Source organism: Vombatus ursinus, unplaced genomic scaffold (assembly GCF_900497805.2).
Source record: "Vombatus ursinus unplaced genomic scaffold, bare-nosed wombat genome assembly UNPS02004577.1, whole genome shotgun sequence".
In the NCBI taxonomy this organism is placed as follows: Eukaryota; Metazoa; Chordata; class Mammalia; order Diprotodontia; family Vombatidae; genus Vombatus; species Vombatus ursinus.
Genome location: NW_020944355.1, coordinates 47,370 through 152,889, shown reverse-complemented (window position 1 = coordinate 152,889; position 105,520 = coordinate 47,370). Strand labels below are relative to the sequence as shown.

At 45.4% G+C, this 105,520-nt stretch overlaps 2 protein-coding genes and 1 pseudogene across 7 annotated transcripts; 2 read left to right on the top strand and 1 right to left on the bottom strand.

The window, feature by feature from the left end:
• Positions 1-2,532: 2,532 nt before the first annotated feature.
• Positions 2,533-35,289, top strand: SRPX2 (sushi repeat containing protein X-linked 2). Of its 2 annotated transcripts, none has more exons than XM_027838189.1 (11): positions 2,533-2,721; positions 4,648-4,742; positions 12,589-12,669; positions 19,261-19,452; positions 22,763-22,939; positions 23,246-23,372; positions 23,531-23,652; positions 24,857-25,036; positions 25,614-25,747; positions 29,799-29,920; positions 34,648-35,289. In XM_027838189.1, exons 2-11 carry the CDS (start codon positions 4,661-4,663, stop codon positions 34,826-34,828), a joined length of 1,398 nt encoding a protein of 465 aa, XP_027693990.1. In that variant the 5' UTR covers positions 2,533-2,721; positions 4,648-4,660; the 3' UTR covers positions 34,829-35,289. The 2 variants fall into 2 exon arrangements, with proteins under 2 accessions (XP_027693990.1, XP_027693983.1); XM_027838182.1 differs by having other exon boundaries at positions 4,538-4,742.
• LOC114024900 lies at positions 32,366-33,304 on the top strand (annotated as a pseudogene).
• Positions 35,290-37,928: 2,639 nt separating the features above from the next.
• SYTL4 (synaptotagmin like 4) lies at positions 37,929-87,811 on the bottom strand. Of its 5 annotated transcripts, none has more exons than XM_027838358.1 (18): positions 87,628-87,811; positions 86,846-86,954; positions 71,570-71,727; positions 71,035-71,250; positions 70,787-70,896; positions 67,354-67,456; positions 64,086-64,190; positions 63,384-63,474; positions 62,586-62,676; positions 62,379-62,482; positions 59,495-59,593; positions 52,824-53,002; positions 52,455-52,557; positions 51,726-51,887; positions 42,981-43,089; positions 42,508-42,607; positions 40,648-40,856; positions 37,929-39,837 (listed from the first exon to the last, which is right to left on the bottom strand). In XM_027838358.1, the coding sequence occupies exons 3-18, from the start codon at positions 71,677-71,679 to the stop codon at positions 39,689-39,691; spliced, it is 2,040 nt and encodes a 679-aa protein (XP_027694159.1). In that variant the 5' UTR covers positions 71,680-71,727; positions 86,846-86,954; positions 87,628-87,811; the 3' UTR covers positions 37,929-39,688. The 5 variants fall into 5 exon arrangements, with proteins under 5 accessions (XP_027694159.1, XP_027694164.1, XP_027694176.1 ...); XM_027838363.1 differs by having other exon boundaries at positions 86,846-86,949; XM_027838375.1 differs by lacking the exon at positions 64,086-64,190.
• Positions 87,812-105,520: the final 17,709 nt, after the last annotated feature.

Genomic DNA, 105,520 nt, shown 5'->3' with positions numbered 1-105,520 from the left:
AGCTGCATCCTACCTTGTATCACAGCCAGCTGCATCCTACCTTGTATTACAGCCAGCTGCATCCTACCTTGTATTATAGCTAGCTGCTTACAACAAGCCATCTCCTCATTAGTGTATGAGTTTCTCATTCCTCCCGGTTTATTATGCCTAGCATGGTGCCTTGCTCATAGTAGAAGGGAAACAGAACTAGGAACTAGTTTAGAGATTACTACTAAATTGTCATGCATAAGTAAAGAGGACAGTGGTCTAGATACAACCAGAAGAATGCAGGAAAATGAATTAAAAAGTATTTACTAAGTGCTTACTATATGCCAAGAACTGTGCTAAGCACTGGGAATATAAATACAAGTAAGCAAGACAGTATCTGCCCTCAAGCATCTTACATTCTAATGGGAACTGGAGTTTGCAAAGGGGGGAAGGGGTCAAACTAGGGTCTGGATGGCTAAGAAGCAGTGTGGTAGCATGGTTCAAGGCAAGACTGGGTGAGGGCCTGGGGTCTCAGAGGAAGGAGTCCATGTTCCAGTGGCAGGAGGAGGAGGAGGAGGAGGAGGGCGAGGAGGGCCAGAGCACAGGGAGCACAGTTTGGAGACCACTAGGAAGAAAGGTTACCAGTCCCGCTCTGCGTCTCCAGTGGGGCTAAAGGAAGACTCCGGGCAATCTACAAGGCCCTGAAGCTAACAAAACGATAGGAGACAAAAGGAATGAGCTCACTCCAATTCAAATATTGAGCAAGTCTAGCAAAGTCCCCACTTAGGGCAAACTAAAGTACAGACAGTTCTCGCTTTATGCAAGTGGACCATTCCACAGACCTCTAGGTAAAATGATTTTTACCTAATGGGAATGTGCCAGAGAAGGTGGGGAAGGGAGGGAAGAAGGCAAGCAGGAAGGAGGCAGCGTGTGCTGCGGAGGGAGGGGGCCGGCACATGATTCAAAGACACTGAGAGGCTGGGGTCAGAGAAGGGAGAGCAAGAAGAGGAACACACAGGGGCTGGTTGGGAGTTCTAAGCCAAGCCCCCTCCCCATCCAGCAGAGCTGCAGTGGTGGTGATAGTGGTCTCTCCAGGAGCCCTTCCGCTTTCACTTGGAGGGTTGTTTTTTGGTTTGGGGGGGATTTTTTTAGGGTATTTTTTTGGTGGCTGGGTGGGAGGCTGAGGAAGCTCTGAGCAGAGGGGCAGAGGCAAAGACAGAGCTCGCAGTACTGTACAGTACAGTAAAGTGAACAGCTGGTGGTTTTTTTGGAATGCATATTTCTTTCAAAATTCTTTATGTAAAGTCCCACAATGCAAATTTACATAAACTGAGAACTATCTGTAGTTTAGAGGGGGAAAAAGGGAAAGTAGATGACCTGAGGGACTCTGCTGGCTGGGTATGACACGGGCCTTGCTCACAAAAGAACTGAAATAGCCCAAAGGCTATGGGTTAACTCACAAAAGAATCCTAAATTCCCACATGCTGGGAAGAAGCAGCAATTCATCAGAGAAGCAGCAGACTGCAGTGGCTGTTCAAGGGCAGCACAGTGGAGAAAGTGACCTAGCAGATGATGTCAGCTGCTCTGTGGAGGAAGTGAGGTATTCTAGCTAGCCATGCGAGTTGCGTGAGCTTCTAGTGTCCCCTCTCCCACCAATGGAAAGGCTGTGGGAGAATGTGTCCCTGTGTGTTCAGAAGATTTGTTTTCTTTTGATTTATCTCGATCTTCTGTTTAACTAAATGCCTTTATTTTGTTTGAATTTTTTAAATAGCATTTATATAGCATTTTCACTTTACGTGTTAGCACATCTGATCCTCACAACAACCCTGAGAGGTAAGTGCTATTGTTGTCCCCATTTTACAGATGGGAAAACTGAGACACAGAGATGTTAAATGACTTGCCTAGGCTCATACAGTTAAGTAAATATCTGAGGCCAGATTTTGGAGTCAGGTCTTCCTGACTCCACGTCCATCACTCTATGTATACTATCTAGCTGCCAACCCGAATTAAGGTAGGAAACATTGGCTAGGGGCTTGTGAACCATGGTTTTGAATAACGCTGACCCAAAGAGTACTTGAGAGCAGCTTTTAGGGGGTCTGGTTGGGGGAAGGAGGGTTGCAGGCTTCACATATATTGTCCAGCTCAATAAATAACCAAATCCTCCTCAGAACTGCCTTCTCTCCCCTCTTCCTGTTAAAGGAGATGTCACTGTTCTTCATTCAAGGAGCACATGTGTTTACAAGGAAATCTTATCTGGTAGCCAGAGTCTAGAAGAGTTAAGTGGTTGGTGAGGTAGTTTGTACCAGTGTCTGCCCCTTGACCCCAAGGTCGGTGGTCTAGGAACCCTGTCGGGGGGTGGCAGAAGTTGGCCAAACTGTTCCCTTTCTCAAAAGCATTCTTAGTTCCCGAGTCAGAAGAGCCTCACACCTTCAAGCTCGTCTCTCGGGGCTCCTTAACAAGCCACAGTCATTACTATCGTCATAGGCTGAAGGCCAGTGACCGTCATTCCTCCCCTTGGCCTTCAGCCCTCGTGTCTCTTTGTCTCCACCTCTCTGTTCTCCTCCTTTGCGGGGGAGAACAACTATAGCTTTGGGGACAGTATAGCTTTAAGAGAACTTCTGGCAGATGCAGCTAGGCTAACATCTGGACAGTGTTCACAGTCTAGGACCGGGAGCTGCTGCCTTTAGGAATGTTAAAAGTAAAGTAAAAGTTTCCCCTGAAGAAGGAAGCAAGAAAAGAAAGACCCCAGGCTCGGTAAGGTCTGCCCTGTCTTCTCCTGTGCCCAATCCCCCTTGATTCACTGGCTGGAGGGAAAGAGGGAAGGAAGAGGCAGTTGGACTGGACCTCGGTTCGCTGTAGGTTCTAAGCCTCAGCTCCCTGGGGCGAGCAGCCTGCTCTCCCCACCTTCCGAGGGGCAGGGGGATGGAAACCCAGGGAGAACTTTGATCTGCAAAAGGCTGGGGCGGGAGAGGGAGGGGGCCAAGAGGGGAGGAGCTTTGAAAGAGAAAGCAACTGCCTTATAACAAAGAAAGTGGATCAGATCTGGGGCTCAGGGCAGAGGATGCCCGAGTCTGACCTCACAAGCAATCTAACTAGGGGCTGTCCTGGGACCTCTCTCTCTATCTCTGTCTCTGTCTCTCTTCTTCTATCTCTCTGTCTGTCTCTCTGTTTCTGTCTTTCTCCTCTCTCTGTCTGTCTCTGTGTCTGTCTGTCTCTGTCTCTCTTTCCCTCTCTGTCTCTATCTCTCTGTGTCTCTCTCTGTCTCTCTCCCTCTCTCTCTGTCTCTGTGTCTCTTTCTGTCTCTATCTTTGTCTGTCTGTCTCTCTCCCTACTTTGATCTCTTCCTTTCTAACTTCTATTTATTTCCTTCCATTCTCTATCCTCCCCTTTCCCCTCAATTCTTTCCATCTCTCTCCCCTTTTCTATTCTTCTCTCCTTGCTCTTCCTGTCCTACCCCTTTTCTGTCTGGTCTGATTCCCTGTCTCTCTCTCTCTTTGTATAAAATGGAAGGAGACAGACAGACAGACAGACAAAGACACAGAGACAGTCAGAGACAGGGAGACAGAGGCTTCAGGAACAGCTTCCATAGTAAGCACGGAGGGTGGATGGGTTTCCAGGCCAGGAAGTGGGACACAATAGAAGGAGCCATGGGTTTAGAGTCAAAGGGACCACGTTCCAATCGATCTTTGCCATTTCTTACTTGTGTGCTCTGAGGTGAGATGCTTAAGCTCTCTAGGACTCAGTTTTCTAACCTGTAAAATGGGGAGGGGGGTGTTCTAGATGACCCTTGAGGTCCCTTCCACCTCTAATCTGATGGCCTCATCATTTCTCTGGTGCCAGGGCTGTTTGCTGCCTTGAGGGGGTAGGGACATTTGGGGGACCTTGTCAGGGGTAGCACTGTCAAAGCCACAGTCCTCTATTCTTTTAAATTTCCTCTGGTGTTCACAAAGCACATCCCGGCAGCAGGAAGGCAGAGAGAAGGAAGAAGCAGCAGCTACGACCTGCTCACTTATTTATTCCTCGTACATTTGCACGGCTCTTCTCTAGGGCAACCTCGATTTGTGGCCTGGCCTGCCAGGACACCTGGGTTGGCAGAAAACCCCAAAGCTGGGGCTAGAGCCAGGACAGCAGCCACTCCAGGGATGGAGGAAGAAGCTTTAGAGCAGCCTCTCATCACACACTGCTTGTTAGGAAATACTGATCTCATAGACAGAGCCTGGGACTGGGTCATGCATGCCCCTTCTGTCTCTGGCTTTCATCTGGACATGGGACTTGGGCTTGGCCTTCTTCCAGGCTCTGGGACTCAGTTTACCCATCTAGAGCACACACCTAGTGATATTAGCACCCTCTCTCACCAGAAGATGAGATCCTGAAGATCCATGAGTTGGAGACAGGAAGGGTGCTGACAATACCCCAGCAGAAACCTGTCACCCACTCAGGCAAGGGACATTTCCTAAGTCCAGATCTCCCATTGTACTAGGTATTGGGAGCAAAGTGAGAAAGTGGAGTAAAGAGCAGCTAGTCGGTGCCATCCCTGAGGAGAAGGGGCTCTCTCTCTTTTTTCTCACAGAGTTTCCATTGAAACCTCTCCTGGTACTTTGAAGTTAGTCACTATTGGGCCTGAAAGTCACCTGTGCCCAGTACTCTGGGCCACAGCCCAATAACTCCTGCCTCTCAAAGGTCCACACCAAGGATGCCCCTGCAGCTGGCCCTGATGGGAGCTCCCTTCCTACTGATATTCCTGAGCCAAGTCGTGACCCCCACATGGTATGGAGGTGAGTTGTAGAAGCTGGTGATCCCTTTGGCTATTATTGTGATGATGCTAATGCTGATGATGTTAGGAAGGACAGAGAACAGAAAAAGAGAAGAGAAGGTGGGTTTAAACCATGAGAGAAATGTAGATTAAATGCAGATGTATGAGGTTTGGTGCAGTGGAGAGAACGCTAGATTTGAAGCCAGAGACTCAGAGTTCAAATCCAACTTCTGCCACTTATTAGCTGTGTGACCTTGGATAAGTCACTTTATGTCATTGGGCCTCAGTTCTCTCATCTGAAAAATGAGGGGATCAGATATCCTATGAAGAACTATTCTTTTTTCTTAAATAATTTATTTATTTTTAGTTTTCAACATTCACTTCCATAGGATTTTGAGTTTTAAATTTTCTCCCCCTCCCTCTCCTCCCCCCTCCCCAAGACGGCATGTAATTTGCTATAGGCTCTACTTACACATTTGTATTAAGCATATTTTCACATTAATCATGATGTACAGAAGAATTAGAACCAATGGGAGGAACCACGAGAAAGAAGAAATAAAACAAAACAACAACAAAAAAAGGAGAGCAAATAGTATGCTTCCATCTGCATTCAGACTCCATGGTTTTTTTTCCGGATGTGGATAGCATTTTCTGTCATGAATCTTTTGGAAATGTCTTAGATCGTGTGCATTGCTGAGAAGACCTAAGTCTATCAAAGTTAGTCATGGCACAAGGTGGCTGTTACTGTGTACAACATTCTCCTGGTTCTGCTCACTTCACTCAGCATCAGTCCATAAAAGTCTTTCCAGATTTTTCTGAAGTCTGCCTGCTCACCATTTCTTATGGAACAATAGTATTCCATTACATTCATATACCACAACTTGTTCAGTCATTCCTCCATTGATGGGCATCCCCTCCACTTCCAATTCTTTGCCACCACAAAAAGAGCTGCTATAAATATTTTTGTACATGTGGGTCCTTTTCCCATTTTTATGATCTCTTTGGGATACAGCCCTAGAAGTGCTATTGCTGGGGGGCAGCTAGGTGGCATAGTGAATAGAGCTCTGGCCTTGGAGTCAGGAGGACCTGAGCTCAAATCCAGCCTCAGACACTTAACACTTACTAGCTGTGTGACCCTGGGCAAGTCACTTAACCCCAATCGCCTCACCAAAAAAGCAAAAAAAAAAAAAAAGTGCTATTGCTGGGTCAAAAGGTATGTACAATTTTATAGCCCTTTGGGCATAGTTCCAAATTGCTCTCCAGAATGGTTGGATCAGTTCATAACTCCACCAACAATGCATTAGTGTTCCAATTTTCCCACATCTTCTCCAATATTTATCATTTTCCTGTTTTGTCATGTTAGCCAATCTGATAGGTGTGATGTGGTACCTTAGAGTCATTTTGATTTGCATATGCAGAATTATTCTTGACAATAAGAGTAGTTCAATGGGAAATAGAAGACTGAGGCAAACTGTGGAATGTGTGTCTTTGAAAATAAAACAATTCTATATGAAGGCTGAGGGTTGACCTAGATGACCTCCAAAGCCCTTTGAACTTAAGAATTCCTTAGTCTCTCACTTCTCTCTATCCAGAAAGAGAGAAAGACCTCTTCTAAAATGAATTTTCTGCATTCTAGCCAAACTGGCCCGATCTCAGCTCTCTACTTCCAGCCCCATGCTGCCTATGCTTAGACTGTGCCCAAGGTTAAGATGCTCTCTGTAGATAGAGAAATTAGATAGATAGATAGATAGATAGATAGATAGATAGATAGATAGATAGATAGATAGATAGATGGATGGATAGTTAGAGTGACTGAGTGAGTGAGCATTTAGTTAACATTCACTATGTGCCAGGCACTGTGCTAAGCACATAAATATAAGCAAAAGGGAAGATAGTCTCTGCCCTCAACAAGCTTACATTCTGACAAGAGAAGATAAGACAGAACAGAGACCTGAAAAGTGCAGGGTGGGGAGGAGAAGGAGGTACTGGAGAGGTAGAGCTGGGCGGGGAGGTGGAGTGCACATGGCTGTCCTGGGCATTTCCTCCAAAGGAAGGTTCTGGGTAGAAACTCACCAATCAGAGGAGGGGGCCACAGGGTGAGAAGGCTGCAGGGTCATGGGGGAGAAGTCAGGAGAGCTGCTCCTTGTCTGCCTGTCAGCATCTTGAGCTTCCTTGCAGACTCACTCAGCTCACGGGCCATTTCCTAGGGAAGGAAGGCCCCTATATGCTTGCTTCTGCCTCCTCAGACTATCACACATCTACTTATGTCCTCCAACAACCATGGACTGGCAACTCTGGAGGGCAGGGACTCTTTCTATTTGTGTCTGCCTTCCTATCCCTCACACCAAAGCTAATTAAGTAAACGCTTGAGGGATTGGACCACACTGATGCCCTTCATGCTACCCAGTGTAGACAACAGTATTGCTGAGGCTACATCCCTCATTTGAAGGAGCTGGAAAGAAGGTAGGGAGAGCTCTCCCAGGATAAACCAGAATCACTCTTTCCCTATTGCTCTCTATTTGACTGTCCCTATGACCCTCTTAAAGACTTCTTTATTTCTCACATTGAGTTCAGAGGGAACAGTCGGATGGAGGGGGGCCTAATTCCCTTTCCTCTGAAGAGGTGACACCACCCTGACCACATAGCTCATTTCTCCACAGGAACCCCTCCACCTTTGTAATGAAAGATCCTCTCTGAACCCCATCAGAAGGGGATGGTGATGCCTGGGTTCCTGGAGGCTCCCCAACCTTCCTATCTGGAGGCTGAAGAAGAAGCTGCCTGCCAGACAGGAGAAGGGATGGAAGGAAGGAGGGGTCTTGGGGAAGAAGGCTAATGAGATGGGCAGACCGAGGCTTTGGATGGGGCCCAGCCAGCATAGGCCACACTCTCAAAGTACTCTGTGGCTTGCAAATTCTGCCCTTGTGAGGGTTGGGGCTAGGGGGAGGGGGAGGAGGGGGTACAGGAGAAGGAGCTGGGCCTAAGTGATGAACCCAGGAGAACAGCCAGAGAAGAGTCAATAACAAACTGCTCCCCTGCAGCGGATCCAGCAGCCCCGCCACTGCCCAAGCCTGCACACATGCTAAACTTTTCCACATGCCCTTAGCTTCTGGTGGAGGTCTTTGGCAGGAGTCTCTATTTGTCTGGGACAGCTGCATCCAGTGCTCAAACAAATATGCAAACTGCTTCCCCTCCCTCGCTTAACCTGGCTCTGGCTAGGGGGTGCCAGGGGAAGGTGGGCCTTTAGCCTGCTTAACAGCCTGTGCTCTGCCATACTCAGGCCTGCCCTAGAGATGATACGGGATCATAGAATTAGGGCTGGAAGGGACCTTCAAAGCCATTAAGTCCAATCCTCTCATTTTATGGAGGAGGAAACTGAGGTCCAGTGAGGGCAAAGTTATTTGTCCAAGGTCACCCAGGCAATCTGTGACAGAATCAGGATTCGAACCAACAACCTCTGTCTACAAGTAGAGATAATAATACCTCTACAAGCTGCTTTACAGGGCTGCTGAGACAGTTACAGAGATTCCATAGGTCCAGTGCTTTGCCAGCCTTATAGGCAGTGACACTGTGAAAAGAATGGGCCCTGGGGTCACAGGAGCTAGATTCAAATCCCAGCTCGTGCTCATCCACTCTCTACCTGTGGGACTTTGAGCAAGTGACTGCCCCTCTCTAGGTGGTTTCAGGCTCCTCAGCTGTAAAAGAAGGGGGGATTGACGGCCTCTGGGGTTATTTTCCAGCTCTCCAGCTCCCCTCCCAAGCATAGTCTTTGCTTGGAGCTCCTGGGGAAGTCTGAGACTTCAAGCAAATCATTCATGGTAGCCACACCCTTGTGTGGCCTGGGGTGGGGAGGGGGGGAGGCTACTTATCTGCTTGCCAAGTCCCAGGCCAGAGAAGGGCTGGGTGAGGAGAACCCAGCCCTCTAGGCCTCATCCGGATTTCATTTCAAATTTCTATCTACCTCCATTAACTGTAAAGTCCAAAAGCTGTCTTTTTTCCCCAGGTTAGACTTGTTGGAGAGAGGCTAGGAAAAGCAGCAAGCCTGGGCCCCCTCCCCTCTCCTCCTCACCCCACCCCCTAGCTCAGGGAAGCCTGTCATGATTTATTGTGTTGTCCTCTCGGCCTCCCCACAGGTCCGGGTAATTCTGGAATGATGTAAAGTACTTGCTGACCTTTGATCCCAGATAACTGACTACAAGGAGGTTGGAGATTCAGGCCCTCCTTGGCCATGTTCACAAAGCCACTCATCCTCCCTCTTTCTTCCTTTTCCTTCCTTTTCTATCACCTTCATTTCGGGGAGCCTGGACTGGGGGGCCAGGCCTCACTTTGGCCAAGTGAACCAGGGCTCTACCTCCCTGTGGGGAGTTCCTTCACAATGGGATGGAGGAGGCAGGGCTTAGGGCCTCACCAACATCTGGCCTTTTGTTTGCCAGGAACAGAGCTGAGCGCATTAAAGGCTAATCCCCAAACCGAACTGCAGGCTGGGCTCTTGGGTGGAGGCCAATGGCATGTGGGATGTGGGAAGGGGAGGAGCCAGGTGAAAGGGGGAAAGGGGGAAACAGGAGGACGAGCTAAAAGGGGGGAGGGGAAGGAGAAAAAAATGAGAAAAAGGGCTGGGGGAGACAGAGAGACAGAGAGGCCAAGGGAAATTAAAAGTGAGGATGGGATTTCACAATGCAGGCTTTCAGTTTGGTTCATTCGCTTGTTTTCCAAGTTGGACCGGTTTGCCCCCCCCCTGCCTGGGACTTGGGGAACTGGAGCAGCTTCATGACTGGACCCTGAGCTCCACCCTGGAGCACAGGGGGGCCCAGCTGTCCCCTACAGGAAAGCCAGAGTGAGGCACAGCCTTGTTTACACAGGCCTGTGGTTCTCCCTTCAAGAAGGCTCCATCCACTCCTTGAGGCCAGCCCCGGGTCTGGAAAAATTGCCTCTCTTGGAAGCAGGGAATTCTTTTCTGACCCTTCACTGGCCAGCTGCCCAATTCCTAAGCCAGAAGGGGTGGGGCCTGGGGAGTAGGGGCTGGAAGGCAGGCTTCCTGGAACTCTGCTCAGGAAACAACCAAGTTGTTTCCCAATTAACACTAATTCAAGACCTATTTCCTGCAACTAACCTAGCAGTCTAGAGAAACCTACTGTTTAGTCTGCTTGAAAGCAGCTGGGCTGGTTTCCATTGTGGCCTGTGCCACCCAAAGGGATGGAGGGTGGCACAGCTCATCCTACCAGTCACCGACATTTGCCCCATAAGAACAATAGGTAGCATTACACACGCCCTAAGGTCTGCCAAGCACTTCCAGTAGGATCATATTTTATCTTCATAACACCCCTGGGACACGGATGCTATTCTTCCCCCAACCTTACAGAAGGAGAGAGAAAAGCAAGCAGAGGTAAAGTGACTTGCCCAGGGTCACACAGCTGGTGCCTGAGGCCAGGTTTGAAATCCAGGCTGTACCAGGCTCCCTAGGCAGGGGTGGGGAACCTGAGGCTTTGGGGCCACACATGGCCCTCTTTGACTGAATCCAAACTTCACAGTGAAGAAGGAAGAGCCTTCCTAGGATAGGGCCCCCCTGGCTTACTTCACCCCTGACTCACACTCAAAGGTTGGGCCCCTTCAAGTGGGCCCTTATTAGTTCAGGTTTGATATTGGACCATATGAGGTACTCATAGGTCATTAAACAGTTAACAAAAGGAGGCTTACTTATCCATAATATAGAAAGCACAGTCAACAAGGATACAGCAGCATTTGATGCTACTTCTACTCACCTCCTTATAGAAGTAGATATGGTCAACAGGGACCCAGACTCCTTGTGGGAAGGCCTTTTTATGCCTTTTGGTGACTAGGAAACCAAGTTGATATCAACACAAAAAAAAAGGAAGGGGGGGAAGAAGACATGGGGATCAATATGGTCTGGGACAGCTTTGTGACCTTTTAGGGAAAACTAGCCTAATTTATATTTGGGGGCACCCTGCTAGATACTGGTCCTATAACATTGTCCCCCAGGAGACAACTACACCAAGTTTAAGGTACTCCATGAATTCATACTCCTAAAACTATCATTATTATAGTACCCAAGCCCACACTAGTATGTTTACCTTGGAATAATCTGCCAGAGGATACAATCAGCTCAAAGCAAAGGCTTTTGCTGAAATGGTATAGTAAGAAGTAAACAAATGCAATGAGGGGCAATTCATACCTCCAGTGCTGCAGGGTCAATAATGTGCTCACACCGTTCCTCCCAATCTTGGTCTCAAAGTCTCTGTTGAACGTTACTTAGCTATACAGTACTCCACCGGGATAATGGGAAGTGCAGATGTTGCTCTATTCCCAAGTCCTATTGATTCTACTGTCACAGCAGGCCCTCATCATGTCACATCTGGACTATTATAATAGCTTGTAGATGGTGTCCCTGCCTCAAGCCTCCCCACGCTCCAGCCAACTAAACTCCACTCCACTAAACTTTCGAAGTGATCCTCCTAAAGCACAAATCTGAACAGGACAGTAAACTCCAGTGGCTCCTGTTAAATAACATTTTCTGGCTTTTAAAGCCCTTCATAATTGGGCTCCTTCCTACCTTTCCAGTCTTCTTATATCTTATATACTGACAAGTTCTCTATGATCCAATGACGCTGACCTCCTTACTGTTGCTGTCTCCCAACACTGCCTTTTTACTGGCTGTCCCTCATGCCTGGAATACTCTGCTTCCTTACTTTTACCTCCTGGCTTCCCTGGCTTTCTTCAAGTCTCAGAAAAATTCCACTTCCTACCAAAAAAAAAAAAAAAAGCCTTTCCCAATCCCCCTGAATGTTAATGCCTTCCTTTTGAGGTTAACTCCAATTTATCCTACATGTCTTGTTTGTACATAGCCGTTTGCATGTTGTCTTAGACTGTGAGCTCCTTGAGGGCAAGGCCTGTTTTTGCCTCTCTTTGTATCCCTACATCTTAACACAGTGCCTGGCCCACAGCAGGTGCTTAATAAATCCTTGTTGACTTGACTCAGGGATGCTACTTCACTGATGGCCATAGTCATTGTGGCTTCTAGCTTCAGGCTCAGCTGATGTCCTAGCCTAACTGGAACCCCTATCCTAGGACGGGCAGAAATCCTGGCTCGAGGACCTGCCATCTTCCAAGCAGAATCCCAGCTCTGGGCTCCCAACGCTCCACTCTTCTTGCTGACTCATCCACCTCTGAACTCTGCCATGTGTTTCTGCTTCGCTATGCCATTGCTTAGTGTGTGCTGGGGTGAGGGGAGGAAAATCCCTTCCCCCTCCATTTGCCCCACTCTCCCAGAAGCACTCCTAAAAGCTCTCTCTCCAGCTTGTTCCTAGCAGGGCTGGCACCTCCATTGTGTTGCCCTGTCACTATTTCGTGGCCCTTTCATATGCAAACTGACAACAGGTTCCTTTTGCTAGCGTTCATGAAGCCATCACCCTCTCCTCACCGTCTGAGCTCCGCCCCCCAAGCTGGCTACTGGTGCCAACTTGCAACAACCAGGAAATGATAGCAATGGCTGAACCCTCTCCACATGACCATGTGCTGGTCCAAGCAGTCACAGGCTGAGCTGCTCACTGCCCACAGCTGCCACTTTGCAGGACAGGACAGTTGCAGGAACAAGTCCTTCACAGTGCCATCATGCCCCGCCCCAGGCCAGTTTTATTACCAGGGAAGCAGTTCACAGCTGATGTGTGTGTGTGTGCCAGTGGTGGTAGTCTTACAACCTTCTAGGACCGAACTTTCCCCACAGAATACCCAGCCTGCCCAGCTCCTCACCTGTGGGTGGTCATATTCTAGAAAGAAACCACTTGGAAGGTGCAAAGGGTAGGGAGGGCCTACCTGAGAAGTTCTGATCTCATGCTGCTTTCTTCTCTTCCTTCCAGGCTCAGGTTACTATCCTGATGACAGCTACAATGAAGTGTCGGTTGAAATGCCCCCCCAGGTCCCTGCTCTGGACTACCGAGGTAATTTCAGCTCAGGGCCAGCCTGGGCCCTATGAGGGCAAGGACCATGGATCACACTTCTTTGTATCCCCCTGACTCCCAATAGGATAATGGCCAGACACATAATATAAACACCTTGGATATTGAATGAATGAATGAACCAAAGTTCGAAAGGGAGAATGAGCAAGGAGTATGAAGGAGGAGACCAGTCTGGCTGTTGCTGAAGGATCACACTCAGGAGTAGTGCGAGATAAGGTTGGAGAGGGAGGCTGGAGTCAGATCACAACAGGCCTGGTGAGCCTTTAGAGGGGCTATCTGCCCTGAGGGGAAAGTGGGGCTGGGTTACTCCTAAACTCTCTTTGAATCAAGCTTCCCTCCCAGGGAGAAGAATTTGGCCTTGACGCTGCAGGCAATTCTAGATTCTTGAGTACGACTGGCAGGAAAAGACTGGTGTGATCTGGCATCAGTGGTGACATTGGGAAGAAAGATTGATTGGGGTGAATCTGAGAAACAGCAGGACAGTAACAAACTCTGGGACCTCCCAAGGGCCAAATGGGCTGTTCTTCATCATCATTGCCCTGGCTTCTTGGTAGCACCTTGCCACCTTCCTCCTTGTCCTTGGGGCTCAAAGGCGATCATGTCTCCAGAGTGCTTTGCCAACCTTAGAGTACCATCTGCATCCATGTGAGCTGCTCTGATGATAACAAGTATTTATCAAGCAATGTGCCAGGAACCGTGCCCTTGGCACACCAAAGGTTTTCCTAGCCCCAGAACCATTTCTTTGATAGCTCCTTTAACCCCTCTTTTTCTTGTTCCCACCGGTTCCTAACTTGAGAGTCCAAGCACTCCCCTGAGGGAAGGGCTCAGCCAGAGATCTCCTATTCTTTCTCCCCCAGAGATCCCCCACTTCCTGCAGCTCCCACTATCACCTTCCTCTATGGAAATGCTGCCCAGGTCTCTATCTCCAATCCCCCCCAACTTCTCTCCCGATTTACAGTCATACATCTTCAACTGCCTCCACTTGGGGACCCCACTGACCCCTCCAAAGCAACACATCCAAAACAGAAATCACTGTCCTCTTCATTTCTCTTTCTGTTAATGGGTCCTCCAAATCCCTAGTCAACAGGGCTTGAAAGCTTGCCCTTCTTCAGTACGTCCAAGGAGCCACTAGGTCCTATTGCTTCTTCCCGCCCAGTGGCTCTTGCCTTCCTGCTCGGTCCCTGCCTTTCCAATCCCATTGTCACCATCCGAGTATAATGTCATGAATACAGCAAGACTCTTCTAGCTAGTCTCCCGGCCCCATCCTGATCCTTCCTACACACCTGATTAATCATCTTGAACCATCATTTTCATCATCATATGGCTTCCTCCACTCAAAAATGTTTCCCACTCAAGTCCCTACGCCTAGCCCGCAACTGGCCCCGATCTACTTTCCCAAACTTGTCTGTCATCACCCAGCAGCAGCCAGGCTAGCTTCCTCACTGTGTTCTGCCTGAGTGGCCTGCGTGCCCCTTTTCACTCTGCTTAGCTACACGTTCCCGTCCTCTGATTCAAGGCCCACGGCCACCATGAAGCCTTGCTTGGCCAGCAGAGGCCCCCTTGACTGCTGCTTCCTCTGAGCTCCCCCAGCACTTGGTGTCTATGCTCCTCACTGGGCACGTAGCGGCCCCTGACTTCTTTTGCTAGCCAGCTTTTTCCTGTGCCTCACTGCTCCCCAACTATATTATTAGGCAAGGCACTGTAATGGCTTCACAGGGCAGTGAGATAACCACAGTCCTGGATTGGGAGTTAGGACATCTGGGTTTAAATTTTAGGCTTGCCACCTGTGTGAGCAGGAATAAGTCACTTCCTCTCTCTGGGCTTCTATTCCCTCATCTGTCAAATGAGGGGGTTAGACTAGATGGCTTTGGAGCTCTCAAGCTAAAATTCTCTTAGAACTGGACGTGAAGTCCCCAAAGCCTAGGTTTGGATCGTGCCTCCGACCCTTACTAACCATGTGACCCTGGGCAAGTCCCTTTACCTCGGAGCCTTCGAGATTTGCCATCTGTGCCATGGGAATCACAACAGCCACAGCACCTGCTTCCTTTCCATGGCTGTTGGGAGGCCCGTATGACAGAATGTGTGTCTGAACTTGAAAACTGTGCCTTTGTATCAGTTATTCTCGTTATTTCTCTAAGAACAGGGCCCAAGACTCCTATTTCCCTGAGGTCCCTGAGGCACCTGGAACTCCATAGGGAAGCCGTTTCGAGTTTGTGGCTTGCCTGATTTGAGCGGTTGGGTAATAGGAGACATCCGACGATGTCCAGCACCTTCAAGGAGTTAGGAATGATGATCTCCACCTACCTAAGTGGCCCCCTGGACTGAACTTCCAGCAGAAATGGGTAGCTGACCACGTATGGGACTTCGTAGTCCACAAAACACACTCCACTATAGCCTGAAGCTAACGATGTACCCAGAACATGCCCTGAGGGCCTAACTCTATCTTAAGGCCTGGGGATCTTAGTGTCTAGCCCTTTCCCCCAGGCAGAAAGGGGTGAAGGCAGGGGTGTTCTGGTAAATGTTTAGCAATGACTTGGGGGTGGGAGTGGAGGGAGTGATGTACCCTAGACAGCTTTTAAGCTTAATCTTCGTTATTCTCTCTACCACTTTTTAAAGTCAAAACAATCGATAAAACAATAAATCAAGCCCTGACTTGTAGCATTTACTAATTTCAGAGGTGTAAATGCTCACACTGAAAATTTAACAATCAGCTCTGGCCAGGTCTAGTGGGCTCCAGCATACCCCTAAGTAGGGACACGTTACATAGGTGAGCTAATGTGTATGACCTGAAAGATACAGACAGACCTGTGTGTGAGTGAAGATGGCGATGGTGACATAGGTATTGTAAGCATTCAGAGGACCATGGGATGAGCACTGGGAGGGCTCTGGTCCAATCCCTTAGTGACATAAGATGAGAAAACTGAAGGCTGAAAAGGCAAAGTGATTTGCTCAAGGTCACACAGGTGGTAGGTAGGTGACTGAGCAGCCACTAGGACTCATTTATTATTAGGCAGCTAGGTAGGGCAGTGGAGAGGACCTTGCTCTCAGAGTCAGGAAGACCTGAGTTCAAATCCAATCTCGGACATTTAACTAGTTGTGTGGCCCTGGGCAAGTCACCCGCTGCCTCAGTTTCCTAATCTGTAAAATGGGGATAATAATAGCACCTACTCCCGAGGGTTGTGAGGATAAAATGAGATAATGTTTGTAAAGCACTTCGTAAACCTTGAAGTGCTAGTGATTATTGTTATTATCCCCATCTGGCTGATGGGAAAACTGGAACTCTCTGAGACTGGAGGACTTCCCCAGGACTTAAATCCAGCATCCTCTGGCATTTGACCCTAACTATGACATAGAATCAACAAATGGTTTTCTGCAAGAGTTTGTGAAACTGACTTCTGGGGTAAGGGGAACATTTTTAAAATAGATTTTCATCCATTGCAGTGGACGATGATACTGTCCGGATGAAAAGTCATAGGGGATTTGCCTTCTCACCAACTCCTCACAGGCCCCTAACGGGACCTGGTTTTAACAGGCATTGATTTTAACCTTGTAATCTCTTTATCCCCAGTCACACTTATGGCGGTTTTTGCAATACAACGATTCTGCCACTAGATGGGGTCAGTATGCCACACTCATAGGTAGAGGAACAACTTTGGTTTAGTTGGCCAGAGGTTCCAGAAGGGTGGCTTAACAATCACCCTAATTCATGTTCTAATCCTCTTGTATTCAGCAAAATGTGGAATATTCGAATTTGCAAAAAAAAAAAAATCCCCTAAACTGTGATTGATGTTTTTTCTCCCCCAACACAGGGAACCCTGGACAAGGGTAATCTCTCTAAAGCACCTTCTACGACTTAGTAATTGAGTCCTGGGCAGTTGTCTGAGGCTCCGAAAAGTGCAATGACTTGCCCAGTGAGTGTCAGAAGCAGAGTTTGAACCAAGGTCACTATTCACTGCTCCACACTGCCTCTCAATTCTGAATATCACTTTCAGAACTGACTTTTCTATGGCAGAGATTTAATAAAAGGAAAAAAAAAAATTTCCAGAACATGCCCTGTGGGTCAGTCCATGCACAGATAGTCCAATCTCCCATACTTTTTAATATGGTTGGTCAAAAGCTCCCCGAGGTTTCATGCAGTCAGGTGAGAATCAGCATCAAAGCTTCCTGACGGGCTGCTTATCTCTCAGGGCCAGCTGGGTTTTCTCTTTCTAGTCACTGACTAGGCTGGTGGAGCTAATCACTCAGGAGGCCTTGCTTAGCCTTAGGGCAATACGGGCGTCCCCTTTGCCTCCTCCCCTATCCTACCTGAGTGATAATGGACCTGTAATCTCATCTCTCCCAACTTCCAATTCCTCATCTGTCAAATGGGGATAATTAGGCCTGGAGTATACATCTCAGAGAGTTATTATGAGGCTCAAATGAAATCATGTCTGCAGTGAAGCACTTTGCACCCCTTAATATGCTACTGAAATGGCAGTAATTATGATTCTGCAGGCCCTCACTCTCAGAAACCTGGCTTCCCTCCCCTACAAAGCTGTTTTTCTCCAGTCAGAAGGTGGTTCTTTTGCACTTTGCTATTTTCAGTTTCCCATCAAATATTTAGTTTCCTCAGCTGGAGCTGAGCAGATCTTGATATTCGCGTAATCCTTGCTTGCTTGAATGAATGAATAAAACATTGATTAAGCACCTACTATGTGCAGAGCACTATGCTAAGTGCTGGGGATTCCAAAAGAGAAGTCAGACAGTTGGTACTCTCAAGGAAGGAGCTCCCACTCTAGGAGGAGGTTTCAACTACAAGGCCAATGGAAAGGTCCCACAGGCCTTGGTGTGCAGCAATGACTTCATCAGTGTCACTCCCTCTGATAAAATCCTATCAGTTTCTGTTGTTGAGTCAAGGACTTTGGCGAAAGAACTTTCTTTTCTTTTCAAGGACTGCAAGAGGTTAGGCAGAGAATGGAAGGATGGGTGGGAGGTACAGGGAGAAAACATTGTTTGCAAGGGCACTGTCCATTTAAATCCACCTAAATCCAGCTCAGCATCCACATTTTGTTTTGTAGTTTCCCTGGATGGTGTTTGAAAAATGGTCAAAATATGGCTGCTACGTTTATCCTCCATTTCTAAAAATCAAGCCATTCTGCCTTCATTAGATTATTGCCACCAAGTGCATAGGCAGCGATATATGCTGGTATACAGCCTTTACAGACACTGGCTGTGCAGTCAGGTTGGGTGATTTATCTGGTGCCCTGCCTTAAAAGTGGCTCAAATTATTCTTAAAGTTCTCTCCCCCTCCCCCCCCATCTTATTTTTTAAGATAGTAAGATATTCTGGTAGAATTCTACTGATAGCAAAAACCTAAGCTATCCCGAACTGTTAGGAGAAAACCAAATAAAAGTCTCTGAAATGCAGGTTTGGCCCTATAAACAGGAATTTTTAAAAATTTAACCATTTTAGACTAAAATTCATTACACAATAAGCAGGAAACTGAGGAAAATTTTCAGTCAGTTTCTCTGATGAAGTCTCATTTCTCAAATATATAGGGAACTGAGTCAAATATAAACATGACAGCCAATCCCCAATTGATAAATGGTCAAAGGATATGAACAGGCAGTTTTCAGAGGAAGAAATCAAAGCTATCAATAATCACATGAAAAAATGCTCTAAATCATTAATAATTAAGGAAATGAAATTTTCGTTGAGGTACCACTTCATACTCATCAGATTGGCTAATATGACAGAAAAGGAAAATGATAAATGTTGGAGGGAATGGGGGAAAATTGGGACACAAATGCCCTCTTGGTGGAGTTGTGAACTGATCCAACCATTCTGGAGAACACAACTGCTAGGATGGTATCCCAAAGAGATCAAAGAAAAAGGAAAAGGACCTACATGTACAAAAATATATACAGTAGCCCTTTTTGTTGTGGCAAAGAATTGGAAATTGAGAGGATGCCCATCCACTGGGGAATGGCTGAACAAGTTGTAGCATAAGATTGTCGTGGAATACTGTTGTGCTATAAGAAATGAGGAGTAGGATACTTTCAAGAAAAATTTGGAAAGACTTATATGAACTGATGCAGAGTGAAATGAGCAGAACCAGAGAACACTGGACACAGTAAGAGTAATACTGTACAATGACCAACTGTGAATGACTTAGCTATTCTCAGCAAGACAACGATCTGCCACAACTCCAAAGAATCGTGATGAAAAACGTTATCCACTTCCAGAGAGAACTGATGGGCTCTGAAGCATATTTTTTCCCTATCTTTATTTTCCTTGCTTTTTTCCAAAACATAGCTAATGCAGAAATAAGTTTTGCATGACTTCATATGTATAATAGGTATTGTATTTCTTGATTTCTCAACGCATAGGAGAGGGGGGAGAGGGAGGGAAAGAATCTGTAATAGAAAATAAAATAAAATTCAAAAACAAATAAAATAAAACGCAGCACAGACACATGTGGTTACAAGGGGGTTTGAGATAGCTGAGCCCAGAGTGTCTCTGTGGGGCAGCCTGGGGCACATGCCTGGCCCTGATCCACTCTCCCTTCCCTCACCTTACTTTCTATTTCTCTAGTGCCCCGTTGGTGCTATACATTGAACATCCAAGATGGAGAAGCCACTTGCTACTCCCCAAGGGGGGGTAACTATCGCAGCAGCTTGGGCACCCGGTGTGAGCTGTCCTGTGACCGGGGCTATCGACTGATTGGCCGGAGGTCTGTGAACTGCCTGCCAAGCCGGCGCTGGTCTGGAACGGCCTACTGCAGACGTAAGTGAATGTGTATGCCCCGTGCCCACCCTGGGTGTGAAAGAGATGCAGACCGAGACAAGCAGCATGGGAGGGTCCAAGCCTGACTATGGATGCCCTAGAATCCCTGAGCAAACCAGCCCACCCCTTTACTCTCCCACTGGATACTGCTGGGGCTCCCTGAGTGGCAGCCCAGGGGTCTGAAGCCCATGGGAAGCCAGCCTGCCTTGCAGATCAGAAAGCAGCAGAGTCTGGGGCTCTCTGGGACTCTCCTCACACAAGCAGGGGCAAGTAACCTCCCCTTCCCCGTAACGCTTGAGGTTTGCTGATTGCTGCCAAACTACTCACGCTGCACCCAAGGAAGAAACTGGAGGGGGTGGCAGGAGGCATCAGAGAAAGGCAGCCTCATGCCTACGGCATACAAAGGGTGTCACCCCCATTTGAAATCAGCTTCTTCCCTCCAGCCCCTCCCATCCCTGGCTCCAGCCAGAGCATAGGAAGACCTGAGTTCAAATCCAGCCTCAGATACTTAATAGTTCTGTGACCCTGTGCAAGTCACTTAACCTCTGTTTACCTCAGTTCCTCAGTGGGTAAAAGAGGAATAGTAACTGTGCCTGCCTTCCAGGGTTTGTTGTGAGGATCAAATGAGATATAACTTCTAAAGCACTGAGCACAGGGCCTAGGACATAGTAGGTATTTAATCAAAGGCCCAGTCCTTCCTTATGGCCTAGTTGCCCCCTCCAAATCCCTTTCCAGCATCCAGTCAGCCCTACCTACTAAGCACCAGAATATTTATGACCATAATAAGCTCCCTGAGGGCAGGGACTGCAGAGACATGTTTGCAGCTGGGTCCCCAGTACTTCAAGGAGGTGTCAGAGTATTCCCGGTTTCCTGTGACTCCTCACTGACTTGGGCAGATGATCTTTGAGAGATTCCATGAGCCCACAGCTAGCCTGGGTCCAAACGTCCCTGCGCTTCCTTAGGCTGGCCCTTGGCAAACAGGTACACAGTCAACCTCCAGGCCCTGCCTTGGCTAGTGCTGCCAGAGCTTCTGCTCAGTTGGCACACCCTCAGAGAACCCAGAGCCACGTCCATGCCACAAAGAGGCATCGAGTGAGGTAGGAGGATACATATCTCCCAAATGGTTCTCAAGGAACTTCCAGTGTAACAGGTGGGCTCCAAAAAACCCTCTCTGGAAGTGCTCCTCCCACCTGTCTGCCTAATCCTGCTTAGTCTCCTCGGCTGGATGTGCTTCCAGGTCCCATTGACTAACCATGGGTGCCTCTGACGCTCTGTCCTGGGCCGTCTTTTCTTCTCTCTCTGTAACAGAGATTGGCAAACTTTTCTGTGCAAAGGAACAGATGGTAAATATTTGAAGCTTTGTGAGTTGAGACAAAATCAAGGATAACATGTAGGTAAAAAGAGAAAACAAATTTCCACAAATTTTCTTGCTGACAAAATTCAAAATATAATAATCATAAGTGAGTGTGATTTTAGGGTAATATAGGTCTACTAATGAGGAAAATGGAATCCTTTTTGGAGGGGATAACATTTTGCTTAATTGGGGTTCAAAGTTAGTGTTCTCTATCACCAAAATCAATTACAAAGGTCTATCCGCAAAGGTGCATCTCTAATGAGATTTGTTGTATTTCATGTTTGCAAATGTTTATCCACATAGATAGATACTGCCAAATACTGATATCAGTGCACAAGCATATGATTTTAACTGAACATATTCATCACTTGGAAGGCATTTCTAGAATTCTATTTGATTCTTCTCTTGAGATTCGCCTTTCAGCATGTCATCACATTATCAATGAATCACTTCCAGGTGCAGATTAGGTGGAAGCTCCTCAACTGCACAGTTAAATAGATTTTAAAGTATGGAAATTTCTTGTACACTTACATCAAGATCTGAAAAATGCTACTAGAATTGTGTCTTCAAAATATAGCCCCTGCAAATTTGGGTAGGGACGGAGCTCTTACTTCCTGACAACTTTATTTGTTGACATTATTTGTAATTCAAACAATGTTAGTTGTTGTTGGATTGACTTTACCATACTATAAGTTTTGCATACAAGTGCTATTTTGCCTTTTAATTTTAGGTTGAATTCCTTAAGAAACATTATCAAGTTAACAGCAAAAGTTCATTTCCAAAACCATTCAGTGCTCAATAATAGATAGTTAGAGGGTGGTTTTTCTCGAGCCACAAAATTTCGATCTTGACCTTGAGCTCAAAAAATCGTGATAAAACTTTTGTTTCTTTCTCTTCCTGTTTTGACATGATGGGTATACATCACAGCACAGCAATCCACATGGCACTCAAAAGCCTCGAGTGCTAACTGTGCCCCTTCAAGTCACAGTGAAGCTGTGACAGCGCCAGCTAGCCACACAGGGTCTCTGTTGCAACCACCCAGCTCTGCCACTGTCGCCCAAAAGCAGCTACAGACAAAATGCAAACAAATGGTCATTGCTATGTTCCGATAAATCTTTCTTTATGACACTGAAATTTGAATTTTATATAATTTTCATGTGTCATAAAATAGTATTATTTCGATTTTTTTCAATCATTTTAAAATGTAAAAAGCATTCTTAGTTTATGAGATGTCCAAGGATAAGCAGAAGGCCGCATTTGGCCCCTGGGGCCTCAGTTTAGCAGCCCCTGTTCCATACTATTCACTTGGTGAATCATCGGCTTCCATGGGATCAACTCCCAATTCTCCGCAGAGCCAGCTCTCTATCCAGACCTAACGTCTCTGCTGAGGGCCAGTCTCACATCATTCTCACACTGTATGGCCCATGGATTTATCGCCAAAACATAGCTCATGATCTGGCCTCCTCGGTGTTTCTGATCAAGAGCATCCATCTCCCCAAATCCATGCCCTTTCCCTGGCTGTCCCCCCTGCCTGGAATGCTCTCCTTCCTCACCCCCACTTCTGGCTTCCATCTGCACGAGGCCTTTCCTAGTTCCTGCCCCCACTCTCAGCTCCAGGGGCCTCCTCAGTCATCTTCCATTTATGCCCTATTTATCTTGGATGTCCACAGTTGTTTTCATGTCTCCTCTAACATAATGTGAATTCCTTAAAGGCAGGGACCGTATTTTTGCCTTGCTTTGTACTCCCCAACTTCAGCACTCTGCCTGACACACAGTAAGCACTTCGTGAATACTTCCCAACTGACTAACGGAAGATTCCGTGAAGCAGGTGGCGAGGCTGCTGGTATCTGTTTCCTGATGTGGCTGATGGTGCCTCTAGTTGCCTCATTATCTCTCCCAGTGCTGGGCCCCTGAGCACTGCCACTGCTCACAGAAGCCCCCTTGGCTCTCTTGTAGAGGTGAGATGTCCTGTGCTGCCCCTGATCACCAGTGGTACCTACAGCTGCACAAATGGCATCCTGCTGGATTCCCGCTGTGACTACAGCTGTGCCAGTGGCTACCACTTGGAAGGCGACCGCAGCCGAATCTGCATGGAAGATGGACGGTGGAGTGGAGGCGAGCCTGTATGCGTAGGTAAGGTCCAGTCCCCACACAGTTGTCCTGCCACCCGCTGCTGCCTTGACTTGATCTGTCCATTTATGAATGCCCACTCCAGTAGGAGTCTCTGTCAACTGTGTAGTAAGCACCCTAGTACTTATATAGCCTATTTAAGGGCTACTATTGCTTCTCCCCACCCCCCCTTCATCCCCACCCTGGGCTAGGCTTCTTCCTGAGATATCTTTGGGCTTCTTTCCCCTTATATCCATCCAAGGGAGTAGATTTGCCTCCGAGGAATGAGAGGGGACTCAGGAGCTGTCATCTGATTTCTAACCTTGACAGACATAGATCCCCCCAAGATCCGCTGTCCCCACTCCCGTGAGAAGATGGCTGAACCTGAGAAGCTGACTGCCAGGGTGTACTGGGACCCACCTGTGGTGAAAGACTCTGCAGATGGCACCATCACCAGGTGGGTACCAAATAGTATCTTTCTTCCCACAGCAGCTACTTCTCCCAGGCTCACTTTCACAAAGAATACACAGACCATGGCCAGAGGGAGGCTGAGTTCCCTGACCCTAATCCCATAGTGCCTGCTCCCTAATGATTATTCTGCTCTGTTCTATCCAGGGTGACTCTGCGGGGACCTGAGCCAGGCTCTCGGTTTCCCGAAGGAGAACATGTAATTCGGTACACTGCCTATGACCGGGCCTACAATCGGGCTAGCTGCAAGTTCATCGTCAAGGTGCAAGGTCAGAAAGGATGCACAAACTCCCCTGACACTTCCCTTCTGTTTCTGTTTTGCTAGACCAGGCACACATGTACAAGGAGAGACAATGTAGGCCAACAGAAAGGGCAGCTGAATTTGGAGTCAGAGGAACTAGGGTTGAATCCTGGCTATCAATTACCACCTAGGTGAGGCTGAGCTAGTCACTACCTCTCTGGGCCTCAGTTTTCTCATGTGAATTCTCTTCCTACTCTAAATCTATGACTGTACAATCTTACACCCTCGTACATCTGTGTTGTGGAAGGGGACTACCAATCTGGAGATGCTTGTTTCAGAGATTAAAAGGCCATTTATATGCACATGATTCAGCTACCTTGCCTCCCAAGTCTAGACCCCATGAGCCCCAGGCCACTGCCTGGACATGGATGATCTCACATAGTTACCGATCCAGTCCTCCATGATGGCTTCAGAAAGGCCACATTGGGGCAGACCCGGGGCTGTCCAGCCCTAGCCTCTGTAGAGACATGTTGTAGAAGTCCAAGAGTCTTCTCAGAGATCAGGGATGCATACCTGAGTTATCCCAGTCTAAAGACTGTGGGATCACTCTGTTCACTGCCTACTACTTCTCCCTGGTGCTTCCAAGATGTCTGCCCTGGGGCTTTCTTGAGGAAACTCTCAGACACAGAGCTTGAAGGCTACACGTGTCTTTGGTTCATTTCTGGTCACGCTGGGAGGTCACCCTGCCCTGAAGCTGACTTCGCTGCTGGTCCCCTTTCCTGTTGCCCTCAGGCTTCTGGCTGACTTTTTACGTGGTTTAGGGGTAGAAGTCACTGTGGTTTCTCACTGTCTTTCTTGGTCATTATCAAGGCTAGTTGGTACTTTGGGGTTTAGCTGGAATAGGTACGGAGAAGGTACATACACATTCTGCCTCCATTCAGGCAGTCATCTTGACAGGAAGCTCTCTCCTTTCCTACCATCAAGGCCAACTCAAGCCCCACATTTTCGCAGAATGTTTCCCCAACTACTCCAGTCCTGTCCTCTGAATTCCTACAACCTGCCATTGATTTATATACAATCTTCAATTTTTTTTCCTGTTTTGTTTTTGCATTTACAGATTCCATTCTGGGTACACCATGGTCTCTCACCTTGGAAGACCCAGCATGGACACTGTCAGGGCCTTCCTTTGCTAGAAGAGATCCTACAGCTTGACTTGAGTTCTTCTTCCACAGTGAGACGCTGCCCTACTTTGAAGCCACCTCAGCATGGCTACCTCACCTGCACCTCGGCAGGGGACAACTATGGGGCCATATGTGAATATCAATGTGATGGGGGCTATGAGCGCCAGGGGACCTCCTCCCGAGTCTGCCAGTCTAGCCGACAGTGGTCAGGATCCCAGCCCATCTGTACCCGTGAGTGAGAAAGGAGGGAAAAGAGAATTGTCATGTGGATTGGGTTGCCTCACCTCCAAAGGTCATCCCCTGACCTCAGAGCTGTAACTAGCAATTTCTACAGCCCACAGAAGGGGAGAAGACAGTAGGAGCACCTAAGGTATGGTACTAGAGGGGAGAGAAATGTGTCTAAGAAAAGAGAGGAAAGACCCTCAGGAAAAGGCCTCTGCTGCCACAGCAGGGGCAAGGCAAACAAAGACTGAAGCACAGCCAGGATAATACTGTTGGTGCCCATTCAATGAAAATGTTCTACTCTGGGTAAAAGCCTCATCAGCCTCACTCTATTGATATCTCTGCCCTGATCTAAGAGTTCAGTGATTAGAGGGTAGTGGGAGGGCAAGATTTGAGATGTCTCTTAGACAGGCCCTGGGTACTCAACAGAAGGAGAGGGTACCTTCAGGTACTTTTCCAGGGGGTAGGGAAGCAGCTTCCAATCAGGTTTGAAGGAAGGAGTCTAGAACCCAAGAATACATTCATTGAATCATTTGGGAGGAAAGGCAGAAGCAGTGTCCTGAATGGCCACCTTCTTCTACTCTAGCCATGAAGATTAATGTCAATGTCAACTCAGCTGCAGCCCTCCTGGATCAGTTCTATGAGAAACGGCGGCTCCTCATTGTCTCCTCTCCTGACCCTTCCAATCGCTACTACAAAATGCAGATCTCCATGTTACAGGTGAGTGCCTTCCCCATTCTTCATCCTCCTTAAGTTACCCAGCAACCTGCATTCATTCCCTCATGTCTCATCTCTCCTTCTTACCAACAATCCATAATAACTGTGAGTTTCACTCATTTTTTTCATTCCTTTTTATCCTGCACCTAAAATCCTCAGGCCCCAATTCAGTTTACAGCCAATCACTTTTGCTAAAGACAAAATTGCAACATAGAAAACGTTGATAACGCAGATTAAACTGAGAAGGATGTGGTGTACATTTTTTTCCTGGCAAGTTGTTAAACTTTTGCCAACATACCACTGCTTAAAGTGATATATAAATGGTAGTTGTCCTTCTTGTTATTATTCTAATGCGTATTGGGAGCCTATGTTAGTGGCTAGAAAGCTGTCCTCATTCACAGTCAGGAAGCCCTGGGATCAAGTCCTACCTTGGATACAGATTGGCTGTATGACTCTAGACAAGTCATTTATCTTCTCTGGGGTCTAGGCAACTCTCTAAGACTTGAAGTTGCTCAGCATGTACTGATCTGCATTATTAAAGAGAAGTCACAGCTCTAATCTAAAACAAGGAAAAAAGATGCTTGTCCTAGTGAGATAGTAAAGCCGCTAGGCTGCAGATGCCCCTTTCTAAAGGGGGCATAGAACAAAATGCCTTCCCTCCAAAGCAATGGGAATTGGTACCAGAGTGGTCTGAGAGCATCAGAAATAGCATCATAGGATCTGCAACCTTAGAGGTCACCAAGGTCAACCCCTTCATTTTACACTGAAGAAATGGAAGCAAACGGTGATTAAGTTACTTGCCCAAGGACACATAGCAAGTAAGTACAGTATCAGAGAGCCAAGATTTCAATTCAGGCCTCTGACTTCAAATCAAGCATCTCTTCCACTGCCCCAAATACTTGTGTGAATACCGTCAGGGAAAACAAGAACAATGTGGAACAATTCCAGGGAAGGGTGTGGCAGTTGGCTAGAGACTTTTTAACATACACCACCAGTAGGTATTGGGCCAACTTGAACTCATGTCGCCCAAGCAGGCTGCTAATGCTGGCAAAGGGATTTGGAATGGAGGTATTTAAGAAGAGGTCAGAAGGAGGGCTTTGGAGAGGTAGCAGACCATGCTTGCCTAGCTCTGAGGTTCATTCAGGGCAGTTGAGTAGGGTGGGGGCCTGGGGGCCAGAGGCCCAGAGGCCCAGACCAGAGATGAGACTGATCAGAGAATATTTGTAGACAATGAAGGTGCAGGTAGCTGTGAGAAGAGCTCAGCCCTGAAGCTGTGAGGGTGACCCTAGGGCTAAGACAAAGGACTTTGTTCTTCCAGGGACCCAAGGAAAGAAAACAGAAATGGGTCATAGAGTCTCAAGAGCAGGAAGGAAGCTTAGAGACCATGAAGCCCAACCTCCTTATTTTTCAGAGGGAATGAACAAATAGAGATTCACAGCTGGTTTAGAGACTTGCCCACACAGGTGAGAGGCCTACAACCAGAACCCACATCTTAGCTCAGCCTTGAACAAGAGAAGTAAGGTGAACTGGCAAGACCTAGAGAAGGCTGCTGACTGGAAAGGCGGTGGGCCTACATTATGTCATACTTCTCTAAAACTGGGCCCTGCTGAGTAGCATCAACCAATTACTACGAATTTATTAAGCACCTACTCTGTGTCAGGCAAAATCAGAAAGAAAAGTCAAATCAGTCCCTGAATGAGAACATATAAGAGAAATCCATAGTAAACTCTAGCAGGGGTGGCACTAGAAGCTGGAGGACAAGCCTGGTAAGGCCTCCAGGAGGAGGTGGCACTTGAGCTGAGGCTCAGAGGAGGATCTGAAGGGATCCCAAGAGTCCAAGGTTGGGAGAGAGAGAGAGTGTGGGCTCAGCCAAAGCAAAGGCATGGCAGATAAGAGAACCTAAGAAGATTAGAAAGAGAGGCTTCAAACACCAAACGAAGGGCTTTGGATTTGCTCCTGGAGGCAAAATGGAGCCACTGGAATTTGTTGAACAAGGGGTTACATGCTCAGATGTGTGCTTTAAGAAAATCACTTTGGGGACAGCAAAGTGGCGCAGTGGATAAAGCACCGGCCCTGGAGTCAGGTGTTCAAATACAGCCTCAGACATATAACATTTACTAGCTGTGTGACCCTGGGCAAGTCACTTAACCCCAATTGTCTCACTTTGGCGACTGAGTAGCATAGGAGACTTGAGAAAGGAAAAGCAACTGAGAGGCTTTTGCAAACATCTAGGCTAGAAGTGCTAAGGGACTGAACTAGGGTGGGCCAGATGAGTAGAGAGAAGGTGACGAGTGTGGAGAGAAAGGAGAAGAGGGCCCAGGACAGAGCCTTGAGGGACACCTATACCCCAAGATTCCCAACAATGGGGGGCTTATCGAGCACCATGTCTATACTCTGTTCTCATGCCCACTGGGGCAGTGAAAAGGAGAAAAGTCATAGATTCCAAGAATAAGCTTTGGAGGAAAAACTCACTCTTTGGCCCACAGTGGTTACGGAGGGCAGCTTGAAGCAGAGGGTCAGTGTGGTGATCCAGACAGCAAGGCACAGATGTGGGCACCATATACAGAATGCACATGAAGCAAAAAAAAAGGCAGAGGAGAAAGAAGACAAAGGGCAGAGATGGCAGAAACAAGGGCAGCTGTGCTGAAGGGACAGAAAAGAAGCATGTGCTGATTGCAATCAGGGATAGGGGAGAGTGACAGGAACCAGCCAGGAAAGCCTTCAAGCAACGGAGAAAAAAGGTTTATAGTATAGCCACAAATAACTAAAAGTAAGAGCAACTCAGGGATTAACCAAAGGGACTGTGCCCACGAAACGGGACGACTGTGTTGGTGAGATCCAGGGATTTAGAGTTACACAGGATCTTAGAGATCAGCTAGGTCAATCCTCTGCAAAAAAAAAAAAGGAAGTTGGACTAGATAACCTGTAGATGACCTCCCATCCAGGTCTCAATCTCTAAGTCTATGAAGTGTATGATCAAAAAAAGATGATGGGCTAGTCACAGCGAAAGAGGGAGAAACAACTCATGGATAGCCCCTACGTTCCACTGGCACCCTTATGATATCAAGAGAAATCAAGGAAGGCCCCCAGCACATTGAATGAACTCCCTGGGACACAGGATGGGCTGGCATGCAGACTTTGCAATCTGCATCACTGGAAGGTTACCACTGATCCACTGAAATGATGATGATGATGATGATGATGATGATGATGATGATGATATAGAATTTGTGGATTTGCAAAGTACTTTAAATACATTATCTTATTTGAGCCTTACAATGGCCTTGTTAGGTAGGATCTATTATGATGCCCATTTTATAAATGGGGAAACTAAGGCTCAGACTGTTTAAATGACTCGATCAGGGTGACAAAGTAATAATAACAATGACAACTAGCATTGCAAAGAGCTTTCCAAATATTCTCTCATTTTATCTTCACCATAACCCTAGGAGGTATGCGTTGTTATCATATCCATTTTACACATTAGGAAACTGAGGCAGACAGATGACTTACCCAGGATCACACAACAAGAAGTTGTCTCATGTTGGATTCAAACCCAGGTTTTCCTGACTACAGTGCCAGTGCTCTATCCACTTAGCCACCTGGCTGCAAAAAACTGAGGCAAGATTTAAATCCTGGTCTTCCTGGGCCCAAGTCCAACACTATACCAGGTTGCCTCTCCTAGTCTAAGAGCCAGACAATGGTGTTCACCTGGGTGACACTGAATTGAATGAGACCATGTAGCTGTACTCGATGTGTTCCCTATATAGTTATACCCTGACACTCCCCACTTGGAAGCTGTTTTGTCTGCTTCCAACAGCTAACGGGTGTGTATGCTATGTAGGGAAGGCATGGAACAGGAGGGCCAAAAGGCTCAACGCCAATCCCAAGGGTGTAGTCTTTGGCACAGAACCATGGCCTCCTTCACCTGAACCACAACGTGGTCCCAGGGGTGCTGAGATAAATGGATGTTCCCCGCAGCCTAGTACCCAAAGGATCGTCTTGTTTGGGGGGCAGCTCCATGTCCTTTTCATCCTACCTGTCTCCTCTCTAGCAATCCACCTGTGGGCTGGATCTTCGCCATGTGACCATCATCGAGTTGGTGGGGCAGCCTCCTCAGGAGGTGGGACGCATCCGGGAGCAGCAGCTGTCGGCCAGCATCATAGAGGAGCTCAGGTACAGGCTGGGGAGACTGGGAAAGACACAGGCAAGACTGGTGAGAATGGGGATTGTGGGAGATGACCTGCACACTGCTCTCTTTGGGACCCCTTCTCCTTCTGAATGCTTACTGAGACACTGGATGTTTTGCAAGACCCAGGGTTCAGCCCCCAATCCTATTGGCTCAGAGACTCGTTGGTTTTGCTCTATCTATAAAGAGTCATCATCCACCGAAGGCTCAGTCATACCCATCATCCTCTGAGGGAGGCAGGAGGTGAAGACAGGATCTCCTTTGATCAGCATCCTTATCATGACACTGGCTTCATGGAGAGCACTGGCTACCCTTAAAAATCTCTGGGTTAAGGACCACAGTACTTATCCCCAAGAGTTTGTTTGCAATGGCACAGAAAGACAAAAGCCAAGTGCCAATTAAGGTAGAAACTGGGAAAGAATAATAATAACAACTAGCATTTGTATAGTGTTTTAAGCCTTGCAAAGCACTTCACAAATATCTCCTTTTATTTTCACAACAACCCTGGGACATAGGTGTTAATGTCACCTCCATTTTGGCAGGTGAGGAAACTGAAGCAAAGGTTAAGTGATGTGCCCAGGGTCACACTGCTAGGAAGTCTCTGAGGTTGGATTCGAATGCAGGTCTTACTGACTCCTAGTCTAGTGTTCTAACTATTGGGCCTCCCAGCTGCTCCACAGACAATGGTGTTTCAAAGGTAATGGCTCCCATCATTAATGAAGGCTCAAGTGACCTAGGGTAGTAGGTCCTCTGGGGGGTTTGAGGGTAACTTGCTACTGATGGTAAAGGTTGGCCTAGCTGATTGGGGGAGGAGAGGACAGTGCTTAGAAGCAGCAGGGCGGTGTCCAAACAGAACTTTAAACCCAGCTCTCCCTTGGACTTCCTCCTTTCTCTTGAGGGTATCTCCCAGCTTTCCAGTCACTTCCCAGAACTTACTGTTCCCTTCTCCCTCACCCCTCCATATCCCAACAGTTGACAAAGTCTGCCAATTCTACTTTCACAACCTCTCTCAAATCTGTCCCCTTCTCCATTCCCACAAGTACTATCGTGGTACAGGCCCTGGACTGACCACATCACTCCCCTGTCTGAGAAGCTCCTATGGTTCCCCGTTGCCCCCCAGAATAAAACGCAAACTCCCGAGCGGAGCATTTCAAGCCCCTTCCCGCACAGCCTACTCTGTCTGACTTAGCTCCTTGCTGTTCCCTAAACTCATTCCCTCTTTGGCCTCGGTGCCTCTGTTTGAGCTGTCCTCGGTGCTTGGAATCGAATCCCTCCTGGCTTATCCCTCTCAGAAGGGGCAGTGTGGTTTGGAGGGGACAAAGTGCTGGATTTTCAATCAGGAGGACTTGCGTTCAAATCCTGCCTTCGAAGCTTTATTATCTGGGTAGCTTAACGTTCACGCTAAAATGAAGGCAGGAATGAAGAAAGGAGACACTCGTCAAGCCCCGCTCTGGGTAAAAGTTGGCCAAGGACTTCCAAATGTCATAGCTGCTGGAGCCCTGGGCCAGGGGGTTTGGGCGGGGGCTCCAATGTGCAAACTCAGTTCATCAACGCGGCTAAGTAACTCCTGTGTAACTTGCTGTGTGGGAGAGCTGAAGGCACAGTGCCTAAGCGAAGAGTGAGCAGGACCCGGGGGGAAGCGGGGGCGGGGCGGGCGACCCTGGAGGCCAGAGTGGCCCCTGCCCACGCCGCCCTGAGTTCTCCCCGTCCCCCGCACACTGGCCGCGGGAGGCAGGCAAGTCCTCCCAATGGGAGGGGGGCTGAGCCGCCTGGCCTCCGGCACTCTCCCAGAGAAGCCTCCAGCACATCCTGCAGCGAGCTACGGGGAGGCCACGGCCCCGCCTCTCCCGGAAGGTCCTGCTGGCGGCCCGAGCCCCCCTCTCCCCAGCCTTTGCTGCTGCCCTTTGGCATCCCACTGACGCCCACCGCCCCCCGCCCCCCGCCTCGTTCGATCTATACAAGCGGGGCCCCGGCTCCGCAGCCTTCGGATCTTCCTGCGCGGCGCCATCCCTCCCGGCAACCCCGAGGCCAGTGCGGGACCGGCCGCTCCGCCCTCCAGGCCGGGGGAGCGCGCGCGCGGAGGTGGCCACCATTTTCTTGGCGCAAGGGCCAAGGCCTGCCTTCACCGAGCTAACGGCCGGGTGACGTCACAACCGGCGAGCGCGGCCCGGCCAAGCCCCGCCCCCCTCCTCCTCAGGCCCCCCCAGAGGCCCCGTCTCCCTCCCTGGTCGCCTCGCCTTTGCTTTCCTCCGGATCTGCGCGCTCCTCCGGCGCCCTCCCCACCCCCGCTGCTCCTCTTCCTCCTCCTGTCCGGCCCCGCCCCTCAGCTCCAGCCCTAGCCCCGCCCCCCGGCTGCCCGCGTGCCCCAGGGCGCTCGAGGCTCGCCTGCCAGACTGCGGGCGGCGGCTACGCCAGCGAGCGAGCCGTGGGGCATGCCGACCACCTGCGCGGCGGCCGGCTGTCCGGCCATCTACGACAAACACGTCAACATCAGCTTCCACCGCTTCCCGCTGGAGCCCAAGCGGCGCCGCGAGTGGATCCGCCTCCTGCAGCGCGACAACTTCGTGCCGGGCAAGCACGCCTTCCTGTGCTCCCGCCATTTCGAGGCCTCCTGCTTCGACCTGACGGGCCAGACGCGCCGCCTCAGGGCAGACGCCGTGCCCACCCTCTTCGACTTCTGCACCGGCCGCCTCAAGGGGCCGGGCAAAGGCAAAGGCAAAGGCCGCGCGGCGGCCGGCGGCCAGCAAGAGCGCGAGCACGAGCACGAGCGCGAGGACGAGGACGAGCGCGAGCGCGAGCGCCAGCCCGAGGCGGACGAGGACGAGCCCGAGGGGGACGAGGACGAGCCCGAGGGGGACGAGGAGCCCGAGGGGGACGAGGAGCCCGAGGGGGACGAGGGGGACGAGGAGCCCGAGGCGGACGAGGAGCCCGAGGGGGACGAGGAGCCCGAGGGGGACGAGAAGCCCGAGGCGGACGAGAAGCCCGAGGCGGACGAGGAGCCCCAGCTGGAAGCGGAGGTGGAGGCCGACGCCGACGCCGCGGGCGACAGCAGGGGCGACGAGGCCGACATCCCTCTGGAGATCGAGGACGAGATCGAGGTCGAGGCCGAGCAGGAGGCCCAGGAGCAGGCCGGGCCCCCCCCTTCTTCTCCCCCACGGCCCCCCCCTCGGCCCCCTCCGATCCCCAGTGTGTCCATCCTCAGGGCGCAGCAGGTCCTCCAGGACCACAGCTATGCCTTTCGCAGCCCTGGGGAGGCCAAGAGACGCATCATCCGGCTGGAGAAGGAGATCGCCTGCCTGCGGCGGCGGATTCGGCAGCGCCTGCCCAAGGCCAGGGTGGCCCTGCACCCCAGGGGCCGGCCCAAGCCCTAGGCGGGCCGCCGGAGGAGAGAGAGGGCCCGGGGCAGCCAGCAGGCCAGAGTCCGAGATGCCACGCCTGGCCGCCTGCCCCGCTGCTGATGTTGCCAACTCCTGTTCACCCTCTCTCCAGCCTCTCGTTATCACCCTGCATCCTCCATCCTCCATCCTCCCCTCTTCACTGGACAGTTCCTGTTTTCAACCACGTTCTGCTTCGAGTTGCATTTTGTTCCGTGCATTGTTTACCAAAGACTTTTCCAGCCACCCCCCTGGCTCGGGCATCCCAGCCAGCTGCCTTATCTGCCATATGCCCAAGTTCTGTGTCTTCACTGAAAATGCTGACCTCCCTAGAAAGGCTGACGAGTTTATTTATGGATGGTTTGGTTTGGTTTGTTTTTTTTAAAGAATCTACTTTGAAAGGGACAGCCTGTGTCAGGTAATATGCTTTAAAACATTTTTGCTTTTATTTCTACTGAGGTAGGAGGGTCTAGAGGAGAGAGCACTTGGACCTAGAGTGGGGAATTCAGTCTGGGTTCAAATTCTGCCTCTGAGCTAGTCACTTAGTCTCGCTGAGCCTGGTTCTCCTCAGCTGGAAAATGAGGCTAAGGGTTTCTAGAAGGTGTGATCCTCACAATTACTTAGATTGGTGTCATGCATTATGAAACAGCATGGTATCATAAGCCAGACTTAGAGTCAGGAAAGCCTGGTTAGTTCCAGTCTTGCCTCTGGTACATACCAGCTGTGTGACCCCCACAGTGGGGTCACTTTAACCCCTCAATCATCCCCTTTCCCCTCAGGCAATTTTGTAATTTAATTAAAATGAAATTATGAACCAGTTTGCTCAGGTACCTAGGGAAAAGCAGAGGGAGTTTACACAGTGAGATTTTGTAACAGCAAAGAAATCGAATGTCTGATCCCTTCCCACCAATTCTATCATAAAAAGAATGGTTTTTTTTTTGTTTTGTTTTGTTTTGTTTTCTTATTTGTTTCTTGACAGTGCCAGTGTCTGGTTAAGTGTTTGCAATAGGACACAGAGGAGTATGATTTTTAATCTGAGGGATTCTCAAGGCCTTCCTTAGTTTGGATGGTGCAATGGCACTTCACATTCAAATAATCACTAACATTTTAAAATAGTTTACAGTCATTACAAATCTAACACACTGCCTTCTTTATAGTAGATGATTCATAAATGTTGTATTGCATTGAAATGTGATTGAATGGGTTAAGATCAAGGGACTTGAGGTAGGAAGGCCAGGTGGTTATAGTAGTGGGATGGAGATGAAGGGTGTTAAAGGTAAAGAGGCTGGCCGATGAGAGGCCTAGGTCTCTGGACATTCAGAACTCTTTTTCTCTTCCAGGCAATTTCAGCACCTCACCAGGTCCTATTTCAACATGGTGCTAATTGACAAGCTGGGTATGGACCGGGAGCGTTACATGGAACCAGTTACCCCCGAGGAGATCTTCACCTTTATTGATGACTACCTTCTGAGCAAGCAGGAATTGGAGCAGCGGCGGAGGCAGCGCGATGTATGTGAATGAACCTGAGCCAGGGCACAGGTTGTGAGTGAGGCACCCTGGCTGTAGAACTCTGGACCCCAGAAAATAAAGAGATAGGGAATTTATTCCATTTGGGTGAAGTGGTGGCCATTCTAAAAGAAGCCCCAAGAGCAGGGCAGGGGGCTGGTCACCAGCGCGTCTGAAACCATGCACTGCCCCCAGGGAGGTTTCCAGGGATCTGGGGGTGGGTGGAGTTATTTAGTCCCAACAGGCTTAGCAGTGGCAATCTTCGGGGCAGCACTGGAGCATAGATAAGATCATTGGCAGTGGCTGCGGCAGCCTTCTTTCCTCTGCTACCCCTCCTCTCAACCTCCAGGCTCCCAGAAGTTCATGAACCCCCATGTTCATTCATCAATAGAATGTGTGTTTTAAATGGTTGCCTTTCCCAGATACTACAACTGAAGTCAACACCATCAGCAAAATCAACCCTGTTTCCCTTCAAATGGTCCAGGGGAGGGGAGGGAGGGAAAGGGACGGGAGGAGAGGGGAGGGGAGGGGAGGGGAGGGCAGGGCATGGCATGTATAGCACTGATTTTGCAAGTCCTTAATGTTTCCCTCCCAGTGCTTCTCTCTTTGCCTTATCCTACAAATATCACCATCCTCTCAGTTCATCTTAACCAGTCGGTCCTAGCAGCTTGCTAGTTAGTCATGGAGCTAGTCTCACTGCCCTTCTAGCCCCCCACCAAAGTTGATGTACAACCAACTGCAACTTCTCTCTTCCTGCTGCTCCCTCCCGAGGCCCCATGAAACTATTACACTCAGACAGAGGTTCACTTTTCCAAGCTAGACCCAGTGCAGGTCAGGGCTAACAACAGGACAGTCAGACTGAGAACCAGAAATGAGAGAGGGTTGTTGGATGAAGGCCTTTCTCCCTCCCCCTTTTATTTAGTGCCATTGCTCAGACTTCACCCCATTCACTGAGGCTATGTGGGGAGTTCCTCTCCTGTTGCTGGCTCAGACCCTTTACTTCATTTCTATCCCGGCTCAGAGCCCAGTAATACACCAGGTAATCAGGAGCCTTCTCCTTCAGTGCAGTGCCCTTGTCTGATTTGAAGGGGCATCTGAAGGCAAGGTGGCAGGACTTATTGGCCAAGCCAAGACCCTGCTTGTCAAACAAAGCTGAGAGCACCGATAGCCTGGCTTTCAACACAGATACATGTTCCAAGGGGGCCTCAGGGAGCAGGGGAAGTTAAACACAATTTTAACTTAGAATATTTATTGCTCAAAGCAGGGCCCTGGAGTATGACTCAAGGACCCAAAAAGTGTACAGATGAGGTGGGGAAAAAGTCAAATTCTGGTCTTTGCCTAATGGGCAGAGAACACAGGCTCCTTGCCCTAAGTCAGGAAAGCTGAAAGTACTGTTTACACAAGAGTTTTAGGAGAAACCTTATTTTAAAATTCAGCAAAGCTGGGGGGAAAAATCTTAGCAAAGTTAAGTAGCTGCTGGGTGGAATGTGACAATGGGCTGGACAAGAAAGTGTAAAAGGTCGGAGCAGAAGCACCAGCTCAGTGAGAGGAAGTGGGCAGGTTCTGTCTTAGAATGCAAAGTGCAAGTGAGCTCCACGTGGAAAACATCCAGAAAGACTGGCCCTTCCAGTTCTGAAGGTCAGGGTCAAACAGTGAGTAAGAGCACCGCCCTTGCCTATAGCAGAGCTGTATTGCAGTTGGCAGACCAGAGCTGCCCAGCACGTCTTAAGTCCCTGAAGCTAAATAGTGAAACAGGGCCGAGAAACCTTGTGCCAACTCCCACCCAGTAGCTGATTGAAGCCATTTTCAGGGGGTGGTTCCCTAATCGTAATTCACAGGCCCAAGCCTTACTCTTCCCCAAGGAGGAAAAGGTGTTACAAAGCAATAGTGCTTGTTTGCAGGCAATGCTTTGATTACTCCAAGAAGATCACCTCAGTCCTGCTGTAGCCTTTGGGTAAGACTTAATCAAATTCTCTCTTGAAATGCCATCCGAATGCATTAAAAAAAAAATCCCCCGTCCTCTCTGGTGGGGAGCCATAGGGTCCGACCCAGTTCTCTTTCCAAAGATGCCATTATTATCATAGCTACTTCACACATGACCATTGGCTTTAAGGTTCGCTGAGTGCTTTCCTCCTACAAACCTATGGAGTAGGAAATGCATAATCCCAATTTCACAGAAGAGTAGAAACAGATACCAAGAAGTGAAGTGATTTGCCCATGCCTACAATATGACCAAATTGGGAGAGCCAGAATTTGAACCTAGGTCTCCTGACTCCAGTACTTTCTGCTACCCCTGGCTGGCTCTCCAAGACAGCAACACAGAGCCAGGCCTAGAACCAAGCCATGAACCTAGCCCTATCTTCATGCACACTCAATATCAATTTATGTCATACATAGATCTATAACTTAAGAAATTGACTGCATAGTGTTGGAAACTGTTGGCTTGTTCGACTTTGTATATTAAATAGTCCTTTGAGATGTTTGAGGTGATTCATCCCCTTCCATTGAATGTTATCAAATCGTGTCGTCCCGGATCCCAAACCACAGAGGCTTTCTTGGGGCTCGAGGGGTCATTCATTGTGTGCGCTACATAGCTGTGTTCTATTCCTCTCAAAGTTGAGCTAGCCCTGATGAACTGGCAGGCTGAGAGGGAAAGAAACCCAACCCTGGTCTCAGCGAGCTCAGATAGAATGGTCTGCAGGACATGATCCCCACACCTAGCAGACTCTCACTTCCCATCCCCCTTTAAGCCCTGGCTGTTCCGAAGAGGACAGTGAAAGACCTGTCATGTCTACTTTGGAGAGGAGAGACAGTGGCTGCATTTAAGGAAGGATGGGAATGCTTGGTACTTGACGATGAGAATCAGTGTTGGTCAGTAAGGTGAGGAGAGGATTCTTACTTGGGTGTGCTTCAGCCTACAGTTTCAAGTCTCTTCTAGCTCTGAGACTGTAATTTAGTGAAACCCTGCAGGGCGGCGGTGAGGGAGGTGCCGTTCTTAGAGGAAGGACTGGGTGGTCGGGAGGGCGTGTGCCATCCTCCCAGATGGACAGAAGAGGTAGCAAGGATGTCAAGGCACCCCAGTCAGGGTCAAGAGAATGAACAAAGGCAAAGGGTAGGCAAGTAAGAAAGCTTTATTAAAACTAAAGAACATTTGAAAAGGTGGCAAACAGCAACACAACAAATTGTAGCCAGGACTCTCCCCCTTACACTATAAAACCAAACCCATCAATCCAGACATGACCTCCACCCAATTCCTCCCTACAACAGAGATTTCTTCAGCTAGCTAGGCAAGAGCAAGCTGGTGGAGCTTGCTCCAGAGAAAATTGTTTTCCTCTCCAGTGTAGCTCCTTTTGCAAACAACTTTATATAGGTAAGTGCATTTGTAATGGGGGGGGAGGGGTAAGAAATCTTGTCAGCATGGAACAGGCTGAACAAGCATTAGAGAATTCTTTCCCAGCCACTAGACCCAAACTCAGAGAACCCATACCTAGGCTCCGCACAAGGTCTGGGCTCACTTTTAAGAATCAACGCATCCACTGCTGGTCAGTGGAAACATTAAGGGCTCTACAATACCTACTGTCCTTGTGTGAAAGTTCAGAATGAGTGTGTGTGTGTGTGTGCGCGCGCGCGCGCACATGTTGGGGGGGGGGGAGGCGACATCCTGAGTCAGAAAACTCTGAGACAATGTTTAAGCTCCTACTTAGGAAAACAAAATATGCTGGCTATGTTTAAGTCAACTGGCTTAAAGGCTTTAGATCCTAAAAGCCTGGCTCTGAAAACCAGAGCCTTTTGGGATGATGAGGATCACAAGGAACCTGGTCTTGTCCTGTCTTTGTCTCCGTATCTAAGCTTATCCCATCCTTCATACCTCAAACAGACTATCCCTCCCATCCCCACTTGTTGGCAGGAGGCTCAGCTTTCCCTGGAGACCCAGCTTGGGTGCCAACTCATTCTCAAAGCCTTCCCTAACCCCCAGGCTCAGACCAGTTTGCCTGAATCTCTTTTGCTTTTAAGCTGTTCTCCCAGATATTGGTCATTCAGCCCATGCCATCTCTCCCCCATTAGATGGCTAGCTACTTGAGCCAGGGTCTCTGACATAAACTTATATCCCAGGTCCCTAGCAGTGCTGTACATGCTAAGGACACAAACAATTTGACCACCATTGATGAAGGTTTCCAAGATACCCAGAGGGGAAACTGGGCACTCAACTAGAGTCTGGGGGGGCAGAATCAAATTCGGGGGAACCTCTTTAAAGGGAATAAAAGCAATGAGTGCCCCCCAAAAAAACCCTCCTGTCTGAGTAGAAGAGGAACTGAAAACAGGCTGAAATGCAAAGGATCCCAGCTGCCTTACTGAGTACTAGGGAGGGAATCCCTTCAAGATGAGCTTGATCTTGTTTCTTCTACCTTTTCCTGCCCCTGGCAGCCTTGGGCAAGAACCCACACAAACAGGGGGCAAAGCTAAGGCCCGAGAGGCCATGAACTCTCTGGGAGCAGGGAGGGAGTAGAAGAGGTTGGAAAAACTTGGTGGTTTCAAGCTCTCAAACACTACATTTAACCCGGACCCAAAATGGATGGGTCAGGATGGAATCTGCAAGAAGTAAAACAAACAAGGTCAGACTAAACACAGGCACAAACACTGACCAAGAATAAACCCATAGTGCTGGGATTGCTCAACAAGGTGACAACAATCCCCCTTCACTGCAGGATGGCAAGCTACACAGAGAGAACAGCAGAATACACACATGCCCAGGAACGTACACAGACACACACGCGAGCGTGGATCTGTCTATGTAACGAGGCAGTATGGATCCTGGCTCTATTTCCTCTAACTTGGCTCAGCTGGTGGTCCTGCAGCTCCAGGGAGAGCCAAGGCTCAGGATCCCAGCTTCTGCCTGGCCATGGTGGGACGGAGCTGCAGGGTCCCTTCTGCCCAGGAGCCTGGGTACTGCCGCATCTTCTGCCACAGACTCACTTCTTCCCCAGCAGAGTCCATCCAGTCAACCATCTCCCCATTACTGATGCCTGAAAAGAGAGACCCACCAACTGAGACTCCACAGGGGCGGCCTGGAGAGATGGCATGCCTCATAGAAGAGTCTCTCTTACTAAGAGGGACTGATATGAACAGTTACCTAGAGTGGGCCAAGAGACACCATCCATGCCTTCAGCTCAGGAGAAAGGGATTCCCAAAATGGGAGAATATTTAGCTCGGAGACTGTTGTTCCCGATAACCAGCCATGATGAGAGGCTGCAGAGGGCGGTGGATAGAGGGCCAGTTGGGGAAGCCAGGAAGACTCGGTCAGGTTTGAGCCCTGTTTCTGACACATACTAGCTACGTGACCATGGGCAAATCACAACATCTGAGTGCACCAGGCTCTGAGACTATATAAATAAGCTGCCGATATGCCTCAGTGGACAGAGTTTCTATGGCAGGGAATTCTCCACTCCAGTGAAACTGCAGGCAGGTCTAGACCCCAAAATCTAAACAAAACTGGCCACTGAAACTTCATGGCCAAACCATAGCCTTCCTCCAAGAGCCAACTTGGCTCAAGGGAAAGCAGCATTCCCCTCTGCTATAAGCTGAGGACTCTGGGGCCAGGTAGAAAGAAGCTGGGGAAGTGCAGTTATTACTGCCAGGGTGCAGCAGAGACTCAACTTACTCTTCCCATAAGCCTCCTGTGACCTCCTGATCCTTGAAAAAAAGATCTTGTATGAAAGGGAGAGAGCAGGTACCTGAGCTCAGGAGGGAGAGTCCCCATCACATATATGGATGTCAGTCTAAAGAAACTGCAAGGGGTTGCGGGCAGGGGGGCACGGGGAGCACGGTGATCTTACCAGTACCAAGCCCCAGCCTGATGCCTCCCAGGAAATCATTGCTGGCCAAGGGCTCCCGGTCCCACACGGTCAGCTCCAGGCACACGTGCTGCAGGTCCTCCAGCCTCACTCCAGCGTACACGAACGTGTGGTTGTAGTGGGGGTTCAGGCTCCTCTTCACCACCGGAGTCTTGCGTTTGCTGGTCTTGTTCCTCATGGGAAGGAGGTATCTGAACAATGGGGAGGGGAGTGAGAGAGAGGCCACATTTAATGGCCAAGCTCCTCCTTCCCGCTGGTCTGGCCTGAAAACTGGAGCCCCAGTAGGCCCCTTCCCCCTCCTCTGTTTTCTGTTCAAGTAGAATCCCTCCACCTTCTTCTACTACTTACTACTACTACTACTACTACTAGTACTACTCATAATAATAACCATTTACATCTTAATAGCATTTTAAAGTTTGGCTAAGTGTTATCCAAACAATGACCTAGAAGGCTAGAAAGGGGTTAAGTTACCAGCCCATGCTGGGATTTAAACCCAAGTCTTCCTGACTCCAAGGTCCTGTCTGTATCTGATATGTCATGCTGCCTCTCAGGTTAATGAATGTATCACGGAAAATGAATGGAGGGAGGGGGCAGAGATGGGCCAGGTCCTAGTGAAAGCCCTATGTCTAATCAGACACGACTTATAAAAGAACTTCACAGGTACCCGTCAACATCAGAGCTGGGTCAGAAGGGAGATCCGGGACTTGGACAATGCTGGCAGTCTGTTACTCCATTAAGTGGGGCTACTTTATTGGTAACATCCAAATGCTTGAGAAGCCATGTGTTGGAGGAAGGGGAAGGAGAGGGGGTGTTGTTATTTCATAAGATTAAATGGAGACTCATCTGAGCATGAGTGCTCCTTTCACCCAGACCTCACCCCTCTAGGATTCCAGAGATAGTCTTTGAGAGCTGTTTGTCACCACCCTTTGGCCAACCTGGTCATGAGCCTCCCTCTGCACACCTGGTATCTTCACGTTCCTCCTTGAAACCTTTTCCCCTTGGTAAGACCCACTAAGGTCTTGAAGACACCTTCGAGAATCCCACCACCACTATGCCATGAGGAAGCAGCAGCAGAGGGCACAAACCCCACCCAGGCCCTCCAAAATGAGGGTGACTATAGCCCCTCCCTCTCCTAAGACTGTGGTGTGAGGCTCAGAGTATGTCTACAAAGCATTCTGACAACCTGAAAGTGCTGGATGAATGACAGCTAGGAGGGTGTTTAGTCAGAGGCCAGTGTAGGATGGCAAGAGAAGACTGCTCATGAAGTCAGAGACCTGGGTCCAAATTCCCCCTCTAACACCCACTGGCTTGTGGCCCTGGGCAGTGCTACAGACAGGCCACTGAGAGGGGGGTGCGTCACCTTTTTGGTCTCAGGTACCTGACCCCTTTGGATCTATGGACCCCTTCTTTCTCAGAAGAATGGTTTTAAATGCATAGAATTACAAAGGAAACGAATTACATCGAAATGCAGTTATCCAAATATTTTCTTTTACAAGTTCATGGACCCCAGGTTAGAATCCTTGCTAAAAGGAGTTTCCTTTCTGAGAGTTCCCTACACCAATGAAATCACAGGGCTGAGTCAAAAAATAACAGTGATGATGATGATGATGATGATGATGATGATGACGGTGTCGATTATTAAGTGTCCCACTCTGTTCCAGTTCTGTCATCAAAATCCAAGCTGGGTCGAGTCTCAAGGGAGAGGTTCAGTGCAATGAAATGCTGCCTCCATCTTTCAGGACAAAGGCCAGGGGGAAGCTAAGGATGGAATTCCAGGGAACGTCCTCTCTCTTGGCCTTCTCATCCTTCCACTAGTCAGGGCCAACTTGGCTAAAGACTCACCCTTTAACAAAGCTGTCCGAGGTGCCTCCAGATTTGGCAGCGGGCAGATTCTTGGCTTCTTTAATCCACACCTGGAGTTCTCCTCCATCTCCAACTTTGCCTGGAAAGGAGACGAGCCACGGTGAGTATGTTCTCTAGCGTTCAGCAGCGGTCACAACCGAATCAAAATCAAATTCAGTTCAGAGTAACAGACATCTCCACAGACAGAACAAGGTCTCCCTCCAAAGAATGAGATCCAGGAAATGAGATCCCAGCCTGAGGCTGGGAGAGCATGGGGGGAGCCAGTAAGGCCAGGATGGCCAAAGGCATTTAGGGTTCACACACATCAGCCTAGTCTTTCCCAGGAAGCCTAGCAGCTAGGACCACCCCTCAATCTCCTCTCCCAGATGCTAGGCAAACCTTCATAACCAAGGCATTTGGTGTTCTGGCCAAAACTGAAATAATTACAGCCAATTGCTTCAGAGGATACTTACTTTTTTTGTGGTCTCCAGCAACAGGCAGTTTGGAGGCTGGAATGTATTTCAATGAAACTACCAACTCGCTCTTCTGTGGCAGGATGCTAGCCAGGGCCTCAGCACTGATCTGAAACACAAGTAAGCCCCCCAAGTCACTAGGGGCTCAGTGGCTGGTGTTTGGGTGCAGCTGGGAGCTGCTTATCCCAGCACAGGAACACCCTTCGACATCCCATAATACACAACCTGCTCTAGGCAGCGGCCACAAATGCTGGGGTGGTGGTTCTTTAGAGAAAGCGGAGTCACAGCAACAAAGGGTCCTTCTGCTTTGCTCACTATCCATGCTGCCTTGGGAATACACACACCAAATTCTAAACACTTCATTTTGGTTTAATCCAAAAACATTTATGAAGGGAGACAGCATGGTGTGGTGGAAAGAATGCTGGATTTGAAATCAGATTAATGGAGATCATATACCAGCTATGTTACTTGTTACCCATGTAAGCATCTTGGGCAAGTCCCTTCCCTCCCCCAGGCCTCAGTTTCCTTATCTATGAAGAGAGAAGGTTGGCCTAGATGACCTCTAAGATCCTTTTCAGCTTTGAATCTGTGGCCATATGATCCTAAGTGCCTACTATGTGCTCCAATATACCCAAGCAGAGAGGCCTGATATCTAAGCCCCCAAGAGCTGAGGCTCCTGTTGGCACCCAAGGAGTTGACTGCCACACAAGCTACTTGCTTAAGAAGCTCTTTGGAGTCCAAAAGAGGTAGCTTGTTAAAAGCCAGAAAAGACTTAACAAAAACCCGTTCAACCACTTTTCTCTGTGTCCCTCCCTGCCTCATCAGCCACCAGTGTAGAATTCCATCACTCAGCTTGGGGCTGGGGTCAGAGCTAGAGAGAAAACTCCACCAGGAGCTCTCAGCTCTCCTTCCTACCCACCAACGAGACTCCAACAGGCAAAGGGCTGTATAGAATGGAACCCCTTAGATGGCACACGATTAGCAGTGAATTCATTTCCTTTTTGTTTCTTTGTTCCGAATATAGCTAAGACCAAGTAAAATGGTCGTTTCCACCTACGTGGGAGAACAGGAAAAAGAGGCTTATATGTGAAACTCCAAATCTCAATTATGTACAGCTTGCCTTTCTTTTAAGAAATTCAACATACGCCTTTTAAACTGTCCTACTTGTCTGTGATTTCTTTTGGCATTCCTTTTGTCCTCTACCGTGTATTTCAAAGTGATTCAATGGTTCTCTTTCCTTCCTTCCTTTTTTTGCAGCCAATCTATAGTTCCCTTCGCCTTCCCCCCCACTCCCTCAATCCCTATGGAAAAGAAAAACAAAACCCTTGAGAGAGAGACACACAGAGAGAGAGAGAGACAGAGACAGAGAGGGAGAGACAGAGAGCGAGGGAGAGAGACAGAGACACAGAGAGAGAGAGAGGGAGGGAGACAGACAGACAGAGAGAACATGTATATACCTCTGCGTGCGTACATGTGTGTGAGAGAGAGAGAGAGAACAAATGTCCATATCGACAATGTTCAAAACATGTCTGTCCCATTCTGCCTTCTGGTTCTATCACCTTTGTGAGGAGGTGGGCAGCTTGCTCTATCATCAGTTCTCAGGCATCAAGGTTGGTCATTGCATTATTCTTAAGTCTTTCAAAGTACAAGTCTTCTCAATGGTCTCTCTTATGGTCCTCCCATCATCCTTATGGCACATCACCACCATCACTGTCACTACAAGGGTCCACACAGTATTTAAAGGTTTTATGTATCTTATGTCATTTGATCCTCACGACATTCCTGTGTGGTAGGTGCTATTAGTATCCCCATTATACAGATGAGAAAACTGAGGCTGAGAGAGGTTAAATGACTCACCCAGGGTCACATAGCTAGTGTCTAAGGCATTCAGTATACTGTAATTTATTCACCATTCCCCAGGAGATGACACCCATTTAACGTCAAATTCTTTGCTCCACCAAAATCAGCTGCTATACATATTTATGTATATATGAATCTTCTTTATTTGATCACTTTGGGGTAGAGATCTAATAGAAGTGTTTCTGGGTCAAAGCATAGGCACCATTCAGGAATATGGGAGGCATAATTCCCGATTGACTGGACCAATTAACATCGCTACCAACAGAACATTCATGTGCCTTTCTTTCTGAAGTCCCTCCAACATTTGCCATTTTCCTCACGTGTCATCTTTGCCAGTCTGGTGGGCATGAGCTGCAACTTCAGAACTGCTTTAGTTTAATTTCTCTAACTATTAGTGACTTGGAGTATTTTTTAATATAGTCGTTCATGCCTTATATTTTTTCCTTTGGTAATTTCCCGTTCATATCCTTTGACCACTGATCTACAGGGGAATAGTAGCCAATTCAATTTAACAGTTATTAAGTAGTGACTATGTTCCAGATTCTGGGCTAGACACTGGAAATACAAAGACAAACCAAACAGTCCCTGCCTCCAAGAGGAAGAAGAATATCCAATTTGGATCTTTAGAAAATTGCTTAGTAGGACGCCGTCTAGGTGTGCATCCTACAAGGCAATGGAAGAATCTGGTAACCTCCTTAGGAATGAAAGTTCCACATAATTTTCAATTGTTAGAACACTCTGAAGAAGGCCAAAGGAGTAGGCAATGGTACAGTTAGCTAGAGACTTAAAGATGATGAAATTACCCTTATAAGGTAGATAGGCATGATTAGCGGGCCTAGGACAAACTATGAAAATATGGCATCTGAAAGTGGAGTGTGGATGTAAATGCCCAAAAGAACCTCCAGCAGCTAGATCTGAAACAACAATTAATACGAATGAGATGCATGATTCCTTCTAACAGAACAGTGGATGCACAGAGCATACTTGTGTGAAGAGCATACTTGTGTGAAGAGCAAACTGGGCAAAATTCTATTGGCATTGAAGTTGAACTCCAAGGCCTAAGACATCTAATGATGTCCACAGAAGCTTTCCCAACCTCCACAGGGACAAAATATAGCAATTCATTTTTAAGAGATCTCAGTCTTGTCTTAAAGTAATAACCTTCTACTCAGGTTAATGTCTTGAATAAATCTTCCCAATGTAAAACCCATATGTTAAAAGAATCCCAGCTGGTGTGCGTGATCTGGACGTTGGTAAGAAGATATTTGTTTTGATTTATGAACGTATTATTTTAAATGTAATCATTTCTTTCTCTTCTCAAGGCACTATCACATAAGCACAAACCTGGAGTACCCCAAGCAGAATTTGGGCTCTCCAAGATCAAAACATGACAAGAAGCATTCAGTTGCTATAGAGTAGAATATATTTTGGAAATCTAATTTCTCAAAATGGAAAAGGCATGCTCTAACCACCTTGCCTAGGGAAAGAGCTAGAATTTCAATTATTTAAAGTAGCAGTTACAATAAATACTGTTGCTAATTTTGTTTAAGTTTTGAAGAGGTATGGGCACCAACTGTTAATAGTATTAAAAAATGTTCAGGATTGTTTTGATACTTACATTTACAAAAAGAGAGAAGAGGGAGGGAGGCAGATGGAGTTCTATTTAAAGCAGCACCTCCAGGTTACGTGTAACAGACATGGGTAAATATGTTTACAATTTTATTATTATTGTTCAGTCATGTTCAACTCTTTGTGACACTATTTCTGAGGTTTTCTTGGCAAACATACTGGAGTGGTTTGTCATTTCTTTCTCCAGCTCATTTTATAGATGAATAAACTGAGGCAAACAGAGTGATGTGACTTGCCCAGGGTCACACAGCTAATAAGTGTTTGAGGCTGGATTTGAACTCAGGTGTTGCTGACTCCAGGCCTACCACTCTAACCACCGTGCCTCCCAGCTGCCTATATCTGTTTATAGACTATTATGATAAGCCATGACTTTTAATTTAAGTGAAAAATAAAAAGGAAGGATGTTATAGAGCTAGAAAAAAATAATAGTGAAATTTATCTAGAGGAGCAAAAAATCAAGAATCTCAAGAGAAGTAATGAAAGCAATATATCAAAAAAAAAAGCCATAATCATCAAAATAAATTGGTACTGGTTAAAAAAGAGAGAGTTAAATCAGTGGAACAGATTAGGTATGCAATAAACAGAAGCAAACAAATCTAGCAATCAAATTTGATTAAACCCAAAGACCCTACCTACTAGGGTAAAGATTCAGTTTAACAAAAACTGCTGGGAAAACTAGGAAGCTAGGAAAACTGGCAGAAATTAGGGACAGACCTACAGCTCACATCACATACCAAGACAAGCTCCAAATAAACCAAAGCCCTTGATATGAGAGGGGCTAGGATAAAAAGTACCTTTGCGACCTACGCAAAGAGGAAGAGTTCATAACCAATCAAGGGTTAAAGAGGATCATAGAAGAAGACCTGGACAATTTTGCTAACACAAAATTAAAAAGGTTTTGCACAAACAAATCCAGTGTGGCTATGGATAGCTACCTGGGCAGGGGGGAGGGGAGATACCATCAAGTTTCTCTCCAAAATGTCTCATCTTCACAGAGAACATAAGAAATTGATTCAAACTTGCATTCCCCAATTGATAAATGGTCAAAGGATATGAACACGTAGATCGCAAGGGAAGAAATCCAAGCTATTTATAGCCATATGAAAAAATATTCCAAATCACTAATAATTAGAAAAATGTAAATTAAAGCAATTCTGAGGCTCCAGCCCACACCCATCAGACTAGCAAAGCTGACAAAGAAGAAAATGACAAGTGTTGGAAGGGATGGGGGTAAACAGGTACACTGTTTACTGGGAATTATTGTTCCAGTCGTTCTAGAAAGCAATTGGGAACCATGCCCCAAAAGTGATTACTAACCTGTGTGTACCCTTTGACCCAGTGATGGGTCAAAGATTCATCACTAGATCTATACCCCAAAGGGATCAAAGAAAGAAGAAAAGGTAGCTGTGTGACCCTAGGCAAGTCACTTAACCCCAATTGCCTCACACAAAAAAAGAAAGACGAAAAGGTCTCATATATATATGTAAACAAATATTTATAAAGGTTCTTTTTGAAGAAGCAAAACCTGAAAACTAAGAGGTACCCACCTGTTGGGAAATAGCTAAGCAAACTATGGTTCATTAATATAATGGAATATTAGTGTACAAAAAGAAACGACAAAATGGACAGTTTCAGAGGAAAACTGGGAAGATTCAGAAGGAAACTGGGACAGAACACAAAGTGAAGTGAGTAGAACCAGGAGAACGATTTATACAATATGAAGAAAAATAATTTTGAAAGACTTTAAAACTCTGAGCAATACAACGATAAACCACAATTCTGGAGGACTGACAATGAAGTAGGCGGGGCATAATGGACTTCAAAGGCAGAACAAGCTGTAACATTTTTTGACATGACCAGAGTTTGTTAGGTTGGATTATGCATATTTGTGTATAAGACTTCTTTTTCTTTTTTTTTATTGTTCAATGGTAGGGGGACAGTGAGAGGGAAAGATAACAAATTCTTGGGCAAAAATTTTATTCCAAAAATTTTTAAAAAAAACTTTAGGTAATATAGACACATATAAGTAAAACTGGGTTTACCAGAACAGGAAGGAAGGAAGGAAAGAAAGAAGGAAGGAAGGAAGGAAGGAAGGAAGGAAGGAAGGAAGGAAGGAAAGAAGGAAGGAAGGAAGGAAGGAAGGAAGGAAAGAAGGGTTCTGTATCCTGTAAAGCTCCTCAATTTGTTATTTCCTTGTCTGTAAAATGCCAGGGTGGGACAAGATGATATGGAAGGGCTCTTCCAGCTCTGGAGTTATATTATAGTCTGTAGTAACAGACAGTGAAGCTGATGAAGTAAGAAAAATGCAAATGCCCTGAATCCTATGATAATCTACAGGTGAATCTGAATTGCTACCCACAATTAAAGCAAACAAACTTGTTTTGCATGTAAACCTTTAAAAAAATGGTACTTAAAAAAAAAACTAAAAGGCGATAGGTATATGGGCATATGATTCTGAAATTAAAGTTATTTTTAACATGTGAAAAGTTAAAAAAAAAAAAGTTGTCTGGACCTGGGTCCTAGCTGCTGATATAACCCTAACCAGCCAATTCTCTTCCCCCCTCTTCATCCCAAACTCATCATTTTATAGTAGAAATATGAAGAGGGCATGAAGGAAAAAAGAAAAGGGGAGTGTTGTATCAGTGAATGTAATCCTTCTACCCAAGAAAAGCTTTTTTAAAAAAAAAAATGAGGCGGGGCAACTAGATGGCACAATGGATAGAGCACTGGCCCTGAAGTCAGGAGGACCTGAGTTCAAATCTGGCTTCAGACCAAACACTTGACACTTATTAGCTGTGTGACCCTGGGCAAGTCACTTAACCCCATTGCCTAGCCAAAAAAAAAAAAAAAAATGAGGTAAATGACACCACCAGGGAAAACTTAATTCAAGGTAAAGTTGGCAAAACTTCTTTGGACAAGATATATATAGTCAATACAGTCATGAATCCAAATTTGGATTTCCAAAGCATCATCAATCAGTTAGATATTTATATACTTATTATTAAATTAAGAAGCAGCATGATATAGTATAGTCTTGGAGTCAGGAAAACCTGGGATCAAGTCCTGCCTTTGAAACATACTGGCTATGTGTCTCTGAGCAAGTCACATAAGCTCTCTGAGCCCTACGCAGCTCTCTTAACACTGTAAGCTACTTTAGGACCAAAGAAAATATAGAGAACATTACAAAATGTAAAATAGATAATTTTGATTATATAAAATTAAAAGGTTTTTGTATAAACAAAACCAATGCAACCAAAATTATAAGGAAAGCAAAAAAAGGGACAAAAATTTTGCAACAAGTATCTCTGATGAAAGCCTCATTTCTCAAGTATGTAGTAAAAATACAAGTCATTCCCTAATTGATAAATGATCAAAGGATATGAACAGGCAGTTTTCAGACAAAGAAATCAAAGCTATCTATAGTCATATTTTAAAATGCTCTAAATCACTATTGATTAGAGAAATGCAAATTAAAACAACTCTGAGGTACCGCCTCATGTCAATCAGATGACTAATATGACAAAAAAAAGGAAAACGTTGGATGTTGGAGGGGATGTGGGAAAACTGGGACACTAATACACTGTTGGTAGAGTTGTGAATTGATCCAGCCATTCTGGAGAGCAATTTGGAACTACACCCAAAGGGCTATAAAGCTAACCCTAAGCCTAACCCTTTGATCCAGCAATACCACGGCTAGGTCTATATCCCAAAGACATCCAAAAAAAAGGGAAAAGGACCTATTTGTACAAAAATATTTATAGCAGCTCTTTTTGTGGTGGCTAAGAAATGGAAATCAAAGGGATGCCCATCAATTGGGGAATGACTAAACAAGTTGTGATATATAATTGTAATGGAATATTATTGTGCAGTAAGAAATAACAAGCAGGATGAGTTCAGAAAAACTTGGAAAGATTTACATGAACTGATATATAGTGAAGTGAACAGAACTAGGAGAATGTTGTACACAGTAACAGCAATATTGTTTGATGAAGAACTGTGAATGACTTAGCTATCCTCAATGATATAATGATCCAAGATAATCCCAAAGGACAAATGATGAAGCATACTATCTGCCTCCAGAGAAATAACTGATATTGTTTGAATACAGATTGAAGCATTCTATTTTTTATTTTCTTACTTTCATTTTTTTCTTTTGTTTGAGTCTTCTTACACTACATGACTAATAAGGAAATGTTTTACATAATTACACATGTATAACCTATATCTGATTGCTTACTGTCTTGAGGAGGGATAGAATTTGGAGCTCAAAACTTTAAATAAAAATTATTTTTAAAAATTGAAAAAAAAAAAAAGACTGTAAGTTTTATAACCAATCTGCATCAGTAGAAGGCATTTCCCCACACAGAGGAAATCACAGGTCTGGTCCCAAAAAAAAGAATTTAAAAAAATCTTTTTTTACAATTTCTGCCACTGTAGTCTAACAGAAAACCCAATTTGTCAAGAGGTAACTGTAGGCCCCGGCGGGGGGCGGGGGTGCGCATGTGCGTGCACACGAAACCATAAGTACATATAGAAACCAGAAGGGGGCAGGAGAACCCTGCCAACTACATTCAAAAGAATGAGCAACATCTGGTTAGGAGGTCCTGGAAGTTCAAATCAAGACCTAGCGGATTTGAGACACAAGCAGTCTCTATTGAGTTGCTTCTCACAAAGCTGAAAACCAAGTGGGCAACCATTGTTTGGGGAAATGCTGAATAAATTGTGAGATAGGAATATCATGGAATATAACTGTGTGGTAAGAAATGACAAATACGAGGAAATCAGAGAATCATGAGAAGACCCATATGAACTGATACAGAGTGAAGGAAGTGGAAGCAGGAAAGTGAGAGGAAAAGATGACTACAATAATTACGTAGCATGACTACAATAATGCAGATAGAAAGAATACTATGATGAAACGGGATGCCGTGAAATTGTAATGCTCCATCCTGGCCCTGAAGAAGAGATGAAGAAATGTAGCTCTCTTCACCTTAGAGTGGAGGGGCGTGGGGTGGGTGGGGAGAGGAACTATGGGTGAGGAATGTGTACTCTCTCAGAAATGGCCACTGTGTCAGCTGGTTTTGCCTGTTTCTCTTGGTTCTGAGGAAAGGATGGATGGATGCATGGATGGATGTATAGATGGTTGGGGTGTGGAGTGGGAGGAGTATATGAATATAATATAGAAAGAAAAAGTTTCAATAAAATTTTCATTTAAAAAACAAACAAGATGCTATTGAGAGTGGGAAGTAGCCATACCTTTCCATGCAAGGGGAGCCACTGATCAAGAGGCCTGTCAAGCTTCCAGGAATTCATGTTGAGCTCAGCCTCTCCCAGGAAAGTGTTGCGGCCCAAACGGCCATGGTGCCAGACAGAGAATTGTAAGACCCTCTGAGACAGCAGGGATTTGGGGATCTCATACTGTGGAAAACAGCACAGATGCCCAGGGTCAAGGGGAGCAGAGATGTGGAGCCCTATCCACACAGGGCAAGGATTCTAGAACTAGTCACCCCAGGGGAGCCTCAGCCTCAGCCAATCCAAAAAGGCAATGAATGGCCTCTCCTTTCTGCCCAGACCTGGGTTACTAATTATAAGGGCATGCCCACTCTTTCAGTTTCTTTGTGCTAAGACCTAATTCCTCCCCCCTTCCCTCTCTCACACAGCTACCACATCCCCAAGGGAAGACCTAGCACAGAACTGATTATTTATCTCTGAGTTGGGAGGGAGGCCTCCAGACCTTGAACAGTGAAGGAGCCCATTACCCCAAGTGACTGATCAAGTGAAACCTGGGGCCATCTGGGTCTCTACTTCCCAACAGCCCCAGGCATCTGGGAAGTATTCTCTCCTCCCTCTCAGGCCACAGTCTGGGCAGCTATGTGCCCTCCCTCAGTGTTTGTGCAGGCACTGAGGTGACCCATTCAGGTACAAGTGAGATGCCACAGATAGGAGCCTGAAATGCCATCTGCCCCGGTAGTGGGGGGTACTCACTCGGAAAATCTCATCAAACATTGGGTTGACAGTGCCTTGTTTGACGCTGGTTTTGCGTTTCCCCTGTCGGGATTTGTCAGGCAGGAGGTAAGTCTTCACATACCTGGAGAACATTGCAAATGCCAGTTGCTTCACTGGGGTCTCCTCCAAATCCCTCACCTACTGCTCCTACACACACACACACACACACACACACACACACACACACACTCAAAGCATGAAATGTCCCCTTGCTGTTGCTCCAGCACTTCCATACCCTTACTCCTTGACCCCAGTACCCTTCAGCTCTCCCTCCTCAGCCCCTGGCTCTGGGGGGGAGGGGCTCTCCCTCACCCTAGGCACTCAGAGTCAAGTTTGGGCAGCACTCACGGGTTTGAGCGCTTCTTGATGTCATCAGCAAACGCCAGCTGGCGGCACTCCTTCACATGGACCAGCAGGGTCTGGGAGGGCTGCTCATACTTCAGGGAGATGGCAATCTCACCCGTTATCAAGATGTTACTGACTTCACCAGCCTCACTGTAGATGCTCACCATGCTGCCCAGTGTGCTCTGGAGAGAATAAAGCCCAACTATGCCATAGAGTTCCTGTCTGGGGAGCCTCGATGCTGTCCCACAGGTCCCTCTAGAACTAACCCCACAGGAAAGGCCCAGAAAGCTTGGCAGTAAACCTTGCCATGAGCACCATGAGCCAGGAGTTAGGAACAGTGCACGTATGCTAGGCAACTCACGCTGAAACAGGGGTTCTTGGCCTGAAGGCCACAGAAAGACTTCCGGGGTGGAGGGTCAGTGAACTCAGAGGGGGAAAAAATTCTATCTTGATTTTCACTATCTTCTAGCTAAAATTGAGCATTTCCTTCAATCACTTTAAAACATTTTAAAATGTCAATTAGGTACTTTGTAGATGACCTAGGCTGTTTGCTTTTCAGAGAATACTAGATTTAGAGATGAAAGAGACCTCAGAGGTCATATTATCCAATCCCCTCCTTTTAAAGATGAAGAAACTGAGGCCCAGAGAGGTTCAGTGACTTGTTCAAGGTCTCGCAGAGAGAAAATGGTAAAATCCAAATCTGACCTGAGAGCCCTCCATTCCTGCCCATCCTTACACCTCTTGTGCATGTCCTCCTTGTAGATCCCCATAAAGTGGGGAGTTAAGGGGGGTCTACTCAACATATGGAAGGCCTCTTTATACATCTCTTAACATCATGTAGAAACTACGGAACACATGACATGGGCTACTATCCATTGTTTTCCTTTTCCCGGTAGGCTTTTGTGCATTTCTTTACTTACCTCCACCTTGGCTATGGGGACAGAGAGAAGAAATGAAGTTCAAACTACTCAGTTCTTGCTCCATGCCAGGGGCAGGTCTTTTGTTCCTGAGTCACCACAGCCAAAGTGGCAGTCTATTGCCGCTAAGCCTCTATGCCTGGATGAGCCAGTTATTAGAAAGCAGACACAGCCTGCCATCTAGACTGAACATTCTCGCCTGGTAGAACCTGCCAGAGCTTGTCGTCCTTGGCACAGCCCGTGAGAACTCATGGTACCCTCAACACTACAAGTTCCCAAAGGCCAGGCCAGAGGAGTTTGAGCTCTGGGGCTTCTGCTATGTCAAACAGAAGGCCATCTTTTTAACCTTGATATTCTTCTGGCAAGGCTCTGTGGCTGGGAATCACAAAATACCACTTTCTTCAAGGACTCAAACTTGTAGGACACCCAAGGAGTACTGGAAAGACCCACGCAAGGTAGAAAGAGGATTTAGCACACTGTGAGCAAAGACCTGGATACCCAAAGCAACACATGAGATTTCTTTAAAAATACGTGAGCTCCCAAGAGGAGGCCAGCTGGTGCTGGAGAGAGCACGAGGGATGACGGAAACACTTGCCCAGGGTCACATGGTTAGCAGAAGAAGAATCTGAAACTAGGTCTTCCAAACTCCAAGAGCAGCATTCTATCCACTATACCACACTGCCTCTCAAAAAGCAAATGGGCCCATTCAAAAAGAAAAGACATATGAAAGACTCATGTAAATAAAATTATAAAATACTCTTTCAGGGTTACCAAAATAAAAATGATGATACTACCGAAATAATGCTATATCAAACTACCAAGAAGGTTACATTATAGAACTAGGTAAAATAACAACAGAATTCATTTGGAGAAACAAAAGGTCTAGAATCACAGGAGAAATGAGGGGGAAAAAAGTAGGAATGAAGGGATGAATACCCCATCCAGACTTCAAAGTATATGAAAATCATTTGCTACTGGTTTAAAAAAAATAGAATAGGACACCTAGGTGACACTGCAGTGGATAGAGAGCCAGGCCTGGAGTCAGAAAGACTCAACTTCATGAGTTCAAATCTGGTCTCAAACACTTACTAGCTGGGTGGCCCTAGGCAAGTCACTTAACCCCGTTTGCCTTAGTTTCCTCATATGTAAATCGAGCTGGAGAAGAAAATGGCAAATCATTTCAGTATCTTTGCCAAGAAAACCCCAAATGGGGTCACGAAGAGTCAGACATGACTGAAAAACGACTCAACCAAAACATAGAAAAGTTCATCACTGACACAGACTAGATTGGCAAGAATCAGAAACAAAGTCCAAAGCAAGCCCAGAGGTGAAAAAAAACAAGAAGAGAAATTACTGGAGCAAGGACTCCCAATTCCACGAGAACTGCTAGGAAGCAAGTAATGAATCAAAAAACCACAACCAAACACTAAAAAAGGGCATTTAGCGTTTAATGAAGCATTTAGAAAAACCTATGGAAGAAAGTTCTGAGGGATTCACAAACCAGCAGGGCAGCTTTGAAACTAATGTGGTAAATTGTATGTTTTGTTTTTAACCCAGATTGTGTATAATAGAGATGCATGTGCTCAATACAATCTTCCCCCTCTCCCCTCGTTCTTTTTTGTATATAGAAGTGTTCCAATTTGTTGTTTTTTTTTTGTCTTCCCCATTAGAACATTAAGCTCCCTACCTGTAGGAATTGTTTCATTCTTTGTACTTGTAGCCTCAATGCCTAGCACAGTGCTTGCCTGACACATGGTAGGCACACAACAAGTAGGCTTGTTGATTGATTCAACAAGTGATTGTTGAAAATCGGAAAGCACCTTAGCAGAAATTAGTTTTAAACCAGTATGTTATACCATATACCACAGTAAGCCCCAAATGGATATATGACCTATGCATAAAAGGTCACATTATGATAAAGTTAGATAATGGAAGGAGGCATCTTGCAAAACTCTGGCTAGGGGAAGAATTCTTAACCACACAAGGAATGGAGATGATCATAAAAGAGAAAATGAAAAAATACAACTTCATAAAACTAAAAATATCTTACACAAATAAAATCAATGCACGTGTCCATGAGGTGAAAATATTTTCATCAAATACTTCTGATAAAAGTCTACTTTCGATGATATGTTGGGAACTCATAGAAATACATAAAACTTTCTACAACAGACAAGTGGGCAAAAAATATGAACAAATAGTTTTCAAAAGAAGAATTTCAAACTACCAACAATCACAAGAAAGACTGTTCCAAATCACTAATAAGAAAAGTAAACATTAAAAAATAACCCTAAGGTTTCACTGCACACCTGTAAAAACAGCAAACATCACAAAAGATTGAAATAGTCAGTGTTGGTGGGGATTTAGAAAGACAAGCAGCATTGCATGAATTGATTGATCTAACTATTCTTCAACATTTTGGCATTATGCTTTTAAAAAGTCACCAAACCATTTATGCCTTTTGTCCCAGAGATCCCACACTGGCCATATGTTCCCAAGGAAATCAAAGACAGAATGAAAGATCCCATATACACCAAAATATTCAAACAAACACAGAATGAATGTAGGTAGAAGTGAATGTCTATTGATTAGGGAATGGCTGAACAAACCACATGATCCGTGAATTTAATTTAGATGTAATTTCTTATTATGCTGTAAGAAACAACTATGAGGAAGTCAAAGAATCATGAGACTTTGATGGAAAATGCTATCCACATCCAAAGAAAGAACTATGGAATTGGAATGCAGATCGAAGCACACTATTTCCTATTTTTTATGTTGTGTTTTGTGTCCTCTTTCTGGTGGTTCCTCCTATTGGTTCTGATTTTTCTTTACAACATGACTAACATGAAAATATGTTTAATAGGAATGTATATGTAAAGCCTATATCAGATCGCGTGCCATCTTGGGGAGGGAGGGGGAGAAAAAATTTAAACTCGAAAGCTTATGGAAGTGGAAAAAAAAGAATCATGAGACTTGTTTAAACCGCTGCAAAGTGAAGTAGGCAAAACCAGGAAAATAATTTACACCAAGATAAGACTACCCCACAAATGGAAAGAGCTTTAAAAACAAAGCTGAACACTGGGTAACTATGATGCCCAGCTTGGCCTTGGAGGAAAGCTGAAGAAATGCACCTCCCTCCTTTTGTGGGAGAGTAGGGGGACCAGGGGTACAGAATGGTGCATGTCTAGTCACACATAAAATAGAGGACATGGTGTGGGATCAGTGGTAAAGAGAAAATGAATCAGCCAAGAGTATGATTACAAGCCTGATACATAGTAGGTGCTCAATAACCTCATCATCACACCACAGGGTGTGTGTGAACTTTGATATATTCATAATGTATATGAGTTATGTTAAGAAATAAAAAATGAGGGGCAGCTAGGTGGCGAGTGGATAGAACACCAGCCCTGGATTCAGGAGGACCTGAGTTCAAATCCGGCCTCAGACACATAACACTTACTAGCCATGTGACCCTGGGCAAGTCACTTAACCCCATTGCCTAACCAAAAAAAAAAAAGAAAGAAAGAAAGAAAGAAAGAAAGAAAGAAAGGAAGGAAGGAAGGAAGGAAGGAAGGAAGGAAGGAAGAAAGAAAGAAAGGAAGGAAGGAAGGAAGGAAGGAAGGAAGGAAGGAAGGAAGGAAGGAAGGAAGGAAGGAAGAAAATGAGAAAGATTTTAAGAAAGAAATTGAGAGAAGGAACAGATAGAGGAGAGTTAGTATTCTGGGCCCAGAGCAAGTAGCTGAAGGCCACCTAGGTTGCCAGTACTATCTTCAGTCTTCCCTCTCCTGGTGGTACCCTCTGCTCTTCCCCATGAACTCTACTACTTAATCTTAGGAGAGAAAATTACTGTGGTATTGCCTCAGATTTGGCCTCCCCATTCCAGGACATCTTCCACACAGCTGCCAAAGTGATTTTTCCTAAAGCACAGGTCTGACCATGTCACCCTTCTACTCAGTAAACTTCAGTGGCTATCTATTGACCCTGAGATCACATATCTTAGCACTTCTTAATTTCTATTTTTGTTAAGTTTTATAATGTACACAATTAGGAGCACAATAGCATAAGTATAATTTATAAAGAAGTAAATATACACACATTAGGGAGACAGGCTCAAATATTTTTTTTTTTGTAATGGAGCACACAGTCATAAAAGTCTGGTGCTTCCTGGTCTAATAATAATAAAAGTTAGCATTTATCTAGTGGTTTAAGGTTTGCAGAGCACTGTCTTGACATAGTATCTTGTTATATCCTCACTATTTCTCTGCAAGGCAGATGCTATTATTATCTCCATTTTACAGATGAGGAAACTGAGGCTGAGAGAGATTAAGTGCTAGTAGATGTCTGAGGCAGAATTTGAACTCAGGTTTGGACTCTGAGTCCAGAGCTCTACCCACTGAGTCACCTAGTTGCCCACAGAATAGCATGGGAAACTTTATTAAAATGCCTTGCTGAAATCTAGGCAAACTACAACCTGTTCTTGATGAAGTCTTGCTGGCTCTTGACAGTCACTGCTTCTCTTCTGAGATATTCTCCAGCTAGCTCTTTGATGATCTGCTCTAGAATTTGGCCAGGAATCACAGTCAGGTTCCCTAGCATATAGTTTTCAAGACTCTTCTCTTCAATTTTTTGAAGATCAGGACATTTATTATTATTGCTATTATCATTATTATTAATAGCTAGCATTCGCCGAGTGCTTTCAGGTTGGCAGTGGTCCCTTCTCCAATCCTGTGGTCCCTCTCCCACTGTCTATGACAGAGGCTCAGTGATAACACCCAAAGACACAGTCAGCTGAGCCAGATGGCTTGAATCTCCCAAGGGCAAGCTCAGGGTTTTCTTATCACCCTCCTGATCTTGGCAATCGAGTCCTTGCTTAAGTCCTTTTTCCTCTGTCCTTTCTAGGCCAACTGACGTTACCAGAACAGTTCTGAGGATTACGAGCTGGCTGTAATGAACTGGGATCTCACTCATTTGGGTAGTTGTTGTCGTTTTGCCTTGTGCCAGAAGGGAGAATTTGGTTAATGCTTTCAAGGCCATGATACAAAATTGTCCCAGCCCCCATTACTTAAGGTAAGAGGCTCCCTTCCAACCTCACCCAGGGGCACAGTAGGATGAAGCTTAGGAACCTGCCTAGGCCTGTCTCAAGCAGCTAAAGCTTAGGTCCCAGAATCCCTCAGGCAATGGCTTCGGGGGGGCCATATCATCCAGTCCAAACTTGACCAGGAAACTCCCTTCACAAGATGGAAGAAAAGTAGGATCTCCCCAGAGAAAGAAGCCCCTCCATCCCCTGAAGCAGATCATGCCACTGTTGGACAGCTCTGCTTCGGAAGGAAAAGCTTCTTGGTATCAAGCATGACTTTGCCTCTCTACAGCCTCCATCTTTTGTCCTAGCTCTGCCCTTTGGGGCCAAGTAGACATGTCTAATCCCTCTTCCAAGTGACAGCCCTTCAATCCTTGACCACAGCTATCATTACCTATGTTCCCCTGACCCAAAGCCATCTCTTCTCCAGGCTAAATATCGCTGCTATCTCCAACCCATTCTCCTCCGCATGACCTCGAGACCCTTCGCCAACCTGATCACCCTCCTCTGGAGGCTCTCCAACTCATCCTTCCTGAAATGTGGCCCCAAGTATCAGTGAGCCTGTGCATTTGCCTTCCCTTCCATGGAACAGGGTTGGTTCCCCCAGATCTCTCCTCAGTCCTAGGAAAGAGATCTCTCCCTCCCTGGAGTGTAGTTACAAAACCAAGCTGACTCACCCAGGAAGAGCCACTGCGCAGACTGCTTCTTGCTGTTTTCTGCCGATGGATTTCTACCAGGCTATCAATGTCTTCTTCTTCCTCCTCCTCCTCTTCCTCCTGGAAGTATAAAGAGGTCTGTTAGGCTCAGGGACAAAGGCAAGATTCTGGAATATCAGTGGTCAAGTTTCTTCTCTAAAGAAACCTCAGTCAATTGCAAAGCTGTGACATTTGTATTATACCCACTTCACCTACATCACAGGTTACTAAAGAGGTCACCTCTTCAGAGTTGCTCTCCAGGCTTCTGAGGGGAAGGACCTAAGGGCAACACACCAGATGTGCCCACGAGCTAGAAATCTCTTCCTCTTAAGTACAACTCTCTGTTTTCCTTAAAGACCCAGGAAACTAGGGGTGCAGAATGTTGCCCTCAGTTGTGGTCACCATGCCAGTCGACTTTGCTTACCTCTTTTTCTTTGTATACAAGGATGTCATACCCCAAATGACCATGATTGTAAAAACAAAAGGCATCAGTAAAACAAGAAAGCTTGGGAGGAGAGGGAATCTCTTCCCCTGATTGGTGATATTTCAATCAACCAACATGTATTTGAGGTAAGTATTAGAGAGACAAGACCACACACACATACAGTGTAATACAGTTCACATAATCATAGACTTGGAGCAGGAAGGGATCATCTAGTCCACCTTTCCCTCATTTTACAGATGACAAAGCTGAGGCCCAGAAAGGTGAAATGCCTTATGAAAGAGACAGGATTTGAACCCAGTGTTCTTTCCCCTGGATTATGATGTAGAATCAAGCTTGAGATTGAGTACTCAAGACCACGCTGTCCCCAAGCTCAGACAAGGTGAAGGGTACTGTTGCCTAGGAAGTCAGGAGAGGTCAGGGAGCCAGAGGTGGGTGGACAGGTGGTTGGTTCCAAAAAAGCCCCAAAAACAGGTGGTACTAAGCAAGAAACAAGATGTTCGAATTCAAAATGAGAATAATATTTGAGGAGATGTATGATTCATTGTGAGATTAGTGCATCTGGGGTGATAGGAATTAGGAGCTGGTTTTGCCTCTGCTGTCTCAGGCATATACAAAGCTGTCTCACACATGTGAATCGACAACTGGACTTTGGAGATTTGCAAGAACAGAGAGCTGGGTTTTGCCTTTCATCAAGGATTAATAAGTCTGGGAAATCTGAGAAGTGTGAGCTCACACAGTACTAATCGCTAAAGGTCAACTCCACATACAAAACAAAAGCCCAAATGTCACCCAGCAGAAGTAAAAAACTGGAAACCAAGTGGGTGCCCATCGATTGAGGAATGGCTGAATGAACTGTGGTACCTTAATATAATGGAAGATTATTGTGTTGTGAGACATAACGATTATGAGTTGCACAGATCTGGCAATGACTGATTTTTGATGATCAGAGGCTTCAATAAAACTTGAGGTCGGGTTTTTGTTTTTACATCCCTAGCATCCACCACCAAGCTTGGAACATAGTATACTATAGGAACTTAATAAATGCTTGTTGGATTGTATCTGTGTGCCTGCTTTTCCACAGCTCATCCAACGATATTTTGTCTTTGTAATTTTTGCTAATTTTCTGTGTATGAGTTGCAACCTAAAAGTTGCTTTAATTTGCATTTTTATTGATGATCTACATCATTTTTACAAGGTTGTAGACATTTTGCAATTCTTCTGGAAACTTTCGTCATAATCTGTCTACTATTATTATCAGGAAATTGCCTGAGGTCAGATATTTTCGTAAACTCCCTAGAGACAGCTTAAATCTGAAACTTAACAATAATGCTTTGTGCAAATTTTTCCCTCCACGTTATGATTTCTCTTCATATTTTACCTGGATTGATTTTATTCATGCAAAAGCTTTTAAAACTTTATTCAACTGAACTTGTCAATTTTGTCTGTCATGACAAACTTATTTTGTTAACAATTCTCTCTGCAAAATATATTTAGTATGATTGTACATGTATAGCCTATATCCAATTGCTTGCCATCTTGAGGAGGGGAGAAAAAAAATTTGGAACTCAAAATCTTATAAAAGTGAATGTTGAAAACTATCTTGACATGTAATTGGAAAAAATAAAATACTGTTAAGTAGAAAAAATAAAAATAAACAATTCTTTCCGCAGCCATGGTACTTCTTCTATTCTCCCCAATTTTTTCAGATGTGCTGTGACCTTTTACGTTCACATATGCATGTACGATCGATGTTTACTGTGCTGTATATAGTGAGACTCTGATGTAAACTTAATCTCTACCAAACGTTTTCCTAGTTTTTCCAACAATTAATTAATATCTTCTTGGGTTCATTGAATGCTGGGCCACTATGTTCTATGGCTTCCATTTCTGTTTTAGCTGAATGAATTCAATTTTTAAAACAGTACCAAAGAGTTTTGATGATGACTATTTTATAGTCATAGGCAGCAAGGTGGCACAGTGGATATGCAGCGCCAGACCTGTAGTCAGGAAGACTCATCTTCCTGAGTTCAAATCTGGTGTCAGACACACTTACTAGCCGTGTGACCCTGGTCAAGTCACTTAATTCTGATTGCCTCAGTTTCCTCATCTGTAAAATAAGCTGGAAAGGAAATGGCAAACCACTCCAGTATCTTTATCAAGAAAACCCCAAATGGAGTCACAGAGAGTCAGATATGACTGAAATGACGGAACAAGAACAAGAAGAAAAATGTCAGGGGCAGCTAGGTGGCGCAGTGGATAGAGCACCGGCCCTGAAGTCAGGAGGACCTGAGTTCAAATCCAGCCTCAGACCAAACACTTGACACTTACTAGCTGTGTGACCCTGGGCAAGCCACTTAACCCCAACTGCCTAAAAAAAAAAATGTCACATAGTGGTCAGAGGTAGTGCAGAAGGGCCCTTACCATGTCTGCAATGAGGCCTGGTACCGACCTGCTTCTATCACCCAAGGAGCCATTGCCAGGGCTTAAGTCCCCCGGGCGAAGATCCATGACAGACCTAGTATACTCTGAAGAAGAGGTCAAAAGTCAAAATTTAAAAAGAGCTGCCCCAGGCCCGGCCCACCCTCAACCTTGCGGCCCCGAAAGAGGGGGAGTGCGGAAGAGAGCTACCTGAAGGCCTCAGGGCTCTCCTGGGATTCTTCTTAAATATCATCTCTGTCTCATCTGCAGACCCCAAACTCTGCCCCAAAGGCTGTACTTCCTAGGGAGGACAGGGAGTAGGCACTGAGTTTATGAGAGAAGGGATGCAGCCACATGGCCACTATGGAAACATGTTTTGGATAACCTCACATGTATAATCACCAGCATATTGTTTAATTTCTCAAGGAGTGGGGGAGGAAGAAGAGAATTTGGAACTCAACATTTTAAAAAATCAATGTAAAAATTTTTAAGTGGAATTAGGACATATTTAACAAAACAAATAACAATATATATTTTTTTAAAAGGAGGGCTGTAGCTTGGCAGGGAGGCTAGATGTTCAAAGCTAGCACATGGACCTCCCACTTGAATGAATTCTCCTTGTTGTCTCACCCCCATAACACAGACACAAATTCTATAGGTTTATTCAAGTTGATTCAAACCCTATTAAGACAAATAGAAATTGAATAATGCTTGATAACAGTTCTCACATATAGCACTTTAGAAGTGGAGATCAACAATACAGAGGTATCATCATTTCCACCAAACAGCTTTGGACTGAACCATGAACCAAAGTATGAACACATTCCAGGAAACACACACACACACACACACACACACACACACACACACACACACGCACAGCTTTAAACTAGAATAAAACCCTGAGCATTTTCTAGACCCACTGAACTGGATTGTCAACTGGATTTCCATCCCTCAGTGGAACTGCATAGGTTCCTCCAAGTTTATCAGAGTCAAATCCCGACTTACATCATCTGCTTCGGCCTTGTTGGCGCTGCACTCTGGGCCCTCAGAGCTCCTCTTGCTTTCTCGCAAGGTTCCAACTTTCTCCAGAGGGTTTCTCCAGGAGACAGACAGACAGATACACATGTTAGAAGCAAAGGCTGGCCAACCCCAAGAGGAAACACAGTGCTGGAAAATCTATAATCACTGGCCTAGAGCCATGGGTATAATTGGACCCAGACCCTGAGCTTCAAACTATATTTGAGGTAAGGGAATGCAGAAGGCTAATGTCTAAATAAGCACCCCACACCCCCGCCTTCCAGTACACAAACACACATGTGCACGTATCATTCCTGAGGGGCGGCTGGGCTCCTCAATGTTTGGCTTGGCACAAACTCCTTGAGCAGTCCAGCCTCAGAAAGCTAACACACTCCAGATGTCCTGGGTTCTGAGCCCACTTACTGACAAGAAACACTATCAGAAGAGTCAAAGCAAGTGATCCAGCAGTCAGAGATTTCAGGACAGGTCTAGCGAGGGAGGTCGGCACACTAAAGGAATAGGAAGCCTGCATCCTAATGCTGGGATGGAGAGGAGGCTTGCTGAGAATTCAGGGATGTGTATGTGTGCGTGCGCGTGTACGTGTGCGAACATGTGTCTATGCACATGCGTGGACATGCATGTGCACGCACGCACATGTGCTCACTCAGAGGAGGGAGGCAGCGCTCTCACCTCCAAGTGTCACCTACAGCATCCACTTGGCTATTGTCCACGCTCGTGCTCTCGGGCTCCAGAGAATCCTTTCCATCTCTGGGCTCTGAAGCATCAAAAGACAAGCTACAGGGGGAAAAACCCAAAACAAATGAGTACTCGGCAGGAATCCAGCTACCCCAGGTGAGGTCTCCTCTTTCATGGTGATGACTGGCACAGGCTGACTGACTGACGAGGCAAATCACTTACCATCTCTCCTGACTCCTTACCCACACTCCTTTAGGCCCCTCACCTGGGTGTGTGGGGAGGGGGGGGGGAACAGGTGATGCCAGAACAAATTCTCTATTCCTTCTACCATCTCAGAATCCCTCATGGGAGGAAGAGGTTTCATAACTATCACTAAACAAGGACTTTTAATGGCATGTTTCTCCTATGAAAGGAAAAAGGTCCAACTGTCTGCATGGTGCACTGGAAACAGTACTGAACTAAGAATACGGACACCTGGGTGTTGCAGCCAGCTTTGCCCTGAGCCACCTGGATAAACTTCAGCAAATCATTTAACTTCTGAGGACCTCAGTCTGTTCTTCTGCAAAATTAGGGAGTCAGCCTGGTTGTTGTTCAGTCAAGTCTAACTGTTCTCGATTCCATGGGCCATACCAAGCCAATACTGTCCATGAGGTTTTCCTGGCAAAGATACTGGAGCAGTTTGCCATTTCCTTCTCTAATAGATTAACGTAAATAGAGGTTAAGTGACTTGGCCAGGGTCAAACAGCTAGTAAGTATCTGAGGTCACATTTGAACTCAGGTCTTCCTGACTCCAGGCCCAGCGCTCTAACCACTGAGCCATCTAGCTGCCCCTAGATCAAAGTTCCTTTCCAGATAATTAACATTCTATGATTCTATAATTCTATGGATTCTCAGAGAGGTAGTATATGGCTAGTGTGTTAGACCTGAAATCAGATAGACCTGGGTTCAAATCTGGCTCTGCCGCTTAGTTCTGTGTGACCTTGAGTAAGTCACTATCTCTCTGGGCCACACTTTCCTCATATGGCACTAGATAGAGAAGGGGTTCAATGACTTCCTAGTTCCGTGCCAGCTCTGAGTCTGATTTTATTTCTAAGCTGAAGAGAAAAGGGCCATCTATGTATGTTCCACAGCTGTGTCTAGGCCAGCGCTTCCTAATCTGGGGTCTGTGAACATAGTTTTGGTTGGGGTTTTATACTTTCATCACTGTATTTGGATACAACTGGTTTCCTTTGTAATCTCATGTCTTTTATTTTTCGCATTTAAAAATATGATTCTGAGAAGGGGTGTCTTAGCTTTCCCAGATGATGATCAAAGGGCCCAGGACAAAAAAAAGGGCAAGAACCCCTGGACTAGTGATATCCCCTCTCTACCCCATCTCCTTAAAATGATGAAGGCCAAGCTTAGCCATAACCCTTTACTGAGGCATTCTGCCAGAGGGCCTCCCTCATCCATTCTCCTCCTATGCTTTTCGGGAGCAGATAAAACCTCAGGCCCATCCACCCCCACCACTCCACACACACACTCTCTTTTAGAAATATTAAGAAAGCATTTGGAAGTTATCCTAGTCTGCAGCCTCTGAACCAATCTAAAAGAGAAACCTTATCAGTCTTTCTTTCACTATCAGTCCCCAAACCATGTCCTGCCCCCTCTCTCCAACAAGTCCAGGAAGGACTCCTCCCTTGAAGTAATTACGGTGGTGGCTGGGCAACGGCAAGGGGCCTTTTGTGGATCCACCTACGCCAAGAGTTCTTTCTTAGACCGCTTGGGGCAGCAGTCTGGGGAAGCCTATGGAGCCCTGCCCAGAACTGTGGTTTTAATGCATAAAATAAAATATACAAGATTACAGTGGAAACCAATTATCTTGAAATACAGTTATCAAAATATTTTTAAAATAAGTTCATGGTCCCCAGACCAAGAACCTCTGCTCTATGAATAGCAGCCTCTTTCCCAGTGGCAGGAGGGAATTGGAACATTGGCCCGTCAGAGAGCAGTCCCCCTTTTCCTCATTTCCTGGAAGTATTAAGATATTGATCAAAGGGAGGAGGTCCTTTTGATTACTTCTGGTCATGGATGATCAGGTTGGGGGAGGGGAGGGGAGGAGAGGAGAGCCCTTGAGGGGAGAGCTTATAGAGGGAATGAGCAGTTTTAGGGAAATGATTATCCAAGGATATGGCCAACAGATTAAATGGCAATTGGTCTGTTTGATGAAGCAAGATGGTAACTGTCACATTCCCCAACTAACTGTCTAACTATGTTTTATCACAGTATATCACCATGGTTTCCTTGTTCAAGATTCCTATAAATGTGACTTCAGAAGTATTTTGTCGGGGAGACAAGCCTGAGGGTATGAGGGGATTCTGCCAGTTCAGACGTTTCTCTTTCAAGGAGAACAATGCCTGGATTTGGAATAATCATAGTAAACAACTGGCTCTGGGAAGCTTGGGCCTACAACACTGAACACAGTATCAATACATTTTCTGTGACAGCTCATTGCTTCTTTCCTTGAACTCATTTCCCCTCCCTCCAGCTGCCTGCTCTCTCCAGATCAGCAGGGTGAGGGAAGTTAAGTCCTGCCCAGGGAGACAACATGATATGGTGGACAGGGTACTGGACTTGGAGCTGGGAAGACCCAGGTTCCAATCCCATCTCAGCCGTTTACTAGCTGTGTGACACCTCTGGGCCTCAGTTTCCTCCTCTGTAAAATGAGTGAGTTGAGCCTTAATGGCAATTTCCTCAACTATAAAATGCAGGGGTTGGATCTGAAGGCCTCTCAGGGCCCTCTGCTTCTGAATCTACGATCCTATGAAATTACAAACAACCATGCCAGTCAGATGGGGCACAGAGTGGAACTCAGAGTATGGGCTTGGCCGGCTCAGGCAACAAGTCAGTAAGACTGGTCACAGAGCTAAGAGCCTGCAACGGGAACTTGGGGGGATTTTTTTGGTGAAACTCCTTTGTGAGGGAGTCAGACCGCTACTTCTCCATTTTGTTCTCATGACTTTACTGGGTACATTTCTTATCACTTTGAGGGGTTAGGGGGAAGAGGAAAGGTGAAACACAAACTCACCAACAATCAATCACTTTGCCAAAACTAAAGGGTCACGAGATGCAGGCTCTAGCCCCATTTCTCCATTAGCTAGCTGTGTAACCCTAGGCAAATAACCGCACTTCTCTCGTTTTTGTCCTTGTGGAGCAGCTCAAGTGATAAAAAAGAACCAAAAACACTCCGCACCACGCTGGAAACGATCTGGGTATTTATTACCTGAACTCCTTCAGGGGCTCCTGGGTGCTCTTCATCCCAGTCCGGGTCTCACTTAGTTGGGACTGCTGGAGAAGACACTGGCCCACAGTATCTCTTTTACCAGCTTCAAAGGTCATTCCAAAATGGGAAGGGTCAAGGGGGAAAAAAGAAAAGGAAGAATTAATCTTAAAAAGCAAGGAGGCAGCATGGTGCAGTGGGACAAACACTGATTTCGAGACAGAGAATAAAGAGTCGAACCTTGACCCTATCATTTACTAGATATGTGGATTTGGGCGAGTCAGCCTCCCTGGGCCTCAGGTTCCCCCCTAGAATTAGATTATCGAGAGCAGCTAGGTGGTACAAAGGATAGAGCTCTGGCCTTGGAGTCAGAAAGACCTGAGTTCAAATCCAGTCTCTTACTAGCTGTGTGACCCTGGGCAAGTCACTTAACCCCGACTGCCTCACCAAAAAGCAAAAAACAAAACAAAAAAAAGAACTAAGATTACCTCTCGAGTCCTTTCTAGTTCTAAATGTAGGTTACATGCAGATGGTCCCATTCCATTTCAAGCAACTTTCTGGTTCTTACCTAGCACAGTGCCTGACACATAGTAGGTGCTCTGTTAGTCAACAGTCATCAATCAAGTGTCTGTGTGCCAGGCACTGTGTTAAGCTCTAGGGATACAAAGAAAGGCAAAAACCAGTCTTGGCTCTCAAGGAACTCCCAGTCTAATTGGAGAGAGAACATACAAACAAGATACAGGCAGGGAAAATTGGAAATAGTCAACAAAAGGAAGATGCTAGCATGAAGGGGGATTGGGAAGGGCTTCCTGTAGGAGGTAGCATGTTAGCAAAGACTTGGAGGAAGCCAGGAGGCAGAGATGAAAGGAGAGAACATTCCAGACATGGGGGAGAGTCACGGAAGAGGCACAGAGTCAGGAGACAAAGTGTCTTATTCAAGGAACAGCAAGGAGACCAGGGTCACTGGATTGAAGAGTACATGGCAAGGGCCAAGGAGGAGAAGAATGGAACTGTGGGAGGCCGGGCCAGGTTGTCAAGGGTTTGAGTAGCAAGCAGAGCATTTTGTATTTGATCCTGGAGGTCTATTGAGCAGGAGGGTGATCTGTGCTTTAAGATCACTTTGATAGCTGAGTGGAGGATGGACTGGCATGGAGAGAGACTTCAGGCAGAAGGACCCACCAGCAGGCTACTGCAATAGTCCAGGCATGAAATGACGAGGGCCTGCACCAGGGTGCTGGTAATGTCAGAGGAAGGAAGAGGGCACATGTGAGAGAGAGGATGAAGGCAAAATCAATAATTTATCAATAAGCATTTGTTAAGTTCCTACTATGTGCCAGGCTCTGTGCTAAGTGACATAAAAAGAGGCAAAAGACAGTTCCTGCCCTCAATGAGCTAACAATCTAATGGATCAATAGGCCATGGCAACAGATTGGATATAAGGGGTAAGAGGAAGTGAAGCAGGGAGGATGACACCTGGATTGTGATCTTTGCTCACAGTAAGGAGAGGGGGAGAGATGATAATGAGTTCAGTTTGGGACATGGTGAGTTTAAGGTGTCTATGGCACATCCAGTTCAAGATATTCAATAGACAGTTGGAGATGCCAGTCTGGAAGTCAGCAGAGAGGTTAGGGCTGGATAAGTAGGTTTGAGAATCATCAGCATAGATCAGATGGTCATTGAATCCATGGGAGCTGATGCAATCACCGAGTGAAACAGCATCAAGGAAGAAGAGAAGAGAAGAGGACCCAGGACAGAGCCCTTAGGGACACTCGATGCAAAGGAGACTGAGAAGGAGCAGATGAACAAGTAGGAAGAGAACCAGGAGAGAGGGGTGTCATGAAAACCTAGAGAGAAGAAAGGATTAAGGAGAAGAGGGAGATCGCCAATGTCAAAGGCTGCAGAAAGGTCAAGAAGGATGAGGACTGAGACAAGGCCACTGGATTTGGCCATTAAGAGATCATTGGGAACTTTGGAGAGAACAGTTTAGGTTGAACGATGAGGTCAGAAGCCAGACTTCAGAGAGTTAAGAAGAAAGTGAGAGGAAAGGAAGGGGAGGGACTGATTGTCTTCTCGTGGAGTTTAACCACAAATGGGGGGAAAGATATGGGATGAGAGCTAACAGGGATGGATGGATCAAATGAGAGTTTTTAGGATGGAAGAGGTATGGGTATGCTTGTAGACCACAGGGAAACAGCCAGTAGACAAGGAGAGATGGAAGGTAAGTAAGAGAGTGGGGATGATAGAGGATTCAATCTCCTGAAAAAGATAGGATGGAATGAGCTTATGTACACATTTAGACCAGGTTTGCTTTAGCAAGAAGAGCCACATCATCATGTGAGAAAGAGGTGGGGGAGGAGATAGAGGCAGAAGGCATGTGAGTGATATAGGATGAGGAGGAGGAGAGAAGAGGGAGCTCTTGGTGAATGGTCTCGATGTTTTCAGTAAAATCAGAGGTAAGGAAAGGTCTTCGCTGAGACTGCTGTGGTGAGGGGGAGCCATGGGAAGATTTGGAAGAACTATTGTGGTGAGGGGGAGCCATGGGAAGATTTGGAAGAACTATTGTGGTGAGGGGGATGGTTCATTAAGGAGGTATAAAAGGATTGCCTTGCCGCAGTGAGGGCCCAGCTGAGATTACGCAACATAAATTTGTAGTAGATCCAGTCACCATTGTTTTGTGATTTTTTCCATTTTTGTTCAACAGCACATGTTGAGAAGAGAAGGCAGAAGACTGTGGGAGTGATCCAAGGCTGAGTCTTGGCAGGGCAAGAATAGAGATAGTCTAAGAGGGCAAGGGACTCAAGAGAAGAGGGCAATGTGGAGTTGAACTGGTTCACCAAAAGGTCAAGATGGGGAAGGGAGGAGAGGGTAATTAGTGCAGGGATGATTGCCTGGGAAAGTACCGAGAGGCTGAGGGCCTAAAGGTCATCATAGGGATGAAAAACAGGCTTTGGGGTTGCAAGGCAGAGGGAGAGGTGGAATGACAATAGATTGTGATCAGATAAGGGAATTTGAGAGTTCTTGAACCTGGAGGTGGTACCTTGGTGGGTGGTGGCAAGATCAAGGGTGTGACCAGCTCAGGTTAGTAGCTCAGACAGCTGGAGGAGTAGGTCTTGGGAAATGACTAAGTTGAGGAACTGTGAGATTTGAGGTGTTTGAGTATCAATATGTCTGTTGAAGTCCCCTCGTATAAACGCTCAAGAAACATTTGCTGAAGGAAGGAAGGAAGGAAGGAAGGAAGGAAGGAAGGAAGGGAGGAAGGAAGGAAGGGAGGAAGGAAGGAAGGAAGGAAGGAAGGAAGGAAGGAAGGAAGGAAGGAAGGAATAGCTGGCAGTAGAACAAAGCCCTCTATTTCCTAGAAATAGGGCAAAACCTAAAGCGAACCTGAATACCCCAGGACCCACTTGGCCAGGACGCAGTCTCCCTAGAAATGCAGTACCTGTTGGCTTCTTCCGCAGTGACATCCTCACCAAGTCGCTGGCCAGATGGTTTGCAAAGCGATTCACTTTCTGGTCATAAAACCAGTCACCGGTTGTCTTCTTCAGCTCTCTGGGAGGGAAGAAGAAGAATTGACATTCGGCTAAAGGCACTTTTTCAGGCAGGCGTGCAGGCTGACATTTTCGCCACATGCAAGGCCTCACTTCCCTCTCTGCTCACTCCTCCCCCTGGTTCTGGAACAACACTCACGCTTCCTTGACGCACACCTTGCACCTCCAGGTGCCATGGGTGCCAGGGGTGCGGCAGTCCCGACACACCAGGTGATTACAGCCTCGGCAAGTGTTGGTTTTGGGGTATATTCTCCCCAGGCTCTGCTGGCACCGGGCACAAGTCCGCTCACCATACCGCTGGCTGCCCCGCTTGGCCCCTTTCCTCCGGATCTCCAGCAGCTCATTCTTTAGTCTCCTGCTCAGACCAGAGAGAGTTGTTCACCTGGAGTCAGGATCTCAGTGGGTTGAGCAGGATTTTTGACTGGTGCTGATTTTTTTTTCGGGGTAGTGATGTGAAAAGAGAGTGAGGCCCTTTGCTTTTTACGAAGTTCACCACAACACAGAGCCAACTTGAAGCCCTGGGGAAGACACACGTGGCAAACATGCAGTAGACACATAGCAGACATGCAGCTATGACAAGATCTCTAAAGTTTCAAGCAAGAAACACAAGCCAAAATGGCCAACCTTGCCAGGCCAGGCCTGAGGATTCCCCGAGGCCTCTCTGATACTCTCACCTGATCCGCTTCTCTTCGGCTTTCCGGAGCTCCTCGTCTCGCTGAAGAACTTTCAAGATCAAGTCCCTCTCTGTCTCAGAGAGAAAGGAGAGATCAACCGCCTCCGACATGACTCACTTCACTTTAGCCTTAAAAAGTATCCAAACAAGCAGAGCTGCCTGAAGGAGGACAAAGACTCATATCAAACAGCAGGCCAACAGCACCAGACCCTTACAACAAACAGGCTGCTTCGCCAAGTCAAACGGATGACTCCCTGGGAAGACCAGAGAGGCGTCTTTTCTGCTTACCACTCAAACCATCACCATCTGAATTCTGTCCTGAGAGCAGAGGGGACAGTCGTTCTAAGATCACTTATGACTCAAGTGACAGCGAAAACCCCCAACCTTTCCTCGAGTAGTCCCTCCTATACACCTGACAAACCCGCCTCAGTGTCTTGAGAGAAAACAGGGGCCAATTGGATCGCTCCAAACAAAGAGGCCCTCACACTCGTTAAACAATCTAACATTTCAAGAGCTGTTTGTTTAACTCTTAGCTACAAATTCAAATCACTAAGCCATATGGTTTTTAACTGATCCCTATCATGCCTTGTCACTTACCAGGACTGCGTTCATAAGACGACCATTTTAGATGAGTTGATTTCATCTAAAGGCACTGAGCCCACAATTTATGCGATTGGCCCAGGGTGAGCCAAGGGTCTGGTTCGTGGTTGTGTTGGTCAAAGGGCTAGGCTTGTCCCAGACACAAATAATAATCAAAGAACATTTAACAATAATTGTATTCAATGAGGCTTCCTCTACCAGAAATAAAATGTTATTAAAACAGCAATCATAAACATTAACTAATCATCAATTACTAATATTTACGTATTTTTAAAGGATACAGACATTAAGTACATGCTCCTCCCATGGCTTCTCTGACTCCACTTCTCCTCAGTCTCCCTTAGTGAGTGATCCTCCTCTAATTCACTAAGTGTGATAATCCCGCAAGGCTTTCTCTCTTCTGTCCTCTTTTCTACCATTCCCTACACTCTCTCCCTTGGTGATCTCAGCACTCACATTTTTACATTCAGGCCCAATTTCTCTCCTAAACTCCAGTCCCACATTACCAAATGCTTGCCGGAAATCTTCACTGGATGTCTCACAGGTATCTCAAACAGAAGACATCGAAAATGGAATTTGCCTGATATCTCCATAGTCCCATCGCTCCTCCAAACCACCTCGGGCTTACAACCTCAAAGTTATCCTCAACTCTTCCCTCTCCCTCAAAACCCAGATCCAATCAGTTGCCTAATCTTATCCATCCTACATCTACATCTCCTGTCTGGCTGCTCCCTCTCCTTCTTGGCTGGTTGTTCATTAATGTCATACCCACTAACCATGGCCTGTGCCCTTGTGGCTCTCACCATCTCCCATGGGTTTAGTTATCAACTCTATGCAGATGATTCCCAGATTTATAAATTCACCCTTAATCTCTCTCCTGAGTTCCAAATTCACAATACCAACTGCTTTTGGAAACGTCAAACTAGATGATCTGAAGGCATCTTAAATTCAGTATGTCCAAGAGAGAATTCACTATGTTTACCCCCAAACCAAGTGTCATCCTTGCCTCCTCACTCTCTCACCCTATACAAGTGTTCCATTGCCCAAGCTTGTTGCTTCTACCTTCTCGCTGCCCTAACTCACAGTTCACTCCCCATCCCTTCTTGTCTACACTGTTGCAATAATAGCCTTCTAATTGGTCTCTGGGCTTCCAGTCTCTCCTCTTTCCAATTCAGTCTCCACACAGCTGCCAACTTGACAATCCTAAAACACAGACCTGCCAATGTCACTCTATTGCCTCTAAAATCAAATAGAATAAAGTCCTAAGGCTGGCTCAGAAAGCCCTCCTTGACGTGACTCCTCTCTACCTTTCCAGTTTGATTGCACGCTTCTCACTCTCTGTTCCAGTCACACTGGCCTATTCATTGTTCCCTGCCCACAGCAGGCTATCCTCCACCTCCGTGTCTTTGCACAAGTGGTCTCCCAGATCTACAATATGTTTCCTCCTCACTTCCAGCTCACAGAATCCCTTCCTTCCTCCCAAGCCCAATTCAGGTGCTGCCTCCTACACAACATACTTGGCACAGAGGTGGGTAATGAATGTTATGTATGAGGAACAGCAAGTAACCCATTTGTCTGGAACACAGAGCAAATTAGGAGGAATAATGCGAAATTTGTCTAGAAAAATAGGTGAGAACCAGACTGGAAAGGCTTTTAAATGTCACCCAGAGGATTTTCTATTTTATCCCAGTTACAACAGGAAAACATTAAAGATTTTTGAGCAAGGGAGTGACATGGTCAAATGTGCTTTAGGAATATCGATTTGACCAGGCCTGGTGGCACATGCCTCTAAATCCTGCTACTGGGAAACTGAGGTTGGTGGATCACTTGAGCTTGGGGGATCACTTGAGCTTGGGAGTTCTAAGCTGAAATCAGGCTAAAGGTGATCAGGTGTCACTGGGTCTGACACCAATAGATGAGTCCCTGGCAGCAGAGAGTTACCAGTCTGCTTAAGGAGAGACAAAACAGCCCAGGTTGGAAATGGAGCAAACTGAAACTTCCATGTTGATCAGTAATGAGATGGGACCCAGACATGGCCATTGCACTTCCAGCGTGGCCAAGATAGAGACCACTGCTCTCCTCCTCTTCATCAGTTTAGTTTGGACTCTGCCCTGGATCTTCTCTAGCTCCAATATAGCTTTTGAAGGCACAATAGTTAGAACTACACACAGCATTCCAAGGATACGGCCTTGGTACCAGGGTGTGATAGCATTTCCCATTTGGTTTCCAATGTTTTCCCAGTAGCCCTCCTGGAGGGCAGCAATGGTTTCTCCTTTTTGTTTTTGTAGCCCCAGTACCTAGAGCAGTGCCTGGCACATAGCAGGTACTTAATAAATGCTTGTTGGACTGAATGGCTTTCTCCAGTTCCAGTATTTTTGTTGGGCTTCTTAGTTAAAGGTAGTACAGCCAGCTGATGCCTTCAGGATAAGAGACTTCCAAGCCCCTGGCCTTAGTCAGAACTCTTGGCTAGAAGTCCAACATCCTGTGTAGAACTAGAGAAAGCCATTCAGTCCAACAAGCATTTATTAAGTACCTGCGTTGAGATTTTTATTTGCTCTCAACCCTTGCTTAGAGCTTTGGCATTTCATTACTCCAAAGCTCTTAGAATCATCTGAGGTCAGTGACTTCATCCAAGTGTGTGACACAGACCACCACCTTCTAGATTTGACTTTGGGGAAGGCTAGCCCTAAGCAGGTTGTTTATTTCCTCTTAGGCACTAGGCCCTAGGCCTCATTCAAGGAAACCAGTGTTCTGTTCCAAGTCAAAGAGAGAAATGGGTCATTAGAGCAGCATTCTGAGAAGAGGTGCAGGTGCAGTAGGCCTGCAGTGGGGCTGGCTGAACATTAAGGTAAAGCCAAGACCCCCTTGTCTCTCCACTCTGGTTTGCTAGCCCTAGCAATAAAACAAGAGAATGAAAGTAAAGGCATCAACATCAGCAGAGAGGAGACAAAACTATCCCTGTTTGCAGATGGCATGATGGTTTGCTCAGAAAATTCTAGGCACCCAACAAAGAAACTGATGAAGGGCTTCATTTAAGTATCAGAATGCAAAATAAATACACACACGCGCGCGCGCACACGCACGCACACACACACACACACACACACACACGCCAGCACTTCCATATAGCAATGATGAGGATCAGGAGGAAATTATTTTAGAAAGAAATCCAATTCAAAATAACTCCAAAACGAATGAAATATCTGGGAGTCAGCCTACCAGGCAACACTTAAGACTTAAGGAAATGCAATTACAAACACTCCAAACAGATATAAGGGAAGCCTTGGAAGAACTGGAAGACTGCTCTCACTGCTCCTGGTTGGGCCACACCCAAACACTAAAAAGAACAAGACTATCTAAATTAATTTACAGATTTAGTGCTATGCAAATCAATTGACCACATGATGACTTTACTGAATGGGCAAACTAATAAGAAAATTCATCTGAAGGAACCAAGGGTCTAGAATCTCAAAGAAAACAATGAGAAAAAAAGGAATAAAGGGGAAATAGTGTTTCCAGCCCTCAGACTCTGTTATACAGTAGAAATCATCAAAAAAATGTTGATACTGGGTCAAAAATAGAAACATCGGTGAGTGGAATCATCTACATAAGCAGGAATGAGAAACAATTGCACTCAGTTCATCTGAACTCAGGGTCTGATAAACCCAAGAATAATAACCACTGGGGTGAAGGACATGATATGCAATGAGAACTAATGGGAAAATTAGAAAGTGATTGGACAGAAAATCAGCTTAGACTAACAACTCAGACTACTTAAAACAGCAAGTTCCAAATGGCTAGGTAACTGAAATATAAAAAACTGACATGAAAAAATTAGAGCAGAATGGAAGAAGGTAATTTTCACAATGTTGTTGGTGGGAAGGGGCAGACCCTTATCTGGGTCCCCTCAAACAAGGGTCAGAGGACATTCAAAAAGAAAAAATAGACAACTATACAAAGTTTAATGTTTTTGCAGGAGCAAAATCAATCCAACTAAGATAAGAGGGGAAACTGTTAAATGGGAAAAAATATCTCTGACAAAAGTGTGACACATATAGGAAATTTACACAAATACATGACACTCCAAGAGGCATTCCCCAATAGCTAAGTGGTCAAAGCCACAAATTGTTTTCAAACAAAGAACTGCAGACAATCAACAGCCATGTGAAAGGTTGCTCCAAATCACTAATAAGAGAGATGCAAATCAAAACCACTTTTGCCCAAATAAAATCAAGTTAGAATAACAGAAGCCAGAGAGTAGGAAAAAAACAATCTCTGCCTTAAACCCAGCTGAGCGAAGTCTAGTTCCAAAATATAGAGAGAATTGGCACAAACATATAAGAGCACGAGCTATCTCACATATCTCAAGATATGAACAATTTTCAAAAGAAGAACATCAAGCTACCAACAACCATGTTGAAAAATGCTCCAAAGCCCTACTAATGAGAGAAATACAAGGCCGAACCATCCGAAGGTTACTCGTTGTACTCAGCAAGTTAGCAAAGACAGAAGATAAAAAAACAGTCTATAAAAGAACTGTGAAGTCAGGCCCACTAATACACTGTTGGAGAACCCCACTAGTCCAGTCATTCTAAGAAAATAATTTGGAATGAATGACTTTTTAAAAGCTACTAAACTATTCAAATCCTTGGACCCTGAGGTCCCACTCCTGAGCAAGTATCTCAAGGAGGTCAAAAGTAGAAAAAAAAAAAAGAGCCCATATTAACCAAAATATTCATAGTCACACTTTTTGTGGCAGTAAAAAAAAAATGGAAACAAAACAGGGTGCCCTATTCATTGGGAAATGGCTGAACAAATTGCAGTAAATGAATGTCATCAAATATTAATGTGTCATAAAAAGCGATGACTAGAAAAAACTTGGAAAACCACGTGGAAACTGCTGTACAGTTAAAGTAAGCAAAACCAGAAGGACGATGTGTACAATAAGATAAATAAAAACAACTGTTTTAAAAGCTGCTTTCCGTATTCTGTATTCCATATGGAATCCAGAGGTTAGATGACTATGGTTGCTAAATACAGCAGTCACAAACAGTTGCTGTGCTGATCAGTCTTGCTTGATGCCCCCCCTTTTTTTGGTTAACAGTGTAAGTTCAGATGAGGAAGATATATAGGGAAATGATTGTTACATAAAAAGTCACTAATAAAAATATAATTTTAAAAACTCAGGTTTTGTCTCATATGTAGCAAATTGTCAAAGAAAAAATGAAAATAGTGTTGGAGAAAAGACAAGTACACTAATACATTGTTGGTGGAGCTGTGATTTAGTCCAATCATTCTGGAAAGTACTTTGGAATCATGTGAGAAAAGTCATTAAACTGTTTCTACCTTTTGACCAAAAGAGCCCACTACTGAGCCTACCCAGAGGAGGCCAAAGGAAGAAAAATAAAAAGGTCCCATTTCAAACAAAATATTCACAAAGGTGTTTTGGTGTGTGTGTGTGGTAGCAACAAAGTGGATACCCATCCATTGGAGAATGGCTGAACAAATTGTGGCATATGAATGCCATGAGAAATGACCAGTATGAGGAGACTGAAGAAATAAAGGAAGACTTGTATGAACTGCTATAGAGAAAAACAGGCAGAACCAAGATTACAACAATGTAAACAAAATGAAAGCTCAAATGAAATCCCATAGGAAGCACCTCCCTCTTTCAGCACAAGGGGAGAGAGAATGGACGGATGTGGTTTTTGCATATACTACTAGACATGGGACATTTTTATACAAGGGAGAGCTGGGGGAGGAGCAGTCTACCTGGCAATAACTGACATAAAATAAAAGACAACAATGACACTTATTTTTCTAATTAAGCCACTTTGTAAATTGGTTTGTGATACCCATGAACCACTGAGGGTTTCCTGCAGTGAGGATAACAGAGAGCAGAGATTAGCAATTTAGACCAACATGTAAAAACCAACCAACCAGCCAGAGACTCCGAGGAGTAGCAGCTGCCACTGGGGGTGTGAGAGCACGATAAATATGGCATCTCACTGGCTCCTTCCTACAGTCTTCTGGTTTCACCAAAGGAAAGCTGGAGAAACCTTCGAAGCCATCTGGGCCAATCCCTTCGTTCCCCGAGAGCTCTTTGGTTCAGAGGGGTTCCCAACCCTGCCCAAGGTTTCAGAGCCAACCCAGGGCAGAGCCAGGGCTGGAAGTCAGCCCTTCTGCTTCCCACCTCACTAACCTTTTGCCTCTTCTCTCAGCTGCCCTCCTCTCCCCATCAGCTTTCGCATACAAGACCGCAAACCTTATTCAATTCAACAGGAGCGTCCTATACACAAGGCAGGGCCAAGGGAAGCCCTTTTGTTTTCAAAGGGTAGAGAAACCTGGGCATGTTTATTACAGGCAGCAAGGAATGAGCCAGCAGATAAGAGAGAGAGAAACTAAGGCAGAGAAAAAATGATCGAAAGGGACAAGCTACTGGGAGAGATGGGAGGGAGTGGACTAGAGTGGAGTGGACCAAAGGTCCAAGCAGAATCTAAAAAGAGAAAAGATCACCTCTTCATCAGAAATGAGCTAGGGAGAAGACGGCGGGGAGAGGAGGGGAGGTAGAAAGATTTTAAGGAGAGGGGAGAAGAGGGAAGCCTTGACAGATGGCTTGGATTTTTTTTTTTCCAGAAAAGTTGAAAGTGAGGAACTCTGGTGAAAGAGTGAGAGGATGAGAGGAGAAAAAGGTTGGAAAAGATGCAGTGAGCAAAACAATAGAAAAGAAGACTGGCATGCAGTACTGGGGGCTCACATGGGATCAGAGAAGCAAAATTGGAGTGAGTCTCTTCAGGCTAAAGTCAATTCCATATGCGTGTGTGTTTGTGTGTGTATCTGTCTGTCTGTCTTCTCTCTTCTATCCCTCTCCTCTCTGTTTTTCTTTGTCTTTGTCTCTGTCTCTGTCTCTATCTGTCTCTGTCTGTCTCTCTGTCTCTCTCAAACCCTTCAAAAAGCTTCCAGTTTGAAGCATCAGACTCTGGAGGAGCTCTGTAGCCACTGCTTCTTCCCCCCCCCCCCCCCCCTCCCAACCCCTACAGTGTCAGGGCAGAAACAGTTGTTGCAACAGCTCCCTCTCCCCCTCCCCCATACATGACTTGAAGCCATTTTCACGAAAAATGTACAATGAGAAAAAATCAGCAGGCTCCTGTACCTCATCAAGCCATTAAATCACCTTTAATATAATAAGTCTGTGAGTAACTGGTCTGTATGGTACAGGCAGTTCCCAATTTATTAACAGATCATATTCCAAAAATGGACTTTAGAAGGCAACTACTTGGAACAGCGACCACATTTTCCTATAAGAACAAAATTGCAAAAGGCAGTTTAAAAGTCCCAGGCTAACCCACAAAAACCTAACTCATAATATAACTCAATGAGAAGACTAATATTATTTCAACTTTACCAAACTACCATTTTATAAAAGTATTTCTATGAGAAAAAAAAAATGGATTCTTAATTTCATTCAGGACTTGGAAGATAGTGGAAAGAGCACTGGATTCAGTCAGAAAACTTGGGTTCGAATCCCATCTCTATCACTTACCACCTCTGTAACCTTGGCCAAGTTGCTTCATCTCACTGAGGTTCAGTTTGCCTATCTGTAAAATGAAGGCAGGGGGTTGGCCTAGATGGCCTCTGAGGACCTCCCTACCAGCTTGGCATTGGCGAAGCTTCGAACCTCTGAAAGTTGAGGCAGTACCATTTCCTCTGAGTCTGCTTGCAGCCACAGGTGTTTCTTTCTGATCAGAAAAGGGGTGTCCCATGTTTTCAGACTTTTTCAATGTCTTGATCAATTATGCATCTTTTTTTTCTTTCCTCTCCAAAAAAAAATACTAGTTGCCTATGGGATGGCTCTCTGGGAGAGGGAGGAAGAGAGATATATGGGATACTATAGTGGTGATGTAAGAAATAGAAGATATAAGAAAAACCCTTATTTTAAAAAAGGGGGGGGAATGTCCTTGCAACCCTCCTTCTGAGTACTCAGCCCCCTTTCATCTTTCCTAGCCTTGCAAGTTCAAGCTTGTGTTCAAGTAACTGCACCAAATGACCAAGATTACACATTACCCATCCTACCAAGTTCCATAGGTCTATATCTTAATGAGGTCTAACCTTGTTTTCCTCCGACCATTTTCTTTTTTTTTCTTTAATATTTTTATTTATTTCATTAAATATTTCCCAATTACATTTAATAGTTTTTTAACATTCATTTTTCAAAATTTTGAGTTCCAAATTCTCTCCCTCCCTCTCCCCCTTCCCCCCCTTTGAAAAGACAAAGAATAGGATATCGATTATATATGCGAAGGCACACAAAACATATTTCCACGTTAGCCATGTTGCAAAAGAAAAAAACACATATAAAAGAAACAAGAAAAATAAAGAAAGTGAATAAAGTATGCTTCAGTTCTCTCCCTCTGGAGGTGAACAGCATTTTTTATCACGGGCCCTTTGAAATATTGACCGTTTTCTTAATAGACTTTAATTCCCTCAAACTCGGAAATGTAGCTCATAGCCAAATACTTGCCTGAAGCCTAAACAGTCAGAAGCAAATGGCTTGGGTGGCCAGAAGCCTGATTCACTGTCTTAGGGCTTTACTATCTCTGGAGTTGCTCAGCAGAGTATCTGGTACCCAGTAGGTGCTTAACAAATGCTTGTTGATGCTTCAAGGGTTTTGTTGTTTGGTTGGATTTTCCTAAATAGGGTCAAGAAACCTGGATAAAAAGAAAAGACGCAACATGAGGTCTTCCTCCAGGCTTCTACCTAGCTTTCCAAATGCTCAGTGTAGACAGAGACCAAGCCTTGGGAGATCCTCCATCTCATAGCTGGCTCTTCCCTGTCACTAAGAATGGAAGGCTCTTAAAGGCTCATAGAGTTCCAAATAAAAGGAACATTAGAAATCAGTTAGTCTGACTCCCCTCCCTCATTTAGCAGATGGTCCCAAGAGGTTGAACAAGAAGGCCCCAGGTCCCCCAGATCAGGAATTCAAACTCAAGCCCTCTGCCTCCAAATTCTGCCTCTCAATTTGTAGACTTACTTGAAGGTGCTGCAATCCCTTTTCATACATTATCATCATCTCTCATCCCACATCAGAAGTCTTTGGGACGTTCTAAAGCAAACTGCCAGGGCCCTGAGTACTGAAGTCCTGGCTTGGGTGTTCTCTGGGAATACACCCAATCTTCAATTACACAGAAGAGTTTCTAGTAACAGATTCTAACTTTCCAAGGGGGAAAAAAAAACCCCAAACACAACAACAAAAGTGTGTGCTTCCAAATGGGTCAAAGTTATCAGCAAGGGTGCAGAGAAGTTAAATCAGCACAAGCCAAGAGAAAACTAGGAGCAGAGTCTGCTAAGGCTACATTAAGAGAAGGGTGGGACAGACTGGGTATCAAGCCCAGAGCTGTCATCAGGGGCAAGCCAAGACTTGGAAATGAATGGAGAGTGGGCAGCAGGCAGGTGATATTTCAGGAGCCATGAGATCCTTGCCCTGAAAGGCTTCAGATGTTTCGGGCAGCCATCCCCCAAAATATACCTTCTCATACTATTTTACAGAACCCCAAAACCCTGAAACAGGTGACAAAGCCATGTCACAACCAGAGAGATTAGGTGCAAAGTACCAATGGCCCTGGGAGGGGAAAGATGTTGACTTTTTTCTCTCCATCCATCACTGAGAGCAGTTTTAGAATCATGGGAGTTTAGATCCTGAGCTATGCATTTGCTTTTCTTTGTGCGCCTAGCTGTCCGTGCCTGAACATAGTAAGCGCTTAATAAATGCTTAACAGAAAGACTGATTGGAGGAGAACAAGGGTCATGTGTTTTGGCCTTTCTTAGGATGCCAAGTGCTTAGCCAAATAAAATGCTTGTTGACTGAATGACTACAATGCATTTCAAAGCTGCCCCGCCTCTGGTCTTAACAAGTATGCTTTGAAAACACAGAGCTCTTTTTGGAGCATCTGCCTAGCTCCCCCCCACCCCCAAACACTCCCAGGAAAAGAGCAGGCATGAATAATTTAAGGAATATTTAGAAACCTCGGGCAGCCACTCACTACCTGAGTGACCTCGGGCGAAACACTTCATCTCCCCAGAACTCACTTCCCTCATCCATAAAATGAGCCTCTAGGGTCCCTCCCTGTCAGCTCTAATCTATGATCTCAAGAGTCTCCAAAATCAATCCAATTAATTTCCACTAGACCAGGAATACCCATCCATAGCCTGGGGTAACTATCAGTCCCTCAATCATGTTCTCTCTGCTCCCAACACTGTGAAATTGTCCCAGGACTTTCCCTGCCAAGAGCTGCCAGGTACACTTAATGACCCCAGGGAGGAAGCCTGGGCACAATCTGAGAGCTCATCATATAGTGCTACAGATTTAGAGTCGGAAGGAACCATCTCATCCAACTGCCTCGTTTTACAAATGGGAAAACTGAGGCACAGATAATAGGCGTCAAAGGCAAGATTTGAACACAGCTCTTCCTGACCCTATGTCCACCACTCCATCCACTTATGTCCTAACACTCAAATCACTAACACCATCATGTAAATGAACTTAACCTTTCTGCCTTCCTTGAAGGGAGGGTCCAGAAAGAGAAAGAGGGGGCTGGGGGAGAAGGGACACAGGGTAGTGGAAAATGTGAAGATAAACTTCATAATTTTGCCTAGGGCCACCGGACCCAAAGGAGCACGTTTGAAACTGGGTTCACACGATTCCAAAGGACCCGTGATGAAACATGTTGCCTTCTCCTGACAGAGGTGATGAGCTCACTGTACAGAACAAGATGTATTCTGGGACATGACCAATAGGCAGCACAATGCCTAGAGCTCTGGACCTGGAGTCAACGAGACCTGAGCGCAAATCCAGCCTCAGACACTTACTAGCTGTGCAGTGACCCTGGGTAAGTCACTTACCATATGTCAGCCTCAGTTTCCTCATCTGCAAAATGGAGCTAATAATAGCACCTATCTCCCTGGGTTGTTGTAAGGATCATACGAGAGAATATTTGTAAAGTACTTAGCAAACTTTAAGGTGCTATATTAATTCTGGCTATTAGTTGTTACAAGGGTTTTGTTTTTCTTTTGTGGGAAAGTGGGAAGGAGAGAAAAAAGACTTTTGTTAATCAGAAAAAATAAAATGTAATACAAATTTTAAAAAACACAACTGGGATCATTAGAATTGTTGGGTCCCCATGTCCTAGGAGAACTCTTTAAGGGTTGATAATAGTAGCTAGACTGAGTCGAATCCAAGCCCCGAATCCTACCCAAATACCTTCTATGGCATTCTTACAGGTGCTCATCATCCTCTGCATGAACATATCCAATGATGGAAAATTCGCTATTTCCAGAAGTGGCCCAAAAAGAAGGCCTTTCTCCCATGGTGCAGTAGGAAAGGCTCCGTCTGGACTTGAGGTCAGAGACAATAGGTTCAGGTCCTAGTTCAGCCATTTACTTGCTATAGGGCCTTGGGTGAGGAAGGAGGGGGTTAGACACCCTCTAAAATCCTGCCTCCTGACTCAAAATCTAAGATCTTGGGATCCTAAGTGAAACCAAATCTGCCTTCCTTCCAATGGCACTCACTGGTGCCAGATCTGCCCTATGGAGCCACAGGACACTTAAATAACCCCTTTTCTTTACGACGGCTCTCCCACTGTCCAGCGTTGGGAGGCATGGATTCCTTTCCCAGACACACCCCGACAGAAATCTCTTCTCATCCCCGTCTCCTTCACATGCTCCCTACCTGCTTAGCTTTTGAGTCCTCCTCACCAACCCCAGTCCCCGGATTCTCTGAATCTGCTCTGGTCTGTGGTGCTCAGAACTGAACCCAACACTCTAAATGTGCTCTGACCACGTCAGAGGATGGGAAAAGCATTTCCTCCCTTTGCCTGGCCACTACTGCTGTGAATACAACCCAAGACCACATCGTACTTTCGCCTTGTGCTAAAATGCCCATCTGTTCCACAAAAACTGGTCTGGCCACATCTCCTCAAATCACCCTGGGTAGTCGTTATGGTGATTTTTTCCTTGGAACCCAGGTACAGGGCTTTCTATCACCTCTCTGCGGCCTGTTTCCTCATGTGTAAAATGATGAGGCTTCAATGAGATGACGTCTAAGGTCCATTCCAGCCTTCAGCCTAGAAATGTGATGATGACATTGATTTATTCCTATTCAATTTCATTTTGAGAGGTAGCTTGGGAAGACATGGCCCTATAGCAGTTCTGTAGAAGCCACAACCTCTCGGCACCAGCACCCGAGGCTACGGTTTAAGACTCTTAAATAGTACACCAATTGCCACTTGTGTATCAGTGACAGGAGTGTCCCCTCTACAGATGACAGTAAAAAAAAAAAATTCATCTCTGGGACTCTGAAGGTCATCCAGGCCACCTCCCTCCCCACCCCTACCCCCACTTGGCAGATGAGGAAACTAAGTCCAGTAGACATTAAATAACTTGTTCAAGGTCATGCAGGTAGTAAGTGGCAGAGCTGAGATTGGAACCCAGGGCCTCTGACTCCAGAGACCAGGCTCTTTCCACTACTCCCCACTCATGGAATAATGGCTAAGCCAAATGGCAGGATCATCTTAGGGCATCCTGATTCTGCAATACCAAATCCTAGCGTTTCAGTCCTTCAGAGGCTCACAAAGAATGCCCTTCACAACATAGTCAACAAGCGCCCATCCAGCAACAAGGGGTGCTCAAAACCTCTTTAGGTAGCCCATTTCATTTGTGAACAGGTGTAAACGTAATCTTATGAGAAAATGTAATCATCCTGCTCTCTCGATTTTCAGAAGAGGCAGTTGGAAGGCTGGACCTAGGGGGCAAGAAGACAACGGTTCAAATCCCACCTTAGATATGCAACTCTGGGCAAGTCATCTCACCTCTCTGAGCACTAGTATCCTTATTTGTAAAATGGGGAGAATAATAACAGCACTTCTTAGAAGACAGCTAGGTGACACGGTGGATAGAGCCTGGAGTCAGGAGGACCTGAGCTCAAATCCAGCTCCAGACACTTACTAGCTATGGGACCCTGGACAAGTCATTTCACCTCTGTCTACCTCAGTTTCCTCAACTGTGACTCGGGGATATGATAGCACCTAGCTCCCAGTGCTGTTGTGAAGATTAAATGAGATAATATTTGTAAAGCGCAGGTATTTACTCAATGTTTGTTTCCTTCCTCACTTCACTGGGTTGTTGTGAGGAGCAAATGAGATACCATACAAAGCACTTAGTGATTATTATTCTTCATCCAAGCCATTGATAAAATGGAGCATAAGTGAGCAAAGGGCAGAGCCCTGTGGCATGCCACTACAGACTTCTCTCCAGGTTTCCATCCATCTATCAACAGAGTACCAAATAATTATAGATCCCACCTACTGTTCCTCTATCTCGTTCACCAAGATATCATAAAAGGACCATCAAATGTCCGGCTGAAATTTTGCTGATGTTAATCTAATAGGAATCACCCTGCTCAGGAGTGTAATAAGGCCCTCAAAAAAGAACGAGGCTTACATCGGGTTTGGATCCTTCTTGGGGTTTTTGGCTTGGGTTTTTGTCCTTGATTGATGCTTTCCACATACCATGAAGTCATTCCAGGATATAAACCCCACTTCCATCCCCACTTCCCATAAACACTCGCTCGAAACAAAAGAAAACCAGTTAAGCAAAGTTAAGAGACACATTGATGGAGGAGGAGGAGGACAGAGCACGGCACCTTGTCCCCCTCCTCTTTACTGACAGGGAGGAAGCAGATCATGAATTTTTCTTAATGACTCTGTGATGGTTCTGAGAGTTCCCCACTTCCGGTCTTGAGTCTGAAAGACCTGGGTCCAAGTACCACCTCAGACACACACACTTGCTGTGTGACCCTGGGCAAATCATGTGCCCTAGGCAGCTAGCTCTCTAAGGTTATGGGTTGCAGAGCAGGGGGGATTTTGGTTTTTGCCCCCACTCTCTTTCCAGGCTTCCCTGGTTCAGCTCATCTTTTCCTCTTTTCCCTTTAGGGTTCCCTTGGATACTCTAAGCCCCACCCCTCAGGTCTCATCTACCTGCATTAGTAGAGTTTCCTCTCAAGGAGGGTTCAGTATATTCATTACATCCCAGGTGTGGTCCCTCTCTCCCCAAATCTGCAGGCTCCCAAATCCACATTTACTACACTGGGGCTAATGCCATCTTTTGTTCTTCTGATACCTCAGAGATTATTTAAAAAAAAAAAACCAAAAAACAAATAAAGGCCATTCAAGTCAGTATAATTGGTTTTGCAGAGCCCATATATTTATTCAACTAGGGCTAGATGCTAAGAAAGGCAATCATCTCATTAAATAGCAGAAGCCTGAGAGCTTTTTCTATCTGAAAATATTTCTTCTTCCCCAAGAATCTCCCAATGCATCTCGTGGTGCTTGGGTTAGGCTGGGTAGGTTGGGGTTCTGTGGATCTAGCCCTTGGCGGGAAGGAATCCCTGAGTGGCTAAAAAACGCTCCCAGTTAGGGCTGGAAGGCTCTGCGCCTCCTTCCCCCAGAGTAATCTGTTCCAGGCATATATCGTCTGATCTGGAGGGCCAAGGAAAATGACCTCAGCCTTCCAAGCCAGCCTGCAGACCCCTTCCTAAGTATTTCTCAGCAGCAGACCCTCAGCCTCAAGAGGAACACACACTGCCTTGGACCATCCTGCTTCACAAAAAGCCTCCAAACTTTACCTTGGCGGGGGTAAGGGAAGGATGAGGAGATGCCGTCAGCTTCTAAGGTCCTCCTGATGGTCCAACTATCCAGAGGGATAAGCGAGGCACAGCCCCAGGCCAATCTGTGCTGAAGAGAAGGGAAAGGCCACGCTGTCAGCCAAGGTGGGATGCTGGCTAATTCGAACACAGAGACGCGGCATTCATACAGGAGAGCTGAGGGGTGGGGCTCGGAGCACCCAAGAGAGCCCGGAAGGGGGAAGAGGGAAAGATAAACTGAACCAGGGAACCCTGGAAAGGACAGGGGGGAAAAGTGAAATGCGCCGGGGGAAGTCTAGGAACGAAGCTTGGGAAGTCTAGGCGGGAAGGCATCAGGCGAAAAGAGGCAAAGGGGTGCTCCCTCCCGGCAGAGTGACCATCACAGGATTCTAACTCTAAACTTTCAAGGGACCTTGAAAGGAAACTGAGGCCCGGGGAGAGGGAGTCACTTATCTAACGCCTCAGAGCCAGTTAAATGGCACAGCTGGATTCCCAACTAACCCCGACGGTCGAGAGGCGGGTTTGGGTGGGGAGATCAAGGACTCAAAAGTTCAGGGGAGAGACGAGAGAGAAGGACAGAGAGTGGAGAAAGAGCCCGAGGGCGAGCTGAGGAAAAGGGCGGAGAGAGTGGAGCTGAGCCGGGAGCCGCGGCAGCGGAAGGGGAGGGCAGGCCAGCCTGGGCAGGGGCCCGGGGCCAAGCAGGGATGGAGCCGCTGAGACCGGGGCGGAGGAGCAGCCGGATCGAGACCGGCTGGTCGGATCACCTGGCTGGAGATGCGGGGGGGGCGGTGGCGACGACAGCGGGGGCCGGGGATCAGCGGGCCGGACTTCTTTCTCTGTCTCTCTCGCTTTCTGTGTATGTGTGTGTGTCCCGTCTCTCCCAGGTCCCGGCTGGCTGCCGCTACCCGCCTGTGGCTCTCGCAACAGTCGCCCTCTCTCACCAGGCGGAAAGAGACACGACTTTCCAGGGAGGGGGGCGGGGCCGCTCAGTTAAAGGGAACCAGTGACTCCGCCCCTTGACGCGCGAGGAGGCCCCGCCCCCGCCCCCCGGCGCTCCGGCCCGCGATTGGAGGAGCCCCGGGCCTCCTCCCCCTCCCGGCCTCGAGCAGGCTCCTCCCCCGCCCCGCCCTCCCGACGGCTCGGGCAGGCTGGATTTCAGGTGCCCGCGTGTCCCTGTGTGTCTATGTGGGTGCAGGCAGGTGTGGGAGGGCCGGCCCGGCCAGGGAATCAGATACACCCTTTGGGGATACGTGCCCTCTGGGTCTGCTAAGGCAAACAAATGACAGTCGAAAATACAGCTGCCTAAAAAAAAAAAAAAAAATTTAAAAAAAAAAAGAAAATGCGGCTGCCTACCAAGACACAAGACTCCCACTAAAACGTGGGCTCCTAGTCTCAGCTTTCCGGGGATCTCTGTCCAGGGCTACGGCCCTGGTCCTTTCTCCCAGCCCCCAATCCAGAGGACAGTCACTGCCACTACAAGCCCTAGGGCTCCCCTAGAGCGTGCCAGTTGCCCACCCCCTCCAGCCCTGCTCCTCCAAGACTGTCCCGGCGGCAGGCCAGGAGAGGGGCCCTATCCTTGCTCCACTTCTATATGGTTGGATTTGTGACACCACCTGCCCAGGCAGGATTTTGCTTGTCCGTGTTCTCCCAAGGCCTGGGACCAGTCCTGCTCCATAGACTATCCCCCCTCTGCCCCCTACACAAACACACCAGGTGGCAGGGGCCAAAGCCAAGCAGAACACCTCAATTCGAAATAGCAAAGGCCTTGTAGAACCCAGCCTACACTCAAAGAGCATCCATCCTAGGCCTAGGCAAGGCCTAGCCTTTGGAAGAGCGCTGGGCGGCCGGTACCCAGGCCTTCCTAAGGACTCAGAAGCAATTGTTCTTCAATCTTGACAAAATGCTGCAGCAGGCCCTGAATGCAGAACTGGGATATCTGGTAAACAAAAAAGACACACCTCCATAGATAGGAACAACCAAAGCAAGGCCACAGCTCTTCAGAGTTAGCAAAGCTCTGTGCTACCCTTAGCTCTTAGGATTTCCACAACAAACTCTGGGGAGGAGGGTACTACAGAAGTATTACTATCCCTTTGACAACAAAGAAATAAGACTTGGAAAGGTGATGGGGACTTGCCCAGGTCCACACAGCCAGTGAGTGTCTAAGGTGGGATTCACACTCAGGTTTTCCTGACAATCCACTCCACTAAAGCTTCCTCTCTGCCCAGCATATGCAGAGAGCTACCTCCTGGGTGCCAGGGAGGGACATAGAGAGGGCACAGAATTCTAGATTTCTCCAGACCTCTTTTTTTTTTTTAGGCAATTGGGGTTAAGTGACTTGTCCAGGGTCACACAGTTAGTAAGTGTCAAGTGTTTGGTCTGAGGCCAGATTTGAACTCAGGTCCTCCTGACTTCAGGGCCAGTGCTCTATCCACTGTGCCACCTCAATGCCCCCAGTGCTCTTTTTAACACTGGAATTTAACAACAATGAGAAGCGAGATGGTTTTCGGTGTTCTAGGAATGGAGGGCCTGAAAGTCTATGCTGAAACTCACTAAAAGCAGGCTGGGCTTGCTTCATTAAACTAACCTTTTCCTGAACTGGGGAACCATTGGTACCATTAACACTGAGTGGTCTAAGCACCATTTGCCAGTCTTGCAGCCTTGCACCCTAAAGCAGGGTTGCCCTGTGTAACTCCCTCCTGAGTTACAAGGGCCTCTGCTGAGATTATGGGGAATGAAAGAGCGTCCTTCGCAGTGGCTGACACACATTGGGTCAGCAGGTCACTTCGCCTCTCTGTGCCCCAGGTAACTCTCTTAATTAAGACTCAGTTCCAGACACTGGGCTGATCTTCACAAAGAGAGGGAGGGAGCTTCCTATACAGAAGCAAACACAAGTCTGGAGAAACAAAAAAGGCATCTCCTCCCCTCATGTAGGGTCCTTCCGGCCCTTTCATATACCTACAAATGGGCAGGTTTCCACATATGCATCTTAACCAGAAAGAAAACAGTAAATCAGACTGGGAAAGCAATTGACTTCCTTCTAGAAAAAGAGATGCTAAACTGTGGGTGCCCAGCCCAGCCCTCTCTGGGAATCCACTCTTTCCTTTCCCCTATCAAGCAAACATATACAGGATTCTGGTCTTCTGATGTATTTAGGAAATTGGGGTTTTCAAACCAACTTAGGTCTCTCCCCTCCATGGCAGACTAGGATGCTGACCCTGAGTCTGCCCACCTACTAGCACCGACCTACAAAACATTCTGCTTTGCCTCCTTCCATCTAGACGGAGGCCTACGAAGGAGACACAAAGAGAAGACGCCTCCTTCTGCTATTACTCTGCCCTTTTTACCTTTACCAAAGGTGTGTCCAGACCTAGAAGCTCACGTTAGCCTCACAGAAACACTGGTGATTAGGTGGTTCAGGGATGAAGAGATGAGGAAATTGAAATGTAAAGCCTGCAGGTACTTGCCTAAGGTCACCCAATTAGTTAGTAACCCAGCTGAGATCTGAACGGAGAGCTTCTGATCCCTGACCCAGAGCCCAATTCACTGAGTCAGAATACCCATGCTCATTATTGAGAGTGTTTCATGGTCGAGCAGAAACTGAAAATGTTCCCCAATTCCAAATGGCTGTTTCTTAGGAGACTAAAAATTCAGCAACAAGAGAAAGGTGCCTGGGCACACAGGAAGTTTGGGAAAGAGTTCAGAAAGACCAAAGACAGAAATGGGGAGCAAAAATTGATCTTCTTAAAAACATTTCCCCTTTCCTTTCAAATTTCATGGGAAATTTTTTTTTCAAAAATGGAAATGGAAATGTTTTGCATGACTTCACATGTATAGCGTATAATATTGCTTGCCTTCTCATCGGGTGGGGGAGGGAGAAAATTTGGAACTGAAAGTTTAAAAAAAGAATGTTAAAAATAAATAAAATAAAATGGATGGAGGGTTTTCTGCCCTTGCACTTTCCAGTGAATCCTAGTTCCATTCCTCAGCCCTGAAAACAACCCTCCTTTGTACCAAAGAATTACAATTAAGCAAAACAAATCAACATATTGGTCATGTCTCATAATATAAGCCATATTCTGCACATATAGTCTACCACCTCTCTACTGAGAAGGAAACATGTTTCATTTTCAGCCCTCCGTTACAATTAGTTACTACAATGATGGGTTCCAATGTCTAGAAACTGGTATTGAGAGCCAGCCAGTGGAGACAACTTCCAAAATCTTCTCATTCTGAAATTTCACCTATATTTGTTATGTGCTTGATCACATGTATGGGGGGAGGGGTTGTTTTGTTTTCCTTTGTTTGTTTTTTTCTATTATAGAATTTTTTCCCTTCTGCTATTTCAGAACTAACCTCCACTTACAAATGTGCCTCAGTTTTATTATCTAAGAAAATAAAGGCTAGGAATTTCACCTATTTGGTCAGAAACACACAGATTCCCAATCTCTGTTCTCCCTCAGATTTTTGTTAAGTATGACAGTCATTAATGACAATTGTTGCAAAACTATCTACTTTATTTACATAGCTATAATCTAGGCTTGCCTTCCTCTTCTGCCCACAACTTCCCAAAGGATTCTGAGCCCAAAGACATAGGGCCACTGAAGCTGTTAGAGGGTTGGGCCTGGAGCCAGGAAGACTTATCTTCCTGAGTTCAAGTCTGGCTTCAGACATTTACTAGCTGTGTAAGTCACTTAACCCTGTTTGCCTCAGTTTCTTCATCTGTAAAATGAGCTGGAGAAGGAAATGGCAAACCACTGCAGTATCTTTGCCAAGAAAACCCCAAATGGGGTCAACAAAGAGTCAGAAACAACAACAGAACAGTCTCTACCCATCCTAGGAATATTCTTGGGAAAAAAAAAACAAAAACATGAGAAGGAAATAGGCAAGCTTTCACAAAAGCTGTCCCCAAGTAGGTCCCATATCCAGTAAGACAAATGCTTGAAACGTAAGAAGAATATAAAATGTCTATTATTGATTATAAGAAAATATTTGATTCAATAGAGTAAAATGCAACCTTAAAGGCTCCATTTGAAACACTAGAATTCTCTCAGTGAAGAATCCAAGTGGCAGGTAACGTAAAGGCAATGGAAAGAGCCATAAGTAGACTGTGGCATATTACGTGCTTTTTTAAAAAATCAATTGTTATATAAGAGAATAAATCAAAATAGAAATAAATTTTAAAACAGTCCCTTTACATTTTCAAAATTAGAATACATATTTATCATGGTGAAATTCATTTATTCTCTCTCCCTCCCATCTCCTCCTCTACCCCACCCCACCCTGAGACTGGAAAAAAGAAAAAGAAAAACTAAGCCCTGGTAGCAAATATCCACTGTCACACAAAACAAATTCCCATCCTGGCAAAATGCGTCATGGGCACCATGCTTGATCATTAGTCTTCTGGAATCATGGTGGGTCACTGAATTGATCAGAGTTCTTAAGTCTTTCAAAGTTATTTCTCTTTACAATGCTATTGTTATTGTATACTGTTCTCCTGGAGCCACTGCCAGTCATCTTGACTTATGTGCTGTTCCTGGACCCTAACGACTGCAGAGCAGTGAGACTGAAAACTGCACATTTCTGTCTCACTTAAAAACAATCTGTGAGGAGCAGTAGTTGCCCCCAGGGACCCAAGTGGGGAGTTGGCCAATGCTGCTATTATTATTTCTTCTCCTCCTCCTTTTCCTCTTGCTTCTGTCCATCTGTCCATGTGGGGAGTCATACTCTTACACATGGGTGCTCTGTCCAAAGAAATATAATTTTTGATCACTTATACTTTGCAACGTATCTTGAGATTTGGGGGCTAGATTTTTTTTTTCTTCCCTACTTATTTATTCTATTTTTTTTTTCAAAAAGCTGGGTCAGTGAACTCTTGTCTCATACACTTTCATTTATGATTTCTTGAAATATAGCTCTGAAACAACAGGCTTTGAAAAACTCATTGTGATTCAAATGGAGCTACCTGACTATGCCTTTAAACCCAAATCACTCTGGCTTTTACTGATTGGCCAATAATAGGTCCCAGCCCAAGCCTCACTTGCTCATTGTTGGGATTTTGATGACTCAGAGTGAGTACAAATAGCAATTGTTTTCTGTCCTGGCCAGAAACTCTGAGGGTCTTCCCCTCCCAGATCAGCTCTTTTGAGAAAGCAGTAGGCCATCTTTTGTCTCAATTCTAATCTAGCTTTTAACCAATGAATGAGTGTTGCCACAGACCAACTAAGACCTGGGAAACACCTTAGCTTAAAAAGGCCAAGGTTTCCCACTGCATTCTGGGCCATCATAAGTCATCATAAGTCATCTTGACTTATGTCTTGCCACTGGATTCTGACGACTCTGGAGGAAAGAGTTGAGGCTGATGACTTTGCACAGCTCTGCCTCACTTAAATCCAATTCACTTGCAAGTCAAGACATCACCCTCCTGATGTCATCAGTCTTCTTAGAGAAGGCAGGACAACCAACAACAATAACAACAATATTGTTCTCCTGGTTCTGTTCAATTCATTCTGCATCATTTCATAAAATCTTCCTAGGTTTCTCTGAATGATAGTATTTCATTACATTCATATACCATAATTTGTTCAGTCATTCTATAATTGATGGGTACACTCTAGTTTCCAGTTTTTTGTTTCTACAAAAAGAGATGCTATGAATATTTTGGAACAGATAGGTCTTTTTCTCTTTTATCTGATCTCTTTGGAGTATAGGTCTAGCAGTGTTATCAGTGGGTCAAAAACTATGCACAGTTTAGTAACTTTGGGGGAATAGTTCCAAATTGTCTTCCAGAATGGACCCAGGGCAGCTAGGTGGCACAGTAGATAGAGCAGTGGCTCTGACGTCAGGAGGACCTGAGTTCAAATCCGGCCGCAGACCAAACACTTGACACTCACTAGCTGTGTGACCCTGGGCAAGTCACTTAACCCCAATTGCCTAAAAAACAAACAAACAAACAAAAAAACCAGAATGACTGGGCCAAATCACAGTTTCACCAATATTTTTAATGTGCCAGTCTTCCCATGGCCCATACAACATTTTCCTTTTTTCCTTTTTTTTTTTATAATTTTTAAATTTTAAACCTAAATACAAAATGAGAAAAGAAAAAAAAACATTGCCATGTACACAGCAGATGATAGGAGAGGATTCAATATAAAACAATAAATTTCCATTTCAAGAAAACCTATATAATAAATACTACACATGGTTTTCAAAGCTGCCCAGCTTTTCTTTGCTTCTTTTTTGGTTTTCTTTTGTTTTCTGCTGTGCACTTTTTACTTTACTTTTTCCCCTCCTTCCCCTCCCCAACCTTAAAGAAAGCTACAATTAAGCACGGATATATGCATATATAGATATCTATAAACATACACATATATATACATATACACTCATACACATACATGTAAGACCATACCGTGTTTATTTCTACTTGTCATCTGTTTCTCTGAAGGTGGATAGCATCTTCCTTCATAGATCCAAGTCTTTCCATGTTTTTCTAAATCAACCCACTCATCGTTTCCTACAGCACATCAATGTTCCAACCCAATCACATCCTATCTGAGAGATTGTCTATGAAAGTTTTTTCCCAATTTTCTGCATTCCTTCTATTCTTGGCTACATAGGTTTTATTTATACAAGAAAATCTTAATTTAAAATAAACAAAATCATGCTTTTCACACTTCAACAATGCTCTCCCTTATAATATTGGTTAAGGTCTGATACTGCCAAATCTATTTCCTTGACATCTTTGACATTCTTGACCTTTTGCTCTTTCAAATGAACTTTGTTATTGTTTTTTCTAATTCAGTAAAATAATCTTTTAGTAATTTAATTAGGATGACATTGAATAAATAGATTAGTTAGATAAAATTGTCATTTTTAAAATTGGCTTTACCTACCCATGAATAATAAACATTACTTCCATTATTTAGATCTGAGTTTATTTGTATAAAAAGTGTTTTATGTTTATGTTCACATAGTTCTGTGCCTGTTTTGGCAGGTATATGCTCAGGTATTTTATACTGTCTAGGGATTTTAAATGGTCTAAAGCTATATTGAATAATATTGCAGACACAGTATGCTTTCTCTATTTTTCACTTTTTAATTTTTTTTTTATTTTTAGTTTTCAACATTCACTTCCACAAGATTTTGAGTTCCATGGGGCAGCTAGGTGACGCAGTAGATAGAGCACTGGCCTTGAAGTCAAGAGAACTTGAGTTCAAATCTGGCCTTAGACCAGACACTTGACACTTACTAGCTGTGTGACCCTGGGCAAGTCACTTAACCCCAATTGCCTAAAAAAAAAAAAAAAAAAAGATTTTAAGTTCCAAATTTTCTCCCCATCTTGTCCCTCCCCCACCCCAAGATGGCATGCATTCTGAATACCCCTTCCCCTAATCTGTCCTCCCTTCTATCTCCCTCCTTTCTCTTATCTCCTTCCCCTTCTATTTTCCTATAGGGCAGGATAGATTTCATACCCCATTGTCTGTATATCTCATTTCCCAGTTGCATGTAAAAATAATTTTTAACATGTTTTTAAAACTTTAGTTTCAAAATTTTCTCCCTTCCTCCCTCCCCACCTACCCTCATTGAGAAGGCAAGCAACTCAATACAGATTATACATGTGCAGTCATGCAAAACACTTCCGTAGTAGTCATGTTGTGAAAAACTATGTTTCCCTTCATTCTATCCTGCCCTCTGTTTATTCTATTCTCTCTTTTGACCCTGTCCCTCCCCAGAAGTGTTTGCTTCTGATTACCCCCTCCCTCAATCTGCTCTCCCCTCTATCAACCCCCCCCATCCCCTTTCCCCCTATTTTCCTGTAGGGTAAGATAGATTTCCATACCCAATTGAGTGCGTATGTTACTCCTTCCTTAAGCCAAATCCAATGAGAATAAGATTCACTCATTCCCTCACCCTCCTCCACTTCCCCTCCACTGTAAAAGCCTTTTCTTGTCTGTTTTATTTTGTGAGATAATTTACCCCATTCTACCTTTCCCTTTCTCCTTCTCCTAGAATAATCCTCTCTCACCCCTTAATTTTATTCTCCAGATATCACCCCTTCCTCTTTAACTCACCCTGCACCCTCTATCTATCTATCTATCTATCTATCTATCTATCTATACATATAAATGTTTCCCTCCAACTACTCTAATACTGACAAAGGTCTCATGAGTTACAAATATCATCTTTCCATGCAGGAATGTAAACAATTCAACCTTAATAAGTCCCTTATGATTTCTTTCCTGTTTACCTCTTCATGCTTCTCTTGAGTCTTGTATTTGAAAGTCGAATTTTCTATTCAGCTCTGGTCTTTCCATTAAGAATGCTTGAAAGTCCTCTATTTCACTGAATATCCATTTTTTTCCCCTGAAGGATTATACTCAGTTTTGCCGGGTAGGTGATTCCTGGCTGTAATCCTATTTCCTTTGATCTCCAGAATATTATATTCTAAGCCCTCCGGTCCCTAAATGTAGAAGCTGCTAAATCTTGTGTTATCCTGATTGTATTTCCACAACACTTGAATTATTTCTTTCTGGCTGATTGTACTATTTTCTCCTTGACCTGGGAACTCTGGAATTTGGCTATTATATTCCTAGGAGTTTTCCTTTTGGGATCTGTTTCAGGAGGTGATTGGTGGATACTTTCCATTTCAATTTTGCCCTCTGGTTCTAGAATATCAGGGCAGTTTTCCTTGATAATTTCTTGAAAGATGATGTCTAGGCTCTTTTTTTGATCATGGCTTTCAGATAGTACAATAATTTTTAAATTCTCTCTCCTGGATCTATTTTCCAGGTCAGTTGTTTTTCCAATGAGATATTTCATATTATCTTCTATTTTTTCATTCTTTTGGTTTTGTTTTACAATGTCTGGATTTCTCATGAAGTCATTAGCTTCCATTTGCTCCATTCTAATTTTTAAGGAAGTATTTTCTTTAGTGAACTTTTGGACTTCCTTTTCCATTTGGCCAATTTTGCTTTTTAGGGCATTCTTCTCCTTATTGGCTTTTTGGACCTCTTTTACCATTTGGGTTAGGCTATTTTTTAAGATGTTATTTTCTTCAGTATTTTTTTTGGGGGGGGGGTCTCCTTTAGTAAGCTGTTGACTTATTTTTCATGATTTTCTTGCATCACTCTCATTTTTCTTCCCAGTTTTTCCTCTGCTTCTCTTACTTGCTTCTCAGAATCCTTTTTGAGTTCTTCCAAGGCCTGGGACTGATTCATATTTTTCTTAGAGGCTTTGAATGTAGGAGCTTTGACTTTGTTTTCTTCTTCTGGTTGTATGTTTTGATCTTCTTTGTCACCAAAGAAAGATTCTATGGTCTGACTTTTTTGTGCAGTTTGCTCATGTTTCCAGCCAATTACTTGAGTTTTAAATTCTTTGTTAAGGTAGGGGTCTGCTCCCAGTGTGGAGGATGCACTGACCCAAGCTTCGGGGATTTTGTGTAGCTGTTTTCAGAGATATTTCTAGGGACCTGTAAATTTTCAGTTCTTCCAAGGTGATATGATCAAGGGCGAGATGTTTACCCCTTCCCTGGCCTGTGCTGTGGTCTATGAGTGACCACAAGCACTCTTTTCTGCCTTGGAACCGTGAGGAGGATTCCTTCTCCACCACCACTACAAGCTCTACCATGCCAGCGCTCCTCCTTGCCCCAGGACCACCACCAGAACTGTGACCCAGATCCAAGCATGGGCAAAGCAAGAGATTCCTATCTCAGCACTACCAAAGAGATCCCTGCAATCCCCCTCTGATCAGCCACTAGATTCTCCCTCAGTCTTTGGGCCAAGAGCTCTGGAAGCAGCCGCCACCCTGAGGCTGCACTGAGACTGGGGCTGGGACCGAACTTCTCTTACCTTGGTCACAGACCTTTCCTACTGACCTTCTAAGTTGTTTTTGGTGTTTGGGGGTTGAGAAGTCTGGAAACTGCCACAGCTGTCCATGATTCAGTCCCCTGAGGTGTGCTCTAGGATCACTGAGGCCTAGTCTTTGCTGGCAAGGCCCACACTGAACTGTGCTCCTCTCCCAGCCCAGCACAAGAGACCTTGCCCATCAACCATCCAGGTTGTCTTGGGCTGGAAATTTGTTTCACTCTGTCTTTTTGTGGGTTCTACTGCTCTAGAATTTGTTTAGAGCCATTTTTACAGGCATTTGGAGGGGTTTGGGGAAGAGCTCAAGCAAGTTACTGCTTTTACTCTGCCATCTTGGCTCTGCCTCCCTCTATTTTTCACTTTTGATTAAATCTATTTTAACTTTAACTTTGTCTGAGATCATGTTTACTATCCCTGCTTTTTTTACATAATAAAGTCTACTCCTGACCTTTATTTTATCTTTGTGTGTTTCTCTCATTTTTATAATGTTTCCTGAAAGCAACATATTGTCAAATAAAAATTTTTAATCTGCTATCCATTTCCATTTTATGGGTAAATTCACCGCATTCGCATTCTAATCTACAATTACTTGTTGTGTATTTTCCTCCTTCCTACTTTTTCCTCACTATCCTTCTCACCCTATATACCCTTCTCTCCTTATTCCCCTGCTTTACTTCTACCCACTACCTTACCCTCCTATTCCTTTATCTTACCCACCCCTCTAAAAGTTCCTCTCTTATCTTCTCCTCCACCCTATCCCCTTGCCCTCTTATTTCTTTCTGAATTTAGAAGATTTTTATACATATATACATATCCATGTATATTATATATATATGTATATATATATATATACATATATATATATATTTCCTTCTTTAACCCATTCTTGATGAGAGTAAGGTTCCAGTACTACCCACCCTCCCCCCTACTAGCATCTTGTGTATCAATTTTTCCTTTTATGCCTCATTTGTATGAGATATCTCTCCCTACACAACTCATATTTAGCTCAGTCCAAGCCTTTCTTTCAAACTACCCAAATAATGATGACAATCATAAGAGTACTGCTAATATTTTCACATACATGAAGTAAACAATTTGACCTTACTGAGTCCCTCATAATTGGTTTTTAATGTTTATCTTACATTTCTCCTGGATGTTAAATATATCAAATTTTCCCTTAAGTTCTGGAGTTTTTGTCACAAAAACCTGAAAGTCTTTCAGTTTGTTAAATGTTCATTTTTTTTTTCCATTCAGGATTATACTTAACTTTGCTGGGTAAGTAACCCTTGTTTGTATCCTTAGCTCTTTTGCTCTATGGAACATAGTATTCCAAGACCTCCAGTCTTTCAACATGGTAGCTGCTAGAACCATGAGAACATTGTATACAGTAACAGCCACACTGTGCAATGATCAACTCTGAATAGACTTAGCTCTTCTCAGCAACACAAAGATCTAAGGCAATTCCAAAAGACTCATGATGGAAAATGCTATCCACATCCAGAGAAAGAACTATGGAGTCTGAATGCAGATCCAAGCACACTATTTTCTCTTTTTTTCCTTTCTTGTGGTTTTCCCTTTTTGTTCTGATTCTTCTTGCACAACATTACTAATATGGAAATATGTTTAATATGATCGTACATGTATAGCCTATATCAGATTACATGCTGTCTTGGGGAGGGAGGGAGAAAAAATTTGGAACTCAAAATCTTATAAAAGTGAATGTTGAAAAATAAAAAAAAGAAAAAAAAACATAGTAGCTGCTAGCTCTTGTGTAATCTTTATTGTAGCTCCATGATATTTAAATTGTTTTTTTTTTTCCTCTTGTTCCTTCCAATATTTTCTCCTTAACCTGGGAGCTTTGAAACTTGGCTATGGTATTCCTGTAAGTTTTCCTCTCAGGATCTCTTTCAGGTGGTGATCGGTGGGTTTTTCCTATTTCTGCTTTGCCTTCTTGTTCTAGAACTTCAGGGCAATTTTCCTTGACATTTTCTTGTAATATTGTATCAAGATTCTTTTTTTAAATCGTATTTTCAGGTAGTCTGACTATTCTTATATTATTTCTCCTTGATCTCTTCTCCAGATCAGTTGTTTGTCTGATGAGATGTTTCATTTTCTCTTCTATTTTTTCATCCTTTTGGCTTTGCTTTATGATTTCTTGGTATCTTAGAATGTTATTAGCTTTCCCTTGCCCAATTCTAGTTTTCAACGAATTATTTTCTTCCTTAAGTTTTTGATTCTCCATTTCAAGTTGGTTGACTTTCTTTTCATAATTCTTGATTTTCTAAAGTCCTTTCTGAGTTCTTCCAAAAACTCTTTTTGTGCTGGAGACCATTTGACATTTCTCACTGAAAAAGGAGTGGCTGTTTTTAGGTCCATTATCTTCCTCTGAATATGAACCCAGATCTTCTCTGTCCTTATAATAACTATCTATGGTTGGGTTCTTTCTCCTTTGCTTACTCACTTTCATTTATTTATTTATTTAGTTAGTTAGTTAGTTTTTAGTAGCTATTAGTGTAATCAAGTTGTAGTCTCGAGGTATGGGGTATGATGCCCCAAGTCTCAGGTACTTCTTACTGTTATTTTCTGAGGTCTGTCTCAGGGCTAACCTTGGACTCTCCTCTCTACTCCTAAGCCCTCAGCCATACTATCTCACAAATGATCTTACTCCCTGCAGTCCCTCTAGTGGCTGCAAACTACAACTGTCCTCTCTGCCCAGGAACTGAAACCAGGCACTCTGCTCTCCTGCAAGTGCCCACAGCCAGCAGGGTCCCTGTCCCTCACTACTGTTCTCACCAGGTATGTGACAGATCCTTCCCACAGCCACAGCCTAGGATGCATCTGATTAACACAGCTTTGCTTGGCATCCATGGACAGTCAAAGGCCAACTCTGTAGTTTGTAGCCTTCGTGACCGCAGGCCCAGCACTCTATCCACTCTATCTTGGGGCATCTAGGTGGGTGAGCCACCTAGCTGCTCATTTTGACGATTACTGCTTTGTAGTCTAGTTTGGAGTTGGTATTGGGTTAGGTCTTTTCCATTCCCACTTTTTCTTTCATTATTTCCCATGAGATTCTTGACCTTACGTTTCTCTAGGTGAATTTCATTATAACTTTTCTCACTGTAAAAAATAATCCTTTGGTAATTTTGATTGGTATGACACTGAATAAGTAAATTAATTTAGGTAGTAATCTTTATTATATTGGCCTGGCCTATGAGCAGTGAATATTTCTCCGATTATTTAGGTCTGCCTTTATTTCTTTTGAGTGTTTTATAGTTGTATTCATATAGTCCCTGTGTATGTTTGGAAGGTTGACTCCCAAGTACTTTATAAATCCTGTAGTCATTCTAAATTTAATTTATCTTTCTATCCCTTACTGCTGGGTTTTGTTAGTAATGAACAAAAATGCTGATGATTTATGCAGGTTCTTTTTATATTCTGAAATCTTGCTGAAGTTATTTTTCAACCAATTTTTTAGTTGGTTTTCTAGGGGTAAATAAACCACATAATCTACAAAAAGTGATCATTTTGTTTCCTCTTTACCTCAATTTCTTTTTCTTTTCTTATTGCTATTGCTAGCATTTCAAGCACTATATCAAAGAGAAATAACTTTACTCCTGTTCTTACTGAAAAAGCCTCTAGTTTACCCCCATTACTTATACTGCTGGCTCTTTAAACAGATACTATTTACCATATTATGAGAAGGCCCATTTATTCCTAGGGAGGGGTGGCAGAGAAGAAAATGGCTGTTGTATTTCATCAAAAGCCACATTGCTCACTTACGCAGAAGTGGCATAAAAGAGACCATCCAGAGCATGGCTGGTGGGAAAAGAAAGTGGCTGTGCTTATGTACTGAGAGCAGAGTATAACAGATGAAGAGCCCAGGACCTCACCAATGTAAACAACCTTAGCAAAAGACTTCCAGGATGTTAGGGGACCTTTTTATGGAGTATTTCTCCATCCACAAGGAGTTGCTGTTTTGTTGGTATCACATAGATGGCTGTTCAAATAATGCTCTCAACCCAAATATCTGATTTGGTGTCCCTATATAGAAACCGCCATTGCACATACAAATATCTTCTCACTTATCCATAGCACAACCTTACTGTGAAGGTGAAGTCAAAATGAGATTAAGGTTTTTTTGTTTTTTGTTTTGTTTTTTGGTGAGGCAATTGGGGTTAAGTGACTTGCCTTGGGTCACACAGTTAGTAAGTGTCAAGTGTCTGAGGCCAGATTTGAACTCAGGGTCTCCTGACTCCAAGGCTGGAGCTCTATCCACTGTGCCACCTAGCTGCCCCAAGATAAAGTTCTAAATGAGTAGGGACCTTAATGTCTGAGTTTATTCACACGGTCTCTAGCAAAGTGTCATACACAGGCCGATAACTGCAAAATGGTCTGAAATAAAATTAGGAAGAATGGGGTTGGAGCCAGATTGTGGCCAGTTTGAGGATTTTTTGTTTGGTTTTTGAATCCTAGAAGCAATAGGGATCTATGGAAGGTTTGCAGGTTTTTGAGCCAGAGTGAGCAGACCATATAGCTCAGTTTTAGAAAGCTGATTTTGGCCTCTGTGATGGATTGGAGCAAGGGAAACAGACAGAAGTCTGTTACAATATAAAGGTCTGAACTAAATTAGTAGGGGCTTTGTGAGTGGAAAGAAGGAATGTCAGAGATGGCATTGACAAGAGGTGTTGATGTGGGCCGAGTGCAGACAAGGGAGAGGTTGGGAACTTGGGTGGTTGGAAGGATGATAATGCCTCCCAGAGACACCTAGAAGCTGGAGTTGAGGAGGGGAGATGAGTTCTGGTTGGAATCCAATCCTCAACAACACAAGCTTTCATGGGGCCATTTTAGCCTCCTCCATCTAGCACTGTGCTAGTCACTTTAAGGGTGCCAATCCCCTGGGACTTATCCTTAGAGAAGTAGCCAGTGTGATAAAGTGAAGGGTGGAAGGGCCGAATGGAGTCAGTCAACTACTCTAAACAGCTAAGTTGTCCAATTCAAATGTCCTTTTATACTATGATAAGGAAAGAGCCCCTTTCAATGTTCAATGGCCCCTATGGCTAAATTTCTGTGGACGATTTGAATTCATTGCTGAATATCACATTGCCTCACTGGGCAGAGAATTAGGATGAGGAGGTGCTTTGGGCCCAGCAGGGGAACAAAGCAGTTGTCCCCCAACCCTTTCATCCTCTAAGCTCTTGGGTCTTTTTGTGAATTATGCTTAGGTGAGTTTGGGACAGAGAATGGTTAGGGAGGACAACTAAAGTGGGCACAAATAAGGAAGCTGCATGCAGATGATTCTCGTTCTCCTTTTGTATCAGGCAAAAGAAGTCTTTGCTTATAGTGATTATTATACGGGAAGGGATCAGAAGAAAACACTTGGGGGCAGCTAGGTGGAGCAGTGGATAAAGCACCAGCCCTAAAGTCAAGAGGACCTGAGTTCAAATCTGGCCTCAGACCAAACACTTGATACTTACTAGCTGTTGTGACCTTGGGCAAGTCACTTAACCCCAATTGCCTAAAACAATTTAAAAAAAAATTAAAAAATAAAAAAAAGAAGATAACACTTGCACAGCCTTTATCTCATAAGAATTTATTGTGCAGCAGAGCAGCATGATTCTATTACAATGCAGACTCTAGGGGTTCAGAAAGACACTTTTTCCATGTGAACCAGTACCCAATGCAGTTCACCCCCCTCCAGCTCCTCACGGGAAATGCCATGTGTTCTCATATTGTGATACATCATCTGACCATCTCATACCAGGATCTACACAGGGATCTTTTGCCCTCGTATACTACCACCGGCACCATCAAGGCCCTGAGGCTTGAGCTCCACTCCCAGACATCACCACTCCAGAGCGGGCTAGATTCCTTGAAGCCCTGTCCATGGAGGGGCAAATCGAGCAGCCTCCCCGAATAGGTTTGCTCTGGACTTTGTCACTGCTTCTGACCAGGACAACCATTGCCTTGGGGTCACTCCTTGCTTTCCTCTAACCCTAGAATGATCTTCGTCTTCCTCCCTCATTCTGTGCTAGAGTCTGGCTCCATGGTACAAAGAATGAATGTCAGAAGACATGACCAGTGTCTTAATCACCATTGCTTCCTCTCTTTTCCCTGGTCTCTTCTTGTACTTTGGGGACTTTAACCTCCCTCACTTGCTAGACTGATTTCCCTTCTAGACAAGCAAAAATGATGCCTTGTTATTGCTTTGCTTGGGTAGAAGACCCAACTGCCCAAAATGGGCCAGAGTGGTTACCAGAGAAAGGGCTTCAACAGGAAACTTGGCTCCGCCTCCTCCCCCAAGCAGTCCAAATTACATTCCACAAGCATCTGTTAAGCATTTGTTACAGGCCGGGCACAGAATGGGGGTCCAAACACAAAAGTGAAACAGCTCTTACCCTCAAAGGGCTTCCATTCTATTATAACCACAGAGTCCAGGAGGTGGAGCAGCCTTCCAGCAATCATCTGGTCCTGCCCCTTGCCTGCATTTAGGCCCAGACCACGAGTTTACATACTCTTATTTTCCTAGTACAATGTTTTCCAAACTGTGCCTGGGGGACTGAGCCATTACAGAAGGTTTTCTGGCATTCCCAGCCTTTCCATTCTTTTCTGGCCAACAAGTATCTCTTTACCCACCCCCCCACCTGCCCATCCTCCATTTGTTTCAGGTAATTTAAAGAAATTGGATTAGCAAAGAAAAAAGCTAAAAGGACATCTAGGGGGTGCCACAGTACACAAAATGCTGGGCCTGGAATCAGGAAGCCCCGAGTTCAAATCCAGCCACAGACACTAGCTGTGTGACCCTGGGCAAGTCACTTTTACCCTGTTTGCCTCAGTTTCCTCCTCTGTAAGATGGGGATAATAATAGTACCTCCCACTCAGGGTTGTTGTGAGGATCAAATGAGATAATAATTGGAAAAAAGCACAACACGGTTCCTGGCACATAGTAGACACTATGTAAATGTTGGCTATCTATTATTACTATTAAAGAAAAAAATAACATAAAATAAATACAAACTGAAAAACTGCCCATGAATATACTATATAACCACGTTGGTATGAAAAGACAACTGCACACACCTAAAAATAGTATTGTCTAAAGGGAAGTGATGTGGTTCAGTGAAAAGAGTCCAAGCACCTCGGTTCGGATCCTAGCTTTGCCACTTCCTATCTATGTGACTTTGGGTAAGTCACCTCACCTCTGACAGTCTCAGTTTCCTCCTCTATAAAATGACATGGCTGGACTATGAAGAGACCAGGGAAATCAGAAACGAGACAGAACTCAGTGAAGGCAATAGGACAAAAAGAGATGACGCTGGAAAGTTATCTTGTAAAAATGATCGTGACAGCTAGCATTTCGATAGTGCTGCCTACGCCAGGTACTGTGCTAAGCAATTTATAAATATTCTCTCATTTTGTTTTCCCTCACTGAGTAGTCTTGGCCTGGTCAGATACGTTATTCTGTAACTTACTTGAAATTACTTGAATAATTTATCTCCTGGGTAGAGATTCTATTCATTTCCAGCAGTCTTAAGGAACTGAGAGAGATGCAGGCTACCAGAGGCCTAATTTCTTTGGTCTATTTGGTGATAAAGAGTTAACTGGGTGCAGGAGCTATTTGGACAGCTGTTAATTCAACTTGGCATCATTCACTAGTTTGAGCTCCCTCAATTTTGTTCTATTTCATCCTGGGAGTACTGGCATTTTCTTTACGACTCATGTACATGACCCCGAGGCAGGAGAAAGTCGGGGGATCATTCAGATCATTTGGGACTTGTTCACACTGATTGTGTCCATT

Bases quoted from the DNA above. Each gene is read 5' to 3' on its own strand.
- SRPX2 (XM_027838189.1), top strand. From the start codon at position 4,661: ATGCCCCTGCAGCTGGCCCTGATGGGAGCTCCCTTCCTACTGATATTC. The intron at 19,453-22,762 runs GTAAGTGAATGT...GCTCTCTTGTAG, and splicing joins TGGAACGGCCTACTGCAGAC to AGGTGAGATGTCCTGTGCTG. The intron at 25,037-25,613 runs GTGAGTGAGAAA...CTTCTACTCTAG, and splicing joins ATCCCAGCCCATCTGTACCC to CCATGAAGATTAATGTCAAT.
- SYTL4 (XM_027838358.1), bottom strand. From the start codon at position 71,679: ATGTCGGAGGCGGTTGATCTCTCCTTTCTCTCTGAGACAGAGAGGGAC. The intron at 62,483-62,585 runs GTAGCTCTCTTC...CCTCTTCTTCAG, and splicing joins GAGAGCCCTGAGGCCTTCAG to AGTATACTAGGTCTGTCATG. The intron at 42,608-42,980 runs GTAAGTATCCTC...TCTCCTTTCCAG, and splicing joins TGCTGGAGACCACAAAAAAA to GCAAAGTTGGAGATGGAGGA.